We start from the raw sequence: 144,179 nt of genomic DNA, 5'->3' as shown, positions 1-144,179 counted from the left end.
TATTGAGTCTGTCATCTGCACCTCCATTACTGTCTGATTTGGTTCTGCAACCCAACAAGACAGACACAGACTTCAGAGAGTAATTAGGACTAATGATATTATAATAATGATAGTCATAGGGTACAATAAGCAATCAAATAATACTAGGAAACAGTCAATATAAATCGTAAGGATACAAGTGACAAAGTTACAGTCACACAGTCACAAGTGAGGGGGATGGGTGATAAGGAGTGATAAGAAGATTAACAGTAATAGTAGTGCAGACTTTGTAAATAATTTGACAGTGTTGAGGGAATTATTTGTTTAGCAAAGGGATGGCTGTCAGGAAAAAAGTATTCTTGTGTCTAGTTGTTCTGGTGTGCAGTGTTCTATAGCATCGTTTTGAGGGAAGGAGTTGAAACAGTTTGTGTCTGGGATGTGAGGGGGTCTGTAAATATTTTCCCAGCCCTCTTTTTGACTCATGCAGTATACAGGTTCTCGATTGAAGGCAGGTTGGTAGTAATTGTTTTTTTCTGCAGTCCTAATTATCCTCTGAAGTCCTAATAATCCTCTGAATTACTACCAACCTGCCTTGCATTGAGGACCTATATACTGCATGAGTCAAAAAGAGGGCTGTGAAAATATTTACAGACCCCTCACATCCTGGATATAAACTTCTACCCTTAAAATGATGCTATAGAGCACTGCACACCAGAACAATTAGACACAAGAACAGTTTTTTCCTGAAAGCTATCACTCTGCTAAACAAATAATTTCCTCAATACTGTCAAACTATTTACAAAGTCTGCATTATTATTAGTATTACTATTAATCCTCTCATCCTTCCTTTCACCCATCTCCTTCCACTTATGACTGTATGACTGTAACCTTGTTGCTTGTATCCTAACAATTTTTATTGACTGATTCCTAGTATGATTTGATTGCTTATTGTATCCTATGACTATTATTAACCTGAAACTTTCAATATTCCCCCTTTCCGTATGGAAAAATGCTACATCTCTGGAAAAAGTTACATCAAAAGTAGAAGAGAAAGTGGCAGTTGTGATAACGTCATAGTGCAATTAATTGTAGATATTAAACAACCTTTTTTCTTGAAATACAGTTTGCTTTATTGTTAAATTAGCAAAATTTCTAGTTTCCAAGCATCCCTACTCACAACAGAATAACCAGAGGTTTGATTATGAAACAACAAAATTCTTAAGGTATGTATCAAGCATTTGTCATGAGAAAGCACTGCATTATCGGTCATTAGAGATGCTAGTCTTATATTCATTCAGTCCACATTTAGAAGTAAACTGATTAGATTCACATCTCTTTAATTCAAGTGTGATTTTTCACAGTGCTAGAAAATTTACATTTTTCAGGCTTACAAATTTTACCAAAAAGGCATATAAGCTCTTTTAAGAAATGCACACACACACACACACACACACACACACACACACACACAGGTAGAGCACTTGCCTGTAACATTGTGAAGAATCAGACATGATTAAAACAACACAAACACACACGCACACTTCAGTTCAATGCAAATAAAATATATTGTTACAGTGGAATATATACCGTCTGTATGTTTGTGTGCATGTGTGTACATGCTAGTGTGTGGTGTGTATGTGTAAAAAATGCCAATAGATGAAATGGAGCAAACCTATGTAGAAAAAGATACAGAAATGACATCAATGAAAAACAGTCATGTGGCTAAATCTTGTCTCAAAATTAAATAAATACCTTATTCAATAATCTGCCACTTTTAAATTACATATACCTGTAGAACAAGTTTCTATTCAACTTTCCTAGCATCGTCTTACATATGACAGTTCCTCTTTCAGAGGTAATCCAGTAATATGCTCAGGTTAATGAAGATTTCATTCAGGATTTCCACCTGACTACATTCAGTCCCTTTTGATGTCTTTCACACCTCTTCTAATTGGCTCAGGAAATTATAAAAGAAATATGTCAGTTATTAAATGCTTACCTGAGTACAGGTATGTCACTAGAAAATCAGGACTGATCCTATTTTATTGGTACAATTTGTTACAAATTAGGGTGTGGAATTGAGAGGGGTAGAAAAAATGCAAAACAGAATATAGACTGGAAGCCAATCCATTGAGGGTGACAGCCTGCTGAAAGAAATCAAGGAGTAAACGTGCAACTTTGATGTGGCTTTTCCTTTACCTGATATATAGGCGGAAAACACTTGTATGCTCAACTTCTCAGCAGGAATACTATTTTTATTCCAAGGAGGAAAGACTGAGTGGGTTTCTTTCTACCATCTGTATAAATATTGTAAGAAGCATTGAATCTGTTTCAGTGCTTTGCAAGCCAAATTCAGACCTGCTACAAATGAGTGCAGCTCAATTTACTCTACTGAAGTGGCACGCTGTTACATTTGGCTTCATCGTCTGTAAGACTGTTCTCGGTATGACCTTAAATGAAACATGTCTTTGTTCTAAAGTTTCCCCAGTGAGAAAGTGAATAGTACAGACCATCATGTAGAGATTAAGGTTTGGAAACCGAGCGGTGAGGCACATCTAAGAAGAACTTTGACCCTCAGCTTTCTAAAGCCCAATGGGATCAACTTCTATTCCTTTTACTTAGCAGAAAGCATATCTGTGCAACATTTGGAGACTCAGTTCCTCTTTTCATAACATTCTTTACAGAGGAAGCTCATCTAAATGCACAAAAATCTCCTGTTCTTTAGCTACATGTTAGGCACAACATAAACATGCTAGTTCCCTACACCTTCAAATCCAGTGCAGCATGTCGCAGTCCCACTGATAGGGTCATGATTCAGTGATTATCTTCCCCAGAGGATTGGCACTGTCTCACAAAAAGTAAATATAGAATTCATATTCAGCAGAAAACTCTTAAATCCTTAAAATGAGAAGCAAATATGATTTATTGTTTCAGAGAGATCTTTAGCAAATGTCAAGTGATAGATTATGCCAAAGGGAAAGAAAGTCAAATATTCCTATTGACTCTTTTATGCAGGTCCTTTAGACAAGAATATCTATGTAGCCTTGTTTGGAACTAAGTGGTTATGCATTGGAAGTATAGGACTGCTTAGTATGGAATCAATACTGTATTTGCCCTTAGTACAACTGCAACAAATCTGGCAATAATACAAATAAATCTGGCAATAATACAGATAAAAGCAAAAAAAGGAAAATGTAGACTGTAGAATGAGGAGGAAATATCTTCACATTTGAATTCAAACCAAATTAAACCTAGTTAATTTTAGCATTTTTTTATTTTCTGAATTTTGCATTTATGTTCATCAACAATGATAAAAGCATGTATTTGAAATGTCTGAATAAAAACACTTATGAAAATGTGTTTATATGAAAACACTTATGAAAATACAATCTGATTCAGCAAAAGTTAGATAAAACTGGAAAAAAAATCAAATGGCAAGGAAATGTGCATTAAAATATGGACTAATTTCAAAGCAAATTTTTAACAAGAACAAAACCCATCAAATTTAGGACACAAAGCTTGAAGGAACAAGAAAGAAAGAAAAACTGAAATGGGCACGCTTGCCCATCCCTGGAATGTGATAAGGATGGTTGAATATTCTATTTCTAGTCATTGTCAATATAAAATCATAAATATGTATTCTTCATGTAAAGAAAATATTGGATATTTGCATTTATTGTCATTCTCCATTTCCTAAATGTACATTTTATAGGCAATTTTATCCTAATATGTAAGTATTTTCTATGCAAAACCTGTTAAAAATTATCTTCCAACTCAACTACCAAATTTCTGTAGCTTATATATCTTCTATATACAAAAATAAAGTAGTAGATATTGTAAAAAAAAAGTAGATACTGTAAACATAACTTTCTATAATTTGTTATATCAGGCAGGGTTTAAGTAGACCACATTTCTGCTATTTAGCAGAACACTGAAATGTTATGAAATTGAGAGGATAAATTTATTGTATATGTTGATTTAGGGGAAATGCATGACATAGTTAATTGCCTTGAATTATGGAATGTTTCAGATGAAGGTAGAATTAATGGTTGTTTGTAGAACGTGATAACACCACCATTTATGGAAATAAAACATGTGAAAATAAATGAAATGCTTAACAAATGATTCAACACTGAATAGGAAATAAGATGAGAATGTGTGAAGTCCCCTTGGTTGTTCAATATTTTTATGAATAAATAGATAAGAAATGCTTGTGGTTTGAAAGTAAATGCCGTGTTGTCTGCAAACATTAATAGTTACTGTAAAATTATTAATGTTCTCAGACAATATGGCTTCATATACACTTTGCATAGTAGGATGAAATATGGAATATGAATTTGTAAATTGATATATTAAAAAAACAAAGTAACTGTGCTTGACAAAGAAAATGGAGTGAACATTTGCAAGTTAGTAATAAGTGGCAAAAGATACTCTAGAGATAAATGAATTCGTATTCCTTGGTGCTGTGATTATTCAACTGTTTGATCCTTTTACTCCTTTTCTAAAATAAGGTCATTACCCCCATTAGTAAAAGTGTCACAAGTGTCTCATCAGCAACAATCACAAACTGGAACTTCAACTCACAAACAAGACATTAAAATTGCTCAAATTATGTTCTTGGGAGGAACAACCTCTAACTTAAGACCCACTGCCTTGGTATAATGTCTATTAAAGATGAGGAAGTGATTGAAATTTTTTTAAAATATACACGTTGGTAGAAAAGTAGTTGGTTTGTTGTCAGAAATGAAAGTGTGTTGAAAAAAAGCAAAAGTCTTGCATGTACCAGAGCACAACTTTGTACGTGGAAGTGATAATGAGATATATCAACAAAGATGTAAAAATAAGAATGCAATGGGAATGTGCTACTGAAAAAATGTATTTGATAAAACACAAAGAACATAACACCCAAAAAGGAATGGGCACTGAGCAAATGTGGATTGAACATAAAGTCAATGACCATATAAAAATAAGTACATTGAGGTAATTTAGTCATATAGAGAAAATGATTGATATTGGAATATACCTTGACTCTAGGAAGTCATTCAATGAACATTCCATGAAATTTTAATAAAGAACATAGAGAAATGTGGAGTGGACTGTACTCCTTTGAGATGAATACAGAGCTGGCACAGCAACATTCAATGAGACTATGTGCATTAATGGCTCTGTGCCAGATTGAAATGTGCTGTTCATATTTATAAATGACTGAATAAAGAGTTAAGAAAATAGAATTACTGAATCTGCAGACAACACAAAAACTGAGGGATAGCAAACACCTGCGTCCCCAAATGAATTAACAGTGTGATGAAACTTCAAATACACACACACACACACACACACACTACACACAAAGTAAGACTTTAAAAAAAAAACAGAAAAGACTGCATTGAAAAGTAGTACTTCTTCTCCAGAAGTGCTGCATTTAAACACTGAAGAGTTAAGTATGAGAGATACTGCAGGGATGAATTCTTGCACTGTGCAGAGAAGGGAAGGACCACAAGAATTATGGTTAGCTGAAGCTGATGAGCTGCTGAAGAAGAAAGAGATGAGATATTAAAATTAGCAGAAGGCAATAAACGAAGTGGTGCATGGACATGGTGAAAGCAAGAATAAATGTATAGAGAGGTATCATGACTTGCACAAACCTACACTGTATGTATATAGGAGTTTAAAATTCCTGAAGGAGTTTCAATTACTTTTTATATTAAATACTGCAGGAGGAACTGTATCTATTACATCCTGTGTTGGATTGTACCTCTTTCCATGGCATGAAAATTTGCATTTTGCATTGTGAATATTGGAATAAATCTGTTAGAGCATTGAATAGACACATAGGTAGCTATATAGATTTTTATTTTTATTTATTTATTTATTTTTATTTGTCAATTGCTTACAAGATAAAAAGGTATAAGTAAAAACATAGTTATGAATATATGGATACATATAAGAAAAAGAAAAAAAGAAAAAAGAAACAATAGGACAGAGACGGTAGGCACGTTGGTGTGCTTATACACACCCCTTATATTTATATTTATATATATTTAGATGTCTATAAATATGTATTCTGCACAAATATATTTCATTGAAGATAGATTACAGCCAGTCCATACATTACCTTTAATTATGTTCCTAATCTATGTGTATTGAAATGACTTGTAAAGAAGACTCGTGTTTGTCTAAAAAACTAGGGAATAACTCAATTAAATGTAATTTTATACTGAATTTAAATATATGCAATTCTGAATACTTGTCTTCCATTCATAAGCAGCTACCAATCTTAAAAATTTCTTAAAGTAATTATTTCCTCAAAATGATTGAACGTTTCCCCTGTCAGTTTCCTAGTTTGGAATGAATAAAGTAATCAAAATTAATATTGTTGTCAATATATCCTTTTAACTGTTCAAGGATTTTCACATTGTTTAACTATAATTATTATAATACTTACAATTATTGTATCACTAGTATGCACAAGTATTATAGCTCATATTTCCAAAATGTAGATTGAAACCAAGATGTAGGGGGAATCATTTAGAAAGATGTTTTGTGAAGTAACTGAGCATCTTTCCAAAGTTCATATTTGTAATTTCAATGGTTTTTCCACATCATCTTAGTATGACACGGAATAATGGATGGAAACTGAACAAGGAGAGATTTAACCTGGAAATAAGGAGAAACTTTCTGACAGTGAGAACAATCAACCAATGGAACAGCTTGCCCTCGGAAGTTGTGGGAGCGTCATCACTTGAGACTTTCAAGAAGAGATTGGATTGCCATTTGTCAGAAATGGTGTAGGGCGGGGGGTTGGACTAGATGACCTACAAGGTCCCTTCCAACTCTGATTGTCTGTTATCTGTTATATATGTATATATATATATATATGAAGGCAATGTTGACATAGCCCTAATAATTAGCTAAAGCCAATTATTAGGGCTCTGGAGGCTTTTCTTTAATAATTTCCAGATAAACAATAAAATTTAAGAACTTACATTATAAAGTCCCATTTAAGTAAGAACCGTGAAAAATTTGAAGGGTTCACTAAATCCATGACTCATATTAATAGTTACCCTTGGATTGATCCAAAGATTCAAGAGATTTTTGCCCATGTACACAAACACTTTTTATTTAGCTGAAACCTACATAATTATTTAATTTAATCATCATAATTCAAACTTAGTTGACTTACATCCTTCTATTACTCTAGAGCTTACAATTTTGTCTTCTCTCTCAGTAATATTATGAAAAACATGGCTTCTTGTCTTTGGTTAACTATTGTTTGTCTGATCATTTTTATTTTTATTGCTTCAATTTATACCCTTCCTTGACTGTCTTTTGCCTCCTGAAGTTAACTAATGATCAACTTGTAGCCATTCAAATTAAATTAAAAAGACCAATGATTCAAAAAGAAATGGGCAATGTGTTCTGTCTAGTTATATTTGGATTACAATTCCAATCACTATTCAAAACAATTTTATTTGACATATCTAGCCTTCAAAACATGTGGAAGGCCACATGTTGCCTATTCCTGATTTCACTATTAAAGTAGCTTTGCTTAAACAGTTATCTCTCCTTATATGTCATGCTTATGACTATTAAAATATCTTTCAAAATAATATTTTATACTTTCTAACTTTTTCCACCTATTGGCTTTTGGCCAGAGCAAACAATTTGTCATACATAAACATATATTTAAAAAAGATCACAGTAGAATGTTGTAGTTTCATCTCATACTTTATTAACATTTCCCCTGTCATGTTTAATATGTGAGCATTACACCTGAGCTTCCTGTAGTTTCAATCTTATTATCATTTCAATGAAGCTTTTAATCCCATGCTATTAAATCTATATCCCTCTTTTTTAAAAAAAAATGAGGGGGAAAGATCTTAATACAAGTAATATTCCACAGCATTATGAGATGGCTAATTAGAGTGATCATCCACTTCATCATATTTATTAAGGGTTGCCTTTTATAGCCTGTTTTTTTGACCTTTGGATTTTTAAAAGGAAAGGACTCTAATCCTAGACATCTTGGGTTTAAATCAATACATGTTACCTCTACGTAATGTGTTTAGAACACAGTTGTAGATGAAATGCCTCTTTTCATAGAGTAGGACTATTTTTGTGTTCTAACTGCATGCTACAGACAAACTTAAACATATATACATTTCTATTTGTATAGAAAGTCATTAAATTTTCACTAAAATATTGTCTCATTAGAAAGAAGAGAGTATAGTGAGGAAATGTGTTCTTTTAATACAATTAATGACTGATTATTCTAGAAATGGGGGGTCTTACTAGCCTAGGTTGATCAACATTTCAGTTTATAATTATTCCTAGTTTAAGTGATGTTACACATGAATGATGTCAATACAGTAGATAGAACTATACTTAAGCTGTGCTTCATTTAGTACAATTTCCCCATTTTCTGAGGTTTCTACTTGGGGAGAGAGAAAAAAACATCTCAAGCAGGATGATCACAACATAGAAGCTTTTAAGCAGAAGGTGATTATATCAGTTAATTGCTTTGGCACCTTATTATCACAGAAGATGGGCATAGAGATTGGATTTTCCCAAAGTATGAAATTGTCCTTTGGCCAAAATGAGCCAAGAAAGGAAGGGCAAAGTTGCACAATTATCTGATGTGTTAAAAATTCTTGTGGGATTTGTACTCAACATGCTGCTGAAAGACCAGAATCTAAGTCATCTCCATTTCAGTCCTAATTGCCATGCTTTTTTTTTTTGTCTTAATATGCATGAACCAGATTTACATTATTCACATGAAAATGAAAACATTTGTACAAATCAGATTTTTAAAAAGCTGTGTGAATAATGCTATTGGAATTTTTGATTAGAAAAGAAAAAAATTGGTTTGGGCCCAACAGTATCTATTAATTTGTTTTTAGGGAATCCAATTAAATCAATAAGAACAATCAGAATGGCTCTTATATTTCATAAGCACATAATTAAGGTAGAGATCCAAGAAATGTCATCCTATAAGAAATAGAACATATTGCAACTTTCAGGGTTGCATAGTGCAGGGTTATTCAGAGTATTGTAACATAATTAAGAATATTATACTTCATTAAAGGATATACTATATAATGTATTACTCTTTATTAGTGTATACTTTAATACATATTTATTGTATAGTGTATGGTATACCATATTACACTATTACTATATATGATTCTTTTTTACTATTACAGATGAATATTATTTTAAAAAATTCACCTTAAAGTAATTTCGACAGGCTTTATAATTTAAGCAAAATTAATATTTTCCCAGTAACAACTCTGTAGGTTGGATTTAGCTGAGAGAAAGTGACTGGTCCAAGGTCACCCATCTGGCTTTCATGCATAAGTTAGAACTAAAATTCACAGTGTTCTCGTTTCTAGCTTAGTGCTTTAACCACTACCCCAAAGTCACTCTATTTACTTAGAGCTTCTTAAAGATATTGTAATAGCAATGATTTAGATAGCTTAAAAGAAAATTAAAGAAATTCTAAAAATAAAGCTATAATAAAAGGGCTACAATACAAATAACAATTCTGCAATAGATGGATAGACTGGTGATAGATAAATAACACACTCACCCGGAGACATTGTTATCAATTTTCTGTTGGAATAAGCAGCGTTATGCAAACTCAGAGGAAAAAAAATAAGCAAATAAAGTAAAGTTAGAAGATAAAATAAAAGTTAGCTAAATGTAATTTATAACTATACTATTTGTTATATTTCTCCCTATCTTTCTATTCATACCAATTGTCATATCTGATATATTTCATATTACTTTTTATATCACTTACATATAGACAAAAGAAGTGCCAAAATTAGTTCCCTCCTCCCAGCACAACCCCTCCCCTGGAAACAAAACAAAAGAGGTGGGGAGAGAAAGCTGTAAAAAAGAAGTGAAAGCTGGGAAAAAAGTAAATGTGGTGAAGAAAACTAGTTGAAGATGAAAAAAGAGAGGATAAAGGAAAAAAGGAAAGAGGTAAGACATTTAGGCCTTACAAAATGGGTTAAAATCCGTTAGGAACACAGCAGCTTCAAAATAACAGTTCATCTTCAAGCTACTGTTCAGTTGCATCCACAATATTCAGCATAAATACATGCAGCCATATGAACCTTTTGTTCCAGAATGTAAGATGACCCTTGTCAAATCACAGATAATTATTTGGGAGAAAAATCATTTCAACTTATTTGGAGATAAATATGGTCTTATTTCACAATCAGAGGCAGCAGTGGTCTACTTACAGGCTTCCCATAGGAATCTAATAAATCATGAAATAAGAATAGAATAGGAAAAAATAGAACAGGAAAAGTAATTTGATCTATTACTTGGAGGAAGCAGAAGTCTTTTTATGCTCTTGCATTAGCTTGCACAGTTTAAAAAATGGAATGTGGGGAAAATATGGATAGAATGTATTAGTATTAATGGTTCAGGTGGCTTTGGTGAAACACATTGTTATGAATTCACAATATATATCTCATTCTATTTCACATCATTTTGCAGGGTTATTCTCAAATATCATTCCCTTCATAATTTCATTCTTTTCCTGAACCTTGTATTAGAAGCAATATGGTTTGGGGATTGCTTTGATAATTTCAAGGGCTGCTTTTTGAATTCTCTTATTTGATCTTACATGCCAGCCTTTTATTTCATAAACTTTGCGCTTCCGGTGCACCCGGTGAAGAATAATTGCAGTGATGCCTCCTTAAGGGCTACAGATAATTGCTCTTTTTCAGCTACCTTATGGCTATTATTCAGGTAGATTTAGCATTCTGCCAGTTTCTCTATTCTTGAAAAATAAGGCTTTTATGAGTTTTTGCTATAATATTCCCTTTATTAACTGTTAACATAGGAACAGTACAAATTGACACACCATTGAAAAGTGCTCAATTTCACATTAATTTATGAACATTTACTTATATTATTCCAACATAATATAAATAGCCATCTATTTCCCAGACAGCTAACCATATAAATCTGATCAAAGAAAACCAGTGATAAGACTCTTGGGCTCCTTCTTTCTTCTACTGAATTGATCAGAAAAAAAGAAATGATGCCATTCAATGATTTCCTGGATTGTACTGCTTTTGTCATTTTTTGGGGAGTCACAAGTAGCATCCTTGCGGTGCACCACAAACTCCATTCCTTAGGAGCACTACCATCCACATTTTATTTATTTATTTATTTATTTATTTGATTTGCCAATTGTTTACAAGATAATAAGTATAAGTGTATACATAGTTGTGAATACATGAAATGGGTACATATAAGAAAAATAAAAGAAGAATAAGAGAAACAATAGGACAGGGATGGTAGGCACGTTGGTGCGCTTATGCACACCCCCTACAGATCTCTTAGGAAAGGGGTGAGGTCAATAGTAGACAGTCTAAGGTTAAAGTTTTTGGGGTTTGGGGAAGAAACTACAGAGTCAGGTAGAGTATTCCAGACATTGACCACTCTATTGCTGAAGTCGTATTTCCTGCAATCAAGTTTGGTGCAGTTAACTTTGAGTTTGTATCTATTGTGTGCTCTTGTGTTGTTATGGTTGAAGCTGAAGTATTCATTGACAGGTAGGACAAGTATGATTTTATATACCATGCTTAAATCAGACCGAAGACAGCGTAATTCAAGGTTTTCTAGTTCTAGAATTTCAAGTCTGGTGGCATAAGGTATTCTGCAATGAGTAGAGGAGTGGAGAACTCTTCTTGTGAAATATTTCTGGACTTTCTCAACTGTGCTAATATCAGATACGTAATGTGGGTTCCAGACTGATGAGCTGTATTCGAGTATTGGTCTAGCAAATGTTTTGTATGCTCTAGTTAGTAGTGTGATATTACCAGAGAAAAAGCTACGTAGGATTAGGTTAACAACTCTTAATGCCTTTTTGGCTATGTAGTTGCAGTGGGTTCTAGCACTTAGATCATTAGAGGTGAGTATTCCAAGGTCCTTTACAGAGCTTGGGTCATCAACAAGATCTTGACTATTCAGCTTGTATTTTATTTTCTGATTTTTTTGCCAATATGCAAGACAGAGCATTTATTTATTGAGATTTGAAGTTGCCATTTGTTTGACCATTCTGATACATAGTCAAGATCTTTTTGTAGGGTAGCAGTATTGTCTGTGGTATTGAACAGCTTTACATCATCAGTGAAGAGAATGCAGTTGCTCTTAATATGATCACAGAGGTCATTTATGTAGAGTATGAAGAGCATTGGTCCTAGAACACTGCCTTGGGGGACACCACTATTGACAGGTACAGAATTTGATAGGACGCTCCCAATTTTGACCATTTGTTGTCTGTTTGCCAGGAATGCTTCTATCCAGTTATGCAGTTGTCCAGAGATACCATAGGATTTAAAACATAGGATTTAAAACATAGAAAACTATGGGGCTTGTGTCATGATGCCATCCTGCTGCTTTCATTGGGCTGATCCAACTCTTATTTTATTTCCAATATCTGTTTATATTGATGGAATCTATTCAGTGATCTCCTTGGAGAGTAGGTAGGAGACTGTCAAAACAGTCAAAATGGTGGTGGCAGAAGTATTCTCGAAGGGGGTTCCTTGTTATGTCTATGTAACATGAATACACTTACAAAAAGGAATGGACAGGTATCAATTGTGCTATCTTCTTGATTTTTTTCATCTTTCCCCCTCTTGGATGTCACAGGTCACACTAAAATGGCTAGGGCATTCAATCATAAGAGTTTGATTCTTCATCCAACCCATGGATAAATGCAAATGAGCAAAGAATTGCTATTTGATGTTTTCAAAGCAGACCAAAGCCTTGTCTTTTTTTCTTTTATATACTGTGTAGTACTTGAATGATGATTGAGACTCAGATATAAGCTAGCCGTTAACTTCTACAGCCTGAATAATGGTTCTCCATCCCCCTTCCTTTTATACAGTATCCCTTGACCAGGGATGGGATCCGACTGGTATAACTACCAGTTCTGTCACTCCACGTCATGCAATTTGTGTGCAATTTACAACCTGCTGAGCTGCCTGGACAGCTGAGCAGTGCTGCGTGCAAGTGCGTAGTGTTTGGAAAAGTCCTTTTTTCCTGCTTTTTCAACTGCTGTGTTGTGCAAAGCAGCTGCAGTTGAAAAAGCAGGAAATAAAAGTCAAGGTAAGAGCCTGGGCAGGCGGGTGGGCCAAAACAGCAGCAGACATAGAACCGGTTCTATGTATGCTCTCTGTTTGCTGCTTTTCAGAGCAACCAGTTCTACAGAAGTGGACAGAACTGGAAGAATCCCATCCCTGCCCTTGACACTTTTTTTGTCAATTCAATATACAGTATCAATGAGCCAGATCAGCTTCACAACAGCAATGTAGTAATAACAATGTGTGTGTGTGTGTGTGTGTAGGTCTTGGTGTGTTTGGGTTTTTCCCGTGTAAGATTGACAGTATCTTGGCAACGTTTCGACAAGGTCCCACTCGTCATCTTCAGGCTGGTGCTTTCGGCTTCATGCTTGTGCGAGCAAAGCATGATCGGAGCTGCCGTTTCCCTATATATACTGGTGGGGAGGTTGGCTGTGTTGTCATTTCTTGATTGGTTGATGGAGTTGATGTTTGCAGATTGGCTAGCTTTTTCATAAGAACATGTGTGGCTGAAGTATTGGCTATGTGTCTATCAACCTCCTGTGTTGTAAAGTTGTAGCAACGTTTCGGCAGAATCTCATCTGCCATCATCAGGCTTCTATATAGTGTTCATCACCATATATATATCCTTGTCAAAAAAATAATTATGTTCAAATACTCGCTTCCTAAACTTTTTCTCAGCTGAGTTCAAAACAAATGGGGGGGGGGGGAGAAAAGCAGAACTGAAATTGCAAATAAAGTGAAGCCATTACAAATGAGTTTATTGTTCTTCCATCATGTTATAATATTCATGAATTGCAAATTTTACTTTGGAATTAGCTCATTAGAACCACTTCTTAAATACAGTGGTGGGGGGAGTCTATTTTTAATCCATTAGGTACATTTAGCAGCTTGTTCTTTTTCTAATTGATTCCCCTGGTATGGATTTCACATATTCATACAATTGTTCAGTTTCCAGATGTCCAAATTAGACAGTATGTATGTCTGGTTTGCATGATTATCCCATCACAATAATATGCCACCGAGCATTTTCGGAAGTCAAAGTGGACGTTATCTTCTTGTTGCCTCCAGCCTTTCACAAATGTGACACTTGCCTATATGTACAATTTATTGTGTCATCTCTAATATGCCTCCCAGTTTGCTTGCTACACTTTAGTTTCTTCTGGCAGCCCCTTGGAGTTTGATTGGCTACTGTACACATTGATAGGAATAAGTTTTAAATAGTCTCTACCATGCAGTGTTAATCTTCTCTGTTACCAGTGCAGTATACTGATTATAATGCAGGAGTTCTCATTTAGCAACTGCTTGGACAGCAACCATTTAATTGTGATGATGATGAAAAAGTAATTTTATGACAAATGTCCACATTTACAACCTTTGTAGTATGTCTCTCATAGTCATGTGTTTGTATTGCAGTCAGTATAGTTAGTATTTGGCATCCTGTGTCTAGTCCTTCCCACCCCTTACAGAGTGAATATATTGCTTTATTTTTAAAATAAATAATAATAATTAAAATATTATTATATTAATTATTATTAAAATAATTGTGTTAAAGATTCTAACAAATACTATGGTAATACAAAGAAAGAAAGACAGAAGAATAGAAAAAGTAAAATGTACAGAAAAGAAAAAAATAGAATAGAAAGAAAAGTTCTAGCAATGAATAATGTTTTGTATTATATAGTACTTTTCAATAGTATTTTGTATTGTATTGTGTCATACTGCAGAACAGATTTGGTGTTGCTTCCCCCCCTCCCCCTGCTTTCTATAAAGTATCTGGTATGTTTGCATTGTTCTATTCTGTTTCTGGCAGTTCGTTGTTAAAACTGGGAAATATAACATTCATATATTAAGATACAGTATGATTAATTAGGATACTCTTTTTCTGTTCTTTAAATTCTAGTAATAAGGAAAACAATAAAAGCTAAAACTAGATATAAGAAAACACACAGATAAAAAGTACTGAAAATTTAACCATAATATGTGTAAGAATGTGTTTCCCTTCTTTTTTTTACTTTTGTCTACATGGAGCTTTCTTTAAAAAACAACAACTAATATGCTTAGCATTTCTGATAAATGTCAATTATCATTTTTACATTTCCTTCTACAATACTGTTAGATTTTGTTAATCACCCTGTGCTGAACTTATTCTTTAATACTTCATTTCTCCATAAATATTTCAGTTAAATAAAAAGTTAGAATTTATGCTGATTATGCAGCATAAAAATGCAAAGTTCACTCAAAATCCAGAAAACTTTATGCCAGATTATATTATTGATGCTGATAATATTCTGCTTACATTCTGATCTTCTCCATTCTGCTTACTAAAAAGGAGATACATTCCACATTATGATAATTACAAAGAATAAGTCAAAAATTATATGGAAATTTAGAAATCTTAAATATTTATTTGTATATTATAAACAGGGGTGGAATTCTACTGGTTCAGTCCGGTTCAGGCAAACCAGATGTTAAAATTACATCTGGTTCACCAAACCAGTATTTCAACTGACTGGTTGGCCCCACCCACCCCACCCCTCCCAGGAGTCTCTACCCGGCCCATTTTCATTGGACATAAGTGCAGGGTCCGCGTGGAGACTCTGCAAGGGGGAAAAGGGAGCCTTCTGGAAGTCCAGAAACGGGTATGTTTCCAATTTCTGGAGGGCCTCCAGGCTGTTTTCATCCTCCCAGAGGCCTGGGGGAGGTCTCAGGACCCTTGGGAGGGCAATAAATGGCCCTCCTGGAAAAACTGGAAGTCATAAAATGGGCCTGTTTTCGGCTTCCAGTAGGCCTCCAGAGCCCAGGAGAGGCTGTTTTTGCCCTCCCAGAGGCTCGAGGGAAGCCTCCAGACCATTGTGGGGGGGATGAAAACAGCCTCCCCAGGCTCTGGAGGCCCACTGGAAGCTGGAAAAAGGAAGTTCTGGGTGAACCATGGCCATGCCCACCCAGCAACCAGGCAGTAAATGTTTGCTGGGATTTTTGAATCCCACCCCTGAGTTCAATCCTTACTAACTCAAGGTTGAATCAGCCTTCCATTCTTCCAAGGTCAATAAAATGAGGACCCAGATTGTTGGGACAATATGCTGACTCTGCAAACCAATTAGAGAGTTGTGTAAAAGCACTATAAAGTGGTATATAAGTCTAAGTGTTATTGCTATACTTGTTTGCTAGCTATTCTTCAAAAACAACCCAACCCCTGTACAATTTGGATCTCTTGCTAAATAATTTAACTTTAAATTATGGAGTTCTGATAGTAACATATAGCCAATGATATTTTATTATAATTATTTATTTTATTAAATATCTTATAATTAGTTCCTTTTCAGCCCAAAAGTAACCTCCAAGCATTCAATCAAAAAGAAAAGAAAACATCTTTATATAATCTTGATATAACAGTGTTATGCTATTCAAAATTCATATTTGTGAAGAATTGAGATAGCTAGACAAGGAAGAAGCCAAACTAATCTACATTTGGAGGCAGTTCTGCAATATACAAACAGCAGAACTTCCAAAGGAGATTCTAATAACATATCTGACAACATCAATTTTGAGATTTCCTAATTACAGGCTATTTAAGGTTGAATAAGTAAAACCAGGCTAGTATTTTCTATAGTTGAAAACAAGGAAAAGTTTCTTGTAAGATAACTTCTGAAAAATTAAAAAATCAAATTAAATATATGCTCCTTTGAAACATCATGTTTGTTTTTGGATATGATTTTAAACCCAGAATTACTTGTGGAGAATTAAGTATTCATCAAAGCCTATAATGCCTTTTTCTCACCTTTGACTGGAATAGAGAAAACTTTGTATCATGAGTCATGCTTTAATTACTGTCAGTTTGCATGCTCTTCCGAGATACAATTGGTGTAGTTGTTTGTAATTAGGTAGTGTGCTGATTCTTAATTGGCAATATTAAACTTTGGGTGTGGGTAAAATTGGGAGAACAAGACAATGATAGGCCTATGTGAAGTTTGGAATGATTGCTTCACCTTCAGAAAACTTTGAATGAAGAGGAGGGCGGAGCTGGCGTCGCAACGATACGGCATGCGATCTTGGAGATCTGAGATCGCAGCCAATACCTTTGTTCCTGGATGGTCCAAGTGGATCTAAACTGTCCCGAAGAGATGGTGAAAGTGAAGAGCACATCCTGTCGATCCCAGGGATACCACAAAGTCCCTGGTAGATCCAGGAGAAGCTCTTTTTGCCAGCGGCAAAGAGGCAGCCATTAAAGCTGCTGAAGTTGGGACAGCTCCGAAACAAAAGAGAACGGAAAGAGAGAGTGTGCCGGTTTGGTGAGAACTTTTTCTTTATTCTAAGATCTGAAAGGACACCCTAAGGAAAAGAAAGAATCTGTAAAAGTTTTGACAGAAGCAATTAAGCGGCAATTTTAAACAGAAATGTCAAAGTAATGATTTTTTTTCTCATTGCTGGATTTTCTATACATGATCTTATATTTTGAAACTGGACTGGTTTTTTCTTTTACATCTATTTTTTTTCTCCTTTTTGATTTTGTAATATGTTAGGCTAGAGGCTCCCTTTTAGTTATTTCTTTTTTTAAAAAAAATATCTTTTTCTTTTAATTAATTCTTATTATATCTTGCTTGGAAAAGGAGGGGGAAAGTGAGAGCAAATCAACTTTTTAACACTGCCAACTAGAGGCTTTAAAATATTCTATTTCCCTGTGACCAGACAAAGCTGAGAAAGAAAGAACTGAGACTCTTTTTCAAGGACATTGCTATTTGATAAGATATAGGGAAGAGCATGGGAGAGTATTATTGCAGGTGCTCTTCTGGGTTTCTATCAACAGCTGGAGTCTGGTGTTGAGATCTAGGGGGGAAAAGGTGATAAGTTTTTGGAGAAGAGAACTATAATAAGAGCCTTGGATAATTAAACAAAGTGCAGTGTGCTCTTTTTATTTTTTTGAAGTTGTGCTATTCCTCCTCACCAGCTTTATTGTATTTCATGTTATCTTTTTTTTTTCTTGTAATAACTATTTGGTTTTTTGGCTTTGTTGGAGCTTGTCTTTGTTTTTCTTTTTTTCTTTGGAAGTCCAATCTCTACGTTTGCTTTTTATTTTAAAGGGAAAGCTTTAGTATTAATGTTTTTTTTTTAAGGGAATAGCCTTTTTTTCCCTTTCCTGGTATTTTTGTTTTTTCATCTACCTTTCTGGTTTATTCTTATGCACTCTTTTCTATTTGAGACCTTTCAATTGGATTAAGGTGTTGAAGAACCTGAAGAATTTTTCCTTTTCCTTTTTTTCTTTTTTTTCCCTTTTTTTTCAAGCCTTTTTCTTCATCTAATTACTGATTGGATTAAGGTATACAAGAACCTGAAGAAATTTTGTCCTCCCCTTTTTTTTCTTTTTTTTTTTTATCATTATTATTGGGCTTCTTTTTTCTACTATTTTTATTTTGAACTATAATTGGTTACTTCACAATTGGATTAAGGTTTAGAAGAACCTGAAGATTTTGAATTGCTTAAAATGAGTAGGAAATTAACAGCTCCTGGCTCTTCAACTTCTACTTCTTCCTCTCCACCATCTGGAGGATAATGTTCAATACAGACAATGTTAAAGCAAGAAAAAGAACAAGAGAAAGTGACTCTGCAGATGATTATGCAAGGAATTCAAAATATTCAAGCAAGATCAGACAATATTGAAAAGAGAATAGAGAACATTGAAAAAAGAACAGAGAACATTGAACAAAGAACAGGGAAAACTGATGAAAAAGTGGAGAACATCCAACAAATGATGTTGAAGTATGATAAGAAATTCCAAAAAATTGAAGAAGAAGATAAACAAAGAGACAAGAAGATTGGAGATATTGATAATAGATTAACGGTGGTTGAACAAGATAAAAGTGGTATGTTGAGATGGGAGATGGATAGATCAGAATTCTATCTTAGATTCCAAAACATAGAGGAAGAAAAAGGACAAAACTTAGCTGAGATAATGATAGAAATACTGGCTGAAGCTTTGGAAATAACTCAAGAGAAGATGATGGATGGAATAGATGAGGTTTATCGAGTTTTCACAAGATATGCGATGAGAAATAGATTACCAAGAGAAGTTCACATTAGATTTACAAAGAAAGCCATTAAAACGCAAATATTGCAAGTGGCAAAAGAGAAAACATTGAAATATAAAGACAAGGAGATTGTGGTCTTGAAACAAATACCCAGAAGAGTGAGAGAGATGATAAGAGAATACCGATTCCTGACTAAAATGCTACTTAAAAAAGAGGTGAATTATAGATGGCTGTTTCCAGAAGGTTTAATGTTCACATGGCAAGAACAGAGACATAGAATTGACTCAATTGAGAAAGCGGAATTATTTTATACAGAATTTTTTGGAGAGAAAGAGGAAGAGGCAGAAAATGAAATCTCACTAATTGAATTCCAAGAGGACTGCCAAATGGCGACTGAAAAAGAAGAAGGTGCAGTAGGTGGAAAGGTGGAAGCCAAAGAACAACGTGAACTAAGATCTACGAGAGCTGCTAAACTTAACTATAAAATATAATCATGGAAGAGAAAAAATTGATTACAATTAATATAAATGGACTTAACTCAGCCGTTAAAAGAAGGAAAACCTTTCATAAATTAGAGAAATTAAAATTTGATATAATCTGTCTACAAGAAGTACATATTAAAAAACAATATGAACAATTGTTGATACAGCCAAAACTAGGGAAAATATTTACTTCATTGACACAATGTAAGAAAAGAGGAGTGGTTTTATATATTAAAGAGACCACAGCAAAATTGATTTATACTGATGATGATGGAAGAATACTAATGGTGGAAATAATGGACAATAATACGAAAGCACTCCTGATTGCAATCTATGCTCCAAATGACAAACAAGAAGAATTCTACAAAAAATTACATATGAAAATAATTGAACTGGACTATGCTAATATAGTTATGATGTGAGATTTTAATGGAATTGTAGACAATAAATTGGACTATACAACACAGAAAACAATAGAGCAAAACAGAAAGACTCTCCCTAAATCTTTTTTTAAAATGGTAGATGAAATAAACTTAAAAGATACATGGAGAGAAAGAAATGCTAAAACTAAACAATACACCTTCTATTCAAATAGACACTTATCATGGTCCAGAATAGATATGATATGGATGTCAATAGAATTAATAACTAATATTCAAGAAATAAATATTGAAACAAGTACTTGGGCAGTTCACAATCCAATGACAATTAAATGGAAAGGACAAAAAGAAGATCTAGATGGACATTAAATAATACTATTTTAAAGGAAAGAGACTTCACACAGTGGATGGAGAAAGAATTGGCTTTTTTCTTTAGAGAAAACAAAAAAGAAGATACATCAATTCAGAATGTATGGGATACAATGAAGGCATATGTTAGAGGCTTGATAAGAGACTATACAAGGAAAAGAAATACTATGAAAAGATTAGCCTCTAAGGCCTTAGAGGATGAGTATCAAAAACTTGAAAAAGAGCTACAGAAAATGCCACAGAAAAAGGACAACAAGCTAAAAATGGATAGAATTAAACATAAAATGGGTCAAATAGAAAAAGAAGAATTAGCACAGAAAATTAGAGGTGCTAAACAGAACTATTTTGAAGACACAAACAAACCAGGTAGATGGTTAGCATACAAACTGAGAAAGGAGAAAGAATCAAGGAAAATATTGCAATTAATAGATGACCAAGGCCAAGTTTGCTATGGTAGTAAAGAGAAGAAGGAAATCATTCGAGACTTCTATGGGAAATTATATATGCAAGAGAATATTGATGAGGAAAGAGTTAAACAGTACTTACAGAATGCTAATTTACCTCAGATACCTAAAGAGACTGAAACAATGTTAAAAAGCAATATAACGATGATGGAGTTAACTGAAGCACTCAAGAAGCAAAATAATGGAAAGGCACCAGGCCCAGATGGACTTCCGGCAGAATTTTACAAAACATTACAAGAATTGTTGAATCTTCCATTGCTAGAAGTTACAAATGAAGTTATGTTAAAGAAGAAGATACCTAAATCATGGTCAGAAGCCTATATTACACTTATTCCAAAAGAGGAGGCCGATCCATTACAAATTAAGAACTATAGATCCATTTCTCTACTAAATGCAGATTATAAAATTTTTGCTTCAATATTGGCAGAAAGACTTAAAAAATATTTAAATATTTTTATTCATCCTGATCAAAATGGATTTCTGCCAAAGAGACAAATTAAAGACAATATGAGAATAATCTTGGACACCATGGAATACTATGAGGCACATCCTGAAAAACAAATGGCTCTGATATTTCTAGATGCACAGAAGGCATTTGATAACGTGAATTGGCGATTCATGTTATTATTGCTGGAACAGATGGGCTTTGCTAGAAAATTTATTCAAGCAATAAAAGCTATATACTATAAGCAAACGGCAAATGTAATGATAGATGGAGAACTGACAGACTCTATCAATATAAGAAAAGGAACAAGACAAGGGTGCCCACTATCACCTTTGTTGTTTGTGTTAACTTTGGAAGTGCTAAACAGAAATATTAGAGATGAAAAGAATATAAAAGGAATGAAAATCAAAAAGGAAGAATTTAAGCTGCAAGCATTTGCAGATGATCTGGTTTTCATCTTAGAAGACCCTCTAGAAACAGCATCAAAATTGATAGAAAAGATAGAGACATATGGAAAGGTGGCTGGTTTGAAAATAAATAAAGATAAGACAAAGATCTTGACAAAGAATATGCTATTAAGACAAAAGGAAGAACTGGCAGACCTATTGAAAATTCAGGTCACAAATAAGATCAAGTACTTGGGGATATATTTGACAGCAAGATGTAGTACATTAAAAGACAATAATTATATCAAACTTAAACAGCAGATAGCGCTAGATCTGGCGAAATCGGAAAATTTACAACTGTCACTAATAGGGAGAATTTCAACAATGAAGATGAATATATTACCTAGAATTTTATATTTGTTTCAAACAATTCCAATTAGGTTTGGAAAAGATTACTTTGAAGATTTAAATAAAATTGTGTTGAAATATATATGGCAAGGTAAGAAAGCGAGAATAAAGTTAAAACTTTTGCAAGATGCTAGAATTAGAGGAGGATTTGGTTTGCCTAATTGGGAGTTGTATTATCAAGCTACAAATCTGATGTGGGTTAAGGAATGGATAACACTAAGAAATACTAGATTGTTGTCATTAGAAGGACATGATTTGTTGTTGGGGTGGCATGCTTTTTTATGGTATAAAGGAACTAAAACACAGGGGTATTTTAGAAGACATTATATACGAGAGTCTCTGTGGTTAAACTGGGAGAAGATTAAAAGACAATGTTATTTGAAAATTCCAGTCTGGCTATCAACTATTGAAGCATCTTCTTATCCTATAATATACAAAAAGGAACAAACAGTTAGATATGGTGAAATATTGAATGAAAAGGGTGGACTCAAATCTATACAAAAACTAGAGGAACAAGGTATAAAGATGAATTGGTTTTCATATGCGCAAATACATTCAAGGTACGATAAAGATTCTAAAACGGAAGGTTTCTATGATAAATTGACTGATTTAGATAAGATTTTGACAGGTACTGATGAAAAGGTGATTAAAAATTGTATGGATATTTATTAGAAATTAAATTAGAAGAAGAACAAGTTAAAGAAACTATGATTGCTTGGGGGAAGAATTTTGGATATGGGATTGATTTAAAGAAATGGCAAAAATTGTGGTCTCAAAATTATAAAATGACAATATCAACAGCATATAAAGAAAATTTGTATAAGATGTTTTACAGGTGGCATTTCCCCCCCGACAAGAATAGCAAGAATGTTCAAGAATAAATCCGAAAAATGTTGGAAATGTCATCAGACACCTGGCTCATATTACCATATGTGGTGGACTTGTGAGGATGCTAAAAAATACTGGACCAAAATCCACATGTGGTTGGAAAAAATGCCAAAAAAAAAAAAAACATATAGACTTGAAACCAGAGATATTTTTATTGGGAATTTTACCTGAAATATATAGTAAAGACTTGAAATATCTGATTGTAAATGTATTAACAGAGGCTAGGATTGTATTTGACAAAAACTGGAAAAATGAGAAAATACCATCACAGGAGGAAATCATTAAGAAATTATTGGAATGAGCTGAAATGAGTAGATTGACATTTGAAATTAGAGAACAAGAGGATAAACAATTTTATAAAATTTGGGATCTTTTCTATCAATGGTTAGACAATAAAATACAGTAATGAAATATGTAGACTTTTAGAAAATAATAAATATATAAAGATGTACTTCTTTCTACAAAATGATTTTAGGATAGATTTGGGGTGATAATATGAACTGTTATAAAACAAACTAAGTAAATTATGATTATCTTGTAAAACATGAATGAATAAAAGTATAGCCAAATGATGGATTAATAATGATACTATGGTATTTAATTTTTGATTGAAAATACGAGATTATATGCAATGTAATTGCAATTGAAGACTACGAAATGGAAGCACAAAACAATTTGTAAACCAACTGGCACACTGTATGTACATATATGGAAGATAGGTTGATGTTTTTATGTTTTGTTTGTTCATGTTTGTTTTTAAAAACCAATAAAAACTTAAAAAAAAGAAAACTTTGAATGAAGGTCTCCATGCTTCATGTGTTCTGCGAAGCAAGAGTTGTGCCCCTATAAGTCCAATGCTTCTAAATCCAATGTGAAACAATCACATAACTTGTGCTATGTGAGAAGGCTAGGAGACTTTTCCCTTTAACTTTTCCCTTGTCTCTCGGGATAAAGAGTTTTGATGCAGAGTATAGAGAATCCCATAACATGTGCCAGACGTAGCCATTTTAAAGTCTCCTGGTATTTGGCAACTCCAGTATGTGCTCCAGAAAATCCCACAGCATTTGGGATTTTGAAATGTAGGCCTGCATGTTCTAAAGCAGCTACTGGCACTTTACCTAGTACCAGTGCATAATTGATGTCCCAGGACCATGCGAGAAAATTTTCTTGCAACTTGTTTTATATGTGTATTGCAGAAGGCATATACCATTCATGATTTTGTTATATTAAATATTCAAACAAAGATCTAAGATAATATTTCCTTAATATACATTTTACTTAATATACACCTTTCCTTGTAAAAAAAATCAGCCAAGCTAATTGATTCTAAACAACTAGAATACCAGTAAGATTTTATTCTCCAACCTGATGTTATATGTGGTGGTAGCAAATGTCATATACTTATTATAGTATTTCTTTATCTAAAGCTTCATTGCACAAGCTCTAGAGTGAAAGTATTTAGGCCCAGCTGACATATTTGAACCATTTCTACATATAAAGGTTTCAAGTTCAAATCCCATGCTTAGATTTAATTTCTTGTGCCAACTGACATTGGAACCAATTTATAGTGATTGTGCCATATGGAGTTTTCACTGTTCCCAGTGGTATGTGGAAAGAATTATCCCCAGAAAGAAAATTCTTGCCTTTCATATATTTGAAAGGCAAAATTTCCTAACCTTTATTTTTATCCTCGTTGGGATTTCATAGGTTATCATTGAGGTAATTCAATTAATTTTGAAATTAATTTGGCATTGTTGTCCCATTTGTGGACATAGAATCTATAAAATATTAAGGCACATAGGTATTTTGTGATTTATAGTTCTCTGAATAACCAACTTGGTAAGAGCCTATAATTTAATTACGTCTGATTATCACATTTGTAAAGTCTTCAGCCTTTGACTCTTTCAATTAATGAGCACTCTTCTCACTCCAAATATATACTGGATATATTGTAGAGGATACTTTTTAGTATTTCCTAATGTCACCTTCAGTTGGAAAAATTTGATATTTTTACTGCATCCTACAGTTGAGCTAAAAAGCAGAATCTTATCAAATCTTGGCTGGAAGAATCAAAAGTGATTCAATCTTTCTTTATTTATTATCTCTTCCCTTCTATATTTCTGTTTTCTTCCAAGGCTCTGGTACGTAAGACACAAACAAAAGCATATTTCTGACTTTCAGTTCCATGTATTAGAACCTAAGACTGGACAAAGTATTTGAAAAAGATATTCACAAAGTATTTTAATTTAGTTGAATCAAAATATTTGCTCCTGGGAGCATCAATATAGCTATACCTTTTGCCAAGATGCCGCTGACAATGGATGCCTCGGTAAAATGCTCTCTAATGGTTTCTTTATTCCTTATTATTATCTGCAGTTCACTACAGATTTCATACTCATGAGACCATCTGCTAAGAATTAGGCAATGTTTCCTTAAGGAGCAGCTTTCTGATACCTCACCCCCACCTGTCTTTGCACACGCAGAGAAGATTCTAACCAATTCCCAGGTGCTATGGATTACAACAAAGAAAGCAAAGAAGCGACCACACCGGAAGATGAGACGAGGTGAACGAGTGGGAATTTTAAACAGACTAAGGAATAGGGGGGAAAAACTCCTCTCCCTTCAATCTTTCTGACTAATTTACGCTCACTGGCTAACAAGATGGATGAAATTCATCTCTTAAGTAGCTGGAATTCTGATTTTCATAATTCAGCTGTTCTTTGTTTTACTGAAACCTGGCTTAATCCACAAATTCATGGGGACAACACCATATACATCTCAGGATTTCAGACATTTAGATCAGACAGAATTGAAGAGACATCAGGTAAAATGAAGGGTGGAGGATTATGTTTATATATCAACAACAGCTGATCTCAGTATATAACTATAATATATAAGTTCTGTGATGAAAATTTAGAGTCTTTACATATCAACTGCAAGCCATTTTACTCTCCATGTGAGTTCACCTCATTTTTTCCAAATAGCTGTGTATGTTCCTCTACAAGCCTGTGTTAACAAGGCATTATGAACTCTAGCTGATCAAATTATGGAGGCTGAAGCCAAACACCCAGGTTCCCTTCCCATCATTTTAGGAGATTTCAATCAAGCAAATTTAAGGAAAGAGTTCCCAAAATATTTCCAGAATGTAAATTGTCCCACCAGAGGCAGAAATACTTCAGACCACTGCTACACAACAATAAAAGATGTTTATAGGTCTTTACCACAAGCAGCTGTGGGACACTCTGACCACTGCATGATTCACCTTGTACAGACAAAGACTTAAAACCATGAAACCAACAATTAAATCAGTGAAGACTTGGTCGGATGAGGCAAAGCTGAAACTCCAGGCCTGCCTTGATTGCACTGATTGGAATGTTTTTGAAGATGCCTCTGCAGACCTAGATGAGCTCACAGATACTGTAACATCATATGTCAGCTTCTGCAAAGACTTATGTGTACCAACAAGGAACCTGCAAATATATAGTAACAATAAACCCTGGTTCACAGCTAAACTTAAGCAGCTACGTTGTTCCAAAGAGGAAGCCTACAGAAAAGGTGACAGAATGCTATACAACCAGGCCAGAAACATATTAACAAGAGAGATCAGAACAGCAAAAAGAAGCTACTCTGAAAAGTTAAGGAATCAGTTCTCAACAAATGAACCAGAAAACATGTGGAAAACTCTTAAAAACATCACTGGCTTCAGCAAACCTCCTTCCCAGGCAGAAGGAAATCAACAACTAGCAGATGACCTGAATGTGTTTTACTGCAGGTTTGAAAGAAAACTACAGCCACCTATCTCCACAACCCACATCTCAAACACACCAACATCAAGCCTCCTACAACTGGCCCCAATCCATTGGGTTCACAACCTCTGGTGATCACAGAAAAAGAAGTGCAAGATCTATTACACAGACAAAAGCCAGGAAAAGTACCAGGGCCAGACAAGAGTCTGTGCTGACCAATTGGCTCCCATCTTCACCCGAATCTTCAATAGATCACTAGAGATGTGCTATGTTCCTTCCTGCTTCAAATGCTCTACTATCATCCCAGTGCCAAAGAAGCCCTCCATCAAGGAACTGAATAACAACAGACCAGTTGCTCTAACATCTGTAGTTTTGAAAATCTTTGAAAGGCTTGTGCTGTTCCACCCGAAAGCCATCACAGATCTGCTGTTAGATCCCATGCAGTTTTCATACCTAGCAAATAGTTCAACAGATGATGCTGTTAACATGGTTCTGCATTACATCCTACAACACCTTGGATCTCCAAATACCTACTCAAGGGTCCTCTTTGTAGACTTCAGTTCAGCATTCAATACCATCATTTCAGACAATCTTCTAAGTAAATTAAACCAACTAGCAGTACCTGAACACACTTGTAAGTGGATCATAAGCTTCCTAACAGACAGGAAGCAGCAGCTGAAGCTAGGCAGAATCATATCCAATACCTGTACAATCAGCACAGCCCCCCCTCAAGGCTGTGTGATTTCTCCACTTCTCTTCTCCCTATATACCAATGACTGCATCTCAAATGATCCATCTGTTAAAATACTGAAGTTTGCTGATGACACAACAGTGATTGGTCTCATTTGAGACAACGATGAATCTGCATACAGACAGGAAGTTATACAACTTGCCTCGTGGTGTAACAGGAACAATCTGGAACTGAACACACTCAAAACCGTAGAAATGGTGGTAGACTTTAGAAGAAACCCTCCCATACTACCACATCTTACAATACAAGACAACACCACATCAACAGTAAAGACCTTCAAATTTCTAGGTTCTACTATATCACATGACCTAAAATGGACACCTAACATCGAAAACACCATCAAAAAAGCACAACAAAGAATGTACTTTCTGCGCCAACTCAGAAAGCTGAAATTGCCCAAGAAGCTGCTGATACAGTTCTACAGAGGAATCATTGAGTCTATCATCTGCACCTCTATAACTGTCTGGTTTGGTTCTGCAACCCAACAGGACAGACACAGACTTCAGAGAGTAATTAGGACTGCAGAAAAAACAATTACTACCAACCTGCCTGTATACTACACGAGTCAAAAAGAGGGCTGTGAAAATATTTACAGACCATTCACATCCCAGATATAAACTGTTTCAACTCCTTCCCTCAAAACGATGCTATAGAACACTGCACACCAGAACAACTAGACACAAGAATAGTTTTTTCCCAAAAGCCATCCCTCTGCTAAACAAATAATTCCCTCAACCCTGTTCAACTATTACAAAGTCTGCACTACTATTACTGTTAATCTTGTCATCACTCCTTATCACCCATCCCTTCCCACTTATGCCTGTATGACTGTACCTTTTGTCGCTTGTATACTTATGATTTATATTGTCTGTTTCCTCATATGACTTGATTGCTTATTGTACCCTATGACTATCATTAAGTGTTGTACCTTATGATTCTTGACTCTTGATGAATGTATCTTTTCTTTTATGTATACTGAGAGTATTTATACCAAGACAAATTCCTTGTGTGTCCAATCACACTTGGCCAATAAAGTATTCTATCTAACTCTGTAGCAAGAGGAGTGACAGAACCTGGGGGAGTGGTCAAAGGAGGGATCAACGTAGAATCTCTACATTGTCATAAGTGTACTAATTCCAACCTGCCTTGAATTACATTGACCCTTATTTACCTCCTATCAGATACTGTTAGTTGAGAATATTCCTGTGCACAGACTTGAGTAGCAAAAAAAATCAGTTTAATTGGTCCTTAACATGTGAACTTGGGCTATTTGTATGTGCACACAGATAGAATTTCTGGGACTCTCAGCAATAATATAATCTATAACAGTATGTTCAAAATAGACCCTTACAAATGAGCCCTAAACAAACAATTTTTTGTTAGCTGTTTGCACACACACACACACACACACACACACACGAAGATTTATAAATATATGACTTTTATGGAGGGGTAAAGAGCAATAATAAAAAGAAAAGGCCACAATAGTGATGCCTGACAATGCACTGAGAAGGAAGTAATAAATCTTGTTATATTGAATGTAGAAAAAAGCCAAAAATATTTGAACTGGATAGGTTGACCACAAATACCAAAACAATGTTCTGCAAATTTGATGATTGCCCTCTAGGAAGTGACAATGAGCCCAAAAGAAATAAAAATATGCCACCTTTCCGGATTTCCTTTGGTGATTTTAGCACATGTTTTATGACTCATTCTAACAATATTAGTGAATGAGTACTTTAGTGATGGTAACATGCTACATTGTATAATAAATTGGCTGAGCAGTCTTGCCAATGGCAAGAGTAAAGTGGTAAATGGATACAGATGGAATAAGTTGGTGACAAGTGGATTGTCAATAGGACCTATGTTCAATCTAATCAAATTCATATGCTACAGCTGGGCATAGCTAGCCGCCTAAGGCAGTTCTGCAAGAATCTCAGTAATTGGCAGAGTTAAGATCTACTGTATTTCATACATCATAAGTGAAATCTTATTGTTCTGTAACATCTAAGGATATTTGAATGTTAGGATCTGAAGTGCATACTTGGCACTATAACATTGGTATAAATAAATACAGGTCCTCAACTTACAATAGTTCGTTTAGTGACTGTTCAAAGTTACAATGGCACTGAAGTGACTTATAACCGTTTTTCACACTTATGAACATTGCAGCTTCCCAAGGTCATCTGATTTACATTCGGATGCTTATGTTACAACTGCATTGATTCACTGTGTGACAACTGCAATGATTCACTTAACAACTGTGGCAAGAAAAGTCATCAAATGGAGCAAACTCACTTAACAAATGTTTCACTTAGCAACATAAATTTTGGGCTCAACTGTGGTCATAACTCAAGGACTACCTGTACTAAAATATGCTTCTTTTACCCTATTATAACATTAGATTCATTTACAAGCAATTATGTTCATATTCAGTCAATCAACACCATGCTTGATGCTTGCTTTCTATTTATTATTAGAGTAAAATATTTCAGAGCTATTTTTTATATTTATCTACAATAGTTATTTCAATGTATTATAAACCAAATTATGTTCTAATATGGCAATAGATTAAAATCAAATTCTAACCGAAACAAGGCATCCTTTCTCTATTCTTTCTGGCTAATGATTAGCATGACCATATTTGCCTGCCAAGATCTATGACTATCCCCCAATAATCCACATTTTCTTTTTGTTGTCAGTAGTTAATGTGTCCCATTTGTTTCCTAACCAAGGAATCATATGCACATCAGACTTCTACAAATCTTGGGTCACAGCCAAAGCCTAAATCACAATTTCAGTAAGAGGTAATGCTGAATTAGAAATAGATATCTTTTCATAAAAACAGCAGCATCTTCCCACTTCTTTTATCCTACAACAATTGTAGTTATTTGTCCATAGGAATACAATGAGGACTTTGGGAAACTGCATATATTGATCAAGACTAGAAAAATGAAAATACGTAAACACTTAACTGACTGAAGAAAAGAAGAAAGTAATACTAGGGTATTGCTTGACCTTTACAATGATAAGGTGGAAGATAAAGAATTGGAAATTACATTGAATTTTAGTAAAGTAAGGAAAACTAATACACGTTGGTCTGCACTAGATCTACCAAATGTAACATCCTGCCAACAGAGGCTGCATAATTCTGGCTCTTTCTTAAAAAGACATTTTACAGAAAGGTGAAAGTGACCAGATTTAGGACATAGTGTAACAACCCTCCCCCCAATGCTTACTGACTTACAACATTACAGTCTGTTTTGTAATGGTGTGTGGGAATGACCTTGAGAGCTCAGACAAAGACATGTTCTCTCAGTTAACAGAGATCATAGCCCACAGCTACATACAGGGTAGAGCACGACACTCAAGAAAGACTCTCCCTAAGTTATTGGGATGTAAAGGTGATAGCAGGAGAACTGTACCTTCAAACTACCAAGATTCTGTTAATGTAGTTTTACAGTAAAGTAGAATTGCCTTATCCACCCTTGCTTCCTATCTGGTCTACCTGGTAAGACTGTCAGTTTTGATAATGTTTGGTTTCACTTCTAAAATGTCATTGCCCACATTTAGCAATGAAAAAAACTCCACATAAATTGTGGAGTGCAAAATGCATTCACAATAATCCAAAGAAAAAGATTTCTTTCTTGAATTAACTCCCTTGACTTGTGTGAATTTTGAAATATTTTTTTAGCAAGAGCATGAAAGAGGTTTGTCATTGCTTCTTACAGGAATTCTCACAACCTCACTTCCACTTTCACCCATAGCCCCTCCTGGAGGATTTCCATTAACCAGGCTCATCCCTGCTTAGCTTCCAGCCCAGCCCATGGAGGGTCAATCAAGTGAAACTATGTATTCTTTTTTTTTTTTTGGTTGCCCACATATTCTATAGAAATTGTATCCCTGTGTAAATTAATGTTAATTTTGCTTTGACCAATTATCCTCTGGTAAATACAGCTTTAATGATTACAGGCATTCCTCAGAGCAGATGTTTCCTGAACAGTTTGGGATGCATGTTATCTTTTCTGAAACTGCTTTTACAACTGTCTCCAACAAAAGGTTATATTTTGTTGCAGTCAGTTTTAGTAAAAAGCTTTCCCACAGCTGGGTTTTGGAATTCCAACAGGGGACTAGAGTAACCTATCTGTTCATTGATTTATTCATCTATCAAATCTCCATTCCTGGTGGACATCTATGCTAGTCAGTTGTTGAATATAAAGGTAAAGCCACAGCATAGTAAGCAGTCATGTCACACCAAATGACAGCATCTTCTTCTACTACTTCTTCTATGTCTAGATCAAACTTTAAACTGCCAGCATAAAGCCGCCTTATTGACTTTGTCACTGGCCAGAAATAAGTCATTATTAGTACATGCTTCTGGTAGTAGCTGACACACCAGAACAATGGCTGGGGTCTGTGTCTCTCGACATTCACATAATATGTGGTATTTATATGGTACCTGTTGTGTGTAGCTTTTTAGATGTAGATTGGGGGATTAAGTTATATTAAGTCTTTCACAAAAGCTTGGAAGACAAAACCATTTTTCCCAGTGACCAATCCAGATTGGATCCTGCAACATTATCCTGGGAAAGTGTAATAGTTTTCATTCGTAACATTTTGCATCTTTAAATTAATTGTTATTTATTTGCCATAGTCATATTTGTTAGCTGATAACTGATCAAGGAACTGAACTGCTAACATTTTGTTTGACATTGCACCATAAAGACATGAAATAATATGTACTGTATCAATAGTGGGTTTCAATAATTTTTAATTTTTAAATTATGCTTGCCCTCTGTCTTTTGTGATTATGCATACCAAAGCTATAGGCATAGAAAACACAAACATACCATAGAGATACATCCTGGTTTACAACCTAGTGAAGCTATAGAATTTGAAGTCAACAAGCAGGCTGAACCAAAATTTAACAAAATGAACAACAATAACAACAAAAATCTAAATTAATCCCAATAATTTTAGTTTAATCAGATTGCTTCTCATCGCATTTGTCTCATCCACTTAATGATCTTGCTATATACACAATGCAGGAAAAAGTGGAAGGAAGCACCAATTTAAATTGCAAAAAGAAAAACTATTTTCAGAAATTGCGAAGAAAACAATCAAAGAACACCTGCCTACTCCAGGTCCTTGGAAAGAACTCAATAGGTGGATGAAAATACCAAATCCAAATTAAACATCTGGCTGACTCTGTGATGAAACATAATTAAAAACATATTTTTTATCAAATACATTTCAACATTGACAGCATTAGAAAATGCATCTTCCACTATGATTCCTTATAAACCTAATTTTTATGTTTGCGATGATCCCACTTTCAGTGATTTTGAAGAAAAAAATATCCTGGCTATCAAACAATAGAAAATGCTAATAAAATATCACATTTGCTTTATGTGGATGATCTGCCACTTAGTGGGAAATCAGAAATTGAAACCTAGTGATTGGCAAACTGTAAGAATGTTCAAAACATAACAATGAAATTTGTCTTAGAGAATTGTACCACAGTAACAATAAAGCAGAGTGAACAGTAATTGAATTGTAATGCCAAATGGCCAACTATCAAAAGTGATGAAGATGAAGCCTATAACTTTCTTGGCATTTTATAGTTGAATAGTATCAAGCACGGTCAAATGTGATTAGTAAAAATATACATTGAAGAGTAATAAAATTACTAAAGATATAATTGAACAGTGGAAATAAAATTTCTATCTATATAATTGAACAGTAGAAATATCATCAAAACCATCAATACTTGGGTCATACCTGTAATAAGAGACAGTGCTGGAATTATTAAATTGACACCGGCTGAACTGGATAGCTTGGACTGAAAAAACAAGAAAACTGGTGACTATTCACTATGCATTATGGTGATAAGGATAGATTATACCTACCCTGCAGAAATTAAGACAGATTTACTTTAGGTCAAATAAACTGTCGAAAAAGAAAAGGATTGGCTGATTATATAAAAGACAGCCAAGAACAAACATCAATGTAAGTTAAAAATTAGCACTTACTGAATTAACAGAAGTATGAATTTCAAAATAATATAATAAAAACATGAAAGGAATGCTGGCAAGGGAAAACATTACAATGGTCAATTTCTACAAAAGATTGAAGGGAAAATGTATAAAGATGAAATACGGCAATGTACTCATCTGAACACTTTGTTCTTTACACTAGCAATTATAGCAAAATATGTTGCAATCTGTGTATACATTTTTATTATTTGTATTACCTGTATGTATATAGATATTTTGCATATTCTTGTTTTCAGAATAAAATTATGCTCAGCAGGTACATGGCAAGAGAAACATGAAGTTTTCTCAGACAGATATATGCTCATTAGAAGGAGTTAACCAAAGTCCATGAGTGTACAATTAATTGTGCATCGTCTTGCATTCAGAGCCAATTTGGTGGATTGATTAGGGCAGTGGTCCCCAACCACCGGGCCCCGGACCGGTACTGGTCCGTGGATCATTTTGTACTGGGCCACCTATTTTGCTTGGGCGCCACCATCTTGTTTCGACAGCGCTTGAGAAAGTGCTTCCGGGTGACCTTGTCGGTCATCGGTTGGAAAGCGGCGTTTGGGTGCTGAAGGAATCCTCACGCCTTAGTTTCGTCAAAGGGGGGGGCTTCAAACGAAGAGCCATCCCGATGGCGGTGGAGTCTCACGTTACTCAGGAGGGGATTAAGAAAGAGCCCAAAAAGCCCATCGACCGCGAGAAGGTACAAAGAAGGAGTTGAAGATGGCGGGGAGAAGCGGGGGACGGCTGGCTGGCCAGTCGCTCGGCTCGCCTTGCCTTGGTCGTGCGTGCTGATGCCGGTACCGGTCCATGGTACAAAAAAGGTTGGGGGCCACTGGATTAGGGCATTAGCCTAGAAATCAGGAGAGTATGAGTTCTAGTCCTGTGTTAGGTATAAAGCCAGTCACCTTTTCTCAGCCCTAGGAAGGGGGCAGTGACAAACTACTTCTAAAAAACTCTACCAAGAAAATTGGATTTGTCCAGGCAATGTCAGAGTATCAGCCACAATTGAACAAAAAAAAAAGGGTGGGGGGAACATTGAAATTTGATGCAATTGCATCTGTAAGAAACTCGACCTACCTTCTTATTTGTGTCCTATCTACTCTTATTTGCTGTGCATTCATGAGATGAATATTTTAACAGTGAAAACTAAAAATGAAAAGAACACACAGTAATCTGTAAGTTATTTATTCTAATATAGCATAGGAAAGAATATATGGGTGGACTTTGGCTGCTATATTTCTTGTTAGCAATGATTTTCACCTCTGTTCTGATGTCTAGAGTTTTCATTAAAGTATTTGTCTGTCTTCCAAAGAAAGACTCTGAATCGAGTTTTAAACAAGAATGCTAAGATGTACTTCTTTTTTTCCTCACAAATGAGAATCATTTATAGGCCACTGGGATAGAGGCTTCTCATACAATTAATCATATTTTTTCTAATCCCAGGCTTTTTGGCAAGAATGGTGTTTCCCTGAAAACAGACATTTGTCTGAATGAATCTGTCATTGCAGATTTAATTCTCATTTGAAATCACTACTTTTAGCATGTAAGATAATGCTTTCTAATTCTATACCAAATGATAGTATCACAAAGAGGTCCATGTCTTTAGGATGCAGTAGACAGAATTAATGAATTCTAAAAATCCAGCTGCTCCATTATGGGTTACATTTTCTATTAAGAAATATAATATAGTGCACACATTGCAGAATACTCTTCTTGCATGACTATCAATGACCCATAATCATAAAATTATACTTACTAGACTTTTAATTGATTAACAGCTTGATCTTAATACTTTCTGTGACCAGCATATTATCATTCATCACTTCTATGGCTCTTTAGGATATTTTGCTCATTTATCTAGATCTATCAGGAGTTAAGTAGTCCCAGGAAATATGATACAAGTAACAGACACTTACACTGATGTTAATAAAGCCTGCTGGATCTTAAACTACAAGTTATTATTAACAAGACTTATATGGGAATAAAACTGGGTCTTACCTTAACAGAGTTAAGAATATAACATTGGATTTTGTTTGTGATTTATATATGGTAGTTTAATATAGGTGAGTTGAGTAGCAGCATTTCTTGTATATAAAAGTACTGCTCTAAGAAGTGTATTGAAATAACCAAAATTGATATGTATGAAATAAATTTTGTCATGGTCCTAATGTAACATATGAACCTATAAATAATTCCAGATTATTATTAATCCCGTACCTCAAATCAAACTTTATTTACCTGGTCTTCTGTAGTTGTACATATTAAGGAAACTTGGACCAAGGTTAGTTTGTGGTTGAACAGCCTCCAAGAAAGCAATATGGAGCATATAGGAAATTGTAAAGTGGGGTTATTTTTGAGCAACATTTCAGATGCTCTAGATTGGTCTTTAAAAAAAAGGGAAAGAGGAAAAATATTGAATAGAACAGAACAGAACAGAACGGAACAGAACAGAACAGAACAGAACAGAACAGAACAGAACAGAACAGAACAGAATAGAATAGAATAGAATAGAATAGAATAGAATAGAATAGAATAGAATAGAATTCTTTATTGGCCAAGTGTGATTGGACACACACAGAATTTGTCTTGGTGCATATGCTCTCTGTGTACATAAAAGAAAAGATACATTCATCAAGAGTCAAGAATCATAAGGTACAACACTTAATAATAGTCATAGGGTACAATAAGCAATCAAATCATATTAGGAAACAGTCAATAAAGATCATAAGGATACAAGCAACAAAGTTACAGTCTTACAGTCACAAGTGGGAGGGGATGGGTGATAAGGAGTGATGAGAAGGTTAATAGTAATAGTAGTGCAGACTTTGTAAATAGTTGGACAGTGTTGAGGGAATTGCTTCTTTAGCAGAGTGATGGCGTTTGGGGAAAAAATGTTCTTGTGTCTAGTTGTTCTGGTGTGCTGTGCTCTATAGCATTGTTTTGAGGGAAAGAGTTGTGCACTATAGAAGTCCTCAATGGAAGAGAGATTGGTAGAATTGTTTTTTCTGCAGTCCTAATTATCTTCTGAAGTCTGTGTCTGTCCTGTTGGATTGCAGAACCAAACCAGACAGTTATAGAGGTGTAGATGATAGACTCAATAATTCCTCTCAGAAAGAACATTCTTTGTTGTGCTTTTTTATGATATTTTTGATGTTAGGTTACCATTTTAACGTTGGACAGTGTTGAAGGGATTATTTCTTAGCAGAGTGATGGCATTTGGGAATTTGGCATTTGGTGGATGTATGAGAGGATTTCCCCTAAAGTCTACCACCATTTCTATGGTTTTGAGTGTGCTCAGTTCCAGATTGTTCTGTTACACCGTGAGGCAAATTGTAAAATCTTTATGTGGATTCATCATTGTCCCGAATGAGACCAATCACTGTTGTATCATCTGCAAACTTCAGTATTTTAAAAAATATTTTAACACCCAAGCAAGCAGAAAAAATAGATGACAGATTTGCCAACCAACTAACAAATATATGCAGGAAACACACTATAATAGTAATGGGGGACTTCAATTATCCTGATATCAATTGGAAAACTAATTCTGCACCAAGTAAGAAATCAAATAGGTTCCTAACCAACCTAGCTGACAACTTTGTTGTCCAAAAAGAAGAGGATGGAACTAGAGGGGCAACCATACTGCACTTAATTCTTACAAATAGAGAAGAAGTGATAGAGGGAGTTGAAACTGCAGGAATCTTGGGTGAGAGTGACCATGTCATACTAGAATTCAGCATAACACAAACACAAGCTGATTTCAATAAACTCAGAGAGAACTTGGGAAAGATGAAAATCCTAAAGAGAAAAACAACTCAAGAATCTTGGGAAACTCTGAAAAGTATGATCATAGCAGCCCAGACCAGCACAATACCACTGAGAAAGAAAAACAAGAAATCCAAGAAGAAACCAGCATGGCTGCACAAAGATCTCTCTGGCAAATTGAAAGAAAAAAAGGACAAGTACAAAAAATGGAAAGAGGGACATACAACTAAGGCAGAATATCAGCAGATAGCCAGAATCTCAAAGACGAAATCAGTAAAGCAAAAACTCAGAACGAACAAAGAGTTGCAACAAAAGTCAAAGATAATTTAAAAAAAGTTTCTTCCAACATATAAATAACAGGAAAACAATCAAGGAAGCAGTCAGTCCACTAAGGAGAGAAGATGGCAAGAAAGTAACAGGCAACAGAAAGAAAGCAGAGCTGCTTAACTCATTCTTTGCCTCTGTCTTCAAGCAAAAACAAACTATAGCTCAACCCACCAAAAACATAACTGTAAAAGACAAAGCAGAAATAAAAGTTAAAATAAGCAAAAAATAGTAAGAGAACACCTGTCTAATCTTGATGAACACAAAACACCTGATTACATTCCAGAGTTTTAAAGGAGCTGGCAGAGGTCATCTCAGGTCATCTCAGAACCACTACACCATATCTTTCAAAAATCCTGGAGCACCAGGGAACTACCAGAGGACTGGAAAAGAGCTGATGTGGTGCCCATCTTCAAAAAAGAAAAAAAATCAGACCCAGGAAACTATAGACCAATCAGCCTAACATCAATACCTGGAAACTACTGGAAAAGATGATAAAAAACAGATCTGCCAACACCTACAAACAAGTAAAGTAATAACTAGCAGTCAGCATGGGTCTAAGTCTACATGGAGGGGAAGTAAGCAGCGGGGTGCCACAAGGTTCCACCTTAGACCCAGTACTCTTCAATATCTTCATTAACGACATAGATGAGAGAATAGAAGGGCAACTTACCAAATTTGCAGATGATACTAAGCTGGCAGGAATAGCTAACAGGTAGGCTCAAGATCCACTGAGCCATATTTAACAAAATGAAATTCAATGTAGAGAAAAGTAAAGTCCTACCTAGGCAAGAAAAACTAAAAGTACACATATAGACTGGGTGAAACCAGACTCAATAGCAGTAACAGTGAGAGGGATCCTGGAGCCTTAGTGGACAACCAGCTAAATATGAGCCAGCAGTGTGCAGCAGAAGCCAAAAAAGCTAATGCAGTCCTAAATTGCATGAACAGAGAGACACAATCGAGATCAAGTGAGGTACTAATACCACTCTGTAAAGCCTTAGTAAGAATACTGCATCCAGTTTTGTTCACCACATTATAAAAAGATGTTGAGACTCTAGAAAAAGTACAGAGAAGAGCAACCTGGATATTTAGGGGACTGGAGACTAAAACATATGAAGAACGGTTACAGAAACTGGGCATGGCTAGTCTAGTGAAGAGGGGAGACCTAATAGCAGTCTTCCAATATTTAATTGGCTGCCACAGAGAGGAAGGGGTCAAGCTATTTTCTAAAGCACCTGTAGGCCAGACAAGGAATAATGGATGGAAACTGAACAAGGAGAGATTTAACCTGGAAATAAGGAGAAACTTTCTGACAGTGAGAACAATCAACCAATTTAACAGCTTGCCCTCGGAAGTTGTGGGAGCGCCATCACTTGAGACTTTCAAGATGGATCATTTGAAATACAGTCATTGGTATATAGGGAGAAAAGAAGTGGAGAAAGCACACAGCTTTGGGGTGTGTGTGTGTGCTAATTGTATAGGTATCAGATGTGATTCTGCCTAGCTTCACCTGCTGCTTCTTGTCTGTTGGAAAGCTTATGATCCACTTTTAAGTGTGTTTAGGTACCATTAACTGGTTTAGTTTAGTTAGAAGTATAATGGTATTGAATGCTGAACTAAAGTCTACAAAGAGGACCCTTACATATTTTTTTAAAAAAATGGTTCTGTTTACACATTTTAATCATTTTGTAGATATACTTTATTTTTTAATTATTATAGGGTAACAGATGGGTGTTATAAAACTCTTGCTCCCTCTGAAGCCTATCTAACTGCCCCTGTTTCCTCATTGGGGGGGGAAAACTTCATTATGTTTTCCTTTCAAAATAAACTGATACAAAAGAAAATGACATACCTGTCCCAGTTAAATAATTACAACAATTATACTACAAAAAACATGATAGTGCACTTGTTTCAGCTAACATCCCTGAAAGAAAATGACATCTCTGAAAACCAAACAACAAAAAAGCAAAACCTCTTTTTTTCCCTACAAAATTAAATCAGAATGGTTTCACAAATGCAAAACAAAACAAAACCCAACATGGAAACATAACTTCAATTAACTCCTGCTTTACTGCTGCCTTTGTAGAAAAACACAGACCATTCATCTATGTGCTGCATTCTTTTTTAATGTTGTAAGCATGTTCAGTAATACTAACTCCTGGGATGAATCTCAGATCTATGCTGATTCATAACTTCCGCAAGGCGTTAGCATCTCTTTTTCTCATCTGGAGATTCAGTGAACACTAATCTTAACATTGACTGAGGATTAGGGAGATGGTGGGAAAATGGAGAGCCTCTTGTACCCAGAAGTCCTTATAACTGCTAATTTACTGCATGATGCTAATTAAATGAAGCTGATTTCATAATAGGAGTGTATGGTGTCTGAGTAGGAAAGCTGTTAACATAATTATATCTGTTTCACAGAGGGTGTAGCAAATTGCAATTATTAGGAAGCTGTGTGTTACTAAAGTGTACCACTTTACATACTGTTGTTATTTGGGGTCCTGTTTCTAAAATCCCAACGTTTCCAGAAATCATGTAAGCTCTGGGACAGAGTTTTTCCTTATATTTTGCAAATCCCCCTTTACAGAAGTGTCTCTCTTCTGCTCAGTTTCAAATGCAAGTTTCTTTTTTAACTACTGAAAGAGGTGATTGTTGATAACTTCAAACTGAATTTATCCCAGATTTATCCTTAGAAATTAGGGTGTATTGAAGTCATTCCTGAATTAAATGGGTACTATTCAGAAACAAAGTATTCACAAATCTACATTAGCCACCACACCTTATATTTCATTTAACTCAGCTTTTCTCAGAACTATTTTCAAAACAAGTCTTTCAGAAATGCAGGTCTTCAAACACAATTTTAGTACAACAAAGCCTGAGGCATTTCTATATTTCAACTCCTGGATCACATTTTATTCATCACAGGGTTAAAAATAAAAGCTAAAGAGATCATAATCCCAAATTTGTAGCATAGACCAAGATGCAAGGATGAAAAGAAGAAGCTATTTCACAAAGCCTCAGAAGCAGAGCTGCTATGACTTCTTGATGAATAATGAGCTTTAATTATGGTTTGGGGTATTTTATTCCTGGTATATACCATTGTTCTATAATGTTAGCATTCCCATATTGGCCGGATAGAAAACAGGACCAAATGAGCTAATTCTACTTTATTGTAAGGTTACATCAATAGAATCTTGCAGGCCTGAAGGTACAAATTTCCTATTTGCTTTAAAGTCTGATAACTTTAAGAAGGGATTCTCAGCTTCTTTCACTGCCTATGATCAGTTCTTGGTTATGCCTTCTCTTATCTGACCATTTCCTAGGCAGTATTTATACCCCCCCCCCCCATTTCCCAAGATAATTGTCACTTAAAATTACATATCATAGATTATCTCAGTTTAATTGTTTTATGATTATGTATTTACTAAATATTATGACATATTTTGGAATATGTACACTGGTTAGAAATGTTAACTGGACCAACCCCTGTAAGTAAGGAAATTATATTTATAATTCAGCAAAATATGTAAGCCAAGTCTTATTAGAGATACTGATTTTTTTAAAATTCACCTTTAGAATCTAGATTTACTGTGCCAATGCTCCATAACTCAAACCTGAAGAGTAAATTGAACACATAGTTAATTCCATGGCCCATTATTATCGTAGACAAGCTATCTTGTCTAAAATAAATCGTCGTCTAGCATCAGAAAAATGTATTAGGAGAAATACACTTTGGAATGCTACCACAACAGGTAGCTGTCATAGGAATATAACAGGGACTTATTGCTGAACATTTCATGAACTGAGAGGAAATTGCCAAACCGCTCAAGTTCTTCTGTCAGAGATTTGCCACAGAGCAGTAAAGTGGATAAGTAAAAGCAGTCACTAATCAAACATCACACATTATTTTCCTATTGATTACAAACAAGCTTTGTGATAAGAGTAAATTGATAGGCATACACTGAATATGTGTGTGACTAAGCCCTAGACCATTTAAGAATATGGGAGATACACTGTTTGACAAAGATTATTTTAGCAATTGTTAACAGGCAAGAGAGGATGAAATTGAATTAGTAAAACATCACTTCAAATTTTTGAAATTAAAAATCACACAGTACACTTATTTCAGTAATTTAGAGAAGGATAATGTTATCCTATCCCACTTACAGGATAAAATAATTTGTAGTCAGCTCTGCTACCTGCAAGTGCCTAATTTATTTAAATATACTGTACTTCCAGTGTCTCATTCAGTTTAAATGATTTTAAGGATTTATCCTTAGACTGACTGTGCTTGTTTTAACATCTGAGGTTGAACTAAAGCTCACCAATGCATCTGAATTCCAATTCTTAAATCAGTTTTAGCCTGCTACTTTAATGACATGATAAAGAAGATAAATGAGACTTATTTAGCAGCCAAGAAAGACAAAGTATTTGGGGAGAGGTGAGGAGGAGGGTCATTGATTGACCAAGAATTAGGAGGACTGAAGTGTGAAGGTAGCTGGAAGACATCAGAGTACAAAACAGCCACTTGGATAGTAATGTATCTTAATAATCATAATAATGCACTGGAAAGTGAAAGTTATCCGTTTCTATTGAATGTAAGGGAAGAAGAATCATACTAGACATTTACAGAGATGAAATGTAACACATTTAATTGATGCATTATACTCCAACACTTCTAAGTGTCAAAAAGGAAGCTGAAGGGTCATCTAAAGCGGTATAGAATATATTCACATCACAAGTAGACAATATATTCACATTACAAGTCTGAACTGATTTAAATATGCTTTTATATTCAAAATTACCAGTGCTTGCAGCATTGTCATGTAAGAAATCAGAGCACATAGCTTTCTTTTCTGCAAGGCAGCCATTTTCTGTGGGCAACTAGCTAGCATTAAACAGAGTTAATAATCTTCTAAACCATTAAATGGCCCTGTCTATACCAAAAGCATAATTAAATATGATTGCTTTGCCATAGATTCTGTGCAGCATGAAAAAAAGAATTGATCCTGATTTATTTATTTCAGTTTAATTTTGAATAACGTTGGATTTAAATTTCAGTGAAGTCTGTCTTTATAGACATTTGAATTATGGCCCTGCATGTTTAGACCACATAAAAGAAAGCCTTCTGGATAAAAAGTAAGATTTTTCTCATTTGACATCCTGTTTTCCTGGTATTCTGGAAAACCAATATGATAGATTAAAAGACAATAGTTTTCTTTAGTTATGCAGTTCTGATACTCAAATTTAAATTGTTGCTCTATAGAGTGCTTGAAGTCATTATATGTCTCACAGATGATGTAGCAGATAAAGGGTCTGCTTGTATCAAATGGTACTTTGTTGTATTTGCTAGTCATGCTTAATTCAAATAAATAAAAAAGATGCCATTCTGCTGATATCCTACTACTTAGGCTCCTTATAGGCCATTGCTTTGCCTACTGGTAGATACCGAATGCTACATTTGAAAGGATTTGCCTGAATATAGTTAGTCCTCGACTGAGCCCAAATTTTCTGTTGCTAAGTGAAACATTTGTTAAGTGAGTTTTACCTCATTTTACGACTTTTCTTGCCACATTTATTAAGTAATCACTGCAGTTAAGTTAGTAACATGGTTGTTAAGTGAATCTGCCTTCCCCATTGATGTTGCTTGGCAGGAGGTCGCCAAAGGAACATGAGCCTGGGACACTGCAACCATCATAAATGTGAGTCAGTTACCAAGCACCTGAATTTTGATCACCTGACCAAGGGGATACTGCAATGGTCATAAGTATCATGTCACTTTCTTCAGTGCTGTTGTAACTTTGAACGGTCATTAAATCAACCATTGTAGTTGAGATAAGTTGTAAGTACTGGTATATTAATTAATAAAGGGATCCCAGAAAAAAAAAGATACTAATTTCTAATATGCAAAATGAATATTTGTAAACGTCCCCACAAGTCTGGATTTAAGATCCTATCTATTAACTCACTCCATGCTCAGTAGCAGCTTTGTAAAAACCAAGAACTGAACATTTTCAGGTTATCCCATTTGTGATGTCCATAGGAAACACATTCTTTTTTTAAAAAAAAAACCTTAATATTACCTTGTGCTTAATCCATAAAAGTAGATTTTGAGTTAAGCTGTTCTGAACAGCTTCTAGGCAATCACTGAAAAGTAAGATCTTTAAATTGTTGACTCTGCTAGAAATATAAAGTCCTATGGAAAGTAAAAAATGTAGTATGCAGCCATATAACAAGTCTGCAATGGCACCATCCCTTTGTTTAAATTTTTTATACATCTAAATTAAAGACTATCTCCACTGTTGAATTGAGAATGCTTTGGCATGCCATTCTTGAATGGCAGCCCATCCCTTGAAACAGTCCATTTTCTTCCAATTTGTACTTTGCAGGGTCAGACATTAAGGAACTCTGAGCTGCTGTTGATTAATCCATTCATAGTCCATTTGTGTTTATTGATTAAGGAAACACTTTCCAGTTCTAGTAAAAGAGATAACTTCACCATTTTCTGGCAATATAGCTGAAAAGCTGTAGCAATTAGGCCTGGGTTGTCTAAGAACACATTTCTGTTTCCAGTTGTGTCTGTCTTGAAAAGCAGAAGTTTTCTGCATAGGCTTTGTTTTTCACCAGATATCAATGCTTCTCAGGGAAGAACTTCACCTGCCATAGCCCAAAAATTAATATGAAGATCTCTGTAACAGAAAAGATGTATAAGACTAACAGCATTTCAGAATAGCAAGTAATGCAGAGACTGAATTAATACTAAAATACAGTAAGAAATAAAATTATGTTCCCTTCTAATGACATTGATTTGGTGTATGGCATCTACAGAGGTCATGCAATCACTGACAAACAAGTTTAGTTTTAAAAAAGTCATTGATATGTGGACAGTATAGTATACACTGTCATTGATGTATTAAAGAGATGTCATGAAACTACACCCCTAAACTTGCAGATTTTAACTCCATCAATAAATGATCCAATCATTCTTGTCTATATAAATAGCCTAGGTTTCTACTCTCTCTTTTGTTTATGCCTTTATGAACAAAGATATTATTTTGGTTTAAATAATTTTTTATTTACATTCTAAGATTTTAAAAAATAACTAAGAACCCACATATTTCTAGTGTAGAAGTTTCCAAACTTTCTCACTTCATGGTGTCTCAGTAATTTTTGAACAATGCTCCTAGGTGAAAATTATGAACTAATGACTATGAGGTTCCTGTGATTTTGCTGCAGCATCCCAGGGCACACAGTTTAGAACTGCAAGTCTAAAATATAAGAGACTATAGCTAGAAGCAGTTCATTAAATTTAAATTCTCCATTTGGAATGAATTTTATTAAATGCTTTCTCCAGAGGTACAGTTCCCTTTGAACAGTCTCTTGCAGGGGAATGCACATTTTCTGGACTGAAGATCAAACTGGGCTGAGTAGTATGACAGATTGCATTCCCCCAAAGTTGGAAAAAATTACCTCTGATTTCATTTAATTTACAGTGAAAATTAATTGATATGATGATTTTCCAGTCATGTACATAATCATTTTTCTTTTTGTTAAAGTTACAGTTTGGACACAATTCTTGGAGGTCTCTGGAGATCACATCTGTGGCTTGTGAAAGTCATATATTTAACCTTATGGGCTTCAGATTGTATACTTTTCTATAAGAGTTCCAGTGGTAGCAAAGAAACTTGGTGGTGACATTTCAATGATGTAAATTTATTCAGGAGACTTGCTTGTAAATTGGCTCATTAAGTGGTCCCAAGTTAACTGATGAGTGAGACACTATTTATACAAACCTATTTCTATGAAGAATTGGTTGAATGATCATGGGGGAGGACAAGTGGAAAGGGAATAATTGAGATTATAGTTTTTGAAATAGGAAATTCTAAACAGGCTTCTAATGTTCAGATGCTTATTTGGCCATTGCTCTCTAAAGAGAGGGAATGATGAAAGTTTTATGTATTCTAAAGAGAGAACATTGAACAATTGTTTTTTTTTTCTTCTAAAATGTCAAATTTTAGGCATTTGCCTCTAATCACATTTAGGCCAAAATGACAAAGCATGCTTTTGATATAAAATTCTGCTCTTTGTAATTTCATCACAAGACACAGCCCACAACCATAACACGTGGACACCTATGGGTGGTATGCATTTTGTTATTTCTTTTCCTTTGGGGGCAAGGTAAAATCCTATCACAGACTTTCATGCACAGCATTGAGACTTACCCCGAGGAATGAGTTTTAATAGACGATTCATCTTTGTTTCTGCTGTGAATTCCACATTTTGAAATGGATGATTTAAAGTTATTTGAAATCTACTGACTTGATGCCGTTTCAGCAGAGTTTATTAGTTTATGAATCTGAATAAGTATGTCTTGTAAAACAAAGACAAAAAGCATGGATTTTCTTGCAACAACAGTGGATCAAGAATTTAGTTATTGCTTGGCTATTGGCAACAAAATGAAACACTTCAGAAGTTCTTTTGAATAGCAGGTTGATTGAAGGGAAAAGTTGGGTACAGCTCTGATACTGCAGCAGATCTTCAGAAAAAAGTCTCTGTATAGGTTTATGTGGGTGCGTATTAATGTGTATAAATGTAGGCATTTATTTGGTAATAAATTTATGTTTCAAGGCTACTGTATGTCTGATGATAAAGCTAGGTCACACAGTGTATATGTAAAAGCTGCTGAGTTCATCTGACATAATACTTCTGGAGATTGATTTTTAGTGTATTTATTGATTCTTCTTTATTTTTCCTTTCTTGGTGGATTTTTTTTTAATTTGAAGGCTGCCATGAACTTCCGGAAACCAAGATGTACCTGGTTTCAAAGAGAATAAAGAAAGTTGTGTTTCAAATAAATAAATAGGTCTAGATCTTTTCTATTCTTATCAAAGCCACTTATCCCTTGGAAATAACTTCCACTTAAGTAAACAAGGCTTCCTCCAGATAAGTGGGTATAGATCTGGCACAATGCAGGTTATAGGCAGGGGATAGGGCATGATCGTTGTCTCTTATGTATCTTGGAAAATTCTGAATTCTGTAAGAGCCCATGATAGCTGTGCTTAGGTTGGTATTTATTTTATTTATTTATTTATTTATTTATTTATTTATTTATTTATTTATTTATTTATTTATTTATTTGCCAATTGTTTACAAGATAATAAGTATAAATGTATACATAGTTGTGAATACATGAAATGGGTACATATAAGAAAAATAAAAGAATAAGAGAAACAATAGGACAGGGACGGTAGGCACGTTGGTGCGCTTATGCACGCCCCCTACAGGCCTCTTAGGAAAGGGGTGAGGTCAATAGTAGACAGTCTAAGGTTAAAGTTTTTGGGGTTTGGGGAAGAAACTACAGAGTCGGGTACAGTATTCCAGACATTGACCACTCTATTGCTGAAGTCGTATTTCCTGCAATCAAGTTTGGTGCGGTTTACTTTGAGTTTGTATCTATTGTGTGCTCTTGTGTTGTTATGGTTGAAGCTGAATTATTCATTGACAGGTAGGACATTGCAATGTATGATTTTATATACCATGCTTAAGTCAGACCGAAGCGGCGTAATTCAAGGTTTTCAAGTTCTAGAATTTCAAGTCTGGTGGCATAAGGTATTCTACAACGAGTAGAGGAGTGGAGAACTCTTCTTGTGAAATATTTCTGGACTTTCTCAATTGTGCTAATATCAGATACGTAGTGTGGGTTCCAGACTGATGAACTGTATTCGAGTATTGGTCTAGCAAATGTTTTGTATGCTCTGGTTAGTAGTGTGATATTACCAGAGAAAAAGCTACGTAGGATTAGGTTAACAACTCTTAATGCCTTTTTGGCTATGTAGTTGCAGTGGGCTCTAGCACTTAGATCATTAGAGGTGAGTATTCCAAGGTCCTTTACAGAGCTTGAGTCATCAACAAGATCTTGACTATTCAGCTTGTATTTTATTTTCTGATTTTTTTTGCCAATATGTAAGACAGAGCATTTATTTGTTGAGATTTGAAGTTGCCATTTGTTTGACCACTCTGATACATAGTCAAGATCTTTTTGTAGGGTAGCAGTATTGTCTGTGGTATTGAACAGCTTTACATCATCAGCGAAGAGAACGCAATTGCTCTTAATATGATCACAGAGGTCGTTTATGTAGAGTATGAAGAGAGTTGGTCCTAGAACACTGCCTTGGTATTGAACAACTTCATCTGGTGTGCTAGTTATAACTTTTTCTTGGGTTAGGAAAGGTGACCACTCTTGTTTAGGTTACCTACTGTTCAAACTAACATCATGAGCTCTTCCTAGAATGAACCTAGAGATACCATGGAAGGTCCTGCTGATCATGCAGCCTGGCTAATTATGAGAAGCAGTCAACTTGCTCATGGAAAACTGTTACTTTCAAGGACTACATGGAGTACAGCTTTGCCCCCGAGTGCTATTTAAGGGGCTAAATTAAATCCTCTTTGAATCTCCACATGACTGGGAACTGAATATTTTCAGGAATTCTCTTCCTACTGGTTTTTTTCTGTACCTATTAAGGTTATGATTATGGTGAATTATATTTTAATCCTGTTATTACATTCAGGTATGTAAGCCTCTTACAGTTATAGTTATGATTTGAGTAGTGTGTCAGCTTGGTAAAATTTAATTTAAAAATAAATAAAACTATGCAATAGATACAGGATAAGGGATGAGGAAATAAGAAAGGAAATTTAATATATAACACAATTTCATTCCTAATTAAAAATTGGTGAGAAACACTCACCCCCGCCCCATCTTTTCACCAAATTTCCCACTGTTTCTAATTAACAGATTCATTGACCACCCAGATTGTTGTAATTCTATACAATGTTTCACAATGATATCAGGATGTCTTGAGTTTAATAGCAGATAATTGATTCAATTGACTGTGACTTGGAATGTGGCCATCTTCATATGCCACACAGACAGCACATGGATAAACTTCCCATGAGCTCTACAGAATTTAAACCACACACTTCCCCTTTCCTTTAAATCACAGCTTCATGGAACTAATTTAAAAAAGAAGGGGATAATTCTTAATAGTGCATAGCTTACTGTTTAGAGTTGCCAAATTTCTCTCTTTTAACTAAAACTTAATCTGCAGATATTAGCTGGTGATGATGCTTACCTTCATGACATGAAAAGGATAAATTTGCTGACTGCTGCAGATCAGAGATAAGCCTACAGCAGGAAATTAAAGCACTTTTAATGCACTTCTGAAAAATATTTTTTTTCTATTTTAAAAGGTGTAGAAGGTATAAAAAACATGTTCTCTTGGGAATGAACATACTATTTGGTAAATTCCACATTTGCTTTAGATAAGAACATCTTTTTGATGCATCTAGGTCTTCATATACATTTCTTTCAATTTCACAGAACCAACATTTGTAAAAGCATATTTGGACCAAAGCTTGTTGATAAACAATATTTACCCATAAATGTCATTTGATGCACACAAATCTGGATTTGTTTAGACCTGTACTCTCTGGAAAACTGTACTTGCTTTTTCTGTTCTCATATATCATGAAATAATGAAATAAATATAAAACCTGTCTTCCATATGAAATAAATGATATTTTGCTTTCAGACAGCAGAGACATGTTTTAGAAAAGTATAATGAGAAAAACTAATTCCCTTACTTTCTTCCCTAACAGTTTGTTTCATATTACTGAATTGTACTTGTATCTATACTTCATTTTGCCACAGTTGCTAAGGGAACAGTGTGTTACTAAATAGCAAACTGCATCTCGAAAGCCTACTAGATTAGCTCACAGAATATGATTAGAATAAATCATATCACATCTTTTGAAGCTCTTCTAATTGATAATGGTGACGATAATATAGACTACTCTCCATGTCAAATCTGTAATGTTGTTCCACCAATTTCATTGCCTGTATCATCATTTTTGATTTGCTGAATAATATTATCCAATAGAAAGTATATGTTAAGAATCCAAAAAATAATATCTATCAACTGTGGGGAAAGGAATAATTAAAAGATAAGAGCATTATTACTGGGTAAAATAATTACACATCTACTCAACTACCTGTGACAAAATATAGTGCTAGGTTTGTCACATTCTCATTCTTCCATTCAATATTTTGAGGAAATCATGGTAATAAACATATTTATAAATTAGGCATCCACTACAAATATCTTATGAACTAGCTATCTATAGTAAATCTTCTTAGCCCAATTTGCAGACCTCCATATAATGTAAGACCTTTATACTTGGTCAGCTGTCTTCATTTCTTCAATACATTTCAAGATAGTTTTCCACTGATGAAAGTTCTATGAATGAATTTTGCTGTCACAAATGTCACAGGAACATATCAATCCTTACCATGGGCAATTTATCCAAAATAATTCACACATACATATTGCCATTCAAAGAATATTTGTCAAGTCTTTTTGTCATGTTTTATTCCATGTAGTCTCAAGATATTTGAGAAGGGGAACTAGGTTTCTGTGTTCTTGCTCTGTCCTGAATATTTATATTGCCAGCATTATATTGAATATTGTACATACAGGTTAAAGGCTTGATTTTTATTTTATTTTTACACAAAGGTACCCTTTTGGAAACTGGGAAATTAAAGATAGAATTGGAAGCTACTTGTTTTGCTATGATTGGGATATTGAACATCTGCCACAATTACATTTGACAGGTATGCTTCTAGAATATTCCTAGTCATGGAGGTGCTTCAGTACTTAAGTCTCATCAAAGTAAATATGTATCTGTTTTATAACAGATTTAATATATGGTTAAGTGCATTCTTGAATCATGACTGATTGTATTTGAACTTCCTTGATAAATGGAGGTGAATGTAACTTAACCCCATTTATTCATGGTGATTTAAGTCACTGCATCATAAAACATAGACACCTCTGAGCAAAAAGGTAATATTAGATCATTATAGAAAATGGCACTTTTTTCTTTGTTTGCCTTCCTTTGTCTTAGTAGTTCATTCTTTTTTTATGTTGTCCTCTTTCCTCCATTTTATTACAATTCCCTGAAACTTTTTTAACACACACCTATCTGAAAATAATATTCCTAGTTCATGCATTCATTAATAACTTTCTTCCAAGTGTCTTAAAATATTGCAGTCTTAAACAAACTGTCTAAGAACAACTTCAATCCTGCATAAATGTATTTGAGAATAAGCTTTACTGTATTCAGCAGGGTGTTGTTTATAGTAACTTTGTATAGAATGGTAGCATTCACACATTATGTTTTAATAAATATTAAAATAATTCTGCAAAATATATTAGTATGAGGGTCAAACTAAATATGTAATAGAATAAATGTGTATGTTTCTCTCTTTTTTATATATAAATCTGTCTGATATTTGAAGCAAATCTAAATTTTCCCATCTGATAATTATTTGGCTATTTTCCTAAAAATCAAACTGTTGTTTCATTGATCTTGTATTACAATACAAAGCACAAGCTTCACAGGCTAATGTTGAAAAATGAAGAGATAGAGACTGCAGAATATGATTTGTGGTGTCAAGACTCTTATTACAAATTCAGACCGACATTAAGTTCTGGTTAAAATTATCTAATGTTGACATCATGATGGGCTTAAGTTATAATATCAGCTACTATTCATTTATCAGTGGTGCACCAATTGAGGTACAATGGCATTTGTCACAAAGATACTAGTGACACTATATAAAATCTATGCTTTAGGCTGCTTAGTAGCTGAAAACTTTAAAAGAAAACAAAGAAGTCTGCTAAATTGAAATTTAGTCAGCTCTGTCATCCACGGATCAGGAACTCAAACCAACTTTATCCTTCAGAGCTGTTACTTCTTTTGATTGAAAATATGATAACAACTATAATTCATTGGCAGGAAGTCTATCTTTTCCATTTAAATAAACGTAATTTGAAAGAAATTCTACAGATATACAGTATGGAATGTAACTGGCACAATGAATGTCTCAACAAATAAGGTCTCATTGAGTTATTAGTTTTTCATCTTCTTCTATATAACTATATAACTTCTACTTTCCATATTGGTCTTTCAGTAATATAACAAACAAACCTATTGTCTACAATGTTCAGTAAATGAAGGATAAAGTGACTTATCAAGATATTTTCCCAGTGCTTTTATTGTGATAAATCATCAGCTTTCTCCCAATTTTATTTGATTTAGATATATCTCCCTTGTTTTGAAGAGACATTATCTTTGTGCATTGAGTTGAAATGGTGTGCTTCTGCTTAGAGTTGTAGAAAAATTTCTTGTTGTTGTTATAGTTATTGTTTTTCAAGCTTCATGTATCTTTATGTTGTAAAATATTATATCTCTTCATCATTTTCTATTTGAGGAACAAAATGGGAAATAAGGAGAATGAAGATGAAAAAGAAATTTAAAGAAGGCTAGACAAATAAAACATTTCCACAACCTGACAATATCGAAGTCCCACTTCCCATAATTGACATTTACTGCAAAATATTTAGCTTAAAATGGAAGATTTGAAATGGAACTAGCCTGAAACAAAACATAATATGCATCTGACATAAATAATAAAAGAAAGCTTCAGTTTTCATAGCCATGCTGATTTGGCTGATATATATCTTGGGCTATGGCACATAATACCTTCTAGCTTACACAAAAGTAAAAGGAAAACCTAAAACAGTCCAAGAAATGCTTAGCTATTCAATGACATATGGCCTTTAAATCAGAACTCTGAGGCCACTTGTTTCCTCAAGGAATATCTTACTGGCTACATCATATAGGTACACTTAGTGGAAAAACCAACTCGGAATCTTTCCTGCGGTTTTAGCATATTTAAGCCAGCAATAACCCCTTCCCCAAGTGTTACTAGTCTTGTTCACCAATTTAGGTTAATTGGTGGGCTCCTCAGTCACTCTCCTCCTCCTCCTTCCATCACCTGGGAGATGACCTTGGTTCCAACAAGAAAGACCTATATTGTGTCAAGCAAAACATTCCAACCTCCTCTCTCCTTCCATAGTATGTAGCAATAATGAATTAGGAAAAATGACTTCCGCTAGGTTTAGTTCAGCATTGACATGCATGCTATTTAAATATACAATATATCAATGTGAATACATGTTCACTATAGATGAGAAGACAATTCAACAGAAGGAGGCAATCAAACTGGGAAAGTTTGTTAGATTGCAATTAGTAATGTCAGTGTTTGAAAAGGAGACTGTTTCTTTGTTTCTTTGCAAAGCAGATTACTTCCATTGTTAATTTACAAAACTTTATTTAGTGAAATGTAAAATTGAATTTGCTTTTGTTTTGCCTGCAATATGTACTGAATTGATGATCGTTGATACCACTGCTTTTCTTCAAATGAGTCTATCAGTAAATGGACATTTTAAATCCAGGCTCATTTTTTTTCTCTTCAATGTCTGTAATATTGAAATGTAGACCAGAGAGCAATATGCATTATGTTATTTTTTTTTACCTTAATACTCTATTCCTTCAGCTTCATATTTTCTGCGTATAGTGTGAAGAGCTGCTAATATTCAGCTCAATCTTCTATCACAATTTTTTAAAAAAGCTTTAGCTTGAAGTATTATTCTGGGGAGAACCATCCTAAGAAATGCAAAGTATTTTTATACCATAATTAGTATGATAATTGTTTCTAAGAACATTAATTGATTTATTGAATATGCAGCACAAATTAATTAAGAAGATTTCTATTGTATAGGTTTAACTAATCCAGAATTCTGTTTTCAAAAATAGCTAATCAGAAACCCATAGCTGTAGATTTGGAGCAAATTTTGTGACCTTAGTAAACTTCTTCAAAAGAGATTCATGCAAGCATCCAACCCATCAGATCACAGGAAAAATGGATCTTAAAAAAGGCTAGGATCCAACAGACATTCTCAGCAAAATCTTTCACATTGCATTATTCTCTAGTTTTACCTTGAAGATAGCAAGGAAACTTAAATCCTGGTGCATTTCCTGATTGATCTACAAGCCGCTGGTTAAGATGATCTAATAAATCAGAAACAAATTAATAAATTATTTAAGGAACTGAGTTCATAGACAAGGAATGTTTTTTTTCCCCTACAATATTCGAACTCAGAAATAGTTTCAGTCTTGAACAAGAAGAAGAAATAACCTCAGGGCTTTTTAAGAAGAAGGTATATTGCAATGAATTCTTGAGGACTCAAGAGAACTGTCGCCTGTCAGAAGAGGCAGATTCATAGGAGTTTGAGAGGATTGTTAGAAACACAAATTTATTTTCTTAGCAAACAAATATCAAATACTATAATAATAGTACTTCGAAAGTAAATTGTTGGAATAGTAACTGATTGCAAACTGAATATAAGTCAGCAGAGTAATATGACTGCAAAGAAAAGGCAAACACTTTTTTTTCTGGTTACCTCAATTCCAAATGAAAAGAAATAATAGTTTCATTTTGTTCTGTGTTGATCAAATTCCATTTTAAATACTGTGTTCATATACAGAAAACCATTCAAATAAATTGGAACATTTCAGAGAAGGGCAATGAGGATTATCCAGAAATCAGAAACTATGAAGTTTAATTTCTATGAAGGGAGATTGACTGATCTGAGTATGTGTAACCCAAAGAAGAGGAAAGTGATAGAATTTAACAAATATCTGACAGGATTAGATGAAAACCAATACCTTGTGATGTAAAAGTATTTTGACTGAATGTTAGGGGAAAAAAATCATCTAGGAACATGGTGGGTTTTCTGTGCTGAATAACTTCAAACACAGGCCAGATGGTCAGGATGGTTTAATTTGTTATATTGACTATAGTTGCTGTCTAAATATTTTCCTCCAACCCTGTGCTTACATAATTCTCCTTGAAGTTCTTGCAATCCACTTTCAATTTTTCTAGTTAAACTTGGAAATTTATTCACAGTGTATTTTTCAGAGTATAAGACACTCCTTAGTATAAGATGCACCTTAGTTTTTTTGGGGGAAATAAAGAGATAAAATTCTGCCTCTGCCTACCAGCATCCATCGGTATTCATCTGGCTGTCGAGTTGGGGGCTGTTTGAAACAGTATTTGTTGTGTGAGCAAGGAGACAACAAGGAGCCTGGGCATGGCTTAACTCAACTGTTCTGTACTAAAGCTGCATGCTGCTCTGAAACTAAAATTGAAACTGAAACTCCTCTCATCTGCTTGTGTTTTCCTTGTATTTACTACCATGTTGGAAAACCTGTGTTTTGGTATTATATATTTATTTCATGTGTTATATTATATATAAAGAGAAGTTATTGAATCCTGCTTAATCAGTTACTTGTGTGTGCTTTCTGGATGTGATTGCTACTGCAAACTCTGATACGTCCTTGCAGCAAGTAGCGAACAGCCAGGTCAGCTTCAGCACATTATTGCAGCCTGATTCAGCAGGCACAGCTGATTGGTGAGTGGATCAGTCTCCCGGAATATCCCCAGTCAGCTGTTCCAGGCTGCAGGGATTGCCACTGCCTCTATGCCTTGCGTTTTGGGCCTCATGGGCAGGGCTACATTTGGTGTATAAGACGCACCCAAATTTTCACCCTCTTTTAGTGGGGCGGGGAGTACATCTTATAGTCTGAAAAATACAGTTTCAGTAAACCTGATAAATAAATATAATTTAAATATAAATATATTTAAAAATATTTAAAATATAAATATAAATAAATAAGAAAACCCCCTTTAAATATCTCTAAGATTTGAAAATTATTCATTTAGTCCTTATCTCTGCTTTCTATTCTTCAGCCAGTTTTTAAAACAAAAGTGTATCTGTTTTGTTATCCCATGCTTTCCAAGTTCACTAAAGAGTCTTCAGTAAAGAACTTTTCAGAAACGTTTACAGAATCCATATGTACAATGTCCATTGGATAACCATTGTCCTGAAAAGTTAATTTAGACCCAATGTTATAAGACAGAATCAGTTGATTAATCCTCTTGCATAGAGAGCCACAGAGATAACCTTGGATAAAGTAAGCAATGACTGATACCAAAACATGTAGAAAAACAAGATTTAAGCCAAGAAACAAAGAAAATATTCGGAAGAAACTCAGACTGTCTGTACTCTAATTCTATTGGGGCATAAAAGGGAAAGAAGAAAAATTATAGACAGGCTTCTAAGATTCTGTTACTATAATCCATTTCAATAAAGGACACTTCCAAACTTGCAGGTTGCACTTCCAGTTTCTAGGCCTACAACTGAAGACATTTCATTTGTTCAAGTTTTTGCGATACTCTTTAGTCTATTTCCTAATTTCTTTTTATTGTTCAATTCCTCTGCCTCTTCTTTGTATAGGTAATCTTTAATGCCAAACTAGACAAAATTGGAAAGCAAAAAGTTGCTTGGTGCATATTGAATATATACATGAGAATAATGCTGAACAAAAAGTCAACTAATGTTACTCTTACTCTTCTTATTTGGTCAGAAGACATAAGTTTGGAAACAATTAAAATTTCTTCTATTTCTTGGATGAAAATAACTTTGAAAAAAAAGGGTGGTTGAGCAGGGGAACTTTGCTGGATAATTTGCATTATGTAATGTAAAGAAATCCTAATAATTATATCTAACTATACCTGTAAGTGACTATACACACATTTTATTCAAATTAGCATACCTTGTGTCCCCCTCAGCAGCAGTGTTAACACCACCTCAGCCTCTAATGCAAAGGTCTTCAAACTTGGCAAGTTTAAGACTTGTGAACTTCTACTCCCAGAATTCTTGAGCTAACATGACTGGAGGAGGAATTCTGGGAGTTGAAGTCCACAAATCTTAAAGCTGTCAAGTTTGAAGACCCCTGCTCTAATGGGACTATCTGGTGTCTTCTTCCCTTTATGGTTGTGATGACATGCAAACAACAACACATATGTATACCTGCCCATTATGTCCCGATCAGTGTACACTTGAGGAACTCATAGAAATATGACAGAATGCAATTAATGTTGCTCGTTCCTGGACAAGATCTGATTCATTTGTACATATATTAATCTTGTATGCATTAATTGTGATTCTTCGGACATGAGTAAACAAAAAAACCTCAGCCTCCCAAAATTGGTTGCTGCTTGTAGGTGAATTCCAGGACATTTCCCAGCAGTCTTTTTTTCCAGTAAAGCTTTGCAAATGAGATGCACTTCTTCATCAATTAACCCAATTCTTTCCCCCGTATTGATGTTTCATGCCCAAAGCCATCATTTCTGTTCATCATTTAATATTTCTGTGTCCTCTTTGCTCTTCTAATTTTAAAAATTACTCTTTTGCTGTGCACTGTAATTTTACTCGAAAGTGCCATCAATTACTTGGCATTGATTATTGTCTAATTTGGCTGATTCTGACATCTCATCTGATGATATATGCCTATAACTTTTAAAAGTCTCCTCCATTAATATATAGTTAATGGAAAAGAGACAAGTGTAGACAGGATGTCTGAAGTTCTTCTTTTATCACGCAGAAGCATTGATTAACCAAGTTGAATTTGAATGCAGTGAAATGAAGATTAATCTATCAAAGTAGCAGTACAATTTTCATTCTCTGAACCAGAAGAGTATGAGACAATTAAGTCATAGAAAATGGTTCATATTTCATGAACCTGTGGGGGAGTCTGTTTGTATTTGAACAAAGATTATAGTTTCCTATGTCTTTGCCCTATAGTTTACCCAGTCAGCTTATCAATAACTATTTAAAATAAGGAAAGAAAACCAAGAGAATGGAAGCACTTTTAACCAGCTTCTGGCCAAAACTGTGCAGATATACTTTATTTAGACTTTTCCATTAGTAATAGAGCAACTGCAAGTCATGTGGAATGGTAATCCCATGTATTTCATTTTTCTTTAGGTCAAGATGGCAGTCAAGAGTATGAATTATTTTTTATAATAGAGAGGAAAAACTGTAAACAAAGATCCATAGTACCTCAAGTTATTTTCAATTCAAATGGAGACATTTTAAAATAGGCAGGGAATTCTTAGCCAGCATCGAATAAGTCAAAGTGACAATTTTGTCAGTTTGTCTATATACATGCCACTTGTACTCTTTTATGTTAATATCACTACTTGAAAAGCCATTGGCATTTTCATTTTTAGACTTTTTTTTTAATGAAACAGTGGGAAATTGGTTGTAAAATGGTTCCCTTGCCAATGTCCACGTGTCTTTTATTGTGTTTTCATGTTCAGGTATCTGTGGTTCCAACTTTGGTCTGGCCCTGGGCCTTTGAGAGCAAGTAGATCACAGTTGAACTACCTTTTCTGGATTTTAAAATGTATGCTGTGAGTCTGTCTAAAGAGTGGGTGGATATGGACAAAAACTAAACAGAATTCGACTTCCGGTTTGAGCTTCTTCAGCGACAGACCGAAACCTCATCTCTGCAAGGCTTCGATCCGTGCTCGCGGCTGGAGCGCCCCGAGCCGGCTGGTTTCAGGGCTAAGCCACCCCGTGGAGGTGGTGAAGAGGGGAGAGACTGCCAGCAGGGTTGAGGAGAGCCGCATCTCTCCTCCCCAGCTGGCCATTACTCCCTTTCCCAAAGGCGGTTGCAGCGGTGGTCAGAAATGGTCAAAGAAGAACTCGACCGGAAAAGAATGTACAGGAGGAAGATAAGAAGAGAAAGCTTTGGTTGACCAGGTCAAACAGCAAAAGCAACAAATAAGGTACCCTGGAATTGAAACTGTTAAAAAACAATAACATTGTTCCCTAAGAAGATTTTTAAGCTGCGAAGGGGAGAGAAAAGGGAAAAGATTTGGTTTTCTCCTTTTCCTATACTGACAGCTAAGAGACTTAAGCAAGAAATTGGGGAAAAAATCCACTTTGACATCAATAGACATTTAATGCTGAAAATAAAAAGTCAAAGGGATAATAAAGATTTCTGGATAATTAAAAGCTTTTGAAAACAGGAAAGGAGAGAAAAAGAATAAAAGGGTAGGATCTGGAAGGGAGGAGACTGCCTGGAATTAAAAAAGAACTTACAGCAAAATCTCAACAAGACTTCCAAAAGGTACATTCTAACTGAAATATCGCAACAAAAACCCCAGGAAGAGAAAGTCGAAAAAGAAATAAGAAGATATAACTCAGGACTATCTGGATTACTTGATGATTTCTGGATTATTGGTTATTGTATTTGAATGACTAAAATCAAACGGGTGGTTGTTTAAAACTTTTTAAAATGGCTCCACTTTTAGAAGAACTGAAAATGGAACTTAAAAAGTACAAAGAAGATGCACAAGAAGGGAGAGGTTCTTTTGGCTTCATATTTCAGTTTTTAGAAATGGAGATTTGGAATTATGAGAAACAACAAGAAATGCCTGCAGAACAAGAAGATTGCGACAAAGAAGAAGCCATCTTTAATGAACAAGTAATCTTAGATGGGGGGGGGGGAAGGAAAGGGGAGAAAGAGAATGGAAAGTTTAAGATTGGGAAAAACAACTAAAAAAAAATAGAGTGAAAAATAAGTATAAAATCAGAAAGCAACAGAAGAGGGAAATGCAGAAGAGAGAATTAGAAGTAGAGAGACAAGGGGGTAAAAGGGGGAGGGAGAAGATGAGAGGGAAGAAAGAAAGGAAAAGAAGTTAAAAAGGACAGAAGCAAAATATAGAGAAACAGGGCCTATTTAGAGATAATGGGTGAAAAAGGGATTCTGCAAAGGTACATAAGATAGTATGGTTATATCAGAAGCAGAAATAATTTTAGAAAATATGAAACAATGTACGATTAAAATGTCTGATAAAATAGCTATCGTAATTCAGTGGAATGTTTGTCAATAAATAAATGTAACAAAATGAATATTTAATGATTTATAAAATATATGTGAAGAGAAATAAGGGAAAAATTAATTATGGAGATTATATGTGTTTTTAAGGAAGTATGATATTTAATTGAAAAGAAGTGTTAAAGATGTTATGGTTTTAATGATTATTAATGATAGAACTGAACTGGAATGGAATGAGGGTTTATAATTACATATATTTACAATCTTTCTTTTTTCTTTTTAAAGAACATAGTGTGTATTATAAGAATGTGCCAAGCAGAATTCGATTGGAAGTTATGTATTATGTATTGTATTGAAGGTCATAAACTTAAGGTATATATTGAAGTTTAAATAAGAGTTGAATGGATGTAATTAAAAGATATAAAGGTGTCATACTCCAATTAGTGACTACAGGAGAAAATTTGTTTAATGAGAAAAGGTAATATGAAATTGAAACAGAACAGACAAAAGTATAAATATAATGATTTGAATTGAGATGAGATAATCAAAATAAAATTGAGAAAATTAAAAGAGGGGAAAAACTATATAGAAAATGTAAAATAGTATAAGATATGGAATAGAATACAAAAAGGAGCATGAAATTGAGTTTTGTGTCTGTATAAAGAAGTTCAACCCGGGACCATGCTATTTTCAAAAAAGATGTTTTACTTGTATTTTGTGTGTGAAAACCCAAAGAAAACTTTATTTAAAAAAAAAACTAAACAGAATTCAATTACATTTTAATTACAATTATACTTCATTAATGTTATATACAGTATTTATAAAATCATGTTCTACTTATGCTGTATTATGCTGTATTTCCTACCATAGCCATCTCTTTCTTAGATCAGAAAAAATAACACATCTATATATCTATATCTATAAGACAAGGTTCAGCTGCTTTATTTAACAGCAAAATATAAAATAAGATGGGGAGGGGCGGAGTATACTTAAATAGAAGAATAGTTTACATCCAAGCTCACCTAATTTCTACAACTGAAATGCCCCATTTGGATCTAAGCCACTGAAGTGTAACCAGTGATGACTCTATCTTAAAACAGAAGTCTTATTGTACTTTCAAAGACGTCATCCAGCCCTCAGCCCTCTTTCATTCTTGCTGAAAAAATTGTTAATAGGGGATTATCCAGGGAGGGAGGTGGCATTAAGAACATTTATGTGTCCCAAATTACTTGAGTGGAAAGATTTTCACCATTAAAGATGTGGAAGCTGGGGTTTTTCAGGTCTTATTAGACTCCAAATCCTTCAACTGGCTCCCTCCAGCAGAGACTGGCTTAAGAGATGCTGATAATCAACAGCATCTAGGAGACCACAGTTTTGCCTATTTTTATGATAATTATACCGTAGGATAATTACACATAGGTCCTTGGTGAAGACAACTTTTAGAAAAGGCTGAAGGAAGTGGACAATTTTAACTGGCTAATATTTTAATTTCTATAATGTTTGAGAATATTGACTACTATATTAATATAGTAATAAAATTCATTAATATTATGGGACATCCAAATATAGGAAGTATTTCTATACTTGTATTTCTATTACCTATTAGAAGAGATGCTACAGTTGTTTTATATGAATGCTTAAACCACGTACTATCTAGATCAGGGTGTCAAAGTGGCAGTCCGCGGCCAGATGTATCCTGCACAGGCCATGCCCACCCAACTTCACAAATGGGAAAAACATCACAAAACATCATGTGATGGCAACATGATGCCGCAAATTTGATACCTGTGATCTAGATTAAACAAGAAGGAAAAATGAACTTCACATTTCCTTTTGTTACTGAATTTGTTACAAAGGGGATAGAGTTAATCTCATGGCAAAACTTTTGCTCTTTTTCAGACTTCTAGATTAATGGAACATGTAAGGGAGAAGGGATATTAACCCACAATCCAGTATTTAGTTGGTTCATTTTGGTGCATTAATTAACCCATTACAGTGTTCAACCCAGTCACTCCAAATTCAGTTCAGTTCATTCTTAAAGTGGATCATGCAGCATGCATATTTTCCCTACAATCTTAAAAATGCTATAACAGGGCTATTTTAGTTTTAATTTCCTCTGTTTGGTGAGCCAGGTTTTTTTTTAACAGCTCCGAGATGCTTATCCAGACTTGGATTGATCAAATTCACAATCTTTGGAAATGTGGTCAAGTAATAGAGAACTGGTTTTGACTGTCATCCCACTTGTCATCCTGACTCCTGACAACAATCTTAATTTCCACAAGATATTCCATGGGCTTCAGGTTCACAGCAGGGGACCACTTGTAGAAGAAAGAGCTGAAAGATCAGGTTTATGGTTGATGATCCCATTCAGCATTTTTTATGTCTTGCGGTTCTTTTGAAATATATGCACTCCATGAGTGAAAGCACTGAATTGCCCACTAATCACTAGTTACCATTTTGGATGTACAAGTAGACCATCTTGGCTATTGACATTTTATTTTGATTTAAAGGGCATGGCAAAGAGTCATAACCAAAAAATCTATTGCCCAAAATGCCTAAACCTCAACTCCTGGCTGATTCTTGATACTGCAGTCTTCTCTCTCTCTCTCTCTCTCTCTCTCTCTCTCTCTCTCTCTCTCTCTCTCTCTCTCTCTCTCTGTTTTAATGACAACAGTAACTCGCTCAGCATTTAAAATTTGGAAGATGGTGATGTAGATTTTTTGAGGAGTGTGTATCTTTCTCCTTTCCTTCATACCCAGATATTCTTGTCTAATCTTTAGATGGCCTTTAAGTTTCATAAGAACTGTACACATTTCACCAAACAGGAAAGAGATGTCAAAAATGCCTCCAAACAATTTTAGTGTGTTTGTGCAGACCTTCCCTTCTGTCCGTATTGAGATAAAATTAGTGGTTTCCCTTCTTCTGTTTCTCTTTCTATAGAGAATTTCAAGTGCGCACACAACACATGAATGTATATGAAGATTCTAAAAAAAGAAAGAATAGTCATCACTGTTGTAATAAAAATCTATGATTAATAATTGCCGATGCTGCCAAAGAAAGGTTTGCTTCTAGTAATTATAGAAAAATATAACCTTCTACTAGACAGAAACCAAAAGAGAGAAAATGAGAAGAAAAACAAATGGAGAAGCAGAGGAGTTGCAAATTATAGTTGCTGACCCTTCAGCAAGTTATCAAAGGGTCCTTTTCAGTTGCTTCCTTCCATCCTTCCTAAACCGTTGGCTCTTATTTGTTTATTTCCTTCTGCTTGGAATGATTTTCACTATCAGAGGCAACAGGCACAGCAGAGAAATAATAAATGGCCTCTACCCTGACAGGATTTTTGGGAGAACTTAAGTAAATAAATTAATATACTTTTTCATAACCAAATAATATACTTGTTTGGAATATTTTAAAAGAAAAAATACATCAACTATATCTTTGATTAACTCATTCTTGCCAGCTGAGTCTCAGCTCAGTCTTGAAAAACTTAAGGCTTTATTCATTTGCTTGTTTGTGGTACAAAATGTGGTAAGAGACAAAGCCCCATTGCTTGACTACTGGAATGCTATTTGTATATTTTCTTATTCAGCCTATGGACATTGCTAATTTCTCCAAAGTAGTCACAAACATCTTTGAAAATTGCATGTTTTTTTTTAAAGTTCTGTTCTCAGTTACTGTTTGAAAATCATAAAGTGTATTTATGTACATGGAACTCAGTATGGTTTCCATGAAGACAAATATAGAAAGCACTAGATAATCTGTGACCTGTTGGGTTATCATTTCAGAAGTATTTCCTTACCTAAACAAAGAAACAGAATGACTATTTGAGGGCAAAAAAGCAGGAGGAGCAGGAGTGACTTCCAACTTTCTTCTGGATTTTCCACTGATTTTCCTGTAGGAAGGTGGCAGGGAATGAGAGATTGTTAGTGCTCTCTGAACTTGGTTGCTTCCTTGCAGACATTTCATTATCCAAACTAGATAATATCATCAGTGCTAGTCTAATGATGTTACTATGATGATGACTAGCACTGATGATGTTACTTAGAAAGGATAACCCAGCAGGACACTTTCTACACACTCTTAAACTTTCCTGTTTGTTTGTAACCTTTGTGTTTTTGTTTGATGCAGTGTCGAAGGCATCAGGAGGCCATGGACTTCTAGACTCAACTTGGGTACAAAGCCAGATGATTGATCTTGGGCCAGTTGCTTTCTCTTAGCCTACAAAGGAGACAATGGCAAACCACTCCTGGGTGATTCTTTGTCACCTCATCATCACCATGATCCCCCTGTCAACAATTTTACAGAAAAATAACCTGGGTTATCAAACTGCTAAAAATTCACAGAAAATCTCTCACCTGCTGTTCATGGATCACCTGAAGTTATAAGGAAAATTGGAAATTGAAATCCAGTCACTGACCAATACAGTTTGAATTTTCAGCGCTGATATCAGCATGGAGTTCGGCCTGGACAAATGCGCCACATGGCACTGAAGAAAGGAAAAATCATAGAAAGTGATAGAATTGAAATGCCCAATGGACAAGCCATCAAGTGCCACCAACCCGAAGTCTACAAATACCTGGGCATACTGCAGCTGGACAATATCAAGCATGGGCAGGTGAAAAATGTGGTCAGCAAAGAATACACACAAAGGGTCAGAAAAATTCTAAAAAGCAAACTGAATGGTGGTAACACCATCAAGGCTATAAATTCCTGGGCCGTACCTGTCATCAGATATACTGCTGGCATAGTAATCTGGACACAGGCAGAGCTGGACAGCCTGGATAGGAAAATGAGAAAACTGATAACCATACACTATGCACTGCACCCACGTAGTGATGTTGATGGGCTGTATTTGCCCAGAAAAGCAGGCAGCAGAGGACTTTTGCAAGTGAAGCAGATAGTCAAAGAAGAAAAGCATGATTTGGCAGATTATGTGAAAGACAGTGTTGAACCAGCTTTGATGGAGGTCAACAACAGGAAGCTGCTCAAAGTGCAGCAAACCAAGAATCAATACAGGAAAACAGTGATGCAAACTTGGGCTGACAGCTGGTGTAACAAAGCACTGCATGGGCAGTTCCTTGAAAAGATCCAAGGAAAAGTAGATAAGGAAAATACCTGGTTATGGCTGACCAATAGAATACTGAAGAAAGAGACAGAGGCTTGATTCTTGCAGACCAAGAACAAGCCATCAGAACAAATGCAATCAAAGCCAGAATAGAAAAATCTGTTGATGACCCCAAATGCAGACTCTGCAAAGAAGCAGATGATCACATACTGAGCTGTTGCAAGAAAATCGTGCAGACTGACTACAAACAACGTCACAACACATTCACTCAGGTGGTCCACTGGAACTTGTGTCACAACTACCATCTGCCTGTAGCAAAGAACTGATGGGATCATAAGCCTGAAAAAATAGTCAAAAATGAGCATGCAAAACTACTGTGGGACTTCTGAATACAGACTGACAATGTTTTGGAACATAATACCTTGGATATCACGATTGTGGAGAAGAAAAAAGTGTGGATCGTTGACATTGCCATACCTGGTGACAGCAGAATCAATGAGAAACAACTTGAAAAAAATCACCAGATATCAGGACTTGAAAATCGAACTTCAGAGACTCTGGCATAAACCAGGTGGTTCCAGTGGTCATGCAGTCCTAAATGCTTGGGAAGTGTTCGACTAGTGATTTGTGATACAAAACCCAGCATAGTTATCTCATTTGCTGTGTACACTGTCATTTTTTGTGTCAATAATAATATTGAGCTATTGGAAAAAAGAATCTTGTGTTGTCCCAATTGTAATTGGAGCCCTTGGAGCAATACCTCAAGGACTGCCTCACTATTTGGAAATTCTGACTTGAATACCCTGATTCTACAAAAAACCACCCTACTTAGAACAGCTTATATCCTCTGACACTAACGTAACAGTTCCTAGATGCTTGGTTAGGCTGTGAATCCCACCAAAGATTAACAACAACAACAACAACAACAACAACAACAACAACAACAACAACAATAATAATAATAATAATAATAATAATAATAATAATAATAATAATAATAATAATAATAATAATACCTTCAGTAGGGCGTCATAGAACATCAAAGGGCAACGATTTCTGAATCAACAATTTTTGAATCAACATATCTTGACTGGCGGAAGGAGAAGAAAGGATGGTTCTGTATGAGTGGCAGACACATATGTGCTCACGCAAATGGAATTTTGTGTGTGACCAGAAGGGCCTGCCGTTCATGCAAATGGAACTTCATGTGCAAACACAAGTACCTGCCAGTTGCACAAGTAGAGCTGCGCGTGTACACACTCACCTGCCACTTACATGCTGTGGTTCCAAACAGACCATGGCCCAGTAATTGGCTCCGACCTGGGGGTTGATGACCCCTGGATTAATGTAAAGAATCCAAAATCTGATATCCATTACTCCTATGGAAATTTGACAAAGTTGTGGCTGCTTCAGCTGTTGTGTAGTTACTATCACATGGTCATAATTTCCAACACCCCCTGCCACCAATAAAGGACAATATTTGTATCTTAGGATTGAAGTGAAAGCTCCTGGTGCTCTCTAAGCTTGGTTGATGGTTTATTCAGATAATTTGTGGAACCTTATATATAAGCACGCATCCAGAATAAGACTATTTCTTCTAGCTGTTTAGCAGGTTATATAATTTTTGGGTTCTATTTTATTATTTTAGAGATAATTATTTGTTAGGATTTTTTAATCTTAATTTTAGAAGCTATCCAGAGTCATTTTGTTAGGAGATAAATAAATCAAATCTATAAATAAATTAAATAAACAAGTAATTGAAGTCCTCTTGATTCTATGTTTGACTATGGCCTTACTCTTTAAATCTCTGGTGGTAGGAAGTGTTGGAAATTATGATCATGTGATTGCAGACAACAATTTGGTGAAACAGGTCTCAGGTTTAGATCAAACCTGTTTGGAATAATTAGTAGGGCTATTACACACTTTGAAAATGATTTGAAAGAAATAGATGATTGAATCCTCATTACCCTTAATATGACTCCTACAACAGATAAATTGTTCAGAAACCTGAAAAAAGTTGTGCTGCTTTTATAAAGCAGTGTTGCACCTCAACAAGCTCTGTGCTTCTTCTGAATCATTTTGCAACTGTGCTTTTGCACAGAAAAGGGTTAATGAAGAAGAGTACCCAGCTTGAATAAATAAACAAAAGAAGCTGTTTTCTTTTCATTATAATTTTTCATTATAATCTTTTCATTATGATTTTCCAAAGCAACACTTTCAGGAATTGATTTGATGATCACAATGCTAATCTGTACTAATTAAATATTATCAATAGAATTAGGGTAAAGGATAAATATTATTTCAACCTTCATGTCGCATTCCATTGTATGAAGTAAAAAGCTTTCATACCACTAAAAAATCGTACAAATAACAGAGAGAGAGAGAGAGAGAGAGAGAGAGAGAGAGAGAGAGAGAGAGAAATATTTTACTAAATTAAAGAAATTAATTACCTTGCAAATTAAATTGATGATATACTTTCCCAATAGATTGATCTGCCACAGGTAGATTATTTGGCTAAGAATAAGAATAGTTTTAATAGTACTAATAATAATATTGATCAATTATGTTTCTAAGCTGCAAAAATGAATCCCACATTTCAGACACCCCCAGGAAAATGTGTATCTTTTGAAAAACAAAGCAATCTGAAATTATTTTATTAAGTTAGTCTTCTGGTCATAATTATAGAGAGTCTATTATTTTGGAATGTTCTATGAACTGGTATTGACCTAATTTTTACTGCAACTATTTTTCAAATCCTCAGCAAAGAGAATTCAAAACAGCTCAAATATATTTCCTAATGTTGTTCTTATATGCTTTTCCAGGTGTTAAATTCAATTAAACTAAATAAAATGTTTTCCTGACTAGAAATATACCTCTTGTGAAATATCTCAACACTATTTTATTTCAGGTTTCCTGCTTTTCCTTGTCTTCATTTGTCTACTGATTCAATACCTTTCCTCCCCCAAATCAACAGTTTCATTGCCAACATTTTCTTCATTTTAAATTAGTTTGGTTTGTACTTAGTGACAGCATCAGGTAATCATGACTGCTTTGAGAGAGGAGAAGGAGGAGCCTGAATGATCAAATAATGCTGAGGCCTATCTTGTTTGAGTGATGCTCTTACTAACGAACAGGTACGTTAATATGATTATGTGAATGCCTGTGGAAATCTTATCTAACTGGACCAGACTTTCATGTCTATCTTCTCAGAAAAAGAATCAAACAAGAATAAACAAAGGACCATAGTAGAAAGCTTTACATAAGGCTAAAGGAAAGAACTTGACTTTACCACTGAGATTACGTTGCTACAGATTGTGCAATATATCGGGGGGGGCTGAATATCTGAAAATCATTCTTTCTGATTTAAGTTCCTTCACAAAGATTTAATTGTCACTGAACATAAAATACATTGTATATCTCTTGTGCATTTAAGCACTGAAAACAAAACAGTTTTTTTTAGAAGTATAGTTGCCATTTTTGATTTATTGCATGCTGTGCAGCTTTGAATAATTTAGTGTGTTAAAGTTTTGATTTTAAATATAGAGCTGTAATCCAGTGTGCCCTTTATGAACTCAACTTTAATGCAATTCATCTTTCAAATAGTTTCTACATGTGCAAAGAGGTGAATTGTCTGTATGTCTTTGGCAAGGAACATAAATGAAACCCAATTTCCTTCTGGCTGTTTTAAAATGATATGCTCAAAATTACAGTGGTTTGAAAGACCCAATAAGAAATTGGTAAGTTTGGCACAAAATGATTGCAACATTTGGTATATAGCAAATACTTAACAATCCTTAATATCTAATAAATTCAAATTGGTGTACACAGCATGAAGGATCTCTACAGAATGTCTTCTGCCCTGGGAAGATGTAAAAAAACTTTCATTCAAGTTGCTTTGTCATTCCAAGGCCAAAATCTTCTGTAAGGGTTACCTGCATTATTCCAGCAGTGGTTCCACTTCCTGCCTTCAAATATCAAGTAAAATGTTTAGGGTTTTTTTTCTGCAAATTCAATCTTAGCAAGATCATAAGGGTCACAAAAGTTTTGTTATGCTTCCACTATAGTTTTACTTTAAAAATTTAAATATTTCAAACAAGATTTTGTTCCATACTAGACAATTTAATCTTTTACTAATATATATTTTAAACATGTTTAAATACATTTGTACCTTATTGTAAATTGCTTTCAACACTCATTAATAAATATGACCATATAAAAAAAGCAAAGGAGAATGTCCTTCTATCTTTCTATTCTCATTCCTATTTTATTATTCAATTTGTAAGCCACCTTTCCTTCAAAGAAAATTTCCAACATTTCACCATTTTCTATGGAACATTCCAATCTAGGTAACAAAACACAGCCTTGATTGTGGTTCCACTGGAGTATTGCAATGGGCATCTATCATGAGTTTATCATTTGATTTTGTCTTTGCTTTTTGTGATTATTTTTATAGAGATGTTGTTTTAAATACTAATTTAGCTTTACATTTTGGGATTTAGTTTTGTTAAAGCTGTCTTTTCAATTTAAAGATATTATGCACAATAATCTTTTCAAGTGACTTCGCACAATCTTTAGAACAGAATGTGTTGGAGAACAAATGGATGTGTAATCCATATAGGCTATTTGTATTCATATTTCTTTGTGGAATCAGGAATGTTTGTTTTGCAAAACCCAGACATATTTGAAAAAAGTTTAGAATAGTGCATAGAAAAATGGAAAATTGCACAGAAATATCCCTCTATCAGAAAAATGTTTGAAAGTTAAAACACATGTTTGAGGGTTTGTGAGTTGTATTTTGTTCTTGGTGTTGTTCTAATGTTGCTGTTTTAATACATTTCAGAACCCCAGAGTGTTGCTTTGCATGGCTGCTATTTATTGCTAAAATTACTTTTAGATAATACAGTGAAGAAAATATTAATTACTCATATTTTGCTATCTATGTTGTTTGTTCCAGTTTGATTTTTTTATATTTTCTGAAGGAGCCAATGATATGATAATTAAATGTCAGCCAATATTCATTATCCTGTGTAATTATCTAGGATCCATTTCCCCAAATTTTAGAATCTTTAATCTGTATTAAGACAGAAAAGATATGAGTTGATCTATGCATCCCTCTCTTCCCAGTAGACTGCACTGCTCAAAATGCTGATATCAATCAAGCTGAATAAATTACTTTAAATATAGCCCAAACTATTTGGTCAATAAAGGTTACTGCTTTAAGTTTAAGACTGGATATTTTACACAGCTGGTTATTTATTTATTCTTTAAATAAACCAATCATTTTGAGATTTTTAAAAAAATCTTAATATCACACAAGAGGATGGATGGAGCAAAACTGGAATCTGAAAGTATAAAGCCATTTTGCAAGCATGATATAGGTATGGGCATGTGACTTCTGGGTTTTACAAAAGAAAATAAATAAAATTGAATAACAAAAAAGCAGTAAACATACTAAGAATGTTAAGAAGCATTTTGAGTCAAGATGGTGATGAATAGCTTTGAATGTCACTCCAAATACATTGTATCTTTATCCATCATTTTTTCTATTTTTATTTTGTGTGTGTGTGTGTGTGTGTGTGTGTGTGTGTGTGTGTGTGTGTGTGTGTGTGTATATAGCCTTCAGCTTTGTTCGGGTATTTTCCCACGTCATGGTAGTGGTGCTTTTAAAGTTGTAGCAACGTTTCAGCAGAATCTCATCTGCCATCATCAGGCTTCTGTATTGTGTCCGTCTATGAGTCAGACTTTTACAGTGGTTTCAGATTTAAATTTGGGGCAGCCTATTGCTATGCCAGAATGGTTTTTTCTTCATCCTGATTGGTTGGGAGTCTTGGTCTGTGTTTATTGGTCTCGGAGTTTGCTGTGTTCTGCTTGACTGGTGTCTCTAATATCTTCTGTCTGTTTTTTGGCTCTTTTTGTATCTTGATTGGCTGGCAGCATTGTGTTACTTTATTGGAGGCCTTTAGTGCAGCTTGGCTTCGGGTAAATGGACGGCTATCATTAGTTAGGAAGCTGGGTTTCATCTGGGTGCCTGGTTGGAATGTGTTTGAGCTGGAGGTATCAGGGGGGATCTGTTTGTGCCCAGGTGTTTGCCTGGCTTGTGGTGTGGAGATTTTTTTGTTTGTGAGTGCAGGCTTCCAAATGATTGACAGCCTGGTGGAATCATCTCTTCTATTCATGCTTTCTGGTCTTTATTCAATCTCTATGGCTTCTCTGATGATTCTGTGGCTAGGGTTTTCTATAGTGGCTAGGGTTTTAGTGCCATTGAAGTTGATGCTATGACCTGTGGCTTCCATGTGTTGGACTAGTGAGGAAGTGTGTTCCAGCTTTTTGACTGCATTTTTGTGTTCATCCAGGCGGGTACTTATTCTTCTATTGGTCTGTCCAATGTATGTGGCCGGGCATGATGCACAGGGGACTTCGTATATGCCTTGGTTTTCCAGGTCAATTTTATCTTTGGGGTTTCTAAGGATGGCTGCTATTTTTCTGTCTGTTTTGAAGGCAGTCTTGATGTGATGCCTGTGTAGTATCTTACTAATTTTGTCTGTAGTACCTCTTATGTAGGGCAGGACAGCTGTTCCATAGGTCTGTTCATCTTCTGGGTCTCTATTATGTCTCAGTGTGTTTTTGTGGATCAAGCCGGTGATTTTGCTTTTGTGGAAGCCGTTGGCAGTCAGTACTTTAGTCAGGGTGCATAGTTCAGTCTTAATGTGTGTCTTGTCTGCCAGGCGTTTGGTTCTAGTAATTAGTGTTTTAGCCACGGAGTTTATCTGTGCTGGGTGGTGGTGGGATTGGGCGTTGAGGTAGCAGTTGGTGTGTGTTTTCTTCTGGTATATGGTGTGTCCTAGTGTGCCATCTGTTTTTTTGTAGATTAGTACATCTAGGAATGGTAGTTGTTTGTTTGTTTCTGTTTCCATGGTGAACTTGATTTTGGGGTGTGCGCTGTTTAGGTGTGTTAGGAAATTGTTTAGGTTTTCTTGTCCATGGGGCCAAATCACGAATGTGTCATCGATGTATCTTAACCATAGTTTGGGTTTAAGGATGGCATTGGCCAGGGCTCTGGATTCAAATTCTTCCATGAACAGGTTTGCAATGACAGGTGACAGTGGTGATCCCATGGGAGCTCCTTCTATTTGTTTGTATCTTTGTCCTTTGTATATGAAATATGTGTTGGTTAAGCAGATAACAAACAGATCCCCCCTGATACCTCCAGCTCAAACACATCCCAACCAGGCACCCAGATGAAACCCAGCTTCCTAACTAATGATAGCCGTCCATTTACCCGAAGCCAAGCTGCACTAAAGGCCTCCAATAAAGTAACACAATGCTGCCAGCCAATCAAGATACAAAAAGAGCCAAAAAACAGACAGAAGATATTAGAGACACCAATCAAGCAGAACACAGCAAACTCCGAGACCAATAAACACAGACCAAGACTCCCAACCAATCAGGATGAAGAAAAAACCATTCTGGCACAGCAATAGGCTGCCCCAAATTTAAATCTGAAACCACTGTAAAAGTCTGACTCACAGACGGACACAATACAGAAGCCTGATGATGGCAGATGAGATTCTGCTGAAACGTTGCTACAACTTTAAAAGCACCACTACTATGACGTGGGAAAATACCCGAACAAAGCTGAAGGCCATACATGTAAGTACCCGCGAAAACTTAAGAATATATATATATATATATATATATATATATATATATATATATATATGTGTGTGTGTGTGTGTGTGTGTGTGTGTGTGTGTGTGTGTGTGTGTGTGTGTGTGTACACACACACACACACACACACACATATTTGTTTTCTTAAGTTTTCGCCGGTCTTTATATGTATGGTATTCAGTTTTGTGCAGGTATTTTCCCACATCATTATAGTTGTGCTTTCAAAGTTATAGCAACGTTTCGGCAGATTTTTACAGACTTTTACAAACTGAACAACTGTAAAAGTCTGACTCACAGACGAACACTATACAGAAGCCTGATGATGGCAGATGAGATTCTGCCAAAATGTTGCTACAACTTTGAAAGCACAACTATAATGACGTGGGAAAATACCCGAACAAAGCTGAATACCATACATACATACATACATACATACATACATACATACATACATACATACATACATACATAAAACATGACACCTCTTTTTATTTTTATACATTAATAACATTATCACTCTGTCCATTATTATCAGTTATCTGCTAAGTGTGTCTCCAGAAGAGATCTGTGAATGACAGCCTTTTTCAGGCACTGAGCAACTCAAGAATCCAGATAAGAAATGCCAGGAACAACTAGCAGAGAAGAAATTGCTCAAAAGCCAAAAATAAACTTTCAAGCAAAACCAAACACAGAAATACCAGGGGATGAGCCATGAATCAATAAATGATATTCAACATCCTATTCAGAGAACAATCAAGAGTTCATTACAATATAACAACTCAACAGATGAGCCATCAATCTGTTCCACAACACTTTACTTGACTGGGAGAGTAAAAAGTTAACAACTCTAGAAAATGTTCTAATTAGAGCTAGAAAATGAATCAATATTTCAAAATGAGACATGGAACTAGAGGCTAAAATGCTTCTTGCTTGCACAAATGTTGATATATATTTACTGTAGACCAGCTTCTGATGCTAAGTAACAAACTGATTAATTAAAATTATTATTAGCAATTGTTATTCTTGTTGCTTCCCTGATATTTATGTTTTTTTATAATTTTGCTTATTGTTTTAATTATTAGTCACCTATAACCATATACTTGAGATGGGCAGCCATATAAATTTAATACATAGTTAAATAATAAAACCCTCGATAGAACAGTTCATCTTTAAATTTCCAGACAGATTCCTAATCACAATTTGCTTATCATTAACTCCAATAGGGAGAAAGCAACCCAGGCTGTTATTGGAAGGCAGTAGAATAAATAGAGTAGGGTAGAACACTAAGAAGGTTTTACCATAACTTCCTTGGATACTGAATTGTCACCTTGAGATGGCAGCTGGAGGCTTTGCTATGCTGTTAAGGCTCCCTAGTCATATTAGATTTACAAGACTGCTCCATATTTTCAAATGTACAATGTTTCAGCTAATGTTGCTAAAAATGAAGAGTACTTAACCAGATTTCATATTACATCCTCTCAGATTTTCAAGTTTGTCAACATTTCAGCTCTGCCTACAACTGGAAAAATAGTGTATCCCTGACGAGCAGAGGTGGTATTCAGCAGGTTCTGACCAGTTCTGGACAACCAATAGTGGAAATTTTGAGTAGTTCAGAGAACCAGCAAATACCATCTGTGATTGGCCCTGCCCCCATCTATTCTCTGCCTCCCAAGTCCCAGCTGATTGGATGGGTCTTCTTTTGTTGCTCTGCATAGGAGAATGGAGCTGGAAAGCAGGTTAGTGCGGTGGGAAGGGAATGGAGATTTTATAATATCCTTCCCCCAGGAGTGGGGAGTGAATGGGGATTTTGCAGTATCCTTCCCCTGCCATGCCCACCAAGCCACACCCACAGAACTGGTAGCAAAAAAAAATTGAGTCGCACCACTGCTGAAGAGTCTACTGACACAAATGTGAACCAACCTGCAATATTGATAGGAAGAAGCCAATATCTGATAGCATTCAGCCTTATCCATGGCAATCTCTAATAAATCAAGGTATTCTAACCAAGGTAGAGGAGCAGTATATCCCTATGACATTAGATTCAAGGAATCTCTTGACATTCCTATCATGGAATATTGCAGGTGATATATAAAATTCAAGAACCTTTGTTTTATGAATTTCATAACAACATTTATTTTTTTATTTTTTTATTTATTTGATTTGCCAATTGTTTACAAGATAATAAGTATAAGTGTATACATAGTTGTGAATACATGAAATGGGTACATATAAGAAAAATAAAAGAATAAGAGAAACAATAGGACAGGGACGGTAGGCACGTTGGTGCGCTTATGCACGCCCCCTACAGACCTCTTAGGAAAGGGGTGAGGTCAATAGTAGACAGTCTAAGGTTAAAGTTTTTGGGGTTTGGGGAAGAAACTACAGAGTCGGGTAGAGTATTCCAGACATTGACCACTCTATTGCTGAAGTCGTATTTCCTGCAATCAAGTTTGGTGCGGTTTACTTTGAGTTTGTATCTATTGTGTGCTCTTGTGTTGTTATGGTTGAAGCTGAAGTATTCATTGACAGGTAGGACATTGCAATGTATGATTTTATATACCATGTTTAAGTCAGACCGAAGACGGCGTAATTCAAGGTTTTCTAGAATTTCAAGTCTGGTGGCATAAGGTATTCTACAACGAGTAGAAGAGTGGAGAACTCTTCTTGTGAAATATTTCTGGACTTTCTCAATTGTGTTAATATCAGATACGTAATGAGGGTTCCAGACTGATGAACTGTATTCGAGTATTGGTCTAGCAAATGTTTTGTATGCTCTGGTTAGTAGTGTGATATTACCAGAGAAAAAGCTACGTAGGATTAGGTTAACAACTCTTAATGCCTTTTGGCTATGTAGTTGCAGTGGGCTCTAGCACTTAGATCATTAGAGGTGAGTATTCCAAGGTCCTTTACAGAGCTTGGGTCATCAACAAGATCTTGGCTATTCAGCTTGTATTTTATTTTCTGATTTTTTTTGCCAATATGTAGGACAGAGCATTTATTTGTTGAGATTTGAAGTTGCCATTTGTTTGACCATTCAGATACATTGTCAAGATCTTTTTGTAGGGTAGCAGTATTGTCTGTGGTATTGAACAGCTTTACATCATCAGCGAAGAGAACGCAATTGCTCTTAATATGATCACAGAGGTCGTTTATGTAGAGTATGAAGAGAGTTGGTCCTAGAACACTGCCCTGGGGGACACCACTATTGACAGGTACTGGATTTGATAGGATGCTCCCGATTTTGACCATTTGTTGTCTGTTTGACAGGAATGCTTCTATCCAGTTATTCAGTTGTCCAGAGATACCATAGGATTTTATTTTTAGGAGTAGTTTGTCATGTACCACTGAATCAAAGGCTTTACAGAAGTCTATGTAGATTGTGTCTATTGCTTTGCCTTGGTCGAGTTGTGTCGTCCATATGTTATTGCAGTGTAAGAGTTGCAGATTACAGGATAGTTTTTTTCTGAAACCAAATTGTTTATTGGAGAGTAGGTTGTTTGTCTCTAAGTGGAGGATGATGGATTGGTTAATAATTGATTCCATGATTTTACAGGTGACGCAGCATAAGGAGATTGGCCTGTAATTTTCAACTAGGCTTGGGTCTCCCTTTTTGAAGATGGGGATGACTGTGGCTTGTGACCATAGGTTAGGCAAGGAGCTGGTCCTGAAAGATTTTTCAAATATTATGCTTAGAGGTTTGGCTATGGCAGTGGATAGCTTTCTTAAGAAGTAGGCACATATTCCATCCGGTCCAATAGATAGAGATGGTTTTAGATTGCGTAGTGATTTTTTAACATTGTCTTCTGTGAAATCGATATGTATTAGATCATTGTTGTTATCTGTGGTACGGCTAGGAAATACTGGGCATGATCCATTGCTGTTTACAAATACTGAGCCGAAGAATGTGTTAAAGATGTTGGCTTTAATGGTGTCGTCGTTGCAATCTTTACCATCAGGTCCTATCAAGGGAGGGATGGACCTTGAGTCTTTTAGTTTGTTGTTTACAAAATTGTAAAAAGCACGGGTGGAATTGGTGCTTAGAAGGTTTTCCTCTTGTTTAATGTGATAATTGGTGCATTCGGTCTTTATCTGGTGGCATAAATTTTTGTATCGGTTTTTGAAATTGGCAACGTGACCAGATTTGTTTTTCCGCCAGAGTGATCTCTTTTTGGATTGAAGTTTCCTTATTGATATGGGTAATCTGCTTTTTTGTTTTGTTTTGGGAGTTGTTGTTGGAACATATAGTTTGATGACTCTTTTGACTTCAAGTAAAAATATGTTGTAATGGTCTTCAACGGTATTGCATCCAGTGAATAGAGATTGCCAATCAAGGGATGAGAGATCGTTGTCTATAAGATCATAGTTGCCTTTTTTGAAGTTACAATTGGGGATTACATCATTGAGGTGATTTTTGTGTGGACGTATGTTGAGACAAAAGTCAATCATATTGTGGTCACTACTGGAAAAGGGTTCTTTAGTTTGTATTCCGTAAATTAAATTCAAACTATTGCAGAAGATGAGATCGAGGCAGTTGTTTAGTCTAGTATTGTTGGTTACTAGTTGTTCCAGTCCCAGATTTGTAATAGCATTGTAGAAGGTTGTGTGTATGATTTCAGTTGTACAATCATTTAGGGTCCAGTCAATATGAGCCAGATTGAAATCACCAAGAAGGATAAAAGGGTATGGGCAGGATGCAGCCCATGTTAGTAATGTATTTAGCTTGTTTACATGTTCGATGTCATAATCAGGTGCTCTGTAACATAGTAAGAATCGAATTGTGATATTTAAGGATAGTTCACAGATGATGGTTTCAGGAAGGGCAAGCTCCTGGGTAACTTGGATATTTTTTAGATGTAAGGATTTTTTATAGAATATAGCAACACCACCTCCTCGACGATTTTCACGATCTGATCATAAACATGATAGTCTCTTACTGTGGTAATGGAGTCGGGGAGAGATGCATTGAGCCATGTTTCACAGACAAATATAATGTCGAAGTTAGCCATATTTAGGAGGATGAGAAATTCAGGTATTTTATTCACGAGGCTTCTTGCATTGAGTAGTTTGCATTTAAGGCCGGCAGTAGTTGGAATTGAGGTAGTTGGGGGCGTGCGTGCCTAGTCTTGGGTGATGGTGGATGGGTTGAGGTAGGGTTGTGGTTGAGGGTAAAAGCTGAGTATTGGGTTGCATGGCTTACTTTTGATACAGTCAGCATGGTAGTCAATGTACAGTTCCTTCTCTCCATTGTCTAGACGGTTTTTGAGTTCGATGCGGAGTACACGGGAGCGGGCACGTTGCTGTATGGTTAGGTCAGGGCGGCAACGGAGGTTCTTATGGTTGGTGTTGGTTTTGGCGAGTGAGTTTATAGTATAAATGAATTTACGTTTGCTTGATTCATTTTTGCAAATGACCCTGCACAAGCGTGGGGCCACAGAGCCGTCTCTATTTTTGAGCTCTCGGTCGATGCGGGAAATGTCAAGTATTTCATCAGCGGAGATGGTTGATGCTTGATAATCTCTGATGATGTTTCGGACAGTTGTGATGTCATCATTGACATTGATGTCTTCTAGACCAAATAAGATGGCGTTTGGACGTTTCCGTTCACGCTCAACGGCTTCTCTGATGAGGATTGGGATATCAATATTTGTCTGGGTTGTGTTTATTTGTGGATTGGGTTTTGGATTGTGTTGTGGTTGTTGGGTAGAGATGTGGTTTGTAGCTATTGGATGTTCAGGTTTTTGCGTTGTGTCTTTTTTTTCAAGGTTGGATATTCTTTCTTTTTACGGCGTCCAGGGATGCTACTATGGTGTTGAGGGATGTTTTAATGGTTTCGATGGTAGGGGATGTTTCAATGGTTTCGATGGTATCAACTCTTTCAGACAGATCCAGTTTGGGTCTGCATGATTTGCAGAGATATGGAAACTCATTGGATGATTCTAGGTATTGAATCATTTGCTCAGGTAATCCCAAGCAGTCATGATGAGCGTATTTTTACACAGAGAACATTTGATGTAGTTTTCATTATCCTTTAGATTTTTGTAGCATTTAAGGCATGTGCAGGAGTCTTGTGGTTCATTGATGGGGATTATCTTTTCTTTAGGTTGTGGTTTGGCATAGGATTTTCTTTTTGGCATGGTAGGATTGTTAAAATAGTACGTTGATTGAATTAATTAAAGGAACAATTTTGGGTAATCTATATAGCCAATATTACATCAAACAATCAATTGCAGTAATCTCTCAAGTCAGATAATATTCCTGAGCAACAATCAGCCTGATCAATTAATTACTCTAATCACTAATCAATTAATTACATTAATCATTAATCACACTGTTCATTTAAATTCACTAAATCAATGATTTTGCTATTCAATTAAATTACATGAATTTTGATCTTTTAAACTAGTCAGTAATCACACTATTTGCACTAAACACTCTAATCACATTAATCAATTAAAAACAATAAATCAATTAAACCATTAATAAAATATTTTATAGAAATTGATTATCTAATCGTTGATATAGGTGATGAGGTAGAAAAGTTGTAAGTTTTGAGGTAATGAGGTATTAAGAGTCTGCAAGGAACGGGTTAATTGTTTTACTGGCAGCTGAATGAGGATGAGAGGAATTTATCGCTCTTTGAATAGCAGATCGCTATTACTCTGTAAACAGGAAGTTGTAACACAATGTTCCAAGGGTTTTTATCCGAGTGAAGGAAAGATTGAACAGCTCACAGGAAACTATTTGTTTTTGTTTTCACTTGATGAATGAGATTTCTGGGCCCCTCCTAGTTAACTGAATACACTTTCAAAGTTTGTTGCTTTTAAAAGAAAGAGGCACGTCTTGCACTGGTAAATTCAAACAGTTTATATTTTTACTGTGTAGACTCAGATTTGTATTGAGCATTCACTCCTGGCTTTAATATACCTCTGCTTCTACCACTCCTGGAGTCCGGATTAGCAATTTGGCGAGGAGGAAAGAGGGAAGAGGGAAATGGGGGCGGCAGGGAGGAGGCAGTCTGCTTCACACCCTAGCTGCAAACTTCTGGAGACAGTCTCACAGCTCCCAGTGCTCACCGCCCTGCAAGGATGGGATGAATCTCACCGACTCCAAAGATGATCGTTCTCTGGGCTTTCACCGACTCCAAAGATGATCGTTCTCTGGGCTGGGTCGCTCCTGGGAAAAGTCAGATTCTCACTCAGCAGTTGAGGGGAAAACTCTCGAAGTCGAGGGAAAAGCCACAGTTGGAGCGCTCTCGCTCAGCGATCCTCCCGGCCGGCGCTCCTCGGGCTTTCCTGCTTATCTTCCTGCTCAAACAAAAACTCTTGTGTTTCCAAGCCTTCTTGAGCTCTGCTTTCCTTGAGCTATGTTTAGTTCGAAAACCTAGAGATTAGGGATTCACGTGGCTTAATGAGCTGGATAGAAAGCAAATAAATAATCCTAAAAATATAAAGCTGAACCTGTCGCCGCTCACCCGTGATCTATTTCTCGCTCTCGGGCCTTTGGAGCAAAGCGCGCTTTTCGCGCATAAGACCCACGCTGGTTCCGCAGCGTTTCCGTTCCGGAGGCGCTCAGATGCACGGTTCCCTACCGGGTTGAAGCTCCCTTCACACCTTCATGGCTGGAGGGAAGTTTGAACTACTATGTCAGAAGACTTGAGAGGTCAGTAACTGCTGGATAAATGGGTGTACAAATAATTCCTCTTTTTTTGTCCTGCACTATGCAGAACTGGTCAAGGCAGATCATTGGGAGGGCTAAGTATATATTACTCTGTTATTCTAGCAGTCCAAATTAGACACTTTAACCTGATCAGCCTATTCTGCTCTAATATGCTTTTATTTTTAAAAGAATTTCCTGTTTTCAGTTCTTGTATATACAGTATTTTTCCCATTTATTCCCACTCCCAGACAGATATGATTTGAACTAATCTGAAGGCCTCTTCTTAAAGTAACATTATGAAGCCTTTATTTTTTGCATATGCAATAATTGTGGGTGATTTTAGTGCTAGAATGGGGGCTAATGGTTAACTCAGTTATTCTAAAAATCTTCTATTAACTGAGATCAGAAGGCACTTTCCTCTATTTTTAAGAGAATGCAGAGATAACACTGAAACTTTCAGAGAGCTACTCAATTCATATCCTCGGTATGTTAGACATTTTTCCATTTAATGGACAAAAACATGGATTATCCCTCACAATTTTCTAATTGGAAAGGAGTTAAATTTTCCCTTTTAGCCACACTAAAAGACAAAGTCTTCATCCCTTTCCAGAAGACTATGTTCTTTTTTATTGGACTTCCAAATTCCTTATCATTCTCAGAGTGATCATTCCCCTTCCATTCTAAATTGTATACATTTGTATCTTCTCAGTTAAAGGGGAATCTGGACCCTATCAAAATTAAGGCTGATGTGTGTTACATGATCTCACCATAACAAGGATTGGTCTCAAAAAGAGATTCAGTTTAGATCTGCAGTCTTTGATGGGGAGAGCAAAATGAAAATCCTCATCATTTCCAACCATCTGATAATAGCTTCAACAGCCATTTCTTACCGCAACAGGCAAAATCAAGTCTGGAAGTAGCAGTAGTCAACCTCTTCCTCCTGCTTCCAATTACTGTAACTGTGAACCAGTCAAGATTGACAGAATACTAGAAAAGAGAATTGGTTATTTATTTCAAAAGATGGATTTCGTAAGCTTCTTCCATATGAAAAAAAAAACCCCACAATATGTAACAATCCAATGTAAAAAGAAATAGATGTTCAGGAAATTTTGACAGCAATTGATAAACATGCACAACAACAATAAAGTCCAGTTCTGACATCATATCTCCTTCATCTCTATACTTATGTCCAGGATAGAACTCAATTCAGTAACTCAGTGCCCATCATACATACTAAAATTGCAGGTTGGACCAAACAGGTCAGCCAAAGCAAAACATGAGCTATAGATTTTGTCAAAATTGAGGTCCTGCAGATAAATTTGAACTGGTAGACCCCAGTATTAGGTTCCCTATTTACATTTATTGATACTTAAATTTTGAGTCCTTGCCCTACTAGTTCCCATTTACAAAAAAAGATAACAGGAATGTAGCTATTAACAACTGCTCTATCAGTCTCCTTAGCACCATCATCAAATTATATGCAAGATATCTATGCTAAAGTTCCAGGATTGGTTAGACCTAGGGAACAAGGGCCAAGGAATAGGCTGAATTTAGAAGTTGCCACTCTATTTTTGATCAAGCTTTTATTTTGCAAGATCTGGCAGAAAAATATATTTTCAAAAATGTACAAAGCTATAGATAGCCATCATAGATCTTAGAACTGCCTTTGATTTAATTTCCCAATCTAATCTTGGCCTACAGCTTCAAAACTCTTCTATAGATAGAAGGCTCCTTCTGTTTATCTATAAATTATATGACAACTCAACTATAATGTCAGAGGGAGCCTCCAGGGCAATTATACTAAAGAGATTTTTGTTAATAGAGGAGCTCAACAAGGATACATTCTGGTACTCTCATTATTTAATTATCAATCTCCTGGTTGCTAGAATGGGCAACCTTCCCTCATTCCCTGAAACTGGCAGAGAAGCATATAGAAATCCTATTATATGCAGATTATGTAGTTCTACAATTGTACAAAACCTATTTTAATCTAGAAAAGAGAATTGTAGATCCTGGCTAAATATGCCAATGAAGAACTCTTAGAAATTAACTATAATAAAACCAAGAACCACAGTCACATGTAGGCTGCATATGGAACTTGTAGTCCAAAATGCCTAAGGTCAGTTATCAAGCAATAATGTACACTGCAATAACTGCTGAAATGCATTCTTGGATTGAAAGCCTTCCCATGCAATCATTTCTCCTATTTACCTTGTGACATGACAGTGTTATTTTTTTCACACCTTGTTTTGGGTTGTGTAGTCAGGCATTTTTTTTGTAAAGTTGTGTGGATATTCATTTTGTTGAAGATTTTGTATAGGTGTTCTGTTTCCTTTTTCTGCTGTTCAAGGTTACTGCAGTGAAGTTGTGGTTGTCATCAAAAACAGGAGTCATATACTGTATGACTGAATTAGCCCCTATATAGGGCAAACAGGCAGAAGACAGGCAGAAAGCATCCATGAACATGAACTAGCAGTCAGAAGACATGATGAAAACTCATTAACTTTACAACATCTGGACAGATTTAACCATAGCTTCAATTGGGAAATTGTGTGATCATCCTAGACCAAGCCAAGTCCAAAAATACTAGGAGATTGCTTGAAGCCTAGCACACTGACAGATCAGCCATCAATAGACACATAGACACCAATGATATCTACATACTATGCAAAAGAGACAATCAGCAAGCTAAAAAGGAAACAAAGACACCTCCCCACCAGCAATCAGCACCCATATAAGCATAGATTAATTCCAAAATTAACATCAGACCAGCAATCAAGTGAACTATACCCCAATTAGCCAACAATAAATTGCCCAACCAAAGAACCTCTAAAACCAATCCCACCAACAGGGCAAGCCATTAGAATATAAATTGAGAGCAAACCCCACTCCTTACTAGCACTGATGATGTAGCCTAGTTTGGGTAATGAAATATTTGAAAAAAAAAAAGGCTAAGCTCAGAGAGTACCAGGGACCCCTCATTTCAACTCTGACCTATCAATATTCTTCTTTATTGGTAGAATAACCACCTACCTTCCCAACTATAGTAACATTATGAAAAACAAATTATTTATTTGTTAAATTTATTTGCCACCTATGTCACTGTAGGGTGATTCTAGACGGCTTACAATCATAAAAAAAGGGGGGGGAATGAATGGCTATAATATATGCTATATATATGCTAAACCAATTTTAGAGTATTGTTTAACTCTTTGGAATCCCCACAATATATCTGATATCAATACAATTGACAGGTTCAGAAGTACCACACGAGAAAGCCTTGCACTCTTCTGTATACAATAGAATTCCTTAGGCTACTAGGCTTGAACTTCTCAGCTTGGATAACAGCACTGTGTCACTTGCAGTTAGACCTAGGTATTGCATACAAAATTATACAAAGTAATGTTTTACCTGTAAATGATTTTTTCTGTTTTAATCGTAATAATATGTGCATGAACAACCATTTAAAATTCAATGTCAATCATTCTAAACTTGACTGTAAAAAATAAGATTCCTGTAATAGAGTTGTCAGAGTCTAGAATGCCCTACCTGATTCAGTTGTCTCACCTACAAATTTTCACAGTTTCAGTCACAAATTGATTTCTGAGCACCTTATTTCATACTTAAGTGTTCAGTAGAGGGAGCATACATAAGAGCACTAACGTGCCTATTGTCCCTGTCATTGTATTTTTATTCTCTTATCATTATTCTCATTTTTGTTTGACAAATTCCAATAAATAAATAAACAGAAATAAAATAATAAAACAATAAAATAAATAATGACAAAGGAAAACAACAAAAATACATCAATATGATAACCAAAAAGATGGATGGGTGGAGACTAGACAGCAAGGAGGGGGGGAAGTAGCCTCTGCCATCAATTTAGTAGCTGCCTCCAGTAAATAAAATTGCATTGTATTCCTTCTATATCAATTTGCTCAGTTTGATATTAACATCCACTTAATGGGGTCCCCATTTGCCATTTTTTGTAACAATATAAAATAGAGTATATTTCATATTTTTCACAGAATTAAAAGTCTTTTTTTAAAAAAAAATATTTTAACTAAATCTATACAATTGAGGTGTTTTTATTGTTGATTTCCTGTTAATTTAATTTTCTGACTTTAAACTGACAGTTTTTAAATCGTGGTTTGAGATTATTAAGATGATAATGAGCAGTGGGTTATCAATTTCATAATATATGTTCAATGTATGTAATTAAACTTAACCCCCTTTATTACATACAAAACTGCTTCATAAAGTTAAGAGAAAATAATGTATCATAGTGTTAAAGAATCACACAGTTTGCATTTCAAGAAAAAAAAACCAATCATTTTAATAAAATGGCAAGTCTTCCAAGGAAATACTAAAAAAGATTCTCCATTTTTCTGTAAAAGGAAACTCAATGGCCTGCTGCTTTTGCCATGTTTTCTTTTTCTGTGTTTTTAATCTGGGGGAGGAGGCAAATGGATGGCATATCTGTTAATATAAAATCTTATTTTAAAATAATAACCACAGGCTTCTTTCAGTTTTATGATTAAGGCACCAGGATGGAAACCAGGACACTGATTTCTAGTCCCACTTTAGTCATGAAAGCCATATAGATAATTTTAGATCATTCTCTTTCAGTCCAGCTTATCTCACAATGTCAATCATTTTCATAAGAACTACTGCCTGGCACATCCATCAATTGAAAATTTATATTTAATTCTTTCTACAGCTTTGTATACATTTTCTTTAAAAAAGTTAATTTTGGATTTACAGTCCCAGATCCTTTCCATATTGCTAGCGTTGGAGGAAGAAGGAATATTAGGTATGCTGGCCACCTTGAGTTATTTATAAAAAATAATAAAGGCTGGATAAAAAATATCCTATATACAGCTTTCTGAATAAAAGAATAAAAAGAAATATCCCAAGGATAACATGAATCTTTGAAACAACTGGCCCTGTTAAGCTCTAACCATTTTTATAACAATTGCTTATCTATTTTTGCTGCGCTGTTATCTCTTAATATCTAACCATTTGATGTTTGTGTGTCCCTGAAAGGCTTCTTGAGAACATGAAATCAATAAATGTCAACATCTCACACAAAATGAAGATGATTTATGTTGCTACTCAGTCTAAAAAGATAATTGCATGGAAATCTGATGGACACAAAAGCAACTCTCAAGGTAACTAGATCAGTCAGCACTAGAACTACATGTACTTCAAAGACTAAGCAGCACACCAATTTTAGAACTGGTCCTTGGTAAGAAATTACTTTTGTTACTTTTGTTCTTAATCCAAAAGCTACTGCTTGCCGTTTTTCATGAACGTGAACTCCTTTCTGGCACATCCATAAATTGAAAACTTATATTTTATTCTTTTTACAGCTTTGTATACTTTTTCCTTCAAAAAGTTAATTTTGGATTTATAGTCCCAGATCATTTCCATATAGTGAAAGCTGGAGATAGAAACTGCTTCTTGGAAGTTCTGTACTTTTATATGAAATGTCAGTGTTTAGCTATCTACCCTGATATTGAAGAACTTCAGAAACACATAGAAAATAACTAATGTCTACCTAAAATGTGCCCCAAAATGCAATGCCAGAACAAAGAAGATAAACGCTACAACTACAAGTTTTTTGTTTGTATTTATATATCACATTTAGAAATTCCTCATGTCTCTCGCAGAGGAACTGGGCAATGTACAAGTAAGACATAAAAACATAAAAGCTGTATAATACGGTGCAGCTAAAACAAGAACAAAGTGGTTGTTAAATGCACAGGTGCAGTCACAGTGGCAGTCTGTATTTTCAAGCTTTGGCAGAACCACAACTAGACTCATTTCTGAATATATATATATTCAGAATATATATATATCAAAGAATTAGATCTACTCATAACTTTATTGTACATTTTGTAAGAAATGTTATGCTGTCTACACTGTGGTGGATGTAAAGTCTCCTTAATATATTATTTATTCACAATGAGACATTAGTTTTCTGTTATTTTAAAATTATTATGATCATGATTATTTTATGATGATTGCACTATGGGCTTTTTATTTATTTGTTAAATTGTTTTATTGTTCTGTTTTTGTTATTCCTATTAGCTGCCCAGACTTGTGTGTCATAAGGTAGGCGACCATATAAATCTTTTAAATAAATAATCTCTGTAACCACTTCAATGGCCTCTAATGATTCATCAGAAAAAACAGACTTAAGAAGTTTCACCAGTAAATGTTTTTCTGTTAGGGATGGGCAAAGCATAAAAATTTAAGATGCATAAAATGCTGCCTCTTGGCAGGAGTAAATCCTATCCTGTATGGATCTGCGGTACTATTCTTCTTTTAACAATGTTAAGCTACCAAAGTTTGAAATCTGTATGATGTAGCATTTTGGGGGGACAGAGCATGTTGGCAGTGCTAGTGATTTGCTTTGTCCTACCTATATTTACATGTTGTGTCTTTTTTTTAATAGACTGTCCTAGGAGGATTAGTAAAGCATGGTATAAAATACATACCATAAATATACCCTAATGCATTCCTATGGATTCAGGTTGCTCCTTTAATTATTTTGTAAATTGTTATTTAAACTTGCTTGTACCATTCACAGTTAGCGCATGGCCCTTGAGTTTTCTACTTGAGCTGTCTTAAGTGCAAGAAAAATGACATACATATAAGTAATCTTTGATTTTATGTTTATAAATTGTACTGATTGCATTTAGATTTAAAAGCACTTTTAGGATAATGACTACAAATAGCATATACCTTCTGTTTAGATTGCTTGCTAGAAATCTCAAAGATGAAAAATTTTGTCAACGTGTTCTGCAAGAAGCCTTTAAAAGCCAATTCATTGATGCCTTTAATCTTCATTTGATTGAACCCTTTTACGTTACCCTTTCAGATATGCTGGCTGAACTTATATTTATATGTGGAATTTAAAATGGAAATGCATATACTTAATTCTTATAAAAAAGAAGAGTGGTTGATTATCTAATGATGTCCAATTAAAGGTTAGAGTTAGGGAAATTAGCAACAGTGAAGACAATCACAGGTCAGCTTCAAACTGTTTGTAAGCATTGCAGAGGAAACAAAGCTGGTGTAGAAGTAGAAAATCAGTTAGCATAAAGTAATGGTGGGAGACCAAGCATTGTCACCATATAGAGTAGTCAATGTCTGGAATACTCTACCCGACTCTGTAGTCTCTTCCCCAAACCCCAAAAACTTTAACCTTAGACTGTCTACCATTGACCTCACCCCTTTCCTAAGAGGTCTGTAGGGGGCGTGCATAAGCGCACCAACGTGCCTACCGTCCCTGTCCTATTGTTTCTCTATTCTTTTATTTTTCTTATATGTACCCATCTCATGTATTCACAACTATGTATACACTTATACTTATTATCTTGTAAACAATTGACAAATCAAATAAATAAATAAAATAAATAAATATTATAGTGATTCTTTCCAAATCAGCTTCTGGTTTGTTTGGCTTAATTCAACATGCTGGTTCTAACCTATAAAGGTCCTCAGAATTTGGGATCTATTAGAAAGCTTCAATCTATATGTATGCTCTTTTCCTTAAAATATCATAAAATTCAGAAGATACATGGTAAGATGTTTCAGAACAGTAGTCTACAAGCTTTGAAACTAGTAATTTTAATGTTTTATCAGAATCATTTTAATCATTTTAATGTTAAATCAGAATCATTTTCTCATTCAGAAATTTTACTAACTTTAAGTTGTATTTAAAGTGTCAATTTACTCAATCGTATTAGTTTTAGCTGATTTAGTATTATTTTGTATTGTATTCCATTGTGTCCTACATGTTCTTATTTTGGCACTACATTGACTTGATTGTGATTGACCATGAACAAGGTATTGAGAATTCTGAAATGTGAAGTATAACACTTTTTAATATGAAGTTTAGTCTGTAGTTCTAAACTTAACCTAAAAAAATCTGAATGATTTAAATGTATTCAACTCCTTGCTTTGATTTTAGCAAACACCAAACACAAACTATTAACCAACAAATACTGCTAAGTATACAGGTGAAACTCAAAAAATTAGAATATCATGCAAAAGTTCATTTATTTCAGGAATGCAACGTAAAAGGTGAAACTAATATATGAGATAGACTCATTACATGCAAAGCAAGATAATTCAAGCCATGATTTGTCATAATTGTGATGATTATGGCTTACAGCTCATGAAAACCCCAAATCCACAATCTCAGAAAATTAGAATATTACATGTAATCAATAAAACAAGGATTGTACATAGAACAATATCGGGCCTCTGAAAAGTATAAGCATGCATATGTACTCAGTACTTGGTTTGGGCCCCTTTTGCAGCAATTACTGCCTCAATGTGGTGTGGGATGGAAGCTATCAGCCTGTGGCACTGCTGAGGTGTTATGGAAGACCAGGATGCTTCATTAGTGGCTTTCAGTTCTTCTGCATTGTTCGCTCTCATGTCTCTCATCTTTCTCTTGGCAATGCCCCATAGATTCTCTATGGGGTTCAGGTCAGGCGAGTTTGCTGGCCAATCAAGCACAGTAATCCCATGGTCACTGAAGCAGGTTTTGGTGCTTTTGGCAGTGTGGGCAGGTGCCAAGTCCTGCTGCAAAATGAAGTCAGCATCTCCATAAAGCTCATCTGCGGAAGGAAGCATGAAGTGCTCCAAAATCTCCTGGTAGATGGCTGCGTTGACCCTGGACTTAATGAATACAATGGACCAACACCAGCAGATGACATGGCTCCCCAAATCAACACAGAGTGTGGAAACTTCACACTGGACTTCAAGCATCTTGCACTGTGTGCCTCTCCATTCTTCCTCCAGACTCTGGGTCCTTGGTTTCCAAATGAGATGCAAAAGTTGCTCTCATCAGAAAAGAGGACTTTGGACCACTGAGCAACAGACCAGTTCTGTTTTTTGTTAGCCCAAGTAAGACGTTTCTGACATTGTTTGTTGTTCATTGAAGCCATGTCCTGAAACCGTCTGTGTGTGGTGGCTCTTGATGCACTGACTTCAGCCTCAGTCCACTCCCTGTGAAAGTCCCCAATACTTTTGAATGGCCTTTTCCTGACAATTCTCTCCAGGCTGCAGTCATCCCTGCTGCTTGTGCACCTTTTTCTTCCACATTTTCCCTTTCCGCATAACTTTCTATTAATGTGCTTTGATACAGCACTTTGGGAACATCCAACTTCTTTTGCAATTACCTTTTGAGGCTTTCCCTCCTTATGGAGGGTGTCAATGATGGTTTTCTGCATAACTGTCAGGTCAGCAGTCTTTCCCATGATTGTGATTCCTACTGAACCAGACTGAGAGACCATTTAAAGGCCCAGGAACCCTTTGCAGGTGTTATGGCTTAATTAGTTGATTAGAGTGGGACACTTTGAGCCTAGAATATTGAACCTTTTCACAATATTCTAATTTTCTGAGATTGTGGATTTGGGGTTTTCATAAGCTGTAAGCCATAATCATCACAATTATGACACATCATGGCTTGAACTATCTTGCTTTGCATGTAATGAGTCTATCTCATATATTAGGTTCACCTTTTAAGTTGCATTCCTGAAATAAATGAAATTTTGCACGATATTCTAATTTTTCAAGTTTCACCTGTATATAATCAGGTATTTTCAGATATATTAAGTGCATCAATGCATAAATCAACATTCCAAGTATTTAAAATATCTAATAATGGATGTCAAACGCCAACATTAAATGAGTGGGCAGGAGAAAAATATTGTTGCATTGACATACTGTCAGAAAAGAAACCTGCATCAACTTTAAAAAGAGAGGAAATTGCTGAAGAATGTGTGGTCAAAATTACCTGTAGTATTAAACTAATAGCTACTTTGGAAGCTGAAGAAATAACAGAAATACCCATTTAACAGAATATTGTAATGATATGGGAAATGTCCTTGGAGGTAGAGACACAGGCAAGGAACAGTCAGATAAAAGGTAACTTAGACTGCAGCAGGAGTGTGGGCAGGCACAAAACTCAGAAGACACCCTCCCTAGTTTCTTGTACTGTAAAGGGGTACAAAGGGAGCGATATATTGTCAGACGTGCAAAATTCTGTTAATGTAATTTTTTTTTAACAAAGTAGAATTTGCTCATCTGGCATGTTTTCTGTCTAGTCTACCTTGCAAGGTTGATGATATCATAGAGGTTTGATATACATGATTACTAGTAGAGTCATTGTCATATATAGAGTTTGAAAGGAGGGAGTAGTAGCTAGTGATAAAATACTTGCTTAGTAGCCACGAATGTGCTTTGCTTCTGATCTCCCTTCTCCCCACTCCCATCAAGATTACACACCATAATTTTATGTTCTGTTGACAGCTGTTGGTTTATTTATTTATTGCTATTTTTGCAGCCTGCATACTATGCAGCTTGACTTTTCTGACATATCCTTATCTCACTTAATTGATTCAAGTGAAAGATGGCACATTTTATATCTCTTCACTTTATAAAATATAACTTTGCAACCTTGGATGCCCTGAAATAATTGCATTATTAATTTCCAAGAAACCTGACATCAGAAAGGCTACCAACTTTTACAAACATGAAATACAGGAGCAATTGCAACTGTGATTCACTATCAGAATAAAAGAGATTGCTCAAGTTGTATTTAAAGTTCAAGGCTCTCCATCTATATTGCCCATTTCTTTCCCAGAGTTGGTTGCTATGCTTCTAACAAAATATTGAAAGTCATGCCGAATATATACTCATTTAACTGCACAAAAGATCAGTGGGGAAAAAAAACACAAGAAACACTTGTAAGTGCTTGAGCTCACAATAGAATTCTAAATGTTTCAGTTCTGGCTGCAGCACTAGATTTTGACACGCAGTTCAGCATAAACATGAAAATTAACTTTAATGGTCATAACAACATTGATTTTGCTATTGTTGTGGATTTCAGGGAATAGAAATTATTTTCTGTTGAAGAAAGTTCTTGAAAAGTAGCTTTAAATGGAAGCTATTTTATAAAATGGGCTGGTATCCTTTTTTTAAAAAGAAAAGCAGATTATCTATTCAGGCTCCTGTTGTTTTCAGAAACAAACAGTGACTCTTTTGTATAATGAAGTAGATTGGTGGAAGAGTAGACACGATTTCATTACACTATATTACATGTCATTAACTAGCAAGTGGAATTTAAGTGATTTGTGCTTGCTTACCCCAAAATAGTTTTAAACAACTCCACAATGAGGCTTGTGGCTTGTACATAAAACAAATATTTGATCCAAAAATTGAATGAGAGCTTTGGACTTGTAGAGAGTTCTTTAAAAACACACTTAAAGAAACACCAAAAGGAAAGAAAGCAACAAAAAATAGATTCAACCTGCCAGTGGTGATTTATTTGTATCCAGCAGTTTGGCAACCAACTGTTATGTCAATAAACTTTCTGATGTCACTTCATCTTTCCATGGTTTATGTGAACCATCATTTTTACTATTATAGATTCATATTTCCTGCTCCATTCCGCTAATTTGTGTAATAATAACATGACAAAAATTCATAATATCTGAGTACTTGGTGATTCATCTTAGAAAGGAAGACGTTGCAGGTCATTGTGTATCTGAATATAAGGAACCAGCAGTGTTAAGATATTCAAGAAAAATTGAAAATCACTTTGAATACACTGTGGTTCTGAAAAGTATGGATCAGAGTGGTCTTGGACCTAGTTAAAGAACTGCTAAAGCAATTGTCTGTTCCAAGATACAGATTTTACAGATGTGACATATGCAATGACTAACAATATGGCTTCTGCAAATAATTTAGGAATAAATCAAATCAAGATAGATATAACAATAATCAATAAACAATAATTTTAGGTAGCTTGTTATAACAGTTGACTCTATTGTCAGTTTTGCAAGATGTGTGAAATAGTGGGCAAAAATGTAAAGCTTATTTGCATTTAAACTTCTTGTTAATACTGAGTAATGTTCTTTCAAGTTTTACGGACCTTCATTTATACAATTTACTGTATATAAATCTAACCAGGAAATGTGAGGAGGGTAAATTTTTGACATAATAAATCTTATGATTCCTTTCTACTTCCCTCCCTCCCTTCACAATATTAGATGCCATTAATCACTTAAAATATGCATATATAAATTCCCATTAAAAATTGATTTTTCACAGGGTAAAATATGATTACCACTTATTATTCACAAACTAAAAGTCACTGAAGAAAGGTAATAGTACATAAGCAAATGCTATATTATTCAAACTAGTAATAATTATGATATGTCTTCCATTTTTCTTCATGGGAATAATAAATAAAAGAATCCAATCCTAACTGCCCAGTCATGCTTTGCTGATGTTTCCTTTTTAATCAAGAAAATATTAGATGCTTGGATGTTGTTAGCTATTAGCCTTGTGAGGTAAAAAAAAAAAAACCAGTCAGGTGCACTAATTCTATTTTTATTATAAAGTTTCATGGAATTTTCAAAGAATCTTGCAAGTCAGGAAGTACATTTCTCTATACCCCAATCCTCTCTATAGCCCAAGAAATTACAGGAGAGGATCTTTTCTGAGCCACTTGCCTTTTATCAGACTATTCCCTTGGCTGTGTCTCTTCTCCCTGTCTTCCAGGGTCATTTTCATGTACCTTTATATTAATATAATAATCATGGAACAAAGGATTGACAAACCGTACCTAATCTCAGCTTGTCGTGTATTTTAATTTTCTGATGAAAGATTAGCAATTACTTATATTTTATGTATTTTATGCACTTGCAGTGCTTAATTTTATAGTTATGGTCCCCATTGCTGAGAACACTTAATATAAATTCCAGACAAATATGTTAAGGTATATTTATTAAAAGGGAAGCACTGCTGTAGAAAATGATGATGGCCCTGTATCAGTGCAGTGGGGCTGATTGTCAGGATTGCAAGAGAAATTTAAAGGATGAACCACTTTCCTTTCCCATAAAATAAATACACTGCTGTGCAAATCAGCTCATTAGCATAGGATGACAATTTATCATAATGATTGGTAAATCCACCAAATCTTTCTCAGCCTCCACAATCTAATCCCTATCTCCTCCCAGATGGTGAAATTTGAGGATTCAATGGTACTCTGACCTTAAAGACTTTGGTTTTAGGACAGATCTATCAATCACTAAATCAATATTTTCTCTTCACCTGCTTCTCATTATATTCTATTCGGTGATGAATGACTTGTTTACATTTTTGTTATATATGGTGGTGTTTTTTCAAATGCTTTCTTAAGCTATGTGACAGCGAAATACCAAAATGTTTAAAAATAGATGGAATGGTTATGATATTTTAACATATCTTTCATTCAGGTATCACGTATTTGTAAAACTAGCCATGTAATTCTTTGTTGGTCCCAAGTTCACAACATTTAGACCAAAATGGGCAAAGGTCTAACTTCTAGAACTATTTCAAAGTATTATCATACTAGGAGTACCTGTTTCCTATTTTCCTTCTAACCTTTCAAAGTGTCTATGTTGCTTTCAAAAGCATGGATGAACGTAATATTTTTTTGCTCTTTCTGAATGGACTATACCTATTTTGGAACCCATTTATCTGCCTGAGAATGTGAATAGCTTTATACAGAAAAACATTCTGGAATTTCTTTGCATGGTTGTTCCGCCAAGCATATTACTCTTTTACACTTTTCTGGCTTCTCCCTTCCCAGCTGTAGCAAGACCTCAGGTCAGCCAGTATTATTCAATGTAAGATTGTTTTCCCATGAACAATACTAGCAGTTCTATCTAAGAAGTAGAACTGTGAAGTCTTCCATTTTATTAAGGTCAGAGCTCAACTTTGTTTGAGCAAAACAGCCTCGGGGTTTGGGGAAGTAAACTGTATGCGTGGCTCAATAAATGTTTAACTTGATGTATTAAGTTGAAATTTATACTGGAAGTCATTACAATGGACATCCTCATCATATCTGGACAAATCAAGTAATTTGAATCAGGAAAGTTCCAAATTTAAAAGTGAGCCCATTGGCAATATAACTAAATAAATAATATAGAGGAAGTGTTTTCCCATCTTCATCTTTAACAAGTACTAAATTATTGCAAGAGATTAGGAGAGGGGAGGGGAGGGGAGGGGAGGAGAGGAACGAGACAAAACAAGAGGAGGGGAGAGAAGAGAAGAGGAGAGGAGACAGAGATGAGAGAGAGGAAGCCAAAACTAGGTAAAACAATTGTGCACTATGGTCCTACCTACCCTAACTTTTATGGTTATAAAATCTTAGTTGCATTTTTGGAACATGGCAGCTGTGAAGAAAAAACATACAAATTCTGCATATCAAATTGTTAAGAATGTAAGTCATATTCTGTTCTAATTCACCAGAGCATGACATCTTTTTTAAAATAAATTTTATTGGATTTTAAAGAAAAACAATAATAAAAGACAATGCAAACTAAACTTAGAAAGCAAAAGAAAGAGAATAGAAAGTGCATGAAAAAGGAAAAGAAAGGAAAAAGAAAGGAAAAATAAGGAAAAATATTTAAAGAAGTGACTTTTTATCCCTTCTTTTCCTCACTAGTATAAATAAACCTAGTAATTCATCACCTTCTATATGAAACATGTAAGAGCTCTTCTTCCCATAACTCATCCCTTATCCATATACAAATCCTTCATCATTAATATTTCAGCTGTGGATGGAATTTCAAGAATGAAATTGATTATTGAATGAGATAAAAGCTAAACAGATACTGGATTCCTAAGAGTAATATTTGAGGAATATACTGAATTGGATTGGACTGGACTGTAGGTAGTCCATTTGTAGGTAATCCACTCAGAAAAATTATGATAAAACATTAATCAAAACAACAATAATAACATAAAAGGAAAACATGGGAAAATAGAATGCTAATAAACAAAATTGAAACAAACTGACATCAATGACTACATGCTATACCAATGCATGAGGAAGAGCAAAGTATTTAAGACTGAGCTAAAAGAAAATAAGGTCACAACCTTTTGAACTTCTGTGGGAATGTGGCTCTAGAAGACAGGTGCCAAGAAGGATAATACATGCCTTCTGGGTTCCAACATCTAATTTTACTTGGTAAATGGAATCAGAAGCTTGCTGACTCTGTCAAAACATACAGATAACATGGGAGAAAGACAATTTTCAAATAAAAGAATCATGAAGGACTTAATAAGTGGCCAGCAGCACCTTCAATTGCACCAGAGACTTAGAGAATAGAATAGAATAGAATAGAATAGAATAGAATAGAATAGAATAGAATAGAATAGAATAGAATAGAATAGAATAGAATAGAATTCTTTATTGGCCAAGTATGATTGGACACACAAGGAATTTGTCTCCAGTTCATAAGCTCTCAATGTACATACAAGCAACAAGAGATAAATCATAATCATATTTATCAAAAATAAAATACATTCATCATAAATCATAAGATACAACACAATGATAGTCATAAGATACTAAAAAAGCAATCACCATAAATCATATTAGGATACTAAATAAAACAATAAATAGTAAGAAAGAAGCAACAAAGTTATAATCATAAGAAGATAAAGAAATAGGTAATAGGAAAGATGAGAAGGATAATAGACACACACATACTAGTCTAAGAATGAGTGCAAGATGAATTTGTAAAAAGGCCAATTTAGTCATAGCTGCCACTGGCTATTGAAAGCAAGAGCTATGAGTCCATGATGATTCCAAAATTGCATACCAGTTCTGTTGGGGGGGAGTGCTACTCCATTCTGAACTAAGGATGAAAAATCTCCAGGAACATGAAGTCTAATGGGATTTAGACAAAAGAGTGATCTCAGTATAGTTCACTAACAGACACCAACAATAACTATTGGTATCCTAGAAAAGTCATCCCAGAATATAACTTACTACTAGGTAAACCAATTAAAAATTGAAAGATGCTCTCAAAATTAAGGTCTGACTGACAAACTTGCAGTTAATGTGACTTAATATTAGATATAGTTTAAAAAGGATTCCTTGTGGATGGGGTGACTAAAGTCCCATAGATGGTGGTACAAGTGATAAATATGTTAAATTGCATTTAATGGCCATTTTATCATGATGCAGGCATATTCCTACCCCATTAAGCCATCATTAGCCTTATCAGTTGCTATTCATTTTGTCTTCATTTGTCTTCCTAAAAAGCTTTAAATAGTGGTATATGAAGCATAAGGAAAAATATTTCCAGGATCTGAAATAGCATTTCAAAGAAATAGTGTAGCAGACACAACACTGAAATGATGATACCAACTTCCCTACCAGATCATTATTCATCTTGGGTTATGACAGAATGAGAAATAGAAGAGCATAGAAGTATAGATAGTTAGAGGATCCATACAGAGAGATGACAGGAATATTTTGGCACTTACAAAAATATCCAAATATTGATATATTGCTTATTTTATTTACATTTACAATATACTATATATCACATAATTCTGCACCTAGAAAAGAATGTTAGAAACAGAGTAAGCCAAATCATGGATTAGTCATTCCAATATCATTAAGAATATGTTCAATAAACTACAGACAGAATTATCTACAAGGATTTAGCTGTGCACATTTGCATTCTTAAGCTATTCTTTGGCTTGTCATATCATGGCTGATTAGATTCTGCTGGAAACATGGAACAATGTAGTTGTATTAACCATGTGTCTTTTGTGTATCGTTTGCTCATGTGCAGTCAGAATACACTTAAGAACAATGACTTTGATAGTCATTTTGGTTCATTGAGGCAACTAGATATTTTTTTCTTTCCTGCTCTTGTTGAAATCAAACATGTAAGATCTGAACATAATATATTCTGTCATTGCACAACAAATTTTAATTATCATCACTAGTGCATTTTCTCCTAAGTGATTCAGATAGCTTAAAGATTGCCTTTACAAAAGTATTCATCAACAGAATAAAGCACCTGTTGTAATACCCAATATAAGACAAGAAGAAGTGGAAGTAATTGTGTAGATCTATAAAGAAATAAATGCTTCAGAAACACTTCCCTACACAATTACTGGTAACCAACATATATATGAACATTAGTATGGGATGTCATCCTAGACATAAAAGCACCTCTCAGCATCTTCTATAGTTGAAATACTATTTCTAGTCTGTCTGCTGGTACAGAAGAAAGCATAATAAAGCACAATGTGGAACATAAACTGTATTCTAAAGAAATTATATATCTGAATCTTCATTAAACAAGATTAACCAAGAAACCTTACATTAGAAAATAGTCATTGTCTAAATCACATCCCTTTTCTGAATTTTTTAGCTGACAATATAGCAGTTCTTTAAATAAATGTAATTGTTCTATCTGTTCAGATAATGCTATTATTAAATGTAGTATTAAATCTTCACCATCACTGCATTAATGGAGAAAAACAATATAATACCCATCCACCAGCATGTCTAAAATATTACACTTTTGGTAAAATAATAGGTAAGAGATACAACTTCATATAAGATCAAAGTTCAATATATGAATTCAAGTCTATCAACTTTGAAGAGAGAGCACTAGGATCTTAAAGGATAATTATCTTTTCCTTAAATAAACCTGGAATATATTATATCACTTCCATACAAATAAATCAGTTCAGCCACTTCATCATATGAAAAAGCATTGTCCTGTACGGAGTCAAGCCAAGATGGTTATGTTGTCTCAATATGCCTCTTCTCTTTATTATGGAGAAGTGAAGTGAATGAAATTCGGTATTGTTTGGTTGTGGTGGCATGTTCCCATGGTCTAGCTAAGAAAATGGTTTAAGGGAAATGTTTTCTCTCTTCTATCTCTTCTGTAGCTATGATGTTGGAACAGAGGTTCATAAACAACCATTTATGAGACATGCTTCCCTTCCTCCTCTTCCATTTTGTTGCAGTACATAGGAATCCATGTTTTCCACTGGGTGAATTTCCATGATCCAACATTTAAACCAGCTTTCTTTTATTTGGAGTCAGAATACAGCCATTTAAAAGCATTTTACTATCAATGAACAATGAACATGAAAAATATATTGACATATTCTGAGTAAACTTTTCTAGAGCTAACTTCTCCTTCTTCAGATCACAGCCCAGAACAGTGGATCACACCTCCTTTCAAATGTAAATGTTGGGAGATACCAGTGTCTTTGAATAAGCATTTAAAACAATCCTTTCTTTTTCATACCATTCAGAAGGCTGAAAGATCAAATACCAATTCCCCCCAAAAAATATATATATATATATATCTCATTTCTTTGCCATTTCTGTTTAATCTTATGTTCTTACAATGGAGGTAACAACAGAACACATTCTCAGAACAAAAGTATAGTCTGAAATATAGTGGATGAAAAAGACCAACATGAAAAAGACCAACATGAAAAGATGATGTCAATGTAAATAGGATTATAGCATATTTGAACTGTCACTGCAGAACATCCTCCCGTGGCTTCTTCTAAAACTTAACTGAGTTATTTGTGGAATGGCACTCAAGTTGATCTTCTTTGGGTTTTCATCCATTATATGAATGTGATCTACTTTTCCACAGATGTACTAGGGAATAATGAAGTGGCATCTCATATTCAACTATTTTGAAAACAACTCAGTTTCTGTGTTTTCGGTAGCAATTTAAATCTTCTTCAATATTTCATGCCATGTTAACATCTCCTTGGTGCGTACATAGCTTCATAGGCAATTGAATGGTTAAGCTGCCAAGATATCAATGGAAGCATGACATTTTCATTATGGGTTGTCAGGCAAACTACTTCTGCTTTCTTTAAGTGGATCATCAAAGTACCGCTACTCTACTACAGGCACAAACCACTCATCTAAGAGCTGGACTGGCAAAGCAGTAATTTATGCCAGATTTCTCCAGAGGTTCATGGTTTTGAAAGCTTGAATCATTGTAGTGTTGCCACTGATGAGAAATGCTAATCAGAGCAAAACGGTGGAAATTATTGAAACAGCTGCCACCTGTTTATGAGCAACTGGGCAGAGGTTTAAACATCTCTTTTCTGGTCCCCTTACATCCCCAGAAACCTCTAAATATTTTGTCATTGAATGGATCTATTGACAAGCCATGAGATTACAATAATTATAGTAGGTAAATAACTTACTATTCTGCAAGAATGAATGAAAAAATAAATGCAAGGACAGTCACCTATAACTAAAGTGCATTGCAATTGTTAAAACTGTGCTGCAGAATATCCTGCAAACATGTTGGCGTGATATGATGCAAATGCTTATACAGTACAGAGGAGTAGATAATGAGCATGAAACTATTAGTCACTGCAATGGATAGAAAAGGTTATCTATTCCTGTGCTTATACATAGAAGTAGATAATGAAAGTGAAAGTAAGAGTCACTGCAAAGACTAAACTTAGTCATTGCAAAGACTAAAGGTTCATATTCTTTGCATAGTCCTACTTTATAACTGCAAAATAGAGGTTCAGATGCCCCAAATATGTGTTAGGCTGAGAAGATTCAATTTCTCTGCTGGCTGTAGTAATATCTGAATATATTATGCTTTATAGCTCATTGTTAATTTTTAAGCTCCTTTACTTGGACTTAATAGACATTTTCATTCATTATAGACATGAATATTAAAAGTGATATGAGGGTTCTGATTGGAAAGACCTAGTTAAATATATAGAAATTCTTTGATAAGATACTGTCAGTGACAAAGAACTTTTTCTTTCTTATATTCACAATTTCTTAATCCTATTTCATATAAATATGCTCAATGAAGAACTAAAGATCATATCCTTTGTCAACTGTGATGAATTCTTTTCAAATCTGAGGAATTAAGTACTTTTCCATATTAAACATTAACTCCTTCTTCAGGTATTTTTCTCTTAGAAAATTGAACTGAATTCAAACTAATTGTCTCAAAGGTCAGTTACAGAAGCTGCCAAGAGAACTGTATGGACACAATCAGCAAGATAAAATTTGATTCAAGGATGTCTTTGCCTATAGAATGATGTAGTATTAAAGCCAGGGTTGAGATGCAAATATTTTTACTACTGGTTTGGTGGGTGTGGCTAGGTGGGAGTGGCTAGGTGAGCATGGCCATGTGACTGGGTGGGTGTGGCTTCTTTTTTTGCAGCAATCCCCACCCACACTCTGTTTTTTGTTGTTGTTGTTGTTGTTGTTGTTGTTGTTGTTGTTGCCTCCTGAGCCTCAGGGAAGCCTCCTCGGAGGCTATTTTTGCACCCAGGAGGCTTCCCTGAGGCCCGGGAGGCAAAAAAAATGGAGCATGGGTGGGGGCATGCAGCACACACACCCTGAGTCCCTTTTTGCCTCCTGAGCCTCAGGGAAGCCTCCTGGGAGGCTGTTTTTGCACCCAGGAGGCTTCCCTGAGGCCCGGGAGGCCAAAAAATGGAGCATGGGGGGCGTGCAGCACACACACCCTGAGTCCCTTTTGCCTCCTGAGCCTCAGGAAGCCGCCTGGGTGAAGCAGTAACACAGCGAGGGGGATCCCAGCACAGCTGATCATCAAAACAACTGATTGTCAGGAGAGAGAGAGAGAGAAAAGAAATACAGTAAGGACTGACTGGGCAGGGAGGGAAGAGGCGGGTGGAGAGGGGCGGGACCAGCCAGGGGTATGATTTTCTGGTTCTTCAAACTGTGCAGAATCGTAACAAGTGGTTCTACCGACCTAGTCCAAACTGATAGAATCCCGCCCCTGGTTAGAGCTGCCGTATTCACGCAGGTAGAGAGAGTTCTAGAGGCACAGTATTTATCCTTCTTTTTTGATGGAGGTGAAGGGACCTTTACAGCGTTTGTAATCCCTGTGTTTATTTATAAGTATACCAACTGAGCATAGGGAGAGACACCACTTATAGTCCAATAGACAGCCAAATATACTGCCCCATAAAAAAATCTAAAACTTGCCCCATCAATTCCAAGAGCTGGCTTTCTCCTCCTCCTTGTCCCATTTTTACTGAAGCACACAGTCTGACACAAATGCACACTATGTCCCAAAGTCTCTTGTATTTTCAGTTACTACTTCTGGATGAAATATGCAAATAAAATAAGCTGTCTGTCAGGTTCTAAGTAATAGACCCATAGCAAGCAAAATTCTGAGGCAGGTAGATTCCTCAACAAATAGCTTTATTGGATATATCATATTGGCACAGATCTGGTGAAAACTGACTCTGAAAGTTCCCAAGGTTTTTACCTAATTAAAAATAAACATTTGTCACTTTCCCAAAACAATCAGTCACATAGCCCAATTCTGGCATTGTTTAATTGACTGGTGACATCACTCCTCCTTCCTCAGACCAGGTGTGAGAATGTCCTTGGTTCCCAAGAGAAAGTATTTTGTTTTGGCTACAAAATCCCAGCTATCTAAAATCCCCCCTCCCTGTCTCTCAGCTGTAGTATAGCAACACTGAAGCTTCCAAGATGGCTTCGGTGAGGTCAGCATCAGGGTTGACACTGTTTCTAATTGAGCCCTGTGCCCAGAATTGGACAGCTAATATATATCAAAATAGTCATTTTTGGTCCAACCTAGAATCCAGATCAGGATATGAAGATGATTTTGAAATTCAAGTTACAAATTCAGTGTTACAAAACAGTGAGGTCTTGTTATATGAACACATAGAACTTGAGCTAAAGCAAAGACATCCATCAAAACTACCTTAGGGTTTCAAAAATGTGCTTATTGCAGATTTCCCCTGACTTACAGTATTTGTTTGAGTGCTTGAATTTGTCTCACTTTCACTCTCTGCTCCACAAAGTTATTTTAAAGCAAGTTCCCTCCTAAAGCATAGAAAATTAGAAAGCTGCACTTATATCAAACTCCAATTGCTTCTTTGGAATATTTTGGAGGGCATTCATTTATACAGAATGGAATACATGGATATGTTGTTTTCCTTAGAACCCAAGGATTCTTAAATTCCACCATAAAACATATTATGTGTGTTTTCATATGGATATATGAAAGGAAGTTGAGAGTTTGAAAAGAAAACATGAAACCTGTAACTAAAATTTTGATGCTAAACTAATGTCCTCAGATGAGGTGCTTAATATTGGCAAACTTCCTGAGAAATGCCCAAATTTCCGTCCTGCGTGTGAGAATGCACATACATGATTTACACACCCTTAGAGTATAGGAAATAAATACATAAAGGCTTTTTTTTAATTTTTATTGGTTTTTAAAACAGACATAAACAAACAAAACATAAAAACATCAAGCTATCTTCCATATGTATACATACAGTGTGCCGGTTGGTTTACAAATTGTTTTGTGCTTCCATTTCGTAGTCTTCAATTACAATTACATTGTATATAATCTCGTATTTTCAATCAAAAATTAAATACCCTAGTATCATTATTAATGAATCATTTGACTATACTTTTATTCATTCATGTTTTACAAGATAATCATAATTTACTTAGTTTGTTTTATAACAGTTCATATTATCATCCCAAATCTATCCTAAAATCATTTTGTAGATATAATAAGAAAAAAGTACATCTTTATATATTTATTATTTTCTAAAAGTCTACATATTTCATTACTGTATTTTATTGTCTAACCATTGATAGAATAGATCCCAAATTTTATAAAATTGTTTATCCTCTTGTTCTCTAATTTCAAATGTCAATCTACTCATTTCAGCACATTCCAATATTTTCTTAATGATTTCCTCCTGTGATGGTGTTTTCTCATTTTTCCAGTTTTTGTCAAATACAATCCTAGCCGCTGTTAATACATTTACAATCAGATATTTCCAAGTCTTTACTATATATTTCAGGTAAAATTCCCAATAAAAATATCTCTGGTTTCAAGTCTATATGTTTTTTTTTGGCATTTTTTCACATGTGGATTTTGGTCCAGTATCTTTTAGCATCCGCACAAGTCCACCACATATGGTAATATGAGCCGGGTGTCTGATGACATTTCCAACATTTTTCGGATTTATTCTTGAACATTCTTGCTATTCTTGTCGGGGGAAAATGCCACCTGTAAAACATCTTATACAAATGTTCTTTATATGCTGTTGACATTGTCATTTTATAATTTTGAGACCACAATTTTTGCCATTTCTTTAAATCAATCCCATATCCAAAATTCTTCCTCCAAGCAATCATAGTTTCTTTAACTTGTTCTTCTTCTAATTTAGTTTCTAATAAATATCCATACAATTTTTTAATCACCTTTTCATCAGTACCTGTCAAAATCTTATCTAAATCAGTCAATTTATCATAGAAACCTTCTGTTTTAGAATCTTTATCATACCTTGAATGCATTTGCGCATATGAAAACCAATTCATCTTTATACCTTGTTCCTCTAGTTTTTGTATAAATTTGAGTTCGCCCTTTTCATTCAATATTTCACCATATCTAACTATTTGTTCCTTTTTGCATATTATAGGATAAGAAAATGCTTCAATAGTCGATAGCCAGACTGGAATTTTCAAACAACATTGTCTTTTAATCTTCTCCCAGTTTAACCACAGAGACTCCCGTATACAATGTCTTCTAAAATACCCCTGTGTTTTAGTTCCTTTATACCATAAAAAAGCATGCCACCCCAACAACAAATCATGTCCTTCTAATGACAACAATCTAGTATTTCTTAGTGTTATCCATTCCTTAACCCACATCAGATTTGTAGCTTGATAATACAACTCCCAATTAGGCAAACCAAATCCTCTTCTAATTCTAGCATCTTGCAAAAGTTTTAACTTTATTCTCGCTTTCTTACCTTGCCATATATATTTCAACGCAATTTTATTTAAATCTTCAAAGTAATCTTTTCCAAGCCTAATTGGAATTGTTTGAAACAAATATAAAATTCTGAGAAATATATTCATCTTGATTGTTGAAATTCTCCCTATTAGTGACAGTTGTAAATTTTCCCATTTCGCCAGATCTAGCACTATCTGCTGTTTAAGTTTGATATAATTATTCTCTTTTAGTGTGCTACATCTTGCTGTCAAATATATCCCCAAGTAATTGATCTTATTCGTGACCTGAATTTTCAATAGATCTGCCAGTTCTTCCTTTTGTCGTGATAGCATATTCTTTGTCAAAATCTTTGTCTTATCTTTATTTTCAAACCAGCCACCTTTCCATATGTCTCTATCTTTTGTATCAATTTTGGTGCTGTTTCTAGAGGGTCTTCTAAGATGAAAACCAGATCATCTGCAAATGCTTGCAGCTTAAATTCTTCCTTTTTGATTTTCATTCCTTTTATATTCTTTTCATCTCTAATATTTCTGTTTAGCACTTCCAAAGTTAACACAAACAACAAAGGTGATAGTGGGCACCCTTGTCTTGTTCCTTTTCTTATATTGATAGATTCTGTCAGTTCTCCCTCTATCATTACCTTTGCCATTTGCTTATGGTATATAGCTTCTATTGCTTGAATAAATTTTCTAGCAAAGCCCATCTGTTCCAGCAATAATAACATGAATCGCCAATTCACATTATCAAATGCCTTCTGTGCATCTAGAAATATCAGAGCCATTTGTTTTTCAGGATGTGCCTTGTAGTATTCCAAAGTGTCCAAAATTACTCTTATATTGTCTTTAATTTGTCTCTTTGGCAGAAATCCATTTTGATCAGGATGGATAAAATTATTTAGGTATTTTTTAAGTCTTTCTGCCAATATTGAAGCAAAGATTTTATAATCTGCATTTAGTAGAGAAATGGGTCTATAGTTCTTAATTTGTAATGGATTGGCCTCCTCTTTTGGAATAAGTGTAATATAGGCTTCTGACCATGATTTAGGTATCTTCTTCTTTAACATAACTTCATTCATAACTTCTAGCAATGGAAGATTCAACGAATCTTGTAATATTTTATAAAATTCTGACGGAAGTCCATCTGGGCCTGGTGCCTTTCCATTATTTTGCTTCTTGAGTGCTTCAGTTAACCCCATCATCGTTATATTGCTTTCTAACATTGTTTCAGTCTCTTTAGGTATATGAGGTAAATTAGCATTCTGTAAGTACTGTTTAACTCTTTCCTCATCAATATTCTCTTGCATATATAATTTCCCATAGAAGTCTCGAATGATTTCCTTCTTCTCTTTACTACCATAGCAAACTTGGCCTTGGTCATCTGTTAATTGTAATATTTTCCTCGATTCTTTCTCCTTTCTCAATTTGTATGCTAACCATCTACCTGTTTTTTTTGCATCTTCAAAGTAGTTCCGTTTAGCACCTCTAATTTTCTGTGCTAATTCTTCTTTTTCTATTTGACCCATTTTATGTTTAACTATATCCATTTTTAACTTGATGTCCTTTTTCTGTGGCATTTTCTGTAGCTCTGTTTCAAGTCTTTTTATACTCATCATGGTATTTCTTTTCCTTGTATAGTCTATTATCAAGCCTCTAACATATGCCTTCATTGTATCCCATACATTCTGAATTGATGTATCTTCTTTTTTGTTTTCTCTAAAGAAAAAAGCCAGTTCTTTCTCCATCCATTGTGTGAAGTCGTTTTCCTTTAAAATAGTATTATTTAATGTCCATCTAGATCTTCTTCTTTGTCATTTCCATTTAATTGTCATTGGATTGTGATCTGCCCAAGTACTTGTTTCAATATTTATTTCTTGAATATTAGTTATTAATTCTGTTGACATCCATATCATATCTATTCTGGACCATGATAAGTGTCTATTTGAATAGAAGGTGTACTGTTTAGTTTTAGCATTTCTTTCTCTCCATGTATTTTTAAGTTTATTTCATCTACCATTTTAAAAAAAGATTTAGGGAGAGTCTTTCTGTTTTGCTTTATTGTTTTCTGTGCTGTATAGTCCAATTTATTGTCTACAATTCCATTAAAATCTCCCATCATAACTCTATTAGCATAATCCAGTTCAATTATTTTCATATGTAATTTTTTGTAGAATTCTTCTTGTTTGTCATTCGGGGCACAGATTGCAATCAGGAGTGTTTTTGTATTATTGTCCATTATTTCCACCATTAGTATTCTTCAGTCATCATCAGTATAAATCAATTTTGCTGGGATGGTCTCTTTAATATATAAAATCACTCCTCTTTTCTTACATTGTGTCAAGGAAGTAAATATTTTCCCTAGTTTTGGCTGTATCAACAATTATTCATATTGTTTTTTAATATGTACTTCTTATAGACAGATTATATCAAATTTTAATTTCTCTAATTTATGAAAGGTTTTCCTTCTTTTAACGGCTGAGTTAAGTCCATTTATATTAATTGTAATCAATTTTTTCTCTTCCATAGTTATATTTTATAATTAGGTTTGACAGCTCTTGTAGATCTTGGTTCACATTGTTCTTTGACTTCCTCCTTTCCACCTACTGCACCTTCTTCTTTTCCAGTCATCATTTGGGAGTCATCTTGGAATTCAATTAGTGAAAATTTCTTTTTCTGTCTCTTCCTCCCCTCTGAAGAGTTCCGTATAAAATGATTCAGCTTTCTCAATTGAATCAATTCTGTATCTCTGTTCTTGCCATGTGAACATTAAAACTTCTGGAATCAGCCATCTATAATTCACCTCTTTTTTAAGTAACAATTTGGTCAGGAATCGGTATTCTCTTCTCATCTCTCTCATTCTTCTGGGTATTTGTTTCAGGACCACAATCTCCTTGTCTTTATATTTCAAAGTTTTCTCTTTTGCCACCTGCAATATTTGTGTTTTAATGGCTTTCTTTGTAAATCTAATGTGAACTTCTCTTGGTAATCTATTTCTCATCGCATATCTTGTGAAAACTCGATAAACCTCATCTATTCCATCCATCATCTTCTCTTGAGTTATTTCCAAAGCTTCAGCCAGTATTTCTATCATTATCTCAGCTAAGTTTTGTCCTTTTTCTTCCTCTATGTTTTGGAATCTAAGATAGAATTCTGATCTATCCATCTCCCATCTCAACATACCACTTTTATCTTGTTCAACCACCGTTAATCTATTATCAATATCTCCAATCTTCTTGTCTCTTTGTTTATCTTCTTCTTCAATTTTTTGGAATCTCTCATCATACTTCAACATCATTTGTTGGATGTTCTCCACTTTTTCATCGGTTTTCCCTGTTCTTTGTTCAATGTTCTCTGTTCTCTGTTCAATGTTCTCTGTTCTTTGTTCAATGTTCTCTATTCTCTTTTCAATATTCTCTGATCTTGCTTGAATATTTTGAATTCTTTGCATAATCATCTGCACAGTCACTTTTTCTTGTTCTTTTTCTTGCCTTAACATTGTCTGTTCTCACCAAACCGGCACACTTTCTCTTTTCGTTCTCTTTCGTTTCGGAGCTGTCCCAACTTCAGCAGCTTTAATGGCTGCCTCTTTGCCACTGGCAAAAAGAGCTTCTCCTGGATCTACCAGGGACTTTGCGGTATCCCTGGGATTGACAGGATGCGCTCTTTACATTCACCATCTCTTCGGGACGGTTTAGATCCACTTGGACCATCCAGGAACAAAGATATTGGCTGCGAACTCAGACCTCCAAGATCGCATGCCGTATCGTCGTGACGCCAGCTCCGCCCCATAAAGGCTTTTTGAATGCTTTTCTTTGAAAAGCGAAGCTTATTTGATCATTTTGGTTCATTCAGTAGCACATAAAAATGAGGGGGAAAATGAATACATATAGATATTAACAAATCTCTAAACAGAAATACCAACAGAAATACCAACAGAAAGTTGGCTCCTTGTTTCTGCTAGATCTTATGCATTCTCTTTTATAGGTCTTTGCATTTCAGCATTAGCCATAAGAAGAAAATATCTAGCTTTTTGGTCACCCATGTACTTCTTTGACAACCTTTGGAGTTCAGAGGGATGTTTGCATGCAAATTGTACAGCAACATTACATGAATAATTAGTTCTGCCCTATTTTTAAATATGCCTTTGCTCTAGTGTAAGACCAGAAACAAATGGAGAAATATGGATAAGACAAAATAGGTCAAATTCCATCTGAAGCTCCTTCATACACAAGTGTGCACTGAACATATTTTTGAAGAGTTAGAACATTGTCTCAAATAAAACCCTCCACAATGGCAAAGCATTACTGTATCTTTACTGCATTTTCTCCCTCAGCTGGCACCCTGGACGTGTTTCACCTTCCTCCTTCAACAAAGAAATCTTTTTTCCTCTCCATATAATTATAATATTGTATGTATTTTGTAACAAAAACAATTTCTGGAGAAATTTGTCTCAGCAGTGAGTTTTGTGGCAGTTGGCTATCAGGTGGGAAATGCGAACATTTTGGGTTGAGCAGCTTTGCATGGAATGGAACTGAATGAATGGAACTGAAAGGCAGCTTATGTAATACCTGTTATTGCTTTTATCTCTCCAGAGAGAGTCTGTATTTAGGATTATCTTCTTTTAAAAAATGTAAAATTGTTATTAATCACATTTTATCACTCTATGAATTATAAAAGCTGCCTCAGAGGGCACCAAGCTCCTTAGTTCTCTCTCTCGGGTGGTAAATAACAGTTTGCATTATGTTATCTGGAGAAATAACATATTATGCTTTCAGATTTCTGCATTCAGCTGCAGCTTTGCACAGGGTTTAAAGCCTCTTTATTTTCCATGTAAATTTATTTTCAAAATTGTTTCTGTGGACAGAAGTGAAAGCATATCTTTCTATTTTTCCACTTAATGTTATTGAGATGGCATTTGAGTGAATTATGACAAATCAAGAAACTGAGATCCAAAGCCTTGCAAGAAGTCCATTGTTTAGTCAGAAGCAATTTCTGCAGAACAATGAAAGAAAATCCAATAGATGTGGAAATATGCACAGAAAAAGAAAGAAGCCATATTTTGTTTTATTAATAATTTATATCTCATTTTCCTCTTAATTCCTCATACTTTGCCAGGCTCTGTCCTCCAAGTGAAACAGCTCTGCTTGAAAAATTTCCAGTAGCAGAATTGCTCAGCAAACTTTTACATCATACTTAGATGCAGTATTATTTTCCATGAAATTTGCAGCATCTATAAGCTCCAGCCCATGGCTTTTGCCTGTGATATAATGCATAAAGTCAGGAACAGTTTGGTGCCAATTTGCAAAATGATACCATTCATTCTTCAGTAGAAAATATCTGAATGAGGTAGAAATGTATCTTTTTTTTAATCTTCCATTTTTTTAATTAAAAAAAGTTATTGGTGAATTCCAATGCCCAGAAAATACAATAAAAATAACAATGAAAAGCAAAAATATAACTACATTAATACAATTAGGGAAACAATACAAAATTAAATGAATGACATTTGAAGAAACTAAAGATATATCCAAGATGTGTTAATATAGAAGTAGCTTGATCCTTTAGTTGTTATTAAATCTAACCATATACAGTATATCAATCTAATGTTCCATCTACTTAGCTTAATACAATGTTATTTCAATGATACGTGTATCATATATTTATATCTGTAATATTTATCTTATATCAGTTTTGTTCTTAAGTAATATAAAATTTTATTAAGTTGGAAAATTTCAACAAATATAATTTTCAAATTATAAATGACTGAAATAGCAATTTATTTAGGTGTCAGCTATTGATATATTTTCATTAACATCTCCCTCTTTTTCTGCTGAATTTGCTAAAGAATATTGATCTTATACCTTCCTATAGAAAAATAAAGATCCAGTCAAAAACTCATGTAGAAAAAGATTGGAAAGTCCTTTACTTGAAATCTCAATACCCACTAATAACAATCACAGAAAAAGGACTTTAAACTTGCAGCAAGGGAAAGTCTAACCCATGCTGCAAACCTATTTAGATGGAGGGAAAGATAAAACTAATTTGAAAATTATGGTTGAACGTATCCAGTACATTGCACCATCCAGGCATGCAAATCAACTGACTCACATTTGAGGGATCATCAAATAAACATATTTATAAAGGACAATGTTTGTAGCTCAGGCTCAGAAATGAGGGGTTCTTGATGTTTTCTGAGCTTGGTTGCTTTCTTGCAGATGTTTTATTACCCAAACAAAGGGAACAAATGGCATAAAACATAAGATTTGGGGTTCATTTAGCTCTTGGGTCTTGGGAATTTTCTTCACTGATTTAATGAGAATATGGTGACAATAACAATAATATATGTTCTACATTAATGTTTTGATTTCTGTAGGAATATTTCCTTTTAAATTAATAATAATTTTATTTAATACTAGGTCAGTATTATATCAGCTACTAACAACAGATTCTATGTTAGAGTAAGCCATCATGTTAGGGAAATCAGGAATGGGTTTCCAGGTCTGAATGTAATTAAAAAGAACATGAGAACAGAAAGAAGGTCTATCTTTTCTAGATCTTCCTTAGATTTTTTAAAAAACTGGTTTTTATCTTCAAAAGCAAAGCAATGGCTTTTTATTATTATTTATCATTAATGTTGCATCAAAAGCTGTATTTTATAAACATACATGTGGGGGGGATTTAAAAAGCCTTTTTTTTTAAAAAAAAATAAACTATTAGTTGCTTTAATTCATTACTTATCTGTTTGTTTTCATCTTAATAACTTTCAATGAAAGTTGTAATTGAAAAGTAATGAAACCAACACATTTTTATCAAAAATGGTTTTGGTTCTAATCAGGTAGATCTCCTAGCAGAAGGTTTATGAGCTGAAAAATTACATAGAAAAACATAAAATCTAATAGTTGGCCATAAATCCCATGAAGGTTAGCACAACAGGAGCAGTAGGCCTTGTGACACTTACACTTTGGTAGATATCCATCACTGAACAACTGCCAAGCCCAGGAATAAATAAGGCATGGCTCAACAAAGTCACAACAAAATGGTACAACCAAGCCATCAGTGTTGCTAATATATCCCTGTGGCAAACTGGTTCCGTAGCCCAATGTAAAGTGCTAATTAAGAAGAACAAAACCATGCTACTCTGTGGCTACTGAAAATCTATTCATCAAGCACTCACTTACTGGTAAAAATGACTATGATTCTAATGGAATATTTCCTTTCTTATAGAATAAAACTATATTTCAGCAAGTCATAAATAAAGGAGCATTAGACTTATATTTCTTCTTTTTGTTCAAGAAGGTTTCTTGAGAATGCAGTGGAAAATAAGAAAGCCTTCTAAAATGCATATTATTATTTCTTAATATTCAGTATTAAGTTTTTGTTATTGCTGTAGTCCAGAAAACTAAATTTGATACAATTTTATCTCAGCTAGCAGTTATTTTAATATTTGCTTTTATTTGCTTCTGAAAGAGAAATATTGAAAAATGTTTTTGATGACACACCCTTAGTATGTTTTAGCTGACTATGGAAAACTTGTAGTTTGTGGTTATGAGATACAGTTGAAAATGAATCTTATTCAGTTTGGGGTTTGTTTGTTTTAATTCTCAGTTGGATATATTCTTGATGAATACATAAAAAGCATGGAGAATTCATTAAAGACAATCCAATAACAAATGGTCCTATGACAAACTATGTTATAATTTTATTTTTCAAGACAGATTTAGTCCTTTAAAGCAACTGACAGTAATCTGTTACCTCAAACATAAACCAACAATATATACTGCTCAAAAAAATAAAGGGAACACAAAAATAAGACATCCTAGATCTGAATGAATGAAATATTCTTATTAAATAATTTGTTCATTACATAGTTGAATGTGCTGACAACAAAATCACACAAAAATTATCAATGGAAATCAAATTTAGCAACCCATGGAGGTCTGGATTTGGAGTTACACTCAAAATTAAAGTGGAAAAAAACACTACAGACTGATCCAACTTTGATGTAATGTCCTTAAAACAAGTCAAAATGAGGCTCAGTAGTGTGTGTGGCCTCCACGTGCCTGTATGACTTCCCTACAATGCCTGGGCATGCTCCTGATGAGGTGGCGGATGGTCTCCTGAGGGATTTCCTCCCACACCTGGACTAAAGCATCCCCCAACTCCTGGACAATCTGTGGTGCAATGTGGCATTGGTGGATGGAGTGAGACATGATGTCCCAGATGTGCTCAATTGGATTCAGGTTTGGGGAACAGGTGGGCCAGTCCATAGCATCAATGCCTTCGTCTTGCAGGAACTGCTGACACACTCCAGCCACATGAAGTCTAGCATTATCGTGCATTAGGAGGAACCCAGGGCCAACCGCACCAGCAGATGGTCTCACAAGGGGTCTGAGGATCTCATCTCGGTACCTAATGGCAGTCAGGCTACCTCTGGCGGGCACATGGAGGGCTGTGCGGCCCTCTAAAGAAATGCCACCCCACACCATTACTGACCCACTGCCAAACCGGTCATGCTGGAGGTTGTTGAAGGCAGCGGAACGTTCTCCACGGTGTCTCCAGACCCTGTCACATCTGTCACATGTGCTCAGTGTGAACCTGCTTTCATCTGTGAAGAGCACAGGGTGCCAGTGGCAAATTTGCCAATCTTGGTGTTCTCTGGCAAATGCCAAACATCCTGCACGGTGTTGGGCTGTAGGCACAACCCCCACCTGTGGACGTTGGGGCCTCATACCACCCTCATGGAGTCTGTTTCTGACTGTTTGAGCAACCACATGTACATTTGTGGCCCACTGGAGGTCATTTTGCAGGGCTCTGGCAGTGCTCCTCCTGTCCCTCCTTGCACAAAGGCAGAGGTAGCAGTCCTGATGCTGGGTTATTGCCCTCCTATAGCCTCCTCCACATCTCCTGATGTACTGGCCTGTCTCCTGGTAGCGCCTCCATGCTCTGGACACTACGCTGACAGACACAGCAAACCTTCTTGCCACAGCTCGCATTGATGTGCCATCCTGGATGAGCTGCACTACCTGAGCCACTTGTGTGGGTTGTAGACTCTGTCTCATGCTACCACTAGAGTGAAAGCACCGCCAGCATTCAAAAGTGACCAAACCATCAGCCGGAAAGCATAGGAACTGAGAAGTGGTCTGTGGTCACCATCTGCAGAATCACTCCTTTATTGGGGATGTCTTGCCTATGCTTTCCACCTGTTGTCTATTCCATTTGCACCACAGCATGTGAAATTGATTGTCAATCAGTGTTGCTACCTAAGTGGACAGTTTGATTTCACAGAAGTCTGATTGACTTGGAGTTATATTGTGTTGTTTAAGTGTTCCCTTTATTTCTTTGAGCAGTGTATTTTATTAATTTCTGAAATAATGGTGCCTGTCAAAGCTGAATTAAAAACAAGCCTTTTTTTCCAGCCAGTAATGTAGTTGAAAATAAAAGAAATGCAGTATAAAAACACAGAAATAATAACTAAAATCAGGTAAAATATGATAGGTTATCATAGTTTTCCTGGAAAGCATATTAGTAGGATAAAACTTTGGCCATATTTTAAATATCTAAGAGCTATGGAAACTCCATAGCAGAATCAATCAGTTTTATTCACTGACCCAGTGGTGGGATTCAAAAAAAATTACTACCGGTCCTGTGGGCGTGGCTTGGTGGGTGTGGCAGGGGAAGGATACTACAAAATCTCCATGCCCTCCCCATTTCTGGGGGAAGGTTACCACCGGTTGTCCGAACTACTCAAAATTTCCGCTACCGGTTCTCTAGAACTGGTCAGAACTTGCTGAATACCACCTCTGCACTGATCCAGCAGATACCATTATGAACTGACTATGATGTATATTAAAGTCAGTTGGAATTAGTACCATCAATAAAATACAATATTTAGTATTAAAGGATGGCTCCAAAGCAGCTTTGCATGAATTCTAAGAGAAATAATTGGCTTGATTTTGTAGAAATCTGATTATAAGGTCTACTACAAAGTAGACAGATACTAACCTAGATCACAGTCTCCTTAGTTGGAAATACAGGCTGACCTCTACTCTGAAAATAAATCTTCTGAAACCTTACAGAATTTTGCACAGTGTTGAATAATGGAATAATTATGAAAATAATAGCTGCATTGTGAGACATTTATAAATATGTGCCCAGCAGAAAATAAATTAAGAATGGTTCCATCTTCTGAATGAAAAACAAAACACATTGAAGGAGAAAGATACATGCAGGAAAAGAAACATTAAGAAAAATTCTACAAAAGAGGATAAATAAGCACATCAAGCTCCCAGCAGAATATAATATTTGCTCAATCTTTACATATTAAATTGGATTAAAGATGACTGGATAGATTTTTATTTGCTAGTTCCAGAGGATAAGTAAGCAAATCTATGACCTACTAAATATTTCTAAGGATTTATTTATGATGGTAGAAAATGTGGGAGAAAAAGATATTAGATATCACCCCACCCAGGCCCAAAAAATTGTTGACTATTATTATGAAGGAATAAGCTCTATTGCCAGGGATTTTGTTTTGTTTTCATTTTGTGTTTGTGTCAGCATTTTTATTTTCCATCAATGAGAGAGCAGGGTACCCAATAAAGTCCCTATCAACATAGATTGGTAATGCTTACCAGAAATATTCAAGGAGGGAAGGAAGTTAATTATTGATGACTTGTCTATCTTCATGTCAGTTGATGTCATCCTTAGCCTGGATAACTTAAAAATCTTGGTTAGGTTTATCCTTCTGTTTTTTTTAATTTGCACTCACTCTGCAGCCTTCTTTCTAGTCTCAATCTAAATATCATCCAGACATTCTGAGTGACTGAGCTGTTGTGAAAGATGCTTCAAAGAGAATTTCAATGACTTGCGGAGATTTTAATGGTTTCCTTAAAGTGGTAAAGAAACATCTTAAGATTCATATCATTTTATATTATGATAATAAATGCAGCATTCTTATACACACAAATATTCTTGAAAACTCTTAGGTAATACAAAGCTAAATATTTGTGATTCAGTCATTGTACTGTTAAAGAAATGCACTGTACAGTATATGTGCCTGCAACTGTTTTCCTTTTCTTCAAAAACTATATTTGAAGAAATTGTAAGCAAATACATCAAGATTTCTGCAAACGAATACTTAAGCTTCCATGAACATTCATACAAAACAGCAAATATTTTCATAATGGTTCCTTTTATGCTTTATTTTACATGGCAATTAAAATACATTTATCTCTCTGATCTCTTAGACTATTTTAAACTTTTATTTGTGGAGTGGTTTTAATCTGGCTTTAGTGCTCTTCAATTTTAAAAATGGTATGATTTTCATAAGAAACCACTTTGAAATTATTATGACTGAAAGGCAATGGTAGAATTAATATATCATACTAAGCCTTGATGTGATTTTAAATGGTTTGTTAAAAAACACCATTGTGCTCTCATAGACACATCATGCTATACCTCAATAAATAGGCTCATGCATCATGTAATATAATTCTGAGATAGTATAATATTTATCCTAGCCATTACAGAAATCAGATTACCAAAAAATCCCCGTTATTTAAAGGATTTCCCTTGCATAAATGTGCAATGTTTTTTAAAAGGCATTTATGCAACTGTACATTGCTGTTTGAATTTTATTACCAGCACAAACACTGCATTTGTTTACTTCCTTCTTTAAATCATTATTCCTTTACTGTGGCTTATGTATTAAGTGTAAATCTGATGACATGCACAATTTATGTTTTTTAAACCAATGTACCATCAAGCATTGGTTTTGTGGCAGAAAGAGAATTTATACAAATACACATTAAGTAAGTTTGAAAGAATTATCAATGCAGAAAGGATGATTTTCAGTTTCTTATTGATTCCAGTATTTTCTCCAACTTCTAAATTGTCCTCTCCAAAGCAAATTACCAAAATCTATACTAAAACACAGATGCATGACTCTCTTAATGAGCCCTGCTCATCTTGAGTCCACTATGGTATCTTCTTTAAATTATTTGTACAATGAATTTTTCTCATATCTGATTTGTTGGTGCAGTCAACTCATTTGAACTTCAAATGTTTGCAGGTGTTCTGGTCTAATTAAAAGGAATACACATACATTTTCCAAGAAAAAATGGAGACTATCAAGTAAACACAATAGATTAAAGTTTTTATGGTTGAAATTAATTGTGCTTGCAATTAAATCTGGAAAACATGTGGAGTCTCCTATAAAAGAGGTAGATAAATTATTTTGAAAAATCTTGCCGAAAACCTGAACTAAATGTAAGTCACGGTGATACTTATGCAAGCTCTACACTTCTACTAAGTTTTAATACAAGTTTTAATGAAAATATATTAAGACTTTGAAAAAGTTAAATCTTTGGGGAGAGGATAACATTTCCTTTCTCCCATGAGATGTGAACTGCAATGAGGTTCTTGCAAATCAAGTTCCCTATGGAGGTTGAATTTTCAAACTATAAACACACTTGATTATTTTTGTAGCATCTTTTGTTAGTGCTTTTAAATGATTCTACTGATCAAGTTGGATCGACACATAAAGCATTTTTAAACAGAAATGAGGTGAGCAGGTTGTATACTATTTTAAAAATTAATATAACCCCATTTTTAAAAATCAAGCAAATTATCAGTGAAATTTGTACTGTTTATTTTCACACTATCGCTTTTCCTATCATTTTAGCAGGATACTCTAAAGCAGGGGTCCCCAACCACCGGTCCGCGGACCAGTCCCGGTCCGTGGAACAAGTCCTACCGGGCCGCTGGTTTGCTGGGCGCCGCCAACTTTTTTGATGAAAAAGTGCTTCTGGTGAGTTTTCGGGTAGAAAGCTCACCAGAAGCACTTTTCATCAAAAAGATGGCGGCGCAGCTCTGGTGAGCTTTTCCGGCAGAAAGCCATTTCTACCCAGAAAAGCTCACCGAGCGCTTGCGCCGCCATCTTTTTGATGAAAAAGTGCTTCCGGTGAGGTCACCGGAAGCACTTTTTCATCAAAAAGATGGCAGCGCCCAGCTAATGCCGGACCGGGCCACGCCATAAAAAGGTTGGGGATACCGGGCCGCGGCATAAGAAAGGTTGGGGATCACTGCTCTAAAGTACTTTTATTTTAATTACAGATCAGCAGTTGTCCAGTTGCTAACGCACAATCACAAAATGCCATGGCACTTGCAATATCCATGGAGCACAGAGCTACAATTTCTCAAAAATGTAACACAGATAAAGAACCAAACACCATGCAGATCTAAAGCTAATTGATTGGAACATATGTACTAACAGAGTCTTGCAAAATAAGTGTGCTCTCCCTCATTTTTCTCTTTTTATCTTTTTAGTATTTTTTTAGTATTTATTTGATTTGTCAATCACTTACAAGATACAGGTATAAGAATAAATATAGTTTTGAATACATGAGATATATACTTTAAGAAAAATAAAAACAATAGGACAGGGATGGTAGGCATGTTGGTGCGCTTATGCACACCCGCTACAGGTCTCTTAGGAAGGGGGTGAGGTCAATAGTAGACAGTCTAGGGTTAAAGTTTTTGGGTTTGAGGAAAAAACTACAGAGTCAGGTAAAGTATTCCAAACATTGACCACTCTGTTGCTGAAGTCGGATTTTCTTCATGAGAAGGAATGGGGAAGAGGGCTGTTAAGTCATTTTTCACATTTTATTTTCTTGGCCAGGCTCAGATATGTTTACCTGATCACTGGCTTTGTAACAGCTGTTCCTTCTGTCCTTCATCTTCTATAATCACTATACATGTGGACCATATAAAAACAAGATTCCATATAACAATTTGAGATTGTTGGCTCTTTAGACATCACAATATACTGCCACCTCATTCTGCTGAATAGCAAGACAGGAATTGACTTTCCTTCTGTATTACTTTGAGTTACTCTACTTTTGACCCTATATTTCCTATATTATTATTTTAATAGTCATATTCAAATTAATCCAAGGTCTTTGCTTATGTTTAGCACTTTAAGTGGCTTTCACTGTGGCTAGTACCATCAGGTAAAAGAGATATTTAAGAATAAAATACAGTAGGACTTGGGTCTACCATAATATATATATTTAATCTACTTCCTAATTCATTTTCATTGTCTAAGATGTGCCTGAGAGCTCTACCTTGATTCTGTTTTAAAAGCTTCCTGATTACTTCAGTCATTGTCAACAGACTTCACTCTGACTTCTTTCTTCATCTGTTGCAGGATTTTCTACTCCAAACACAAATGTCACTCTTAACTGCATTGCTATACAACTGTCTTTTTCTTTGAAACGTGCCAAATTACTAATTTATTCACCCCATTTTGATTGTACAAAAAAACCCCCTTGATTGATATTAAAAAAAAACAAGACCAATGACTTGTCTTTTCATCAACAGAGCCTCTAATTTATCAAACATGTAGGGTAATTCATCCAGAGAAAGAAAATGAATATTTAGATACACTATCATTCAACATTTCATTAATAGTAGATCTTTATACATGATTTTGCCACTGGCTTTAACACTTGCCACTGTTTTTCCTATTTATTGAGATTACTTGGAGAAAAATGGTGGTAATAGTGGCTTAACATGCATATCACAATGGAACAAATGGTTTAATGAACATTCTGTAGCATATGGAAGAAATACAGTATTACATTGCTAAAAAAAGATATGTAATAAAATAATAACAAATCCAGGATAATGGATGCTATGATGCATGTTTCCTTCTCCGTTCATAGTGTATGATCATAGATAAAATCAAGTTACTTAGAACCATCTATCTGAAATTCAAGTTCATTTTCATTTGCATAAATAGAGTCCAGGTAATCAGAAAACTGAAGAAAAACATTATTGTTGTCTGTGGTTGGTTTTGTGATAATTATGAGAGAGATGGTTTCAAAGTAACAGCCATAATTATCCACAATTCTCAGTTTACAATTAGTGTTTCTGACAGGTACAGTCACAAATGCCAGCTTTAATCATGTGTGCAGGTTGAACTAGGCCATGGCAGTGCTATAAGACATCTAATCCCCTTTCTTCCTTCTCCTAATGAAATAATAATGTAAATTCACTATACTGATGTGCCAACCCCTGTGAATTTGTTAAAGGTCTGGAGAAATCTCTTAAAAGGAATAAAACCTCCCTGGGTATAGACTTGAGGTAATTCAAACCAGACAAGGGAAAAATGGCACTGTCATCAGGAGCTGGGATATGAAAATGATTTAATTTGTATGAATAGACATTTTAATAAGCTTTTCTGGAAGTATATTAGTGCTGCCATTTCCCAAATGGGATGCACTAATTTTTGGGGGTTTAAGGAAAGAGAATAAAGACCATTTCCAGATCTCCTTCTCATTACTTTTGCTATATCACCAAACAGGAAGACCTACTGACCAGGTCTTCTAATTATATGAGTGAAGACAAATTAGCCCTCATAAAACCATCTGCAATAGTCAGTGATACGTATCAACCTTTGCTTGTGTAGCACATGCCTTCTGGTTGTTAACACAAGCTTTTATTGTTGTTATTATTAGCCAACGTCTATTATCAATTGATAAAAAGCTTAATTTACCTTTTCTAAAAACTTTGGAATGACAGCTTCCCTTACGGGAATCTATGATATTATCTTCTGGAGTAATTGTTTCTAGTAAATAAGTGTCTTAGGAATGTTGCACATTTGGAAGAACAACAAAATAAGCATGGATTAAAATACTAACCTTATATCACAGTATCTCATCAGTCTGAAATCCAGACCAATTAGTGGGACCATAGCATTTCCAGATCACAGAAGGCTCAGTTGTTTCCTATTGTGTTGTCATAATTTTGCGAGCTTTCGCCATGGGATATACATTGTTAACATCCTTCTATTTTATAAGCCCCCTGTTCCAACTACAGCAAGTCCATCCATAACTCTGCATATCAGTTTTTCTATAATTAAGAAGAAAAATAGTGGTGCAGATTTAAAGAACTATTGTATATCAATGACACTATTAGCAACAGCCTTTATCCCAAAGTATTACCAAGTTCCAAAATGCATCCAGAGCATTCATTTTCTCTTCTCCATGCACACTAGGAATGGATAGATCGATGTAGATTTCACATGTTTAATTAACTGCTTCATAGGTAGATTTTCATTATGGGAAATTTATAGATGGATTTTTAATGAAATAGCCTAGCACAAATTCATTACCTTGCTAGGGGTTGGTAGTAGAGTTGCTTATAAAAATAAATATGATCCTTGAAGTTTCTAGCTGGTTTGAAAGTTTCATAGTTGGGGAAAAATGCAATGAAATACTCTAGGATTACTGAGGCATGGGGCTTCCTTCAGAGGTTTCTTCTCCTTTGCCGCAATTGTAAAGATACTCATGTGACAATTGGGTCATTTTAATTGTAAAAATATAAGTAGTCTTCAATTTCAACCACAGTCGAGCCCAACATTTTTGTTGCTGAGCAAGACAATTGTTAAGTGAATTTTGCTGTATTTTATTACCTTTCTTGCCACTCTTATTAAATGAATCACTACAGTTATTAAAGTAATAACATGGTGGTTACATGAGTCTGGCTTCCCATTGACTATGCTTGGTTACAAAAGACGAACACATGATCCTGGGACACTGCTACCATCATAAATATGAGCTAGTTCCCAAATGTCCCAATTTTAAACATGTGAGCATGGGGATGCTGCAACAGTCATATAAAAAAACAGCAGTTGCTTTTTTCAATGTCATTGTAATTGTTAATGGTCACTAAACAAATGGTTCTAAATCAAGGACTACCTATAAATAAAAAGACAAGGTACCAAAGGTGCTTTTTCAAAGGGCAATTGGACTTTCTTGTTTTTGCTTGAAAACGTTTTGCTTCTCATCCAAGATGTTTCTTCAGTTGAAGCTTCTTGAATGAGAAGCAAAATGTCTTCAAGCAAAAACAAGATGCCCTTTGAAAAAGCACCTTTGGGACAACCATGACCTGGAAGATTGAATATCTCCATAGACATGTAGACACCCTAGGGCTTTTTTGGGGGGAGGGGGGGAGAATACCAACCAGTTTTGTTTTTGCAATCATTCATTTGTCTTAAATGACCTGGGAACAAATTGCCCAAATCAACTCCAAACAACATTATGATAAAATTCCCTACCATGCAGAGGAGATAATTCCATCATATAATTTAATCAAATAAATTATATAAACAATTGTATGTTTCACAAATAAAATCCATAGAATGTCGTTGGCTCGCAATACAATGCTTAAAAGGGGTATAAAAGTTTGCCTAACTCATGCTCTCCTGGAGGAAATTTAGAAGACATGAAATTTCTGAATCATGGGTCTTCTGATATGAAAAGAAGAAATGCATTTGTTCCTATAAGACGCTTTAGGAAACTGGAGCTACTCGGTGCTTTAGGTTTAAAACAGGGGTCGCCAACCTTTTGGACCTCAGGAACCACCAAACCCATAATTTTAGATCCCAGGGACCACTAACCAGTTTTGTGGGCGTAACCTAATTTGTGGGTATGGCTTGGTGGTCATGTGACTGGCTGGGCATGGCTTGTATGTAAATATTATAAATATTTATATAAATATTGATTTTTTTTTATAAAAAAAAGAGCAACGTTTACCCAAAATCAGGCAAAGCAGGCAGATTGAGTTGCTCAAGAATCACAAATTCATTCAGAGATCTATCTATCTGCCATTGGCTAGCTCAGTCTGTCACATAAAATTTGCTTGCAAGCAAACTCATAAAATTTGCTAGCAAGCAAACTCACAAAATTAACTCACAATACACCATGCATGTAAATATTGATTTTTTTTATTTAAAAAAGAGCAAATTTTACCCAAAATCAGGCAAAGCAGGCAGGCAGATTGAGTTGCTCACAGAATCACAAATTCATTCAGTGATCTATCTATCTGCCATCAGCTAGCTCAGTCTCTCAAATTTGCTTGCCGTAAGTCTGCACTCCAACCATTTCCTGTTTCCTAGCTAATCTAAATCTCCCGGCACAGCAGAACAGATGATGGTCGGAAAAAGGAAAAATAGCAATTTAGCAGGCAAGTTTACTGGGTAAGGAATGAGTGGGTGGGGAGGGTTCCTGTGGGCCATGTGGGCGGTGCAGCCTTGTGTTTCTGCGCAGCCTGGATTAATTGCTTTGGGGGGAATGCTCTGGGGGTGAGATTTCTCTGCAGCCCATCAAGGCGACTGCTAGTTTAGAATACAACTAGAAGCATACACAACACTTTGGTATTATGCCAAAATTGTATCAAGATGAACACAGTTTCATCTTTATCAACATTTATTTTTAGCAAGTAACAGCATACTGTATAATAGCTTGATAACAACATAACAATCCAAACACAGGAGTTTTTCTAAAATTCTATTAACAGAAGTCCATATAACCTTGTATATATCCTGTTTCTGAAAGTAGACCCTGATTACTACAACTAAATTGACCTGAAAGAATGCACATCTGTTTCCAACACAATAAGGAAAGCTATGAATTCAAGTTATCTTTATCATTTTTGAATTTTAAAAAAATAATTGGGCTCAAATGGAGACATCTCTGCAATAATGTTTCAAGCAGATCAATCATATAGGCATGTTCATTTTCACATTTGTTTAGCTGTTATACACTTATGAGTGTTTGAGGGATAGAATAGAATAGAATAGAATAGAATAGAATAGAATAGAATAGAATAGAATAGAAATGCTAATAGGAGAATTACAGCCAGTTATTCTTTTTTCAGTCTCAGGATTGGTTTTGCAAGAAAAATAGAAAGTGGGAACAATTCCTACATTTCTATTTAGGCTGAAATGTACAAGACCTGGCATTTCTTTTTTTTTCTTTTTGTATTGCAGTATTAAATAATGTAGCAATGAATAGAATTACTCATCTATATTGCATATATATTTATTTCAATTGTTTAATTTCTTTCATTGTTTACTTCACACTTAGATTTAAAAGAAGTTCACATTTAATCAATAAAAGGATTTTCCCACATGCTTACAATCTAAGAAACAGTGGAAAAAGGAGATAAAAGGAAATGAGAAACAAGCAAACCCCATAAGCAGTTTTGAACTTTGCCTAGTGCTTCTTACTAAAGACTGGCTGGAATAAAAAAGAGCTCAAGAAGCAGGAAGTCTGAATACTATCTGCCATCCTTTCTTCTCTTTTGGAGTTCATGTGTGTATACTTGTGTTTTTATTGTACAATATAAAATATAACAAGTTGAAGCAATAGTTAGAGCCAAGTAAATAGCTTTTGGAAAGTGAAAAGTTCTTATGTACAACCATTCACTACAGTATGGAACATTCCATTACAACAATGTTTGTATTTTCCCCAGATAAATGATATCTAAGTTAGAAAAGGTGTTTCTAGTTAAGAGATAGATTAATTGACTTAGCTTTAACTCATGTAAAATTGCTCAAAGCATTGCCAGTTGAAAGGCTATTGCTTGATACAGCTGTTAACAGACCATCAAAGTGTGAGGTCATATCAGAGAAAATAAGACAAACCCCAAAGGTACAGTTGATTTTGATTTTCTTTTTCCAGCTTTGAAGGTGAATTAGACTGTGGAGTCTAATGTTTTCAAGTGATAAATATGTTATACATGCTACCAAAGGGAAGGAGAGGTGGAGTTGCTTCATTTATACATAAGCAAGATACTGTATATGGTTATACAATGACAGCTTTACTACTGTGTGCTGGTTGGAAGGATGAAAGAAGCAGCAAGTTATGAAATCTCTTGTTAATGACACAATTTTATTAAAAGGGATATTGACTGAAAGGAGTTTTTTCTCTCCATGCACTGCTTGCAGAGGATCAAGTCCCACATATGCAATATCCCAAATGGACTTGAATTCATTTCTGGAAAGGAGAGAGGGAGAGAGGGAGAAGGAGAGGGAGAAGAGAGGCGGGGGAGAGACTATAAAAGGAACATGTCACCATAGAGAAATGGCTCTTTAATCACATTTTTATAAGAACAGATTTTAGTTGTGGTTCTTGAGGTTGATATTAGGGTTATGATTATTTATTTGCTGCTGCTTTGTAGTTACAGGGTATTTAAAGTTTTAAATATCCTGTAACTTTAAAGTTGTTTTTTTAAAGTTTTGTTAAAGTTTTACAAGAGTAGACAATACTGTGATTTCTGACTAATACTTCTAGCCAAAGTTCAGGAAGAAGAAAGGTAAACAAATAAATAAACAATATTTAGCTAAAGGGGCCTCAGTGTAGGTAGAGCCAAATGCACTGAAGGTTTTAATTTGAATTTCTTGAATTTCAAGCACTAAATATTTTCCTTCTGCTCCTACGCATAAGCATTTCAATATTGCAGCATATTATCCTATGTTTTTACTATATGTATAAAAATAGCTCAAGTGAAATTAATACCTGTTCTTCACCTAATCTGTTTTTTTAATTTTCATTTGGTGCCTTTTATAATTTTAAAGTTTTAAATAACATTAATTAGATATTAATAAGTAATGTAATCTTAATATTACTGTCAATGTAATATTAATATGTTAGGCATTAATAATAAAAATATTTTTATGAATTGTTTTTCACTTTTTTCTCTGCCACCCAGGGTCACTTGATTAAAATGGGTGTCCATTTAAATATGACTAGTAAATAAATAAAAAGTACCTCATTTCTTCTTACTCCTAGATAGCCTAAAGACTATCACCAGTCTCAAGCGAAACCTGGGTTGTGGGATGATGTAGAATATATGTATGCCCCATCTGTATAACAGCCAGCATGAGATAATTAGACACATTCCTCATTTTTCTTGATTTATGTTTGCTATTTGTTATGGTTTTCATCTCTTTGTTTCTGGATTTTAGTGGAGTGATAACTGGTTAACTAAAGTCAGCACTAAGTATTGTTGCTTTAATCAATACTCAGGGTCATTGTAACACCAATCCCTTTCTTTTCCTCAGAGTCTCTAGCCCAGGCCTTCAATACAAAACAACCACATGGCTCCCAAGCCTAATATAGGAAGATGATAGCTAGGTGATAAGGTATGTCAAAATTCAAAGACAAGTTGTTTGAGAATCATATCTTTCCTAACAATGATTATTCCTGGGAAAACCAATTGTTTTTGCAGTTGATTAGAAAGAAAAGGGGCAGGGAGAAGACATGGAACACAATTAAACAATTTGCTGGATAAGAGCTTCTTATCAAAAACCGATTGAAAATAATGCTAGAAAGAATGTATGGCACTGCCCATTCAAATATTCAGTGTCCAGACCTTCTTTGCTGGCCTAGATTTTTGAACATCTCTATCTGCCTAGTAGTCTTTGGACTACTGCTTGGTGCTCACCTCAGATAAGACAATGGTACTAGATGATTATTCCACTCTCTCTTTTTTATCTGGAACTATCAATGTTGAGGTCCTATTTAAGCCAATGTCAGTGGGCACAAATTCAGCTTCTGAATTGGTAGCTGTCTTTGAAACTGAAAACATTTTTTTACCCTGGAGAAAACGACACAAGGATTTTAAAATAAGAACTCACTATTTTCTTACAATAAAGTGCGCTATATTTTAAACAATAATTGTGCAGTAAAATACTACAGCCATATCCCTGTCTACTTCTGAATTGCAATCACACAATTAATTATCCCAAATTGACAAACATCAAGAAGTACTTTCGGCTTCATTATTATTTCTAAGCTACAAAGCCCCTTGGTATGTACAACAGAAAAGCAATAGACTCACTTAGTTGTATATTAAGAACAAAACAAAACTCAACAGGAAAGAAATATATTCCTGGATGTCTTGTGGGCTCTCTAGATGTTCAAAAAGACAGAAGAGGCAGCATTTATAAACTTTCTCCATATGTTTCCTTCTGTGTGCAATTAGTTATTCTTTTTTTCCTCCCTTCAAGTATAATTCTTTTTTTTTAAGGGGCAGGAAATCTAGAAAAAAATTAAGGTCTCAATTGCAAAATGCAGTAGCTCTACTAACTACGTTGCAGAAAGAATCTTCAAAGTTTAATCAGAAATTCTTACTTTACGCTATATATAAAGACATTAAAAGGAGGGCTTGGAGTTGCAATTATTTGGGGGACACTTCATAATCACAGTGGCATTTTACTACCACTGTTCCATTTTTTTTCCTTTTGGAAAATGGAAAATGGAATTGAGACTATTTTACCATAAGAATACATTTTTAAATATCTAAAAGACTGCAACATATTTTACCATAATAACACAGATAATGTTTTCCCATTTATCTTCACAACCTTGAAAGGCTAGGGAATATACAAGTGGCTTATTCAAATGCCTCTGAATGCTCAGCAGGAGCATGTGGAAAAGTAAACCCACCTGTCATTGTTACACTGCAACTGGTGCTTTGAAGCCTGGTGTCCTGATGGTAGATTCTGCAAACCAAATAGCTTGGGAGAGACGTGTTTTCCATGAATGTACAGGTAGTTCTAGGCTTATGACTTCTTGTTCAGTGACTGGTCTAAGTTATGACAGTGCTGAACAAGTGGTACTTATGTCTGGTCTTCAGAGTTTCCACTATGGCATTCCTACAAGTTATATGATCGCAATTTATACTGTTCCCTGCTTAATGAACTATATGGTTATCACTCAGCCACCATGATCAGCAATGTCAGACTTGCCATCACTAAGCAAAATAGTCACACAATGTCACACTTTAGAACCAAGTTGCACTGCAACAATAATTCCTGTCCTAATTGCCATAGTAAGGACTAGCTATATTAAGTTCTTTTTCAAAGCCACCCAAGTGGCTATGGCTAAATCTTGTATTGTGAGCCACTAAACATCAGGGACAATCTTCATCACATTTCTTAAAAAGAAATGTACTTTCCCCCAGCTTATGCCCACCAGTATTTTCATGTCTGTCCTTTTGCATCTTCTTTTATCCTTTAATTAGAAAAAAAACTCTTCTCAAAGGGATTTGTCTAATAAAATAATGAACAACATTATTAATTAATAACCTTTGTTAACAAGAAAACCTTAAAAGTATTCTAGCTCTTTGTAATTCTCAGGTTTTGCTATACTTCTAAAGCCTTTGAAGTCTTGACATTGTCCACTCTGAGGGACAGAGGCTGATGAAAGTACTAGAGGTTATGTCTCTCCATAACCCTTTGACTGTTGCTATTGTCTCAATAGTACTAGAGTCCCTCTGGACTGAGACAGGGTTAAATTGCTTAAAAGAGACAGAGAAAAACCAGCAGTGATTAGATGCAGCAGGGGGATAGCAGTCTAGCTATCTCTCTTCAGAAATGCTTTACTATGCATGAGGCCCAGTGAACAGAAGTTGTTAATGTCCAATTACCTAATCTCTTTATTTAGACATGCCAAGGCCAATCGATCATTTGCTTTTGTGGTTTTACTAATTTATTTATTTTTATTTGATTTGATTTGATTTGTCAATTGCTTACAAGATAATAGGAAAAATAAAAGAAACAATAGGACAGGGATGGTAGGCACGTTGGTCTGCTTATGCACGCCCCCTACAGACCTCTTAGGAAAGGGGTGAGGTCAATAGTAGAAAGTCTAAGGCTAAAGATTTTGGGGTTTGGGGAAGAAACCAGAGTCCGGTAGAGTATTCCAGACATTGACCACTCTGTTGCTGAAGTCGTATTTCCTGCAATCAAGTTTGTTGCGATTAACTTTGAGTTTGTATCTATTGTTTGCTCTTGTATTGTTATGGTTGAAGCTGAAGTATTCATTGACAGGTAGGACATTGCAATGTATGATTTTATATACTAAGATCGGACTGAAGGCGATGTAGTTCTAGGTTTTCTAGGTCTCGAATTTCAAGTTTGGTGGCATAAGGTATTCTGCAACGAGTAGAGGATTGGAGAATTCTTCTTGTGAAATATGTCTGGACTTTCTCAACTGTGTTAATATCAGATACGTAATGTGGTTTCCAGACTGATGACCTGTATTTGAGTATTGGTCTAGCAAATGTTTTGTATGCTCTAGTTAGTAGTGTAATAATATTACCAGAGAAAAAGCTATGTAAGATTAGGTTAACAACTCTTAATGCCTTTTTTGGCTATGTAGTTACAGTGGGCTCTAGCAATTAGATCATTAGAGATGAGTACTCCAAGATCCTTGACAGAGTTTGGATCATCAACAAGGTCTTGACTATTCAGCCTGTATTTTATTTTCTGATTTTTTTTTTGCCAATATGTAAGATAGAGCATTTATTTGTTGAGATTTGAAGTTGCCATTTGTTTCACCATTCTGATACATAGTCAAGGTCTTTTTGAAGGGTAGCAGAATTGTCTGTGGTGTTGAATAGCTTTACATCATCAGCAAAGAAAACACAGTTGCTCTTAATATGATCACAGAGGTCATTTATGTAGAGTATGAAGAAAGTTGGTCCTACAACACTGCCTTGGGAGACACCACTGTTGACAGGTACAGAATTTGATAAGACGCTTCCAATTTTGATCATTTGTTGTCTGTTTGACAGGAATGCTTCTATCCAGTTATGCAGGTATCCAGAGATACCATAAGATTTTAGTTTTAGGAGTAGTTTGTCATGTACCACTGAATCAAAGACTTTACAGAAGTCTATGTAGATTGCATCTATTGCTTTGCCCTTATCGAGTTATGTAGTCCATATGTTTTTGCAGTGTAAGAGTTGCAGATTGCAGGATAGTTTTTTTCTGAAACCAAATTGTTTATTAGAGAGTAGGTTGTTTGTCTCTAAGTGGAGGATAATGGTTTGGTTAATAATTGATTCCATGACTTTACAGGTGACGCAGCATAAAGAGATTGGTCTGTAATTTTCAACTAGGCTGGGGTCTCCCTTTTTGAAGATGGGGATGACTGTGGCTTGTGACCATAGTTTTGGCAAGGAACTGGTCCTGAAAGATTTTTCGAAAATTATGCTTAGAGGTTCGGCTATGGCAGTGGATAGCTTTTTAAAGAAGTAGGCACATATTCCGTCCGGTCCAATAGATAGAGATGGTTTTAGATTGCATAGTGCTTTTTCAACATTGTCTACTGTAAAATTGATATCTATTAGATCACTGTAGTTGTCTGTGGTTGGACTAGGAAATACTGGGCATGATCCATTGCTGTTTACAAATACTGAGCCGAAGAATGTGTTAAAGAGGTTGGCTTTAATGGTGTCATCATTGCAGTCTTTATCATTAGGTCCTTTCAGGGGTGGGATGGACCTTGAGTCTTTTAGTTTGTTGTTTACAAAATTGTAAAAAGTGCGGGTGGAAATGGTGCATAGAAGGTTTTCCTCTTGTTTAATGTGATAATTGGTGCATTCAATCTTTATCTGGTGGCATACATTTTTCTATCAGCTTTTGAAATTGGCAACGTGACCAGATTTGTTTTTCCGCCAGAGTGATTTCTTTTTGGATTGAAGCTTCCTTATTGTTATGGGTAATCTGGTTTTTCTGGTTTTTGGACTTGTTATTGGTACATATAGTTTGATGACTCTCTTGACTTCAAGTAAAAATATGTTGTAATGATCTTCAACAGTATTGCATCCAGTGAATACAAATTGCCAATCAAGGGATCAGAGATTGTTGTTTATAAGATCATAGTTGCCTTTTTAAAGTTATAATTGGGATCACATCGTTGTGTTGATTTTTGTGTGGACGTATGTTGAGACAAAAGTTAATCATGCTTTGGTCACTGTTGGAAAAGGGTTCTTTAATTTGTATTCTGTAAATTGAATTCAAACTATTGCAGAAGATGAGATCGAGGCAGTTTTTAAGTCTAGTATTGTTGGTTACTAGTTGTTCCAGTCCCAGGTTTGTTACAGCATTGTAGAAGGTTGCATGTATGGGTTCAGTTTTACATTTGTTTAGAGTACAGTTAATGTGAGGTAGATTGAAGTCACCAAGAAAGATAAAAGCTTGTGGGCAGGATGTTGCCCATGTTAGTAGTGAATTTAGCTTGTTTACATGCTCGATGTCATAATCAGGGGCTCTGGAACATAGTAAGAATTGAAATGTGATATTTAAGGACAGTTCACAGATGATGGTCTCAGGAAGAGCAAGCTCTTGGGTAACTTTGATGTTTTTTAGATGTCAGGACTTTTTATAGAAGATAGCAACACCACCTCCTCTACGGATTTCACAATCTGATCGGTAAACATGATAGTCTGTTACTGTGGTAATGGAGTCAGGGAGAGATGCATTGAGCCATGTTTCACAGACAAATATGATGTTGAATTTAGCCATATTTAGTAAGAGGAGAAATTCAGGTATTTTATTCACAAGGCTTCTTGCATTGAGTAGCTTGCATTTAAGGCGAGTTGTAGTTGGAATTGAGGTAGTTAGGGGCATGGGTGCCTAGTTTTGAGTGATGGTGGGTTGGATTAGTTGGGTTGGATGTGGAGTTGTGGGTTGTGTTACTTTTGATGCAATCTGCATGGTAGTCAATGTAGAGATCCTTCTCTCCATTGTCTAGACGTCTTTTGAGTTCCTTGCGGAGTTCACGGGAGTGGATTCTTTTCAGTATGGATAAGTCTGTTCTTGAGCTAAGTTTTTTGTGGTTGGGATTGGTTTTTGCAATGGCGTTTATTGTATGAATGAATATGCATTTGCTGGACTCATTTTTGCAAACAACTCTACAAAATTTTGGGGCCACCGAGCCATCATTGTATTTGAATTCAGGGCCATCTCTGGTTATTTCAATGATATCTTCAGGAGAGATGTTTGTTGTATTTGAGTTGCTTATGATATTACAAACTTTGGTAATGTCATCTGATTCATTGGTGTCTTCAAGACCAAATAAGATGGCATTTGGACGTTTCTGATCATTTTCAATGGTGTCTCTGATGAGTAAGGAGATATCATTTGTGGAATTATTTGATGGGTTAGTAATTATTTGTGGTTATGGTTGTGATTGTAATTGAGGTAGTAGTTGTGGTAGTGGTTGTTCGGTTGGGATTTGATTTTGAGCTGATAGGTAGTCACTTATCAGTGCTGTATTTTTTTTTTCAAGAGAAATTAGGCTTTCTTGTATAATTGTTTCAAAACGTGTTGCTCAGCATTTTTTAATTGAGTGCATTAGTGATTCTGTGCTATCAACTCTGTCGAACAGGGTATTTGGTTTGTTTAGCTTAGGAAAACATGTTGGACATAGACAAGGGAAAGTATCTGATGCTTTTAGGAGATCAGCTAGATCTTTGTTTAAGTTTAAGCAGGCAAGGTGGGCTTGATTGTCACATAGGTAGCATTTGATGTTATTTTCGCTTTCATTGATGGTTTTAAGACATCTGAAGCATGTACAGGAGTCCAGGAGGTCATTGGTAGAGATATTATTATTTTTTTGTTGTTTGGTAGTGGAGAATTTGGAGTTTCTGGAGTTTCTGGCTGGCATGGTCAATGACAATAGTACACTAAACAATTACAATAACTAATTAATGTGATGGTAGACAGTTACTTAATGAATGTTGGTAATTAATAAATGTTAATTGATAAGTTAGAGAACAAATCAAAAGTAAGGTTACTTATTACTAAAAATCAATCAATCAACTTATTACTAAGAATCAATCAATCAATAGATTAGATAATCAATGATACAGTATTAAATCTCTATCAGTTCAATGAATCAGTAAATTAGTGGTCATTTAACAATTAATTATTATACTATTATATGATTTTAATGTTGCCTGCTGACGCTAATGCTTCTCATTCTTCTTTATTTTTATATGTCAGTTTGCTTCCTAGTTCCATTTTTAAAATATTTGTTAGAAGAAATTCTTAGCCACTTTTAAGAAAATATGATAGTGCTAAAAATGGACTCTGTGTTATGGGAAGACTTCCAATTGAGCGGACATAATCAGATGCCCCACAACTCTAATTGAAATTATTCTAATTATAACACTGGTAGACCATAGAAGATCTTAAATAAACTACTGGTCAGTCTCCCTAAATCTAGACATCTATCCTTCCAAAATCATTTTTCACTTCTTTCCTTGGGAAATTTTTGACAGGATAATTGCATCAAGTAAGTCTTACCTTTAAATAAGGCAAGTCTTTAAACATCAAGCAACAAATATCCTATTATCTCTTTATTCAAGAACAGTTTGAAAATAATGGTATGGGTGTAAAATATTGTCAAGAAAATTGTATAGACATTAAACATGTGTAAAAATATGTAACTCATCTAAAGTTGACGCTATCTAAGTAAGTCTAAGGTATGTTTGAATCTTGTAATGTATGTTCAAAAGTAGGAGCTGAGCAATAAAAAGCTTAACATTTCATAAAATCAGGATCTCATTCTCAAGTTACATTATGCAATGTTTCTTGTTAAACAAAACGTTAGCTTAAGTACTTGGAAAACAATTATACCAACTCCTAAAACATATGTTAGCTTTTTAATGTCAAAGGAAAAAAAAGTCTGTATTTCAATCCAGACAACAAAACAGAAGAAATTTTTGCATCTAGATTATGTGACTTTGGTGTTCTGCCAATCAAATTAATATGTCTGGGTGACGTGTTATAGGTATAGATTTAGATATATAGAAAATGATTCTAATTGCTATGAACATTTGAAAAAAAAATCTTGTCATCATAGTCAGCCAACTCAAAAGGTTGATCCATCAAAAACCATGCATTGCTCTGATTTATTGCCTATCTTCTTATTTATTTCCTGTATCAGATCCAGAAAGGCCCCCTAGTTTGCTTTTAACAGTTGTTATTCTATAGAAAAAAGAGTTGTTCTATTTCATGTAGCAAATGTTCCATTGATCCATTTCATCTGACAGTGGTGAAGTTATAAAAGAATGTATTTCCCCCATTTGTCATCCATTCTTCCTGAAGGGCAGGGAATCCTTTCCTATGATACACCAGTGTTTTCATCACCTCTAAAGAAACTAAAGTGGTATTGTTGTGAAACAATGGTTCATTTATGTTCTGCAAAATGTTATACACAGCAGACAAGTTTTCTGTGACTGATATGTAACAGATGATATCCACTTCTTAAAAATAAAGTAATAATTTTTTTAAAAAAAGCTTATAAGTCCATACAAGAAACTAAAATATTTAGTATTCAGATATATTTACTGACTCTTTTTTCTTTTTGTTTAATTATTATCCACACAGCAGACAATCATTATTTTTCTCCCATTCAGTTGCAAGTGGCTGTATTGAAGTTCTTCAGACTAATGATGTCAGGGTTGAAGCTCAAAGGGAAAGATTGAATATCCCATGTGACTTTATTATTTTGGCTAATTTCCAAAAACTAATTTAGGTTCTCCGAAGGGCAGGGGCATACCCAGTAGGATCTTCAAGGGGGGATAGTTTTTTCCCCCATGAATAACAGACCTTTCTGCTTTTGAAAATACCCTCTATTTCAAAAGTGGTTTATTGTCCAGCATGAGAAACAGAAAATTAGAGCTGCTTTAAGTTTAAAAAAAAGGTCTCCTAGCTATTTGGAGCTAATCCACAGTGCATAAAGAGAAAGAAGGGAGGGGAAAAATAGAGAAACGTTTTATTCCTCTTGAATATTGGCATGGCTGTAGTAATTATCTTACTGTAAAAAAGATATGATAAACTAGCTCATTAATTAGCCTTACTTTGGAATCCATATTTCAGAAGGCAAAGGAAAATAGGATGTTGTAACCAATGTGTTGGACTAGGGAGACCTGGGTTCTAGTCTTCCTGGACCATCTAAAATTAACTGTATATTCCCTTACAACTTGATGTTTTAAGGATAAAATAAGGCAAGTGTTTGTCTTTATAAAACATTATTGCACTTCTAGAAGACAAGAGAGATGTTAATGACATAACAGAAATGCTTCATTTTATTAGGAAAGACCAAGATTTCAAATAATTTTTCAGTCCTAAAATCTGCAAATTTTATACATGGTATAATCTTACAAATCTGCAAATCTTTACACATGGTATAAGCAAGTAGAAGCTTACTTGCTTATATAGTTACTGTAAATATTACACAGCTCAAATTAATTAATTCAAAATTTAGGTAAAAGTTAAAGGCTTCCCATTCCCAGTTGTGTCTGACTCTAGGCGATGGTGCTCATCTCCATTTTCTAGTTGAGGGACGCAGTGCTGTCCAGAGATACTTCCATGATCATGTGGCCAGCATGACTTTACACCAAGATTACCTTCCAGATGAAGTGGTACCTATTTATCTACAAGCATTTGCATGCCTTTGAACTGCTAGGTTGGTAGGAGCTAAGGAAAGAATAGGAACTCACCCCTGTCACATGATACTAGGATCTCAAACTCCGAACCTTCCAGTTGACAAGCTCAGCATCTTAACTACTAATTTATGTAATGCTTAAAACAATTTAAAAACTAAATAATTATACAGATTATTTCCCATTCAGACACAAGCTACAACTTAATTGATTAATGCCTGTTCAAATAAAACAGTCTTGAATAACTTGCAGAAGACTAATAGGGAGAGTATTTCATTAATCTCTGGGTACGAGGCTTCATAGAACATGGTGCCTCAACAGAAGAAGATTATTCTCTGGAGATAAAGCATATAGGGTTTTACACAGTATTTTAACTAAAAGTGGAAGCCTATACAGTACAGCAACTAGAAAATAAGCCCAATACTTGCATTGTAGCCAATAATTCCTAACAGCCCGGCTGCCACATTGGGCCAACTTAGTTTATAAGTACTTTAAAAATTATCTCTTATGAGATATGGTGGCACAGTGATTAAAATGCAGTACTGCAGGCTACTTCTGCTGCCTGCCAGCTGCCTGAAATTTGGCAGTTCAAATCTCACCAGGCTCAAGGTTGACTCAGCTTCCATCTTCCAAGGTAGGTAAAATGAGAACCCAAATTGTTGGGGCAATATGCTGACTCTGTAAATCATTTAGAGAGGGATGTAAAGTGGTATATAAGTCTAAGTGTTATTACTATCCTATTTTTAAAAAATCCTCATTTTTCCTATTATGGTATATTTTTTTCTCATCATCAAAGCTATACTCATTCATGAATTTTTTGTTTCATGCAAAAACTTCAAGTTGACCATAGATGTAAATTTTGTTTGTTATCTAACCAAAGAGGTTAATTTAATCAGTGCCACAAGCTTCTTCAACAACCATTCATCTGTTATAAGTAGCATTCAGCCTTAACCATTTTTGGCATACAATAGCATTGCTGTAATTCTCATATGTGAGAATACATTTCCTTGACTATTTTCTGGTTGTGTATGATCCCAAAAGAAAGTCTCTGGTTTCAGTTTAATTTTTAAAAATTGAATTAATGCTTTTATTTATAGCCAAAATCTTTTAACTCTTTTACATGTCCACCAAACATAAAATGTTCCTTTGTGTTCACATTTCTAGCAAATATTTGAAGTACCTTTACACATTATCAATAATCTTGTCCAAATTTGTTCCTAACAGCCAGAATGCCTTCAATCCTGACAAGATGAATACATTCATAATTATATATCTACGATATTTTTGAATATTGCATCTTATATATAACCTTGATTTCTTATATTAATTATTTTAGGGAAGATATCAAATGGTTTTAGCTTCAGCATCATTTGTCACACAGTTAAGCATAATATTGATACTTTCGACAACTAGCTATACAATAAGAAGGATTAAGGACTACTGCATTCGTTTTATTTAAATAATTCTTGAAAAACTATTCAGCCTCTTGTCAACCTCTTATTAAAAATGACCTTGGGTTCAAACTAGCTATAACACTTGACAACCAAAAATACATCTGCCATGAAAGTAAGTCACATTTCCTCTCTTTTCTTTCTTCTAGTTAATTTGTGTACGATGAGGAAGGCTGTTTGCATCCAAACAAACTTACGTGTTACATAGTGGATAATATAATGGGACAGAGAACATCTTTGCATAGTATCTTTGAATTAACCATTTCTTTTCCAAAATTACTCACTAGCATTTTCCTTAATTGTAAGCTTTAATCACTATGTACAGTCACAATAACAAGGAAGAAGAATGAGGAAAAAATGGTTTTTTTTACCAAAAATACCTTGTTTTTTGACTTCTTAATCATAAGTTTTTTTGAGATAGATAAATGTATGAAGAAATAGATAAGAATGTAAAACGAGAATCATTATAAGTAAAATCAGAATTGCTAAAGTATCTGATTTAGTGGAAGGTAGTTATTATCATCAAATAATGTTGTACTACAGGAAATATTCTGCTTATGAATAGTCTTTTAAACTGCCTAACCTTGTAACTAATAAATACATCTACCTACTCCACTTCAAATATTAGATTAAATCAGATTTTTGTTTCTGTTGATTTGATTTTTGATTATTTGTGTGGTCTTCTATTTTAACATTATATAAATTGACATGTTTGCCTTTCTACTTCTTCACCTATCAATCAACCTGTTTTGTGGCAAGATAATTTGGAGTAACCATGTTGGAGAGCATCTGTCCAGGTCATGAAGACAGCTGAAACAGGCAATTAATCTGGACTCATTACATAAACAGAATTACACACACACACACACACACACACACACACTGCCTTTGGTCTAGGCATAGAACAATAAAGTAGTTTGAACTTTACAAATGTGAGTCTGGTTGTTTGTACCATTAGGCTTTATATTGTCAGATATGGGTATTAATCATTGTTTATTGATCCCTAGCCTAGTTTAATTAATTACAATTTTGTCCTACATTCCACCAACAAATGCAGATTCAAAACTACAATCAGAAATTGAGGAAGAATCTATTGGCTTGTATGGTACTAATTTAGACTTCCTGAGGCAGATCTAAATCATGCAAAAATATGCAACACACAGAAATGCATTATTCTAGGGAAATGGTTGCAAATACATATTTTAGATATTTTGTTCCAATCAATGGAAATAGTGGAACAAATGAGTATCTAAATGAAACCAGTACTAAGAAACTTGTCAATCTTGACACTAGACAATTCTTCACTTGTTACAAATTGTTTTTATTTTGGTTATTCATTCATTCATTTTCTACAGCTCCCCAACTCAATCAGGTGACTCTGTGTGGCTTATAACTTCAAAATTGTAAAACAATTTAAACAATTAAAAAAAACATTAAAATAATAAAAACATACACAAAATAAATAATAACTAAAATAATACCTATCCTCATGAAGAATTGAGGTTGTTGAAAGTTTCCATACACTCTTGAGATTCTTGCATTCTCCCACTAAAGGTATTACCTTAATGTGGCAGTTGGAATTGTCTCCTCTCCGCAAATTATTACTGCAGGACAGGATAAACATTGCAACTCTTTACAATGTAACTGGCAGTTTGAACACTGCTCCATTACTGCTTGATCTAATGATGTCATAGTATGTGGTCCACGAACCAATACAGTTGGAACATGAACCAATACAGTTTGCTTTGATCAAGCATAATCACCCACTGATTTGAAAAGCCATTCCTTTAATTCTGTGCTGAATAGGGCTTTTCAATCTTTACTACTAAAGTAAAAAAGTAAAGTACATTAGTAATTGTTGTTGTTATTATTTATTTCTATAATCTTTTTAAAGTTGCCAACCAAAATAGCATTCCATAAATAGTTTTCAAAGATAGTAACAAGGTGACTGACGTTTCTGCCATGCAAAATTCTAACTGGAGAACATGATTGATGACTCTTGGCCATTGGAGAATATGAATGATACACCCAGAGGGTGGTGGAAAACCAGGGACAAGGGTGACAATGAATTATGTGTCTCAGAGTCGGCTACACCCAGGCAGTGCTGGACATGATAACTCCCAATAAATCCTTTTGAAGTTTTGGAAGTTTGGCTCGAGACTCATGATTTAATTGGGATAAAGACCATAGAAATATTTCATGAGTTGACCAAATATCTGAGGTTAAGACTCCCTAGCAAGAAATTGAGGCCAAAGTTCATGGGACTATTCCCCATAGTAAAGGTCATCAACCCAGTCACTGTGCAACTGAAGTTGCCCCAATTGTTAAGGAAAATACACCTGGTATTCCATAGTAGCCTCTTAAAATCTGTGTTGGGATTGACCCTGAGGCCCCTACCTTGTGAGTCCCCAGACCCTGTGGTCATAGGAGGCCAAACCCATGATGAGGTGCAGCAAATCCTCGATTCGAGGTGGCAACACAGGAGACAACTCCAATGTTTAATCAAGTGGAAGGGCTACCCCTTATTAGAGGCATCTTGGGTAAAGAGTAGGAACGTCTAAGCCAATCGCCTTGTGACAAGGTTCCATGCAGAAAACCCAACTAAGCCTGGGGGGGGGGGTTCACAACCCTAAGTCCTATATCTGAAATAAATTTGTTTTCTTTTTGTGTTGTACATGTCACTTTCAAGAAGGAAGGGAGCCGAATGTCAACTCATAAAATATTTCTATGGTCTTTTTAGAATTGCCAACAAAAAGGGAGCGGGGAGCAGTGAGGCAGCTTGGAAGTCAGCTCAGAGTCAGCTACACCCAGGCAGCACCGGACATGTTAACTCCCAATAAATCCTTTTGAAGTTTTGGATGTTTGGCTTGAGACTCATGATTTAATTGGGGTAACTGCTGGAATCCTAACAATTATTTTTGATGATATTATTATCATCATATTTCAGAATTAAACTCTGTTTTATAACATAGCTCCATGCTCTCAAAATAAAATTAATATTAATTTTCAGCATTAAAAATGTTTTCTGTTCAAACATTTGTTTTACAACATGAACCATCACACATAAGTTCTCACAGTTCCTCCAGGTGCCTAAGAAGCATAAAGTTTCTGTTTGATATTGCTGCTTGGTTGATTTAAAGTTCAAAAGCAAAATGAGAGATTAAAAAGTTCATCTTAACCAAGTGGTTAAAATAAAAGCCAAAGAAAGGAAGAATATTACCAGAAAAGTCAAAATCAAAATACAGGCTAGGTTTCATTTCATCTGAAAAATCTATCAGAAAATGTGGTTGTATATAGATACACATGTATTAATAATTAAAATATTATGACATTTAGCATTTGTTCAGTCAGGAAATATGAAGGGCTTAAACTTTAAACATAATATCAAATTTAGTATGGTATGACCACATAACCTTTATTTAGAAATATGGCTATCTTTGATCTTAGATCAGAATTTCTTCCATCATTTTCTTTCATGAGTTCTTCCATTCCACCCTTGCCCCCCCCCCTTTAAAGTGGTCAGTCCAATGTTAACATTACCTTAAGATGCAATATTTGTAAATAATAAGATTGGAAATGGTGCTCCCCTTTTTTGATGCATAATGGCTACTTAGATCGAATGGGAAAGGTTTGCTCAAAGAAAGCCAATCAGGATCAGATTTCTCCAGTCAATGCACATCGAAAAACATTTGTCAGCAAATGTTTAACTACAATGAAATTCATGCTTGCTTACAGGATTCTAATTGTATATTTCAGCACAAGTTTGCCCTGGGAAATTCCACTGAGTAATCTAAGAGCAGCTTTGCATCTCATACTGGAGCCTGTTTATAATTAATAGTCTCTGATGATGAAGGGTGTCTCCCTTTTTAGAAGGATTCGCTTTGTTTGTAAGGAAGGAAAAAATATCAAACTGGAAGAAAGGAATGAAGTGGGATGATGTTTCTGAACAGTTCATAGAATATGTCAGAGGAAACCAAACACTCATTGGGCCATAAAGAAAAAATAAACAGAGGGAGTATTACCATAAAGCGGAAAGCTACATTGAAGTGAATTACCTACATGAAAATTTAATGCAAATGACAAAGGAGCAAAGCAATGCTTTATGTACTAGTGTTGAAAGGAAGCTGATAGAATTGCAATATTTGAAACATTTCCTCTGTCGTGCTTAACGTAGATCATATTAGTGAAAACAAAGAAGGATCACTGCCTTATTACTTTTTCAATATATGTAGCTATTTATTAGTAAAATATTTTCATTACATTTGGTTCTATTTTTCTTTGCAATATTTTTCAGTTTCATTTATATGCAGCATACTTTCAAACTGAACATATTCTAAATGACAAGGAATTGATCACTTTTTGGCTTTTTCATATTCATTTCCCAGTATGAGATTAGTAGTTTAAAATCTCTCATTGAAGGGAATCAGCGGTGGGATGCTACCAATTCTGCCCTATAGAACTAGTAGCTCTAAAGAGCAGCAGACACCAAACAGGTAGTAACACCAGTTGAATCCCACCCCTGAAAGGAGTTGAATTGTTCATAAATAGGTGTTCTCTTCAATAATTTTAACTTCAGAGAATGAATGTAGGTGAAATAAACCATGTTTGCCATTCCCAGAAAATATGGTTCACTAAGTTTAGGTAGAACCAGGCCACATAACAAAGAGCTGAAGTCAAAAACTATAATGTAATAATACATGGTCACAAATAATGATGCTGGTATCTCTAGATGTTTAAGAATAGAAAATATGTCATAACTCAGAAATGCCCAACTTTACACTCTCAAATTCAAATTGGATGACAGCCCAGAATTTGTAGCCCCAATACAGTGAGGTTCTTGAACTCTTTGGCAATTTAGTCTGCATTCAAGCACTGAAGCATTCTTAATATCTCCTACCTAAATACAAGGAGATCAGAAAGAGGTACTCTACCCGACCCTGTAGTCTCTTCCCCAAACCCCAAAAACTTTAACCTTAGACTGTCTACTATTGACCTCACCCCCTTCCTAAGAGGTCTGTAGGGGGCGTGCATAAGCGCACCAACGTGCCTACCGTCCCTGTCCTATTGTTTCTCTTATTCTTTTATTTTTCTTATATGTACCCATTTCATGTATTCACAACTATGTATATGCTTATACTTATTATCTTGTAAACAATTGGCAAATCAAATAAATAAATAAATGTGTGAAACTGCACATATGACATGGCCTTCTCACTTTGAGCCCAGATGTTTAAACAAATACCTCAATGCCAGGCATCTTGATTGTTGCTCAGGCATGCTATTGAAATGTACTAAATTGATGGGTTTTAGAGCTAATGATTGTATTATGGAAACATTCCTCCTTTTTGGGGTGGAATTAGCTATGAAGTATATTTTGGTTTTTTGCAGTTTAACATTTCTATTGAGATGTAAAATATTATAGGATACAAAATGCAAAAGTAAATAGGAAAGCAGTGGGGAGGAAGGGGAAGAGAAGTGAAGAAGGATAAGAAAAGAAAAAGAAAAGGAAGCATTGACTTTGAACTCTTTCTGTTGCAAATAAGGCATCAAATTACAACTTTTTGCTTTTTCATAATAATATGAACAAGCCATTTCTATAAAGATCTATCAATCTACTAAGTAAAACCCAAAGTCAAAGTTTCAATCTTTTCACTTCAAGCATGAAGTTCAGAAGCAGTCTTCATGTGGAACAAAAGTACTTTATTCTTTAATCAAAATAGCCAATTTGCCATTTCATCCAACTCCATCAACTTCTGTAACCATTCATCCATAGCAGGAATCCATTTTTGTGCATACACTATCTTGTTGCAGTCAACATATATGGTAACAAAGTTCTAGGTCCATTTTTTCTCCAGTTCTTTTTCCATTAGGCCCAAAATAAAAAGTTCTGGTTTAATTATTTTCTCCATTTTCAAAATTTTATGTATTAAAATATGAATCATACTCCATTTTTATTTTTATTTTGCTTTATCACATGTCTACCACAGATGATAAAAAGTCCCTTCTATACTTTACATTTCCAACATTCATTTGACATACCTTTATACATCTTAGACAACTTATCTGGTATTAACTACCTATGATACATCATCTTATAGAAAACTTATAAATCCTATTTAATATCCCTCCATAGGGGGATATAGTTGTTTTGAAACAGTTTTATATTTTTACTTGTCAACATAACCCTAAGTATATCACCTTTTTCTCAACCCTAAAACCCAACTTTTTTTCAATATCCTGAGAAGGCATATTCCTTATCAGCATTGTTGTTTTCTGTTTATTTATTTTGAAACCTGCTAAAGCCCCAAACTTATTCAATTTACTCATCAGATATTCTATATTGTTTTTGTAAAATATAACTAGATCCTGTAAACTATAATCAGATCATCAGCAAAAGCCCTCGAAAAACATTTTGTTAAAAGGATGTACAAAGTCAACATTACTTTCTTTTTCAGAGTGTTCCACTGAAAAGTGGTTTTCTAAACTTACATCGTTTGGAATAAACTGACTGTAGGATCTGTTCCAGTCTGATTCTGGTTTCAGATTGGATTAGAAAAATGAAAAACCTTATTTGTGTCAGTGAAAACTTTTGCTGGGGATTAAAGCAGTTCAGTTAGTACAGTTTTTCTGTACTATGAACCAAGGCAGTCTTCTGGGATGCCTTTGCAGATCTGGACTTAGAACAAGACATCTTGTGACTCCTGTCCTTTCTGGAGAGCAGTTCGATAAAATTGTGATAGAAAATTTCTGTTCTGTTTTCTCACCCTTGATATGTCAATGCTACAGTTATCAAAACTGTCCGTCATATTTCATCAGGCCACTGAGGAAAAATTACCCAGATGTCTGGGCAACAGTGTTATTGGATATGTTCAGATTAATCTAAATACAAATTGCATTTATATTAGTTTATTCAGTCAAACATTTTACAATTTTATTAACTTTTGAAATTGATTGTCTGTGTAATTTTCCTTATATACACTACCAAATGCGTATTCTTTTTATAAAGTTGGTATGCTTTATTTTATGCAATTCAAATTTTTAATACTAAGCAAGTGCAAGTGTTGTAGTAAGGATACTAGCAAGGGGACCCATGGGGGATTTCATTGTTTACTCATTATTAATCCATTAGAAAATATATCCTATACAGATTTCTTTCATTGCTAGAGTCAGCCATAGGTTCAGACCAAGTCTAAGAACAGATGGAATTTATGTAGAGACAAGAATTATGTAGAGTCAAACAAATGGCAACTTCAAATCTCAATAAATAAATGCTCTGTCATACATATTGGCAAAGAAAAATCAGAAAATAAAATACAGGCTGAATAGTCAAGACCTTGTTGATGATCCAAACTCTGTCAAGGATCTTGGAGTACTCATCTCTAATGATCTAAGTGCTAGAGCCCACTGTAACTACATAGCCAAAAAGGCGTTAAGAGTTGTTAACCTAATCTTATGTAGCTTTTTCTCTGATAATATTACACTAATAACTAGAGCATACAAAACATTTGCTAGACCAATACTCAAATACAGCTTATCAGTCTGGAACTCACATTACGTATCTGATATTAACACAGTTGAGAAAGTCCAGAAATATTTCACAAGAAGAGTTCTCTACTCCTCTACTCATTGCAGAATACCTTATGCCACCAGACTTGAAATTCTAGACCTAGAAAACCTAGAACTACGTCACCTCCGGTCTGATCTAAGTATAGTATATAAAACCATACATTGCAATGTCCTACCTGTCAATGAATACTTCAGCTTCAACCATAACAACACAAAAGCTACATGTTAATCGCACTGAACTTGATTGCAGGAAATACGACTTCAGCAACAGAGTGGTCAATGTCTGGAATACTCTATCTGACTCTGTGGTTTCTTCCCCAAACCCCAAAAACTTTAACCTTAGACTGTCTACTATTAACCTCACCTCTTTCCTAAGAGGTCTGTAGGGGGTGTGCATAAGCGCACCAACGTGCCTACCACCCTTGTCCTATTGTTTCTTTTATTTTTTTTTATTTTTTTATATGTATCCATGTATTCATAACTATGTTTTTACTTATACCTATTATCTTGTAAGCAATTGATAAAAAGAAATAAAATAAATAAATAAAAGCTTTTATTAGCAGCATAGCTGCACAGCAATGAGCCCTATTCAGTGCATGGAAATGCCACATTTACTAACAAGGAATTATTTGATTATGATTATCAGAAACACCTTGTGATGACCCGGGCATGGCACAAAGACAACACAGCCAGATTAGCAATAACAGTCACTTTATTATCTCCAACTTTGCCTCCAATGTCTGGCTGGAGAAAAATTCTCCCAGGAACAGCCTTTGACAGCAGAAAATTAAGTCCAAAACATGAGCAACATGAACTGTAACTTAAAGTCCAAAGAAACCAAACTGAAGTAATTAATTTGGCCGGGCAGAAGCAAGAATCTCAGGCTTGAAGGCATGGCAAACGGGTGGGATTCAAATTTTTTAACAACCGGTTCTGTGGGCGTGGCTTAGTTGGTGGGCGTGGCTTGGTGGTCAAGTGACTGGGTGGGTGTGGCTTGGTGGTCATGTTATTGGCTGAGCATGGCCAGCTCAATATCACTCACATCGAGGCACGCATCTCCTCGCCTGGCCTCTCATGACTGTGGGGATGCTGCAACAGTTGTAAGTATGAAAAATGGTCATAAGTCACTTTTTTTCAGTGCCATTGTAACTTTGAATGGTCACTCTACACAAGCAAAGTACCAGCAAAAGAGGGAAAGAAAACTCCAGAGAAGTTCCTGAGACAGGAAGTCTAGTCCTGCCAAGAATATAATAAGGGTTAACGGAGAGGTAGTTTCTGTAAGCAACACCAGAATGTTTCCTTCCCACCTTTCTTACAGGATTAGGCCAGTAATTTCTTCTAACAACCAGTTCTCTGAACTGCTTAGAATGTTAACAACTGGTTCTAGCGAATAGGTGCGAAATGGTAGAATCCCACCCCTGATGGCAAAACTCACATGGTTGGGAAGATGCCAGGAACACAGATAAGTCATGACAACACAGGATAAAGTCATTTTGCTCCCAGCAGCCTGTCGCATGCAGCATTTCTTTTCAACTATCTTTCCAGCTGTGGGTAATGAAGGGGATCAGGGCCTCTCCTCCCTTGTAAGCCATGCAACCCACGTTGCTCTCTTCTCTCTTCCTCCCTGCATGCCCTAGGATGAAGTGGGGGTGGGCCTGGTTCTTCCTCTGAACTCCCTCTCCCTTGTTCTACCTATTCCCTGCTCTGCCCAGCTGGACTTTGCCCTTCCCCAGCCTCCTCTACAGCCAACGGAGCCACACTTCCACTCCCTACCAGCTGTCCGGCTTCCTCCTCGGATTCAGACTCC

This window comes from Notechis scutatus, chromosome 2 (genome assembly GCF_049901735.1).
Source record: "Notechis scutatus isolate UNSWTSFEM ecotype Mainland chromosome 2, rNotScu1.2, whole genome shotgun sequence".
NCBI lineage: Eukaryota > Metazoa > Chordata > Lepidosauria > Squamata > Elapidae > Notechis > Notechis scutatus.
This window is presented reverse-complemented; position numbering follows the sequence as displayed.